The 144,179-nt window shown below is 38.8% G+C and overlaps 5 protein-coding genes across 7 annotated transcripts; 2 read left to right on the top strand and 3 right to left on the bottom strand.

Moving 5' to 3' along the window:
• Positions 1–14,246: 14,246 nt before the first annotated feature.
• Positions 14,247–15,191, bottom strand: LOC127189390 (olfactory receptor 5B12-like). The gene has a single exon (XM_051146190.1). The coding sequence runs from the start codon at positions 15,189–15,191 to the stop codon at positions 14,247–14,249; it is 945 nt and encodes a 314-aa protein (XP_051002147.1).
• Positions 15,192–37,329: 22,138 nt separating this feature from the next.
• LOC127189828 (olfactory receptor 1444) lies at positions 37,330–38,283 on the bottom strand. Its single transcript, XM_051146922.1, has one exon. It carries the CDS (start codon positions 38,278–38,280, stop codon positions 37,330–37,332), a length of 951 nt encoding a protein of 316 aa, XP_051002879.1. The 5' UTR covers positions 38,281–38,283.
• A 14,468-nt stretch (positions 38,284–52,751) lies between these two features.
• Lpxn (leupaxin) lies at positions 52,752–85,356 on the bottom strand. 2 transcript variants are annotated; one of them, XM_051146187.1, is made up of 9 exons: positions 84,670–85,356; positions 75,090–75,241; positions 69,114–69,160; positions 63,360–63,459; positions 60,216–60,383; positions 59,367–59,540; positions 59,167–59,248; positions 53,611–53,759; positions 52,752–53,284 (listed from the first exon to the last, which is right to left on the bottom strand). In XM_051146187.1, the coding sequence occupies exons 3-9, from the start codon at positions 69,149–69,151 to the stop codon at positions 53,015–53,017; spliced, it is 981 nt and encodes a 326-aa protein (XP_051002144.1). In that variant the 5' UTR covers positions 69,152–69,160; positions 75,090–75,241; positions 84,670–85,356; the 3' UTR covers positions 52,752–53,014. The 2 variants fall into 2 exon arrangements, with proteins under 2 accessions (XP_051002144.1, XP_051002143.1); XM_051146186.1 differs by lacking the exon at positions 84,670–85,356 and adding an exon at positions 82,382–82,635.
• A 247-nt stretch (positions 85,357–85,603) lies between these two features.
• Zfp91 (ZFP91 zinc finger protein, atypical E3 ubiquitin ligase) lies at positions 85,604–120,075 on the top strand. 2 transcript variants are annotated; one of them, XM_051146185.1, is made up of 11 exons: positions 85,604–86,008; positions 90,662–90,690; positions 105,993–106,199; positions 106,453–106,489; positions 107,084–107,185; positions 108,266–108,400; positions 109,181–109,231; positions 109,574–109,652; positions 110,947–111,061; positions 117,801–117,900; positions 118,395–120,075. In XM_051146185.1, the coding sequence occupies exons 1-11, from the start codon at positions 85,662–85,664 to the stop codon at positions 118,903–118,905; spliced, it is 1,713 nt and encodes a 570-aa protein (XP_051002142.1). In that variant the 5' UTR covers positions 85,604–85,661; the 3' UTR covers positions 118,906–120,075. The 2 variants fall into 2 exon arrangements, with proteins under 2 accessions (XP_051002142.1, XP_051002140.1); XM_051146183.1 differs by having other exon boundaries at positions 85,607–86,008; positions 107,081–107,185.
• A 2,818-nt stretch (positions 120,076–122,893) lies between these two features.
• Cntf (ciliary neurotrophic factor) lies at positions 122,894–124,934 on the top strand. The gene is made up of 2 exons (XM_051146200.1): positions 122,894–123,665; positions 124,442–124,934. Exons 1-2 carry the CDS (start codon positions 123,552–123,554, stop codon positions 124,886–124,888), a joined length of 561 nt encoding a protein of 186 aa, XP_051002157.1. The 5' UTR covers positions 122,894–123,551; the 3' UTR covers positions 124,889–124,934.
• Positions 124,935–144,179: the final 19,245 nt, after the last annotated feature.

The raw sequence follows: 144,179 nt of genomic DNA, 5'->3' as shown, positions 1-144,179 counted from the left end.
AGGATAATTTTTATGTGTTCTTAGATTCAGTTTGCAAGTATTTATTTCTTTTTTAATACTTTTATTTTATTACACATGTATAAAACAAACTACATACAGCAGAGATAACCATGTGACAATCATAAGAATAATGAGTTCTATACATGTTACATTCATAGTGACTTGGCTATCTGCATTTGTCTAGTTTGAAGTAAATGTTTTTCCTGTCTTATTGGATCTAAATTTCTGAATGTGATTCAATATCTATCCTATCTCAACACTAATAGCTTAACTTCTTTATCTTGATCTAAAACAATCTTGTCCCCTAATCAGCTTAACTTGGTTGTAAAACTATACTATCTTGTCTTTAATGCCCCTCAGAGACTTGAGAAGGAATAAAACTTAAATTCCTGAGTGAACCAGCAGTGTGAGTTAGCAGCTTCCAAAATGTACAAATTGACTTAAGACAGTTTACTGCCTGACCAGTCACCCAATACACTCAATAGTTCCTGCCCTGTGAACAAGTCTGGCAGAGATATTAGGCCAGAAAGCTGAAGATGAGGCAAGTACTTATTTTATTGACAATTTTGCATTCATGTTTATAAAGAAATGTGGTATGTATGAAGTGCTCCCTCTTTTTTGAATTTTTGTTGGTTTAAGGTATCAGACAGATTATGGCCTCAAAAAATGAACCAGGAAATACTACTTCTGTTAGTATCTTGTAGAAAAATTTGAGGAGTACTGCAATTAACTTTTCTTTGAAATTCTGGTAGGATTCTTCACTAAAACTATATGTCCCTGGATTTTACTTGGTTCAAACACTTTTAATTACTGCTTCTATTTCACTCAAGTTGGAGGGCTGTTTGAATTACTTATGTCATATAGATTTAACTTTGGTAAGTGGTATCTATAGATAAAATTATCCATTTATTTTCGGTTTTTCAATTTGGTGGCAGTGGATAAAGCACTTATGAGGACCAGAATTTTTTACTCTAAGTACCCATATAAAAAGTAATACGTATTGGCATCATAGATAGCCTATAACCCCAACACCTGAAAGACAGAACCTGGGTATTCATGGCAAGTGAGCTTGCTACCCTACTTGAATTCCTGATCTCCACATTCAGTGAGAAATCTTGCCTCAATATACACAGTGGAGAATGATGAAGGAAGGCACCCAACATGGGCCTCTGGCTTTCACCAGAGCACTCATATCCACCCACACATATGGGTAAACATGCGTGCACACATTCAAACACACCAAAACCACTCTCAAAATAGATTCAGGTTGTTCAGGATATAAAAAGTTTCTTCTTTGGGAAACTTTAGTAGTTTGTGTTTCAGAAAAACTGTTCATCTCAGATAAACTGTCATAAAAGAATGTAGCATGTTTCCTTATTAAATTTCTAATATATATAAAATATACAGTGATGTAATCCATGGACTTTTTATGGGGTTTTTTTTTGTTTGTTTTATGCACTTTACATCCTAATAGTAGCCCCATTCTTCCTCATCTCTCAGTCCCATCCTCCATCCCTCTCCCCTAACCCCTTTTCTTATTCCTCAGAAATTGGGAGCTCCTCTTCCCATGGACCTCAGCTCATTAAATCACATCAGAATGGAGCATATCCTCTTCTCCTATGGCCTAGCAAGGCAATCTGGCCAAGGAGAAGTGATCAAAAAACTGGAAAGAGAGTTCATGTCAGAGACATTCCACAGTCCCTTTACTAGAGGACCCACTTGAAGCCCAAGCTGACCATTGGCTACATCTTTGTAGGGGGCCAACGTCCAGTTCATGCAAGGTCAGATCCTTTGTTTGTTCTTCTGTCTCAACAGACTCCTCTGGGCCCCGGTTAGTAGGCTCTGTTGGTCTTCTTATGAAGCTCCAGAACCTTTTCCCCTCCCCACCCCACTTCTCCACAAGACTCCCTACCCACTGCCCAGTGTGTGGCTATGAGTCTCAGCATATGTTTTGAAAAGCTGCTGTGTATAGCCTCTCAGAGGACAAATCTGCTTGGCTCATGTCTGTAAGCATAGTAGAATATTGTTAATTGTGTCAGGGATTGCTTTCCTCCCTGGGGTGGCTCTTGGGTTGGGCCAGGGATTGGTTGGACATTTATTCAATCACTGCTCTATCTGCTCTATCATTATGCCTGCACATCTTGTAGATGGGGTGAATTTTGAGTTGAAGATATTGTGGATGAGTTGGTGTTCCCCTCTCTACTAGAAGTCGTATCTAGTTAGAGGGTGTACTCTTCAGTATCTATGACCCTTGATGCCAGGACTTTCTGATAGAGTTTCTCTCATAGCCTCCTGGGAGCCTACCCTAACTTAGGTGTCCTACTTATCAAAGAGATGTCCCTACCCACAGTTTTTCTTTTCTCTACAGGCCTTCTGTCCTCTGGTCCCCACTCTCCTCAGGACAGATCTCCAACCTCATGTCTCTCTGCACTCCCTCTCCTATCTTGTTCCCTTTTATCTTTCTTTACCCTCTACTTTTGTCTTTTCCATTTCCCCTTCTATGTGAGAATTAATCATCCTCCTTTGGATCCTCCTTGTTACTTATCTTCTTTGGGTTTGTGAATTGTAGTATGGTTATCCTGTATTAAATGGCTAAAATCCACCTGTCAGTAAGTACATACATGTGTGTCTTTCTGGATCTGAGTTACCTCACTCAAGACAATCTTTTCTAGTACTATCCATTTGCCTGAAATTTTCATGATGTCTTTATTTTTAATAGCTGAGTAGTACTCCATTGTGTAAATGTACCACAGTTTATCCATTCTTCATTGAGGGATATACCTGATTGTTTCCATATTCTGGCTATGAATAGAGATGTTATACATATAATGGTTCAAGTGTCCTTGTGTGCTAAAGTGTCTTTTGGGTATATATGCAGGAGTTGTATAGCTGGGTAGTGAGGAAGAGCTGTTCCTAATTTTCTGATAAAGCACCAGTTTGATTTCCAAAGTGGTTGCACAAGTATGCACTCCCACCAGCAATGGATGATTGTTCATCTTTCTCCACATCCTCGGCAACATGTGTTGTCACTTGAGTTTTTTATCTTAGTAATTCTGATGGAGGTAAGATGGAATCTCAAAGTCATTTTGATTTGCATTCCCCTGATGACTAAAGACATTGAACATTTCTTTAAGGGCGTCTTGGCCATTCAAGATTTCTCTGTTGAGAATTCTCTGTATAGTTCTGTGCTCCATTTTTTAAATTTTATTAATTTATTCACATTACAACTCAATTGTTATCCCAGGACTTGTATCCTCCCATTCCTCCATCCTTCCTGCTTTCACCCTATTCCCCTCCCCTAGGTCTATGACCAAGGGAGACCTCCTCCCCCACTATATGGTCATAGGCTGTCAAGTCTCATCTTGGTATGCTGCTTATTCTTCCTTTGAGTGCCACCAGGCCTCCCCACCAAGGGGAGGTGGTCAAACACTGTGCTCCATTTTTTTAATTGGGTTATTTTGTTTGTTGGTGATTAATGTTTTGAGTTATTTATATATTTTGGATATTAGCCCTTTATCAGATATAGGATTGGTGAAGACCTTTTCCCAAGCTGTAGATTGTCATTTCATTCTATTGACAGTGTCTTTTACATTACAAAAACCTTTCAGTTTCAATGGGTCCTACTTATTAATTGTTGATCTTAGAGCCTGAGCTATTGGTGTTCTGTTTAGGAAGTTTTCTCCTCTGTAGTTAAGACCAAGGCTCTTCCCCCACTTTCTCTTCTAATAGAATTTGTGTATCTGTTAAGGTTGTTCAACTACTTGGATTTGAGTTTTGTGCAGGGTAACAAATATGAATCTATTTATAATTTTCTACATATAGACATCCTTTACCAAACTCATTCTATGAAGCCACAGTCACCCTGATATCTAAAACACACAACAAAGAAAGAGAGTTTCAGACAAATTTTACTCATGAACATTGATGAAAAAAAATACTCAATAAAATACTTACAAATGGAATTAAAGAACGTATCAAGATCTCATCCACTATGATCAAGTAGATTTCATCCCAGGGATGCAGGGATGGTTCAACATATGAAAATCCATCAATATACTCAACGTTATAAACAAGCTGAAAGGAAAAAAAATCATATAATTATCTCACTAGATGCAGAAAAAGCCCTTGACAAAATATAACATGCCCTCATGATGAAAGTCTTGGAGACATCAGAAATACAAGGCTCATATCAAAGGGCTATTTTCAGAAAGCAGATAGCCAGCTTTAAATTAAATGTAGAGAAACTCAAAGAAATTCCACTAAAATAAGGGACAAGACAAGGCTGCCCTCTCTCTCCATATTTCTTCAATACAATATTTAAAGTCCTAGCTAGAGCAATAAGACAACTAAAGGAAATCAAGGGATAGAAATCAGAAAAGAAGTCAAAGTATTGTTATTAACAGATCATATTATAATATACATAAGTGACTCCCAAAAATTCCACCAGAGAACTCCTACAGCTGATAAACACCTTCAGTAAATTTGTTAGATATAAGACTGACTCAAAAAAAAAAAAACAGTATACAAATGACAGAAAAGCTGAAAAAGAAATTAGGAAAACAACACCCTTCTAATAGTCTCAAATAATATAAAATATCTTGGTGTCATTCTGACCAAGCAAGTGAAAGACCTGTATGGCAAGAACTTCAAGTCTCTGAAGAAAGAAATTGAAGATGAATGACATCAGAAGCTCATTCATTGATTGGATTAACATAGTAAAAACAGCCATCTTACCAAAAGCAATCTACAGATTCATTGCAATTCCCATAAAAATAACAACACAATTCTTCACAGATCTTGAAAGAATAATTCTAAACTTCATATGAAAAACAAATAACCCAAAATAGCTTTTAAAACCCTATGCAATAAAAGAACTTCTGTTGGTGTCTTCACCTCTCACTTTAAGCTATATTTTAGAACAATAGTGATTTAAAAACTCCATAGTACTGATACATAAATAGACTGGTTGGTCAATGGAATAGAATTCAAGACCCAGGATTAAACCCACACACCTATGGACACTTGAATTTTGACAAAGGAACCAAAACCATACAATGGAAACAAAACAGAATCTTCAACAAATTGTGCTGATCTAACTAGATGCCTACTCTACATATGGAAAAATGCAAATGGATCCATCTTTCTCACCCTGTACGAAGCTCAGGAATTTTCTGTTAATGGTATTTTGTTTACTTGCTCTCTTTTCCTGATTAAGAAACCCAGAGGCTTATGAAATAATGAAGACATTCTTATAAATGTTTTTTAGAGTGGATGTTATGTATATTTTACCATAATATTCTTTTGTTTTCCTTAATAACTTCTAAGATAAGATATCAGTAAAATGAACAGCAAAGAGTTCACAACTTGATTGGCAACCATGAGATGAATAACACTGGGAATCATGTGTGCCATTTGAAGACTCAAACCCAGTTACATATCTCCTCCAAGAAGTCAAGACATCTCAAACTTTATCAAGATATCCACCAACCAGGGACCAAGTATTCAAATGTACAAGCCTGTAGTGTCATTTTCATTCCAGTACCACATGTAGAAATAGGTGTGCATGTGCATACTTACACACACACACACACACACGTATATGTATGTATGTGTGTATGTATGTATGTATGTATGCATAAAAATATGTGTATAAATCCATATGGTTTTCTGACATGTATTACTTTTGCAAAGGAGTTGAGTTTGGTCCACAAGTTGGCTGGTTACAATCAATTATAATTCTGCTTCTCTAGGGAAGTAGTAGAATTGCCTCTAAGGAACTCAAAACACTTTTCTGGCCCTAGGGAGTCCTGCACTCAAATGCACACACTCATACAAACGTGTATAAAAATAATAACAATTATTATTGATTTTGATGTTTCATGCCTATAATCTTAGCACTTTGGATACTGGGTCAGGAAGATCAAAACTGAACTCAATTTTTTAACATAGGCATTTAGGACTAACAATTTGTCTCTTAGAAGTGATTACATTGTGTAGCATAAGTTTGGGTGTGTTGTGTATTCATTTTCTTTCAATTATAGAAATTCTTTTTTTTTTTTTTTTTTTTGCCTTGGTCAGTCTTTCCTTCAGTAGAGAGATAATCAGTTTTCATGAGTTTGTAACCATTCTGTTGTTACTATTGTTTTGATACCCAGTTTTAATCCTTGGTGATCAAATAGGATACAGGGTGTTGTTTCAATTTTTATATCTATTGAGACATAATTTGTGTCTGAGTATGTAATCAATTTTGAAGAAAGTTCCATGAGGCTCAAAGAACATGATACATTATTTTGTGTTTGGGTTAAATGTTCTGTAAATATATGAGATTCTTTTTGTTTATTATCTCAATTAGCTCCAGCATTTCTCTGTTTAGTTTTTGTCTTGATGATCTGTCCATTGGTGAGAGTGAACTATTGAAGTCTCTCACTATCAGTACGTGGTTAAGCTATTGTAGTGTTTCTTTTTCAAACACTTATGTTTTGGGCATAGATGTTAGGAATTTAAATGTCCTCTTGGTGGATTTTCCTTTGATGAGTATGTAGTGTCCTTCTCTATGTTTTCATATTAGTTTTGGTTTTGAGTCTATTTTGCCAGATATTAAAATGGCTATACCAGTTTATGTTTAGGTCAATTTATTTGAATATCTTTTCCACCCTAATACTCTGAAGCAATGTCTATACTTGATGTTAAGGTATCCTTCTCTGACACAGCAGTCCTGTTTTCATATCATTCTGCTAGTCTGTGTCTTTTATTAGAAAATTGAGAACATTGACATTAAGAGTTATCGGTAAGCATTGTTTTGGTGGTGGTGGTGTAAGTGTGTGTGTGTGTAAGTGTGTGTGTCTGTGTCTGTGTGTGTCTGTGTGTGTGTTTCCCCTCTTTACATTTGTTGTTCTGAAGCTTTTATTTCTTTTACTTAGGATGTGGTAACTAGCCATTCTAGGCTAAAGTTTTCCTTCTAGTGCATTCTCTAGGGATGGATTTGTCAATAAATGTTGTTTAAATCTGGTTCTATGGCAAAATGTCTTATTTAATTCATCTATTGTTATTTAAAGTTTTGCTCTATATAGTAAGTTGGGCTGGTATCTGTTATATATTAAAGTCTGTAGAACATCTGTCCAGATTTTAGAGTATCCATTTTGAAGTTAGGTGTTATCTTAATGGGTCTGCCTTAATATGGTATTTGATCTTTTCTCTCGAAGTTTTTAATATTCTCTCTTTGCTCTATATATTAAATATTATATGTCAAGAGGATTTCTTTTCTGATCTAATCTATTTGGTTTTATCTATACTTTTTGTACCTTGATAAGCATATCCTTCTTTAGGTTAGGGATATTTTTCTTTCACAATTTTGTTGACAATATTTTCTATACCTTTGACTTGGGTTTCACCTCCACCCTCAATTCCTATTACTTGTAGATTTTGTCTTTTTATAGTGTCTCAGAATGTTTTGTGCCAGAAGTTTTTAGTGCATTTCTTTTGGACTTAACATTTTTTACTAACATATTCATTTCCTTCTATCACGTCTTCAGTGCTGGAGATTCTCTCTTCCATCTCTCTCATTATGTACTATGAGGTTTGCCTCTGAGGTTCCTGTTCAAGTTCCTAAAGTTTTTATTTCCATATTGCTTTCAACTTGTGCTTTCTTTATTGATTCTATTTCCATTTTCAGGTATTGAATAGTTTTACTTATTTTCTCCCACTCTTTGTTTATGTTTTCATAGGTTTCTTTAAGGAGTTTATTCGCTTCCACTTTAAGGATCTCTATCATAGTCACGATGGCTGTTTTACAGCCCTGATCTTGTGCTTTAGCTACACTGAAGTGCTTAGTGCCCACTGTGGTAAGGTTGCTGGGCCCTAGTGAAGACATATCCTCTTGTCTGTTATTGGTTGTGATTTTGTGCTGACATCTAAGCACCTAAGATTGGGGTCTTTGTAATTTTATATGTTGATATGTGGTCTTGTTTTTGTTGTGTGGGTGTTTTGTTCCTCTGTTTCTGATGTCCTTCTTGGTTCCTAGGATGGTTTTTTGCCTAGTGGTTAGTGATCTTGTGGTACCTAGTAGGTCTTCTTCTAGGATCTTGCCAAGGGGTAGCTAATGGAGGCTCTGAATAAAGTGTGTTACTAGGTTTTGGGATCTGACACTCAAGTATGGGCAGGGCTTGGAGGGAGGGAGGGATAAGGGGAGCCACAACATGTAGTCTGCTAAAGAACTGAGCGTGAGACTGGGTAATCTGAGTTGGAGGGCAGGAAGCAGAGTGAAGATCTGTACTTTGCTTACCTGCTTTGCTGTCAGGCTTGCCTTGTGGGTTCTCAGAGAATTCCTGCTGGAGTTTGGAAGTAAAATAACAGAATGAGGAGGAAGGAGGGATGGAGGATAAGACGTGTGTGGTTGACTGGAGATGGGGCCCGAGAGGAGAGGGAGGAAGGCCACAGTAGGTGGTCTGCTACAAAGCTGGGAGTGAGAATGGGAGTTTGTATTTGGAGAACATAAATGAAAGATAAATATCTGTAGGGCTGGAGAGATGGTTCAGTGGTTAAGACCACCGGCTGCTCTCCCAGAGGACCTGGGTTCAATTCCCAGCACCCATATGGCAGCTCACAACTGTCTGTAACTCCACTTACAGGGGATCTAGCACCATAACACAGACATGTATACAGATAAAATGCCAATGCATATAAAATAAAAGTAAATATAATTTTTAAAAAAGATCTGCAGTTAGCCTTCTTACTTTCCTGGCCAGCATGGATAATGAGTGGCTCCCACACTCTCCCAAATGCATTTTCTACCAGATACAAATGATGCTGACCAGATAAAAAGCTATCTGACTGAGCTGACTCTCATTCTGGCACCAAATCATGGTACAAGAAACTTAGGTATCAGTTCATGAATTGGCACTATCCTGGGCACTAGAATCATCAACATCCATTCAATAATATATTACCACAAATCCACCTCTAATTTTCAAGGTAAAGACATTTGCTTACTTCTCCATCTTACTTCCCGTAAAAAGTTTTGATCGATGTTGTGCTGATGGGATTGGAGTGGGATTGGAGATATCCTTTTACTCCCTAAGTACTATGGTCCAATGGCTTGATTTATTGAGATTGACCTGAAAACAGAGGCTGTGAGACTGTGTGCAACAATCACTGTTACTGTGGTGATCCTGGTACTGATTTTAAGACTAAAACTTAGTCCCAATTATTTCTGCTTCCTAAGCAAACAGTATCCTACATGTTATTGTTATTTGAAAACCAGTTATGGTTTTTCTTCACCTTTTACTTTTTAGTGTTCATTAAAGTCTTTTGTCTTAAAGCTTATTAATATTGACATGTTTATGAGGATCTGAGTCTAATATGGACAGACTCAACCACCATCTTACTGAATATGACTAAACTTCCCATATAGCCTGGCTCTGTAGTTGCTTTGAAAGATACCAGAGTGGAAACCACTAATATCTCAGGAAAATATTAGCTTAGCAGCCACTGAAATAACAAAATATAAAAGAACCTTTCTAAAAATAAATCAGTGAAAATGTGCCATTTCCACAGAAATGTCACTATATATTTAACAGCTCCCTAGAAGAGCCCCATTTACAGTTCATGATGTTATTTTATTAAACACAGTTAAGTGAGTGAGGAAAACATGCACAGTTAACAGTGCATGTTCAAGGAAGAGCAACTATTTAACAATGAAGGTTTCTACAGTATAAACATCAATTGGAACAAGTAACAGTCTAGCCAAATTCTCTTGTTTTTAATATGAAAATTCTTTTTTAATCAGAACAGCTGAGGGAGGGACATGAGTCATCTGTGTCACCTCCCTCCACCCCAAGACATGGTGGAAACTGTGAACACATGATTCAGTGTGCATGGGATTTTATACAACAGAAAAGGAAACTTTTGAGATAGAAGATTTTATCTGTAGGTCCGGTCCCAAAATGCTTGATAGTAATGGGGTGAGGGATATGATATGTTGACAGAATTATCAGAAGTGTTCAGGATTCTGTCAGCCCATAGTTGCTATCAGTCAAGTGACCAGCTCACCTAAGGCTTTTAGACCATTAACCCTTTGTTCCAGACCCTGAGGTTAGATATTTTAGCAAATATATTGTTAAACTGGACAGAAGCAAAGCAAACAAATTATGAACAAAGAGATATTGAGGAGAAGCATACAGCTTATCCCAGCTAGAGGAAAAATAGAACAGGAGATGCCAAGGAAATAGCAAGCAGTAAAATGTGTCAGAGCCTATAGTACCAACTTCTTACTGGCAACAACTTCTCTAGCAGTGGGCAATTCTTCCACTGAGTCTCTTTTGGGACAAGTGGATCTCAAAGTGTTAGTCCCCTTTGTCAGCATGCTGGTGTTGGAGGTATGAGGATGGGAAAGCCTTTAGATCCTCTTTAGAAGCAATAAAAATATTGTGTAAAATTTGTATCAAAATTAAAACATTAAAATTGCAAAATGAATACTTTGGAGGTCTGATGTTTTCTCCTTATCCCAATACAGAATGGATGTGGTGATCCATAGAGGACTCAGTGGGACCATAAAGCCTTATGGATGCCACTATTTTTGCTTGTAATATGTGATGACAGTAATGAAGATGGTGATGAGGTCATATGGCATTTGCCTTCTTTATGGTATCATTAACAATTATGGCAGCCAAGTTACATGGTTAATTCCATTTTGATGAGGCCATCAGACAAAGTAGTAACAAATCACATGTTTGCCCTCTGTTCAAGGTGAACTCAGCCCTATGGTAAAGTTAGCCCATATCCAGTCAGGTCATGAGTCTCTAGGGGACTATATGTGGATTTTTATACTCTTTAAAAAGACATATTAGTTAGATAAGCTAGTATGGACGTAGGAAGAAATGATACTTATGACATAGGCAGGTAGGGACAAAATAGAAAAGAAATAAAACAGAAAAAGAAATGTCATGGTCCCAGCTCAAGGAAACAAGGAAACTGAGTCCATAAGTAACTAACAGAGCAGATAGAACCATGGTGCTCAATTTCTTTCAGAGTTAGAGAAAAGATAAAAATCAAGAGATAAAGGTGCTCTGGAGAGCTTCCTTTATAAAGTTACCATCCCTGTTTCAGAATGCTGGAAGGGTTGGGATTTTGAATTCTCCTTTTCCCCACCACAGAGTCAAGAAACAACTCGACCTAGGACAGAAGTTTGGGAGATATTTTGAGATAAATATGCTTCAACCTGGAATGGGAAAGCCAATCCTGTCTTCCAGGATTTTGTGTGCAGAAACCGTACAGGGCAATTTGCTAATATAATATGTTCAGCTTTGATGGGGAGATGGCTTATTACACAAATTAGCATTTGAGAGAGTGTAGGGAATTAGGACCTCAGTCACTAGGCAATCTAATGTCTTGAGGTTTTTTTTAAGGCAATCCAAAAGTGTGTGCAAATTGAGATACATTTTCTTTATGCAGAATAAAGATTAAGCTAGTTTCTGGTAATACGTCATCACCTAAAACAAGAATAAAAGACCAAGAGCTGGAATGGGCATCCCCAATTCTAGTGACCTGGCAGGCAAAGCCATTTACTGGAAACTGGAAAAGGCCTCTGGTGTCCAAAATTTCAGTGACCTGAGAGCCAAAGTCAGAGAGCTGGAAGATCTCTAGAGCCTCGACAAGGGTGTTGGTTTCAGGCTCCTTGGAATGAACCTGGACCTTTCCTTAGTTTCTGTGTTGAATGTACTGTGGTTGAACAATGGCAAACCTCTGCTCTAAAGGTTGAAAGATGGTGAGAGGAAGGGAGATGAGGAAAAAGACACACAGTGAGTTTACATGGCACACCACTAAAGTACAAACACTGTAAAATTCTAGGGGCCTTTGGGACACAACTAAGGGCCATTCAGCCTTTATTGAGCTCAGAAAACAGCCTCACTCTTGATGGGATGGTTATCAGAAAACGGAGCGAGGCAGTTAAAGGAAAATAGGAGAAATTGCCCAGAAAGGGAGGCTATGGTACAGAACTTCAAAACTCCTTCAAGTTTCAGCAGCAAATGTTAATTCAGGATTGATGGAGGTTTTTGGGAAATTAAAGAAAACAGAGGCTATCCTTTACATGAGGAGGTGTTCTTTAATCAAAACAACTGAAGAACTCTAGTCTCCCCTTCAAAGTGCAGACTGTGTACCCCAGCTAAACTCTTAAGGAATTTCTTGGGAAAAACTGAAAAATCTCCATCGAATAGCAGAATTAGAAAAATTCTATATATGTTCAAGACATATGTGTGTCTACAAAAACTGTCTTGGAATAACTTAATCACTTTTTAGGCCACGTGTCATTGAGCTCACCAAGTAATGGAGACTGATTTTGAACTACATAATCTTCCTCCTCCATTACTCAGTTGATGGAATTACAGGCATGCACATCTTCATCCTTCATCTTTGGCTCACTTTGGGGCTAAATACAGGTACAAATAAAAATTAAGACATTAAGCCATTTGCATATTGAACATATGAAAACACATGTATACAGGAAAGAATGAGAAAATTAATAGTTCAAAATGAGAGAATAATAATTAATGAAAAAGATGTAATGAATTTTTTTAGATAGCAAAGGGTATGTGAAAGAATATGAAGGAAGAAATGGAAAAACGAATGAAGTATTATATATTTCTGAAGCCCACCTACAGGACAATGTGAAAGAATGATGCGGTGATTCAGACTTGCCTGATGAGACCTAGTAAAATGTCAAACAACTCGGCATTTGATTCAATGCCAGAAGTTCCACAGGAACTTCAAAGTGCACTTCCAAGGTCTTTCCCCCTCCTCAACATGAAGAGAACGTCTTCTCAGAAGTGGTGCTGGCAGGTGTGGGGATCACTGTGCATGGAAGCACGGCACACAGTAGGACACTTGTGACCTAATCCATTGCTTGACAGATGAGTGTTCAGATCTGGGTCCAAACATGGTTAGAAAGCTTTGCTAAAACTTTGTGAAATAAATGTAAAAATCAGCAAAATGTAAAAATAATCACGATAAGATTAAAATATTGCATAAAGTGAGATCTACATATTCCTGCCAAAATTTCATGTTTTGTTAAAATGGTTCTTTACAGAGAATGATGATCATTTCCATAATCAGGAATGCTTCTATTAGGTAGCTTGAATGTTACATTATTAATATCCCTGGCTGCATCAAGCAGACATTTCAGTTTAGAGTATATTTGACATCCCTTTTTGACAATTTTTGCCTATCATTGATAAGCAAAAAAAGACAGTTATTAAGTGGTATAGAGAAATCTCTCTTCAGTCAGTGAGATGACTCAGCAGCTGAGGCCTTGCCTTACAATCCTGGCAAACTGAGTTGGACCTCCAATATCCATGTAAAAACAGAAGGAAAGAACTGCCTCCAAAATTTGTCTGCTGACCTCCACAGACAAGCCTAGGCATGTGTGCTTACACACACATAATACACACACACAATAGTCACAATGATAATTATTGTTACATTTACAGTCTCAAAATAATATAAGAAATGTTTTTAAAGAGGCAATGAGTGCTGAGAGTGAAAGAAATAGTCTTCCTCAAGAGAAGGTATTGGTATTTCTTGTTTAATACCAAATCATCAGGTCTGAAGTTAGACATACAATTAGGATTACACTGACCAATCAGTTTGCATGTATGTATTTAAGAATATATAGTTTGTATATTGTGTGTTTAATATATGTGTGTATGTGTGTGCATATATGTATAGATAATGTATATTGCTATATATGTATAGAGATATACATATATATCACCAATTAATGGGAAAAGAGGCTATGAATAGGAAAAAGAGAAAAGAGAGGTATCCGGAAGGTTTGGAGGGAAACAGGGAAAGAGAGAAATTATGTAAATTAAAATCTCAGGAAAAAAGAAAGAAATACCAGCTACACACAATAAGGAATTCAAGTTAAATGACCCAGGTACTCACTAAACAGCCCAACAACAATAAACTCAGAAGGAAAAACAGTTTTCCTCCAGAACACAGAAAATCATATACATAAAAATATTCAAATGTGGGCTTCAAGTCTAATTCTGTAGAAAGGAATTGCTTACCAGCTGCCAAGCACTGGATTCAATACCCAATATTACCAAGATAAAGTAAGATAAGATAGTGAAATCTTACAGAGGTTAAAAAAAAACAACTATTAGAGACAGCTCCTAAGAAAACTCATTCATTGAACTGAGCAAAGAACAATTTGAGGTAGATAAAACTGCTTTTGTGCAGGTTCTTTATAATTAAAATGTGAATACTATAGAAATTTTCGCTTTCTCCACAGCTTTTTTGAATGCACCTTTGACCTCCTTGTTCCTCAGGCTATAGACCAGAGGGTTCAGCATGGGGATGACCATGGTGTAGAACACGGATGCCATCTTGTCAGTGCCCATGGTGTGACTGGAGCTGGGCTGTAAGTACATGAAGATGCCTGACCCATAGAAGATGGAGACTGCAGTGAGGTGGGACGCACAGGTGGAAAAGGCCTTCTGGCGTCCTTCAGCTGAACGCATCTTCAGAATAGTGATGAATATGAACAAGTAGGAGATTGTGATGACCCCAATAGAGAACAGATCATTGAAACCCACCACGAAGAAAATCACCATCTCACTGACAGAGGTGTCTGAGCATGAGATGGATAGGAGAGGAGGGGCATCACAGAAGAAGTGATCTATAACATTGCACTTGCAGAAAGAGAGCCTGAAAATGTTCCCAGTGTGGATGGAAGAATTCAGGAAGCCACAGACATAGGAACCTATGGTCAGACAAGCACATGTGTTTCTGGTCATGGTGGTGGTGTAATGCAGAGGCTTACACACTGCTGCATAGCGGTCATAAGCCATGGCAGCCAGGAGGAAACTTTCTGTCGTTATAAAGCCCACAAAGAAGAAGAACTGGGTGCCACAAGCATTGTGGGATATGATTTTGTCTGTTGAAAGGAGACCTGCCATTACTTTGGGAGTGACAGATGAAGAATAACCAAAGTCCACCAGAGATAGGTGACTGAGAAAAAGGTACATGGGGGTGTGAAGGTGTGAGTCCAGCAGAATTAACCCTATCATGCCCAGGTTCCCAAGCACAGTGCTGAGATAGATGAGAAGGAAGACAATGAAGAGTGGTACCTGGAGCTCTGGGTCATCGGTTAAGCCTGCAAGAACGAACTCACTCACAGCTGTACTGTTCTCCATTGGGGCGTTTGTGGCTCCCCTGTAGCGAAGAGAATTGAGGTCAGAATGAGAATGGAGAGGAAACTGCTGATCCATGTTTCTTGTCCTCCCCATGCCTTCTTTCAGTGTGGAAATGTTTCCTTCCAGCGTTCTGATCTAAGCAAGTTATGGAAGCAAAATTAAAAGTTTAAATTAATGTTAGATCATACTGTGTTCCAGAAGAGAAGAAGTGCCTCAATCTAGTAATGCCATAGATGACTGAGTTGAGAGAAAAAAAAAATCTACCATGAGAATATTAGGTAAGTTTGTCACTGGAAAAATGTCAAAAATCCTTTCTAACTTTGAGGGGAGGCATCCCTTATTTTACACCACAATAACCCAATGTCTTTATTCCTTCCATATATTGTAACAAAATGCCATAAACTTGACAGAGTATAAGCATCACAAATTTGCCATGCACTCTCTGGACAGCTGAAAACTCCAAGATTAAGGCATTGGCAATCCATTGTCTGCTCATGACGTAGTTCTGCTCTCTGTTCACAGGGCAAAAAATACAAGTATCTCTCCAGCGTTTCTCTCCTCAAAAATTAGTCTCATTCATAAGAGCTCTTTCCTCATGTACTAACCATCTATCTAAGACTCCACATTATGATCCTCACTTTGGAAATACCAAAAACAACATAAAAAATTTACAGAACAAAACAATCAGACCATGGCTGGTGCCTTAGTTTGAGCAGGACCCCTGGGCCCAAATCTGCCTATCATAATGTTCTACTTGTAGGTTTCTAGGACCCTCTGGATCCTTCTACTTTGCTATTCTCCCATGCTTCTCTCATTTAGAGTCCCAATGGGATGTCCTCCCCTCTGTCCCAGTTTGCTGGTAAGTGAGGCTTTCGTGGGACATGCCCCTTGTGCTAATATGCAGATATAAGTGAGTATATACCATTTGAGTCTTTCTCCTTCTGGGTTAACTCACTCATTATGATCATTTCTAGCTCAATCCATTTATCCACTGGGTTAACTCACTCATTATGATCATTTCTAGCTCAATCCATTTATCCATCAGCCAAGGACAATACAGGCAGTAAACTTTAAACCCCTACCCAGATCTAGCCAATGGTCAGAACATTCTCCACAGTTGAGTGGAGAGTGGGATATGACTTTCTCACATACTCTGGTGCCTCATATTTGACCATGTCCCCTGGTGGGGGAGACCTGGTGGCACTCAGAGGAAGGACAGCAGGTTGCCAAGAAGAGACTTGATACCCTATGAGCATATACAGGGGGACGTAATCCCCCTCAGGAACAGTCATAGGAGAGGGGAATAAGGGGAAAATGGGAGGGAGGGAAGAATGGGAGGATACAAGGGATGGGATAAACATTGAGATATAACAAGAATAAATTAATAAAAAAATATTAAAAAAATAAAAATAACAAAAAACAATCAGGCCATAAAAATGAACTTTATAAAAATGAAGTGAAATTAATTAATTTCACTTCTTTTTTTTTCATTATTCTCATTGTGTCAAGATATGTGTCATATGATAACTAAATGTGCTTAAATACAACCTGGTTTGTCACAAATAATCTCATGGTATTATGTAGTTCATGTGACATTCAGTTTATCACATCAGAAAAGGAAAGAGAAAATCATGTACAAGGAGTAAGGCATCACGAAAATAATGGTGCATAATTTTTACCACGTTAGTAGAGGTTTTAGCTTTTACACACAGGTGTGTTCAGTTTATCCAGAACAGAGTGGTCAAGAAACCCTTTGGTCCTTAAATGTTACTCACCTGTATAAATACTGCAGGTGAATGTATTTCAATTTTTCAAACAGTTGGTTTACATATGAGATCAAGCTTTAAACAAATGTCTCAGTGAGAAAAAATAACTTGTTTTATTCTTTGCTTAAAAGGGAGTAATTGAAGGATACACATGATTTGACGAGAAAAATGAGTAAAATGAGAAGGGACTTTAACTTGGAGTGAGGGAGTAGGTGGGTAAGACAACACTAAAAATGTCTATAAAAGCCATAAGGAATCACATTGTTATTTACTTACATAAAATTGCATATAATACATATAATCTCTGTGTACATATACATATATAGTTTAAATAAAATTATTCCACTTGAGTCACTATTGCCTCTCCCAAGAACTATATACTATAACACAACAAATACAACAACAAAATACCAGACTTGTAGTCAGCAGCTCCCTAATTGGACTTAAGGCCAACTCAACAGTAGGGAAATCATATCTGCTGCTGCATACCTAGCTGAAGAAACTGCCTGGAGACAGTAAGATCATGAGTCTTAAAACGAAACACATTAACCTAACTGGCCTTAAATTTGCACCAATCCATTTACTCTTACTCCAGAATACTAGGATCTCAGCATGTCATACCATGTGTGGTTTCTAAACCAACTTTCTTATGGACTGAAGCATTATATAGTTTACCTCTCAGGAAAAACGTTTTTAAAAATGCAAAACATCCGATCAAAATGTTATCTTTTCTCATACCATTGCATCCTTCAAAGAATAACACAAGGTCTGAGGCTTTCTTGATTTCCTATCCACTTATTCATCTTCCAACATCACTATACAAATTCTACTACTTTGTTATTGCAAAAATGTTTAATTTTATGTCAATTTAGTATTTTATATGCATACAAGTCATAATTGATCAGGACTGGTTATACAAGCAATTCATTTAATATTAACTTTGTTCCTGTCATCAATCAAAAAACTGCTACATTATCATCAGGACTTATGAGTTACAAAAGTGATTAGCTCCAATTCACAGGTATTGAAACTGAAATGGATTCACATTGAATCATATGTGAAAGGTAAAGAAAGTAAGAAGTAAAACCTAAAAAACAAGCTCTTCCAAAATTGAATCTTAGATTCCCATCATGAAGAAATATTGTTTTAAACTTTTTACATATAATCTAAACTTAGTTTAAGAAAATAACTCATTTGACTGGCTGGTGTTTGTATGAGTGTTAAACATATTGCTTAAAATCAGTATGAATAGTTGAAAATTATGACTGTGAGAAGTAAATCTAGTGTGATCTTATAAAGAATATTCTACATTTCTGAATTTCAGTTTAGAGACAAGAATTCACATTCCCAAGCATAACTCATTGTTTTCTCATTGTCTCATAACTACATGGTGGTGGTTGATCTCATATACACATATACACTTTAGTACGTCAATCATTAGTTCATAAACTATTTGGCCCACTGTAGAAGAGCATCTACTAGGAGAATGAGTGCTTAACATCAGTTCACGTTATCATGATAACTGTGTCTTACAAATTTTTGTACCTATTTTATTCCACTATGAACTATAAAGCTGTCTTCTGAACCTGGATTCTCCTGTACTTGATACCTTATCTCTTCTGTTTTGTTTTTGTTTTTGTTTTTTAAATAATGATGTACTCCCAGATTACAATGACATTTATATTGTTCCCCATTTCAGCAATTCAGCAATGCTGAAGTTAGTCCAGGTAACTAATATTAGCATATTTTATGAAAAAAAAAACTCAGATAAAGGTTTCATTAACTTGCTCAAAACCATATAAGCCTATGTTGTAAAGACAAGAATCAAATGAAGTCTTTCGTTTTCTTATATACTGCATGTTCAACATATATATTCTAATAAAAATTCATTTATATTTAGACACATTAATTCTAGCTGTATGAAACATGTTATTATAATTGATGATATGAAAGTCAAATATCTGAAAAGGCAAAGATAAGCCTTTAGCTGCCATAATTCACCTCCCTAGAACTTTGTGGAGACTGTTGGACCTAGAGACTTACCTTCCTCCATGAACAGCACAACATTCCAGCATCTTTGTATAGGATGAGGTCTCCAAACAGAAATTCAGTCCTTGAAAGAAAGAATGCATCTTTATGTGGAGTGCATTGTCAAAAGGCTAAGAGTTTCACCAGAATCTGGCAAAAGATATTGAAGAAAAAAACTACTAGTATCATTGAAATAAAAAAAAGAAAAGAAAAAAAATGTGTTTCTCTCTGTTAGTCATTTCATCCACTTATACCTTGAACAATGTCCAGTATGAAGACTTTTACTATAAGAAGGTAAGAGAATACTTACAATCCTTAAACTTGATAAAGAGTGGGAATCTTGGCATCATTCAATGTGATTGTTACAGGTGTTACTCCACGGCCGTTGTTGTAGGCTCTAAATTCTATATCATCTCGAGGGACTGTCATTCTTGCTATTAAGTGATTACTAACATTTAGATGAATAATGGTCAACATGACTCTAATCCTCTGACTACTCCCCCTCTACATGAAGACAGCTGTAGTTAGATCATGATTTAAAAGGTTGAACAGCAGGAACCATGACCTCATTGTTTATCTATGGAGCTCTGAGGGTGAAAATACCCCATGAGGGTTACAAACACTTTATCTCACTGACTAGTGATCAGATGATTAGAGCATCCCTGGGGAGCTAGCCCTGCTTCTGTGGGAAAGCATTGGGGTATATTTGCATTATGTGTTATTTCCTTTGAAAATGCACAAACCAAGCCTCAGCATACCTTTCAGGACCATGACTCAACATAACTATTAAACGCAGGGGCACAGAGTTATCACTGAAGAAATAAAATGGGTTTCATAAATTCATCTTCTCTGAGTGGCATATGCAGCCACCTGAGGCCCTGCTGATGTCTGGGGCCATGCTGCTACCAAGGACCATGTCAGAGTCTATGGTCCTACTATGGCCCGGGTCTGTGTTGTTGTCTGTGGAACATGTTACCACCAAAGTTTGTGGATGTCCATGGTCTATGCCACAGACTGAAACCATGTTGCTATCCATGAACCATGCTGCTGCTAGGTGCCATGTTGATCTGAGTGGCCTGCACTAACTCCTGAGACCGTACTGATATCCTTGGCTTATGCTGCCACCAAGGGCCATGACTTCTGTCCATAGCCTGTGCAGTGACAGAGGATCAGTTTGAAGTCCATGGTCTGTACTGCCAAAGGAGACTATGCTGAGGTCAGTGGCACATGCTGACTTTCGGGACCGTGAGGATGTCTGCGTTATCACCAGAAACTATATGTAAACCTATGATCCATGCTCCACCTGACTGTAAAGGGCAAGGAAACTACTTTTGCCATGGTATTGGTGACTGCAGAGTCACAGTTGAGAAAGGGGGACATAGAAGGCTTTTGTGACAACCCTTACCCCCATCACACCACACCCTCCAAAAGTTACAGCCTAGACAGAACGCCATCAAAATTAATTCTGAAAAACCATAATAAGGATTTACCAACAAGATGATCCACCATATCATAAGGACACTTGCTCAACTATGCTAATAGTAGCTTTATTTGTAATAGTCAGAAACTGGATACAAGCCAGATGCCCCTCAACAGAAGAATGGATAAAGAAAATGTAGTACATTTACACAATGGAATACTACTCAGCTATTAAAAACTAGGACACCCTATGAGCATATACAGGGGAAGGAGGTCCCCCTCAGTCACAGTCATAGGGGAGGAGAATAAGGGGGAAATGAGAGGGAGGGAGGAAAGAGGGGATACAAGGGATGGGATAACCATTGAGATGTAATATGAATAAATTAATAAAATATAAAAAAAAATAAAAGAGAAAAGAATAGGACCCCTTGAAATTTTCAGGAAAATGGATAGAACTAGAAAATGTCATGTTGAGTGAAGTAAAGCCCAAAGAGCATTCATGGAATGTACTTACTTATATGTGGATATTCACCATAAAATACAGGGTAACCACGTATGATCCACAGATCCACATAAACTAAGTTACAAGGAGGACCCAAGGGAAGATGCTTGAAGTTCGCTCAAAATGGAAATAAAGTAAGCACTGGAGGTGGATGAAGGAAAGGAACTGGGTGGGAGAGAGGATATGAAATGGAGTTGGCATGAGGATTAGGAGTAGGGAGAGCAAGGGATAGAGGGCCAAGTAAAAGAATGGAAATATGAAGTAAAGGGGGTATCTCTGGGATTTGCCAGAGACCTAGGATGGGTAGGCCTATGGGGAAGTCTATGGGGGTCACCCTAGCTGAGACTCCAAGAAGCATGAAATATGGAGCTTGAAGTGGCCATCTCCTGTAGCCAGGTAGGCCTTCCAGTGGAGGGATAAGGACACCAACTCACTCACAAAACATTCAACCCACAATTGGTCCTGCCTACAAGATGTGCAGGGATGAAGATGAAGCAAAGACTGAGGTAATGGCCAAACAAACACTGGTCCTGCGTGAGACTCATCCCAGGGAAGAGAACCAGTCCCTGAGACCATTAATGTTACTCTGCTATGCTTACAGGTAGGAGTCTAGCATAAGTCATCTGAGAGGCTTCACATAGTAGCTGATGGAAACAGATGCAGAGACCCACAGCCACACATTAAACAGAGCTCATGGAGTCACATGGAAGAGTTGGGGAAATGATTGAGGGAGCTAGAGGGGTCAAGAACCCCACAAGAAGACCTACAAATCAACTAACCTGGGACCATGGGGTCTCAGAGAGCCTGAACTACCAACCAAAAACTGCATGGTCTGGTCCTAGAATTCCTGCACATACATAGCAGATACACATGTTGGTCTTTGTATGGATCCCCCAACTACTGGAATGGGGCCATCTCTGACTGTGATGCCTACATTTGGATCCTCTTTTCATAACTGGGCTGCCTTATCTGACATCAGGGAGGCAGAAGCAGGTGGAACTCTGAGCTCAAGGCCAGCCTGGTCTACAAAGTGAGTCCAGGACAGACAAGGCTACACAGAGAAACCCTGTCTTGAAAAGCTAAACACCCCCAAAAATGTATTTTTAAAATTTTGATAAGGATGTTGAAGTGTAGCCCTCCAGAATTGATGCATTCTGGCAGTGGTGTGGGTGGGGAAGAACTCAATTTTCTATAAGGGGATGGCCACTGGGAGTTTGACCGTGTGACCATGGGAGCACAAATTGAACTCTTTTTTTCTTTTTCACATTGGGAGGTGGGGGGAATGAGAACCAAGTGGGTGGGGAAGCAGACCTGGGAGGACTGGATAGTGAGGGTGCTTGGGGATCGTGGTGCTAAATTCCAAAATAGTCAATAAAAATATTATGAAAAAAAGAAATTCATCTCACATTTTCTTAAATGTCTGAACGATTGAGGAGACATCAGTTTATTCTGGTGGGACTACATCCATAATGTCAAAACCAACAACCCAGACACATATAAAGTAAATGCCAGTTTCACTTATGCTATTTAAATGTGATACAAAAAAATAGAAACTAAAGCAGTAACTACAGTAATAAACATTCAAATACAACTGATTTAGAATAAGCTCATATATAGGAAAATGGTAGAGAAGAAATCAGCCTTGCTCAAATTGATCCATCTGAAATTTCCCTGAAGAAAGATAGTCTAGGAAAACCTAAACATGGTCCCTCAAAAGCATATGAAAGATCATACTGAAATGAAAACAAAGGCAGGCACATGGTAAAGAATCAATGGACTCAACTCTACAATAGAAAGACAGAGGCTAACAGAATGGATGCAAAAACAGGACCCATCATTCTGCTGCATACAAGAAGCATACCTCAGCCACAAAGATAAATATTATTTGAGAGTAAAGAGCTGGAAAAAGGTTTTCCAAGCAAACAGACCCAAGAAGCAAGCTGGAGTAGTAATACTAATATCTAATAAAATAGACTTTAAACCAAGTTTACTAAAAAAAAAAAAAAAAAAAAAAAAAAAAAAAAAAAAAAAAAAAAAAAAAAGAACACTTCATACTCACCAAAGGAAAAATCTCCCAAGATGACATCACAATTCTGGACATCTAAGCCCTAAATACAAGGGCAATAAAGATTAAACCACATATCAATCCCCACACATTAATAGTGGGAGACTTCAACACCCAACTCTCACCAAAGGACAGGTCAGCAAAACAGAAACTAAACAGAAATAATGACACTAACAGCTGTCATGAATCATATTTACCTAACAAACACCTACAGAGCTTTTCATGCACACACAAATTAATATACATTCCCTCAGCACTTCATGAAACCTCCAAATTTGAGCATATAGCCAGTCACAAGGCAAGCCTCAACAAGCACAAGAAGATTGAAATGAGCCCTTGTATCTTATTAGACAAGCAAAGCTAAGTCTGGCACAGGGCACAACCCACATAAGCTGCAATCATGGTGTCTGTGGATCACACAAGCAGCTTTGAGCTCAGATCTCTCTCCACTCCCCAGCTGCCTACTGTCCTGGCCCATCTAGAACAGAGTGCACATAGGCAGAGCCCTGCCATCTCAAGAAGGATTGAGGTCCACCTGAACAGCTTTGGGCTTGGAACTTTCACAGCCTGCTCCTCTCCTGTCTGACACAACTGGGATACAGACAGGGAACCCTGCAGAGCTGAGCTGAGTGCAGGCTCCCACACCCATTGTCCACCATCCTGAGGATGCCTTAGGGGAGCCCTAGCAAACAACCTCCAGCTTGGAGCTCTTGTTGTTTGCTCCATCCTGTCTGGCCCACATGGGACACAGACAGCAAACCTATTGGAGGAATATCTAGGCCTGCTAACACCAGAGACAACCCTGATGACTAGAGGCCTGGACAAGAAGACAAGCAACAAAACTCAGAGCAATATGATACCATCAGAAACCAGGAAGGAGGAAAATAAATCACTCAAAGAAATACAGGAAAATATATTTAAATAGATGAAGAAATTGAATAAATCCTATAAGGAATTACAGAAAAATTCAAAGAGGAGAAAGAAATGAATAAAACTACTCAGGACCTAAAGAAGGAATTAGAAGTAACAAAGAAAACACAATCTGAGGCAATCTTAGATTTGGAAAACATAGGGAAGAGAACAGAAACCTCACACACAAGCAATGCCAATGAAACAAAACATAGAGAATCTCAAGTGTGGAAGATACTACTGAAATTATCGAAACATCGCTTAAAGAAAACGTTAAAATTAAAAAGTTCCTGACACAAAACACTCAAGAAATCTGGGACACTATGAAAAGACCAACTCTAAGAATGACTGGAATAGAAGAAGGAGAAGATTCTAAGCAACAAGGCCCCGAAAATATTTTCAACAAAATCATAGAAGAAAACTTCCCCCAAAGAAAGAAACGCCCATAAACATACAAGATGCATACAGAACTCCAAATAGATTTGACCAGAAAAGAAAATCCTCCCACCATACAATAATCAAAACATTAAATGTACAGAACAAAGAAAGAATATTAAAAGCTACAAGAGAAAAAGGCCAAGTCACATATTAAGGCAAACCTATCAATTTCACCTGACTTCTCTGTGAAACTATGAGAGCCAAAAAGACCTGGATGGATGTCATGCAAACATTAAGAGACCACAGATGTCAACCCAGACTGCTATTCCAACACAATTCTTTTCAGACATTCAAAGAACAATTGTCAACTTCATATGGAACAACAAAAAAAACCATAATATCTAAAAACAATCCAGAAAAATAAAAGATCTTCTGGAGGTATCTCCATTCCTGATCTCAAGCTGTATTATAGTGCAACAGTAATAAGAACTTCAGGGACCTGCCATAGAAACAGGCTGGTGGATAGATAGAATCAAATCAGAGACCCAGAAATAAACCCATACACCTATGGACAGTTGGTTTCTGACAAAGAAAAGAGATAGCATCTTCAACAAATGGTGCTGGTCTAAATGGATATCTACATGTAGAAAAAGCAAATAGATCCATTATTATCACACTGCACTAAACTCAAGTCCAAGTGGATCAAGGACCTTAAGATAAAACCAGAAACACTAAATCTATTAGAAGACAGAGTGAGGAAGAGCCTTAAACCCATTGGCACAGGAGACAACTTTCTGAACAGAACACCGACAGCTCAGGCTCTAAGATCAACAATTAATAAATGGGACCTAATGAAACTGAAAAGATTCTGTAAGGCAAAGAACACTGCCAAGCACACAAAATGACTACCTACAGACTGGGAAAAGATCCTCACCAACTCTACATTCAACAGTGGACTAATATCCAATATATATATATATATATAAAGAACTCAAGAAATTACACACTAACAAACCAAATAAACAAAATGTTTCAATGGGGTACAGAGCTAAACAGAATTCTCAACAGAAGAATCTCAAACGGCTGAGGAACACTTAAAGAAATGTTCAATATCCTTAGTCTTCAGGGAAATGCAAATCAAAACAACTCTGAGAGTCCATCTTACACCTATCAGAATGTCTCAGATCAAAAACTCAAGTGACAGCATATACTGGTGAGTATGTGGAGAAAGGGGAACACTCCTCTATTTCTGGTGGGAGTGCAAACTTGTGAAACCACTTTGGAAATCAATCTGGTGCTTTCTCAGAAAATTGGGAATAGTGCTACCTAAAGACCGAGCCATGCCACTCCTAAGCATATATCCCAAAGATGCTCCACAATACAAGGACATTTACTCAACTATGTTCATCATAATGACAGCTGATTTCTGAACAGAAACGATGAAAGCCAGAAAAACTGGAACAATGCTTTCCAATTTCTAAAACCTACCAAGGCCAAACTAATGTACCCAGAAAAATCTATCTGCCATGGCTGAAAGAGAAAGATTTTTTTTCAATGACATAATCAGCTTAAAATAATTTAAATCCAACAAATAAAAACTAAGGAAAATAGAAAAAGCACTATTTCAAGCTTAAGAAAGCAAAGAGCATATGACTGTGGAAAGAAATAATCATTAAAATACAAAATAACTCTGAGGACACAAATAGTTATACCAAAAGTTAACAATGCCAAGACCAGTTTTTAAACACATTTCAATGATGATATATATATATATATATATATATATATATATATGTGTGTGACTTCAATTTGCCAATCAAAAGAGAGAGGATAACTGAATGTATCAAAAACCAAAATCCATCACTTTGTGTCTACTAGTTAGTACATCTTAGTTTTAAAGTACAGCACACAGTAAAGGGATGGACAAAACTACTCTAATCAAATAAGACCAGAAAGTAAGGAGGTATCATCCTAATCTCTGAAAAAATAGACAATAATCTAAAACTAATCAGAAAATATGAAGAAATAAACTTAATTTTAACAAAGGGAACAGTTAACCAAAAAGACATCCTAAGTGTATATGCACCAAACTATGGTGTGGCCAATTTCTTTACAAAGCTAATATTGAATTAAACTTTCTCAAATAACATATCATCTGAACCAAAAAAGTAGGCAAAGAAACATGAGAATTAATGGACATCCCACAGAAAATGAATTTAACACTTATCTGCAGAATATTCCACCCAAATATCTTCTACTTTCCTTCTTTTTTTTTTAACCTTAACATATTTTTTTACTATTAATTTATTCTTGTTACATCTCAATGGCTATCCCATCCCTTGTATCCTCCCATTCCTCCCTCCCTCCCACTTTGTCCTTACTCTCCTCCCCTATGACTGTGACTGAGGGGGACTTTCTCCCCTTTTTTATGCTCATAGGGTATCAAGTCTCTTCTTGGTAGCCTGCTATCCTTCCTCTGAGTGCCACCAGGTCTCCCCCTCCAGGGGGACATGGTCAAATATGTGGCTCCAGAGTACGTGTGAAAGTCATACCCCACTCTCCACTCAACTGTGGAGAATGTCCTGTCCATTGGCTAGATCTGGGTAGTGTTTTGAGCCCCTGGGGCTGTAGTTACAGACAATTGTGAGCTGCCATGTGAGTGCTGGGAATTGAACCTGAGACCTCTGGAGTAGCAGCCAGTGCTCTTAACTGTCACGGCCCCTCCAGTGGAGTCTGTGTGACAAATGTTAGTGCACAACCCGAGGCGATGACCCCTGCTCAGAGAGAGCCTCCTGGAATGTGTCTGATGTTCCTGCCAGGAGTAACTGATTGCAGCCCTCTTTTTTTTTTTTTTCTTACTCATTTGTGTTGGAATAATCTGCCTTTGTTTTTTTGTTTTTTGTTTTTTGTTTTCTCCTAACCTACTCTCATATCAGAACTTTCCAAACATGACTGTTGCTATGAAATGCCCTAACTTGGGACTGCAGCCAAGAGTCATTCTGGCCTGGAGTTTACCACCAAGTTCCACTCCACTTGTTAAAATAAACATGGCTAAGGATTAATCATCAGTTAATAGTTTATATTTTGACTTACATTCTCTGTCTCTAGTTTTAAACTATCTAATATAGCATTATAGGGGGTCCTAAAGCCCTCTGTTATGGTGCTTCCCATCCTTATATGGTTTATTCTTATTAATTTATGTAACTCTCTTTAATGATTTCCCAGGTATCTTTCCAAATCTAATAACTTCTCAGCTTTTCCTGTCTGCTGCATGTATGATTTTTCCCTGAGCTGCTCAGCTTAGTACCTGGTAGTAGCAACTGGCTCCTCTCCAGTAGGCTCAGCCAAGCCTTCCATCCTTCTCTGGCTGCAGATCTGCTAACTTGCATGGTCAGTCAGACCTAGTAGGACCTGAATTGTTTGGCAGTTCTGCCACAGGAAACAGACGGTTCTGCATCTTCGTGCCCAGAGCATCTAGCCTGAGAAACCAAGGCTTCTGTGCTTTGGGACCTAACCTTGGACAGGCATACATCCCATCGCCTGTCCTGGGCCCACGTACCACCCTGGGATGGGTGCCTGTTTACAGCAGTAGGTTCCGTTTAGGCTGATATTCTTCAGTGATCTTCTGCCGCCTGTCTTGGGCCCAATTCGCGCAGCAGCTATAGAAAAGGTTTTGCTTTCAGGGCATGCCTGAGGCTCCAGTTCCCAGCACTTTTTAACGGGACCTCCTCCTCAGAGAAAGTTATGCGGGCTGAATTCAACCGCACTGCTTTTCTCAGCTCCAGGACTTCTATCAGGCCTTAACCTTGGATTTCATGCCAAACTTTGAACACCAAATAAAACTATCCAGGTGTTCTATCTCCTCCCCAGCTCTCAATAATGATGTGGAAACATATAGCTTTAGACATTACCTACGGTTTGTTCTCCAACTAGCTCTTATAATCTATGTTTACTCTATGTTCTAACAAATGGCTCTTTCCCTTTCCCTCTCCTCGGTTACACAGGTTCAACTTCCTCCATGTCTCATAGGTAAAATATTTTCCCCTCAGATTCCTTCCCTCAGAGTTCCTATCTCTGCTCCCTCTCTTGCCTCAACTACTGGCCACTCAGCACATTATTTAACCAATCAGAAGGTGATGGAGAACATTGTATACAAAGCATCAAGACAAGCAACTCTTAACAGTATCAAAGCCTTGTCTGTACTCAGCTCTCTCTGCTGGTACAGAAATAAACATTTGAATATGCAAAGACAACCTTTTCACGGTGCACAAAAACAATCACTCCCTCAGAAATACACATAGAAATGCAACTTACTATGTACTATAATGGTTGTAGAATTTATGTTCTGAACTTAAACTTTTCATAAGGCTCTAAATGCCATAGGGATGAAAAAAAAAGCCTTACTTTGTATAAGAATAGAAAGAGATTAAGAAGACAAGCAATTGTATTTTTCTTTCCTGATTATTTTTGGCCAAATCTGAGTCCAATTTCTTTTTTTTTTTTAAATACAATTCTAAATTCTCAGGACAGTATATGGAACTGGACATCATATTAGACAAAGAATTAATATTCATACAAATAAATAAAAATCACATTTTCCCTTACATGTGTGTTATCTATGACATGAAAGTAGAAGAGAGGGGAAAACAGAGAACAGCATGTGTTTTCATGTGCACACACACATCATACATAAAAAACTTAAATTAAAATATCTTCCTGAAATTCTTACTATATACAATAAGTTCATGCTAATAAGAAATGGACAATAAAAAATAAAAGTGTATCTTTTAAGTTTTAAAAAATAAATAAATAAATACAGGTAACAATTCTACATTGGTGAAACTAACACTTTTATTACATTTAAAGAAATAGTCATAGAATGGCTGAAAGTAAGGCTAATGTAATAGTTGGCTTTGCTGGAATTGTATGTTTGAAAGGATCAGAATCTTTGGCATTAGTTTCTTTGCATAATATGCAAGGAAAATATAAAACCCGCCAATAATTTTTCTTAATTTTTGTTTTAAAAAGTATTTACATTTTAGTAAAGAACAGATGCTAAAATTAAAATGTCTTTGAAATATATATATAAAAAAGAAGAAGACAAGGAAAAGGGAGAGGAAGAATAAAAGGTGGAACAGATGAAGGACAGCAGAAGGATGAAAAGTCAAGACTGGAGTGCATTTAATGCTTGACTAACTCCTTCCCAGACTCATCCTCCAAACCCATCATTCTTCAGCTCCATGAGCCAATGAGAAGGACCGCATTGTGCAGTGGGTCCTGTGCTTTGAAGGCGGCCCATCCCTGTGAATGCTGCATATGCCTCCATGCTGAAGGACAGAAATGCAAGAGGATAGACAAGGTCTGTGCGGGTTCTCCAGGCCTCCGATTCCGTGGCTCCTGATGTTTCCACATCAAGGGTAAATTCCTTCCCCTCCTTTTCCAAAACTCCCTCTTTGCATCTTTCTCCTCCAAACCTATAAAGTGTCTTCCTCAGATGGAGGCTTCCCTGTATACTGTGTAAAAACTAAATATTGATCTCTGTATAAATGACTAAGTTTTTTTTGTTTTGCATTTGAAGTAAAAACTAATGTATTTCAATTGAATATTTTCTTATTTGGAATTATTTTTCATTTTTCCATTTGACACTGTTGTCTTTTAATTGATCTGTACATTGTTCACTTTAATTATATGTACGATATGATTGCATCAAGTCTACCTCATTTTCTCCTCTCCTTCTCCTCAAAGAAGTGGGAGTCCCACATAGGTACCAACCCACTCTGGTACATTAAGTTGTTGCAGAACTAGGAGCATCCTTTCCCACTGAGGCTGTACAACGCAGACCAGTTAAGGGAAGAGGATGCAAAGGCACGTGTCAGAGTCAGAGACAACTCCAGCTCTATTAGGGGACTCACATGAAGGCAAAATTGTGCACCTATTACATATGTGTAGGGAGCCTAGGATCAGTCCATGGATGCTCTTTGGTTGGTGGTTCAGTCTCTGTGAGCCCCATGGGCCCAGGTTAATTGACTCTGTAGGTCTTCTTGTGGAATGCTTGACCTCTTCAGCTTCCTTGGTTGTTCTTCCAACTCTTCCATAGGAATTACTGAGCTCTGTCTAATGTTTGGCTGTGGGTCTCTGCATCTGTTTACATCAGCTGCTGAGTGAAGCTTCTTAGAGGAGTTATGCTAGGCTCCTGCCTATAAGCATAGCAGAGTAACATTAATAGTGTCAGGATTGGTTCTCTCCATGGCCTAGGTGTCAAATAGGGACAGCCTTTGGTTGACCATTCCTTCAGTCTTTGCCCCATCATGGTCTCTGCGTATGAACATAGTTGAGCAAATGTCCTTGTTGTTTGATAGAGTACTTTTTGGGTATATGCCCAGAAGTTGTATAACTGGGTCTTGGGGTAGCCCTATTGCCAATTTTCTGAGAAAGTGCCAGATTGTTTGCATTCCCGCCAGCAATGGAAGAGTGTTCATCTTTCTCCACATCCTTGCCAACATGCGTTGTCACTTGAGTTTTTTAATTAGGTCATTCTGATAGACGTAAGATGGAGTCTCAAAGTCCTTCTGATTTGCATTTTCCTCGTAACTAAGAACATTGAGCATTTCTTTAAGAATTTCTTAGCCATTCAAGATTCCTCTGTTGAGAATTCTCTGTTTAGCTCTGAACATAATTCCTTAATTGGGTTATTTGGTTTGGTGGTGTTTAATTTCTTGAGTTCTTTATATATTTTGGATATTAGCCCTCAGTCAGATGTAGGGTTGGTGATACTCTCCCAGGTTGTAGACTGTCTTTTTCTTCTTACTACTAATTTTTTTGAGTTGATTTTGTATCCTGCCACTTTGATGACAATGTCCTTTGCTTTACAGAAGGTTTGCAATTTCATGAAGTCCCATTTATTAACTGCTGTTCAGCTCAGGAAGCTGTCTCCCACGCCAATGAGCTCAAGGCTCTTCCCCACTTTTTCTTCTAACAGATTTAGTATTCCTGGTTTTATGCAGAGATCTTTAATCCACTTGGACTTGAGTTTTGTGCAGGGTGATGAATATGGATCTATTTTCATTTTTCTACATGTAGACATCCAGTTAGACCAGACCATTTATTGAAGATGCTATCTCTTTCCATTATATGGATTTCACTTCTTTGCAAAAAAAATCAAGTGTCCATAGGTATGTGAATTTCTGGGCCTTCAATTCCATTCCCTTGATCAACAAGCCTATTTCTATGCCAGTACCAGAGCATTTTAACTATTCTTGCTCTATAGTATAGCTTACAATCAGGGATGGAGATTCCTCAGAAGCTCTTTTATTGTACAGGATTGTTTTAGCTATTCTGTATTTGTTGTTGTTGTTGTCCTGTATGAAGTTAAGAATTGATATTTCAATGTCTTTAAAATGTGTAAGTATTTTGATAGGGATTGCACTGAATCTGTACATTGCTTTTGGTAAGATGGCCATTTTTACTATGTTGATTCTCCAAATCAATAGCCATGGGAGATTTTTCCATCTTTGATATCTTCTTCAATTTCCTTCTTCAGATATTTGAATTTTTTCATATAAATATTTCACTTGTTTGGTTAGAGTTACACCAAGATACTTTGTATTATTTGTGGCTATAGTGAAGGGTGTAGTCTTACTAATTTCTTTCTTGTCATGTCTATTATTTGTATACAAGAAGGCTATGAACTTTTGTTTTAGTTGATTTTTTATCCATCCACTTTGTTGAAGGTGTTTATAGGCTGTAGGTGTTCTCTGGTGTAATTTTGAGGGTCAATTATGTACCCTTTCATATCATCAGCAATTAGTGATACTTTGACTTCCTCCTTTCTAATGTGGATCCCCTTGATCTCCTTTTGTTGTCTTATTGTTCCAGCTAGAACTTCAAGGACTATATTGAAGAGATATGGAGAGAGTAGGCAGCCTTGTCTAGTCCCTGATTTTAATGAAATTTCTTTGAGTATCTCTCCACTTAATTTGATGTTGGTTACTGGCTTGCTGTATACAGCCTTTATTATGTTTAGATATGTACATTGTATCTCTGATCCATCCAAGACTTTAAAGATGAATGGGTGTTGGATTTTGTCAAATGCTTTTTTGGCATCTAAGGAATTGATTGTGTGGGGGTTTTTGCTTTCAGTTTGTTTATACGGTAGATTATATTGATGGATTTCCCTATATAGAACCATCCCTGCATGACTGCAATGAAGCCTACTTATCCATGGAGAGTATCTTTTATGTGTTCTTGGATTTACTTTGTGAATGTTTTATTAATATGTTTGTGTCAATGTTCCTAAGAAAAATTTGTCTGAAGCTCTCTTTCCTTGTTTGGTATTTGTGAGGTTTAGTTATCAAGGTCACTATGTCTTCATAGAATGAGCATAGTAATATTCTTTCCATTTCTATTTGTGGAGCAGTTTGAAGAGTGTTGGTATTAGCTTTTCTTTGAAGGTCTGGTAGAATTCTGAGCTGAAATCATCTGGCTCTAGCTTTTATTTTTTGTTTTTGTTTGTTCTTGTTGTTCTTGATGTTCTTGTTGTTTTGGTGGTTTGGGGAGGATGGGCAACTTTTGATGACTGCTTCTATTTCTGTAGGAGAAATAGTATATTTAATTTGTTTATCTGATCTTGATTCAACTTTGGCAAGTGGAATCTATCAAGAAAATTGACCATTTCACTTAGATTTTCAAATTTTGTGACATATAGGCTTTTGGAGTAAGACTTAATAATTCTTTGGATTTCTTCAATGTCTGTTGTTATGTCTCCCTTTTCATTTCTGATGTTTTTTATTTGGATAGTGTCTCTCTGCCTTTTAGTTAGTTTGGCTAAAGGTTCGTCTATCTTCTTCATATTCTCAAAGAACCAACTCTTGTTTTTGTTGATACTTTGAATTGTTCTTTTTATTTCTAATTTATTGAATTCTTCCCTGAGTTCGATTATTTCTACTCCTCTTGCGTGTTTCTGCTTTTTTTCCTAGGGCTTCCGGATGTGCCATTAAGTTGCCTGTGTAATATCTTCCCAATCTCTTCATGAAGGCACTTAATGCTATGAACCTTCTTCTTAGCACTGCTTTCATTGTGTCCCATAAATGTGGGCTTATTGTACCTTCATTTTCATTGAATTTTAGGAAGTCCCTAATTTCTTTCATTTTTTTTCTTCTCTGACCCAGTTATCATTGAGTAGACAGTTGTTCAGTTCTTGAGTGTATATAGGCTTTTTGTTATTTCTGTTGTTGTTGAGGTCCAGCTTTAGCTCATGGTAGTCTGAAAGGATACAAGGTATTATTTCAATCTTTTTGTATCTGTTGAGGTTTGCTTTGTGACTAACTATATTTTGGGGACGGCTCTGTGAGGTACTGAGAAGAAAGTATAATCTTCTGTGGTTGGGTTCTGTAGATATCTGTTAGGTCCATTTGATTCATGACAATCATTAGTGCTGTTATTTCTTGGGTTAGCGTCTATTTTCCTTGGTGAGGGGTGTGTTAAAGGCTCCTACTATTAATGTGTGGGGATCGATGTATTGTTTAGGCTTTATTACTGTTTCTTTTACAAATGTATGTGCCCTTTTATTTGGGGCATAGATGTTCAGAATTGTGATGTCATCTTCGTTGTGTTTTTACCCTAAGGTAATGTCTTCTTTGTGGCTGAGATGTGTATCTTGAATGCAGCAGAATGTTGAGCCTTGTTTATGCATCCATTCTGTTAGTCTATGTCTGTTAATTGGAGAGTTGAGATCATTGATGATGAGATAGATTAAGGACTAGTAACTGTTAGGTCCTTTGATTTTGATGTTGATTGTGGTAGAGTGTTTGTGTGTTTGTATGCTTTTTGTTTTGCTAAAATGAAGTTATCAATTTCCTGTGTTGTCCTGGGTGTAGTTATCCTTTTTGGGTTGGAATTTTCCTTCTAGTATCTTCTATAGAGGTGTGTTTATGGATAGGTACTGTAGAAATTTGTTTTTGTCATGGAATATCTTGTTTTCTCCAACAATGGTTATTGGAGTTTGCTGGGTATAGTAGTCTCTGATGAGGTTAAAGACCAGATTGTTTAGTTTTACAATTAAGCTTAGTTGTTTAGGAGTGAAGATGTTTTTAGGCCTAGATAGATGTTTTAAGTTGATAACAATGAGATGTTATGGAGGCTGATTTATATTCAGAATTTTAGATGCAGCAATATAGGAAAGATGTTTTCTTCAAGGTTGCCAAATACAAATAGCCAAAACACTAGGAATGTAATATCTACATAGTTCCTGATTGTCTCATGGTTCTTCTTGCTGTAGGTAGTTTGTTAGTATATGTATGTAATAATATAAATATATATGTAAAAAATATAATAAAAATTAATAAAAAAAGAATGTTACTTGACATCTTTCCCTGCTACTTTTTATATTTTTTCTTTGTTCTGTACATTTTGTATTTTTGACTATTATGTGGCAGTAGGATTTTCTTTTTTCTTTTTTTTTTTTTTTTAGGATTTTCTTTTCCAGTATACTCTATTTGATATTCTGTAGACCTCTTGTATGTTTATATGCACCTCTTTCTTTAAGTTGAGAACATTTTCTTCTATGATTTTTGTTGAAAATATTTTCTGTGCCTTAGAGCTGGACATCTCCTTCTTAAATTCCTATTATCCTTAGGTTTTGTCTTTTCATGGTGTCCTTGATTGCTTGGAAGTTTTGTGTCAGGAATTTCTTAGATTTACCCTTTTCTTTGATGGTTGCATCAAATTCTTCCATTGTAGTTTCACCTGAGATTCTTTCCTCTGCTTCTTGCATTCTGTTAGTGATGCTTACCTCCATAGTTCCTGTTTTCTTATCTAAGTGCTCTCTTTCCATTCTTTCCTCAGTTTGTGCTTTCATCATTATTTCCATTTTCATCTTCAGATCTTGAACCATTTTATTGATTTCCTTCACCTGATGGTTTCCATTTTCTGAATTTCTTCTAGTGATTTCTTCATTTCCTCTCTATAGCCCTTTGTCAGGGCCTCTCTAAGGTCCTCAATTTGTTTGGCTGTATCTTCCTATATTCATTTATACATTTTATTCATTTCCTCCATTATCATCATCATTATGAAGGACCTGAGGTCATTTTCTTGTGTTTTAGTTGCGTTTGAGTTTCCATGTCTGTTTGCTTTGGGATAATTGTGTTGTGGAGATTCCATATCATTTTGGCTTGTGTAGTTTGTGTTTTTATGCTGGCCTTTAGTCATCTTGCTGTTTCTGGCATTGGGATGTAGTTTCTGGTGTCCTTTGCTGGTCATTGAGAAAAACTAGTAGGTGACTGGCTATGTATTTAGATACACTCACCTGCAAGGATCAGGGAACTCTTCTGTGGATCAGGTGGGTGACCTGGATTCAAATCCTGGAACTTTTTGTGGATTGACCAGATGTCCTCAGGTCATATCCACTTGTGCTTTCCACCGTGGGGTCTCCTCTGGTCTCTAAAACCTGGACATTGTTGCCTTGCGGCCCACAATTGCCACAGGACCAGGACACATGTGTTGCTCACCAGCCAGCATGTGGCTAGCTAGGCTCTAGAGCCTGCACATGTGCATGCTTGGCCCTGGCTACTCTCCATGGATTGGCTGGGTGACCTGAGGTCAAATACACCCATGCTCCACACCTTGGGGTCTCCCTTGGGCTAGCAGCCCCAGACCCTGATGTGCTGCAGCACACAATTCAGCCTGACACAGAGTGCCAGTGCAGTACACTGGCCTTGGGCCTAAGCTTTGGTGACTGTGTTCATGCCCACCTGGGGCCTTGAGCCTTCTGTGGACTGGCCCAGTGATCCAATGTCAGATCCACCTGTGTTCCACAGACTGGGGTCTTCCCTGTGCTAGCCAAACCAGTCATTGAGGCTCTTCAGCCCACAGTTGAGTGCAAGACAAAGTGCTGATGCAGTGCACTAGACTGCATTTGGCTGGACTTTGGACAATGTGTTCAAGCACACCTGGACCCTGGGGCCTTCCATGGATTGGCTGGGTGATTCTAGGTCAGATTCACCTATGCTCTATACCCTGGGGTTTCCACTGGGCTAGCCTCCCTGATGCAGGTGCTCTGCAGCCCACAGTTCAGTCTGAGTCACAGAGTCCATGATGTAGAGTGCAGATGCAGCCCGCAGGCAAGTATACGTCCAGACTCTGGGGGCTGCGCACCCTCCTGCCAGAACTCAGAGACTACTCAGTGACCCAGGGGAATGGCCTGAGGTCATATCCACCTGTGCTCCACATAGTTTAGATCCCTCTCACCCAAGGCACTCCGGCTCTGGTGCTCTGTAGCTCCCAACCTGGTCCCTCAGCTCAGTTCAGCCAATCAGACACAGTGCATGATCAGCGCTGCCATCTTGGATCCACCAGAAATCTTTCTAAACCATAAATCAAAGAAAAATGCAAAGCATAATAGTGTACATTCTATCTGACTGATAAATTAAAATGACAGGGCTGGGGAGGTAACTCAGTAGGTAGTATGACTTCCACACAAGCATGAAGACATAAGTTCAGACTTCCAACATCCACATAAAAGTAGACAAGGAAGTAGATGACTGTAATCTGGGGACTGAGGAATTAGATGTGGGCAGATCCTGAGAGCTTGTTATCCAATTTTGTGGAGTCTGTGTTCAGTGAGAGGCATTGCTTCAAAAAAAAAATAACAGGTTGACCTATGACTTCCCCATGTATATGCACAGGCATGTGCATGCACATGTGTACATACACATGCTAAAATACAAACATAGAATACAAATAAAGAAAATTAAAGATGTGATTCTTACACTAAATTTAATAGTAAATTTTTCTTGCAGATAAAAACAGGACAGTGGAAATTTACCACATTCACCTGTGTGCTTTGATCTACTTTAAACCACATCATTAGTACATTTCAAGAAAACTATAAATATCACAAATGTGTTTGATCAACAGAAGACCCAACCCCCAGAAGGAAGCATTTTCAAGTGCTGCTTTTTAAACCTTTTCCTGCAAAGAAAAATAATCACTATTCTTTGGTAAACTATAACTGAAATTCTTCAGACTTCAATGGTTGCAATGGCTCAGAAGGATATGGTTCCCTTATTTACCTGCCTAGGTCCTAATCACACTAAAAGACCGCAGATGAAGTTTATTGAGTATTTTCCAGAGGGCATTTTTCACTTCTTTGTTCCTTAGGCTGTAGATCAAGGGATTCAGCATAGGAATCACTACAGTGTAGAACACAGATGCTATTTTGCCTGTGTCCATGGACTTATCAGAACTGGGATGCAGGTACATAAAAATTATTGTGCCATAGAAGATGGACACAGCCGTGAGGTGGGAAGCACAGGTGGAGAAGGCTTTCTTTCGTCCCTCAGAAGACTTCATGTTTTGAATAGCAATGAATATGAAGAAGTAAGAAATTAGAATTACAAAGAGGGTAAAAAACACATTGAATCCCACAACAAAAAAGACAACCAACTTACTGATTTGTGTATTGGAGCATGAAAGGACCAGGAGCGGGGGTATGTCACAGAAAAAATGATTGATTTTATTGGAACCACAGAAAGAGAGTCTGAAGGTATCTGCTGCGTGGATTGAGGCATTGAGGAAGCCACAGGTATAAGAGCCAATGGTCAGGATGTTACATATACTCTTTGTCATGGTTGTGGTATAATGAAGAGGCTTACACACTGCTGCATGGCGGTCATAAGCCATGGAGGCCAGAAGATAACACTCAACAGTGGCAAAACCCACAAAGAAGAAGAACTGGGCTGCACACCCATTATAGGAGATGACCTTATTCCCTGACTGGAGTGCAGCTACCATCTTGGGAGCTATAGCCGATGAGTATCCCAGATCTACAAAGGACAAGTTACTGAGGAAGAAGTACATGGGAGTATGGAGGTGGGAGTCTGAGAAGACGATGACCATCATCCCTCCATTTCCAATCAAAGTGATAAGGTAGATGAATAAAAATATCAGGAGGAGAGGAACCTGAAGATTGGGGTCATCTGTCAACCCCAGCAGGATGAATTCTGTCACTTCTGTATTGTTCTCCATTGAAGTCAGATTGAATTTCACCTAATGATTAAAGGGAATGAAGCTATTGAAGAGAATGTTACAAAGATATAGAAATGAGCCATTAACATATATGGAAAATTACCATTTAAGACACATGCTCCACCCTTTCATTTTATTATTATAATCTTTAATCCCTTGAGATAAATACAGTAGGCCTATTTTACAGGTCAAAATAATAATTTGGAAATATTGATACTACCTAATTAATAAAAGTCAAGATTTATCTCTTTGTAGTTTTGAGTTCAAAGTGCATGTGGATGCACACTATTATGTGCTTGTGTCAGAAAAAAAAACTGTGAAGTTAAAAAAATCTATTTCCATTCTTCCTTCTCTGTCTCATTCTTCCTTAACCATATTCTCTCAATAGAAACTTTATGAAAAAATGTATGTATGAATAATTAAAGCACATTGACTAGAGAAATCAACATAACATACTACCCACTATATCTTTTTCCAAAATATCTGCTTGAATCTTAATACATTTAATAGTCAAATGAGTACTTTGGTGCTGATTCTACTGAAAGAGAACTGAGAACACCAACTCAGTTACAATCCCTTTGATCTACAATGCTGTCGTGCCTGCAAAATATGCTATGACAATGGTCATACAAACCGTGTTGGAGTATCCAACCCCTAGCTGATTTGACTTAAGGCCCACTCCATGAGATGGAGCCCATACCTGACACTGACCAGAGACTACATAGCCCAGAAGCCAGATTCCAGTTTAGTATTTTTATGGAATTTCTGAGTGTGTGAACAAATGATTTTCTTATTCTTGTGCCTTCCCTTAGGCTTTTTTCCTTCTGTTGGTTTACCTTGTTCAAATTGATGGTCTTGGTTTACAATGTTATATTTTATTGTGATATGTTCTATTGTTATCTCTTAAAATCAAATAGAACATCAATGCCCAAGAAGACCAAAGATGATGCTCCATTGTTATAGAGAGTTTGTGATGACTGTTCAGGCAGCAAACTGTCTCTGTCACTTTTTTTTCCACTTTGGAAGCTGTTAATCTGCACTTCTTATCTACTCAGGTAATTAATTTTATTTCTTCTCAACTCTTTTATGAGATTGAAGACCAGATAGTTTAGTTTTACAATTAAGCTTAGTTGTTTAGGGGTTAAAGTGTTTTTAGGTCTAGATAGATGTTTTAAGTTGATAAACATGAGACATGATAGATATTGATTGACATTTAGAATTTTAGACACACCAAGATAAAGATGTTTTCTTCAAGGTTGCCAAATACTAATAGCCAAAGCACTATGAATGTAACATTTATATAATTCCAGATTGTTTCAGGTTTTTCTTGGTGTAGGTAGTTATTTGTATATATGTGTAATAATATAAATGTATATGTAAAAAAAAGAAAAATAATTTTAAAATAAAATAATTTTTAAAAATAAATAAGTAAATGAATAAAAAGAACAGCAATGCCAAGGTACTAAAATAATTTCCATGCTATTTAAATTAACTACAAACATCATATTATTCTCTAGTCTACCTGAGGACACACTTCTGCCAAAATATTAGCTGATAAATACTCAGAGGAAATTATATGTTTGGTGATAGTTAGGGCTGGAAAATGGCTCAGCTCCTGTCCTACTTTTCTGCATGATGTCCCTCCAGTTAGTTTTCCTCTTCTGGAAACCTTTACATCACAGACTTTGCCTGACAATACTTACACAGGAGGTGGGAGCAGGCTATGGAAAGTGAAAAAATGTGGAAAGGGAGAATGGAAGGAGAGGAATGGGAATTAGGAAAACAGGTTTTTTTCCTGCTTTGCCTTAGTTTGCCTTTAGCCATTACTATCAATTTACTGAGGAGCCCTTTCTATATAACATAAAAGAAGAGGACATCACAGCCATTCTGTCCTATTTGGATGGTCATGCAAACAGTATGCCTGGTTTCATCAAAATTGGTCCAGCTAGCTTGGGACACCTTTATAAGCGATATTCCAGTAATAGCCCCATTCACATCTTCTTCTGCCTCTTTATGCTCTTAGAGACATTTCCTACAGTTTTATTTTATATTTTCAGCCTTCTTTACTTGTGCACAGATTTAAAAAACAGAAATGTTTTAATTAACTCTCCAATTAGCAATACATTTCATTAAAGTTACCCAGCCTTTTTGCTTCATATTTATTTTGATATTTGTGTGTTTTGCAATGTAGCAGACACAGTATGCTTTCTCTTTAGCAGACAGTACACCGATCTTACATATTAGGAAATTGAGGTCACATAACTACTAAAATGCTCATTTATACACATTCTTTGGGCCAGACTTCTCAGCATCAACAATATGAACACAACAGGCTAGGCAATTAATTGGTGCAAATCACACTGCTTCAGAGCACTTAGCAGTTCATTTGGCTTCTACTCACTAGATTCTAGAACATATCCCCTCCAATGTTTCCCAAATATGTTTCTATAGAAAGATAACTCCTGAAATATAATGCCCCTAGTGGAAGTGGAGGGCTCTATTCTAAAGATTGTTCAAAACAATAGTTACAGAATTTTTAAAAATTTTGTGTCCATCTGTTCATTCAGTAAGTGCATGGGTGGGTAGTAGATATGTCATGAGCTCTCTCTCTTACTCTTACTTTCACACCCTCTCTCTTCCTCTGTCTCCGTCTCTGTCTCTGTCTTTCTCTGGGGTACCCCTCTCCTGTTCCTCCTCTCCTCAGGCTCATTTAATAAACCTCATAAAAAGATATGACATGAACATGGATGGTATAGATTATGTGTGAAGAAACTGTTGCTGCCTATTGGTGAAGGGATTCCAGGGAGAAAAGTAGGTTGTCCACTCCTATCATTGTTTGATGAAAAAGACATAAACCACCCCACATCATAAATAAGCCTATTTTTCCTAATATAAGTTAAGATAAAAACAGAACATTTTCAAGACTTAAATGTAGCTGACTTGGGATAAATTCTGAATTATTTTCCAAAACACTGCACTAATGCTTCTGCAGCCAATTTTATTGTATAGTCCATCCAGGTATATTTTAGATTACATCAAAGGAAGGTGAGGACTCCTTTAGTCATTGTACCCTAACTGAAATATTGATGGGATAAATATATTTCATGAAGAAAGAAACAAAGACTATTTTATTTGTCATTTTAGGGTGTTTTTACTTATTGCCTAAATTACTTGCAGCCACGGAGTGGACTTGAATGCTTGTTAAGCAAGTAAATGAATTGCAATACCACAACAAGTAAAGGTTATGGTCCCATTTTTTATATAGGGGCTCACTCTATTGCATCAGCTGGCAAAATGACCCTACCATTTCATCCTTATAAATAACTGGCATTAAAGACATGTGGCACCACGCTTGCCTAGGATAATGGAGTTCACAGTTATTTGCTACAGAATTGTAGGCAAGTCAACTTCCCACTATCAAGAGAAAATGAACTAAAGTAAAATAAGGGACAATTCAGCTATGGCATACTCAATAGTGGTGTTAAAAGTAAATCAATTATCTATGACTTTATTAAACTGTAGGTCAAATATTTGAATTTGTGTCTTATGCTTTATCAACACCATTTGGTGGCAACATTCCATCTAGTAATGACTACATCAGTGATCCTCTTGTCTAAGCAAAGGTGACTTAAAAGTAGTTATTAAACATCTCTGCATCTATTCTTGTAAAATGGAATGGAGGAACTCAGGAAATAGAATCTAGGCCTTTTGTATGTATATTCTGACTCAATTTCTCCAATAACAATCCTTTGTTTCTACCCACAATGTAAAGAATGTTATTTTAGCTTAATAAATAAAATAAAAGTCATGAAAAACATACCTATGATCTCAATTCAAACTGGATTCAACCACTGAGCTTTTTGAAGCCTGAAAAATAAAAAGAACTGTTTGCTCTCTGGGACCCTTTGATTTCAAAGAGTACTAGAATTCCTGAAGCTGTGGGATAAAGCACAAAGACAGTTCAGAGGCTGCTACAGTTTGGATGAGACCCAGACAGACACAGCAAACTTACCGAGAAGCTGAGATCTCCAAGAGGTTGGTGTCTATGTAGATACAAGGTCCTCTGAAGGGAACTTCCCCCAAGGAATCAACCCTAATTCAGAGCTCCGTGACATGCAAATACACAACCAAAACAATACTTTCCCAAGGGAACTAAGGCCTTACTATAATATGAAAGTTCCTGAAAGACCCCTCAAGGGACAAAGAAAAGAGAATTCCTTCTGGTTGTAGGCTAAGATCATTTATTGGAAAATTTCATCGATGTATCTTGGAAGAAATCTTTGAGTATACACATTTTTCCTTCACCTTACACACTTCATATGTTGAGAGCTGCCTATTTACTGAAATTCCAATGGGGAGAATTTTTAAATAATCAAAACAGACTATCAAAGCCTCTATTTTTCATAAACACAGGAAGGATTACAGAAATCTATATACAAAAAATCCTATGAACAAAAATACTTTCAGAAAACTGTTTTATAATAAACTTAATTATAAATATGCTAGGGCATATAGCCAGCCAGCAACAAGCATAGGATGCTGTTTCATTAATATTAATTTTCTGAATTAATACATACAGGGGATCTACTACATTCTAGCCTTTGTCCATCTCTGTCATTTTATTTCACATCCACACAACTCTTTGAAAATCATTGTTTCACTAATCCTACAAATTTTAAGGCATTCATGTATTTCTAACTTTGACATCAGTGAAAATGAAGGGAGAAATCCAAGATGATGGTACCAATCACACACTGCGTCTAACCAGCAGGACAGCAGTGAATACACAGCCACTGAAGGACCAAATTGAGAGCTACAAAACTCCAGTGCTTGTGTTTCTTCGGTTAGGAGATCCACACTTGTGGAATACAAGTGGGTCCAGGCTCTGGCCACCTGGATAATCCACAAAAAAGTCTCTGGATCCCTACAGGCATGTTCTCAGTCTCCAAAGTCTAGCCACCCACGTACATGCATGTATCACCTGAACTATGGGCCACAAAGCACTGGTGTCTGGGTCTTGGAGCCCAGAGGAGACCCCACTGTATGAAGTGAATCTGACCTCAGGTCACTCAGCCAATCCACAGAAAGTTACAGGGTCTATACAGGTTCAGGTGTAGTCTCCAAAGTCTAGCCATATGCCTACTGGCATGCAACACCTGCGCTCTGTGTCTCAGACTGAACTGTGGGCCACAAAACACCAAGAAAAAAATTACAGAAAGAACACCCTTCACAATAGCCACAAACAATATAATGTATCTTGTTGTAACTCTAACTAAGCAATTCAAGAAACTGTATGATAAGAACTTCAAGTCTCTGAAGAGAGAAATTGAAGATATCAGAAGATGGAAAGATCCCCAATGCTCATGGATCAGTAGTATTAACATATGAAAAATAAATCCTACACCATAAAGAAACTTCTGGTTGTATCTCCATCCCCAACTTCAGGGTGTACTACAGAGCAATAGTAATTTTTTAAAACTGCATGGTATTGACATAGAAACAGATTGATTAATCAAAGAAGTCTAACTAAACACAAAGAAATAAACACAGACACCTACAGACATTTAATTTTTTAGAAAGAAGCCAAAACCCTACAATGGAAAAAAAGAGCATCTTCAATAAATGGTGCCAGTCTAACTGTATGTCTACATATAGAAAAATGCAAAAATATCCATATTTATCACCCTGAAAAAGTCTAAAGCCCAAAATCAATCTAAAGATTCAATTCAATCCCTATCAAAATACCTACATAATTCTTTACAGGCCTTGAAAGAGAAATTCTCAACTTCATATGCAAAAATTTAAAAATACAGGTTAGTTAAAACAATCCTGTACAATAAAAGAACTTCTGGATGTATCACCATCCCTGCTTTCAAGCTGTACTACAGAGCAATAATAATAAAAACAACGGGGTATTGGCATAAAAACAGACAGGATGTTCAATAGAATAGAATCAAAGACCCAGAAATATACCCACACACCTATTGACACTTAATTTTTGACAAAAAAGCCAAAACTATACAACGGAGAAAAGAAAGCATCTTCAACAAATGGTACTAGACTAACTATATGCCTGCATGTAGATGAATAAAAATGGAACCATATTTTTCACTCTGCACAAAATTCAACTTCAACTAGGTCAGAGACCTCAACCTGAAACTGGATACACTAAATAGTTTTGAATGCTTTGGTATAGGAGACACCCTCCTGAATAGACCACCAACATCTCAGGCTCTGAAATCAACAGTTAATAAATAGGCCCTCAATGAAACTGAAAGTCTTCTTTAAGACAAAGGACACCATCAATAGAACAAAATGGCAGCCTACAGACTGGGAAAAGATTTTCATTAACCCTACATCTGACAGATGGCCACTATATTTTTAAAAATTCAAAAAGTTAAACACTAGCAAAACAAATAACCTAACTGAAAAAACGGGATAGTGAGCTAAACAGAATTATCAACAGAGGAATCTTGAATGGTCGAGAAGCACTGAAAGAAATGCTCAACACTCTTACTCATCAGGAAAACACAAATCAAGACAACTCTGAGATTCCATCTTACAGCTATCAGAATGACTAAGATTAAAACCTGAAGTGAGAGCACATGCTGGCAAGGATATGGAGCAAGGAGAACACTCAGCTATTAAAAACAAGAACATCATGAAAATTTTAGGCAAATGGATGGAACTAGAAAAAAATCATCCTGAGTGACGGAATGCAGACCCTGAAAGACACACATAGTATGCACTCACTTATAAGTGGATATTAGCCATAAAGTACAGAATGACCATGGTATAACCCACAGACTCAAGGAAGCTAAGTAACAGGAGGCCCAAGAGAGGATGCTTAAATCTCACTCAGAAGGAGAAATAAAATAGTGTCTGAATTAAACAGAGGGGAGGCTGTTTGGGGAGAACGGGAGTGGGAGTGGGCTACAGAGAGATGAGGAATGGAAACTGATGAAGAGTATCTCTGTCATGGGGAAAGCTCCCAGGAATCTATGGAGGATGACCCCAGGTGAGATTCCTAGCAACAGGGGCTAGGGAGCCTGAAGTGGCCACACCCTGTAGCCCAGTGGGACTTCCAGTAGAGGAAGGGAGACACCAACTTACCCACAAAACCTTCACTTCAAATTTTGCCTACAAGAAGTATAGGGTTAAAGATGGTCCAACTTCAGACCCACCCCATAATAGAAAAACAACCCCATGAAAGAGAGCCAACCCCTGACACTATTAATGATACTCTGCTATTCCTGGACACAGGAGCCTAGCATAACTGTCTTCTGAGAGAATTCATTTAACAGCTTATGGACACAGGTGCAGAAACCCACAGCCAAACAATACACGGAGCTCAAGGAGTCTTGTTGAAGAGCGGGAAGAAAGATAGAGAGATCTGGAAGTGTCCGGCTACCATAAAAAGACCTACAGAGAAAACTAGCCTGACACATGGGCTCTCAGAGACTGAACCACCAACCAAAGAGCTTGCATGGGCTCTACCTTAGTGTCCTACACACACACACACATAGAGAGAGAGATGTGTGGCTTGTTCTTTCTGTGGGTTCCCTAACAATTGGAGTGGTGGCTGTCGCTGACTCTGTTTCGGCCTTTGGATCCTTTTACCATAGCTGGGTTGCCTTGTCTGGCCTCAGTAGGAGAGAATGCATTTAGCCCTGCTGAGACTTGATGGGCCAGGGTGGATTGGTACCCATGGCGTCCTCCCCTTCTCTCTAAAAAGAAGAGGGAAGGATAAAGGTGTGAGGGTATGACTGGGAGGAAAGGAGGGAGGGGGCTGCAATCAGGCTATAAAGTGAATGAATAAATTAATTCATGAAGAAAAAAATGTACTCAAAAAAAATTTTAAAAACCAGATAGTTCTATATCACTCTTACAAACTGTGTAGCCTTTTATCTCTGTAGTCACATGTCCCACCCAAAATACTCAGATATCTTCCTTCTTATTTAAAACAAAGAAATCTTGAAATGACTAGAAAGAGAAAGAGATATTCAAAGAATAAAACACATAGAGTTGGGTCAGATGAGTAAAGAAGTAACATATCACCTATGGGCACACACCTTTGATAGATGGTAACCTAACTATTGGGAGCTATAATAGAATGTGATCTCTTCCCATATCAGCATTCAGAATTCTATAAAATTAAGCATAATTTTACACTAAAGACTGCTAGTAACATAGAATAAAACAGTCCTGGAGTCTAGCTAGTGATAGCCTAGATATTCCATTAGCTAATTGGATAACTTAAATTTTTACTCTGCTTGCACGTCAACAGTTTCTCATGCACTGACTATATTTTTCTTTTTCCTCAACAAAGATCTTAGTTCCTGAGTTGGATACTTCTAATGTGATTTTTCTCCTTCAGGGTTTGGTCATCTGATAAGATCAGTTCATCTCTTTACCTCCAGACAGATACACCTTTTACTTTTAGAAAAAAGATAAGGAGCAGTAATTCTGACTTTCAGATTTCTTAAAGACCAGATACAAGTGCTATCTCTCCATCTTTGAGCTAATGCAACAACCATGAGGTCATTCCATGTTTCTCAAGCAATGAGCCATTTTAGATCTGGAGATGCAAAACATGATGTCTTATCTTCTTACTGTCAGTATTAATCAGTAATTTCATATAGGAATAGAACTTTGGTATGAACTACAAGAAAGAGTAAGGAGCTAATTGTAGAGAGTTAATTTCTCAAGAAAACATCATATATACTTAACTGCTTGCCTATATCCTATAAGGTACTACATAGAGGCCATTAATCTCCAGGATACAGAGATGATAGTTATGGTTCTGGTGCCAACAAACTAGTTCAATTCTAGCTTTTTCCTAGTGACTTGAAGTCTCATAAAACCATTTTATATTATGCATTGGTTGAAAGAACCACAGAATGAATTGCTATGAGGAACTTAGGATAATAAATGTTACTATAAATATCTAATTTTACCAAGGGCTAATCTGGAAGTATCTGTATAAAGCCACACAGCTGTATAGTAACATAAGCAAAACCAGAGTCTAAATCATGGTGGATTATTTTCTGTCCATCAGTTTTCCTAGAATTTCCAGAGTGATGGTTGACTGCAGAAATTTTAGAGAAAATAAACATCAAAATTTGACAAAACAACCATAAGGAAAAGAGCCCAAGGAAGGAACAAGAATTAGAGACCCATTTGTTGACTCACTCAGTAATCCCATAAAACCATTAAATTGGAAGCAATAATATCTACACAGAGGTTCTGGTGCAGAAACACGCAGGCTTTGTGCATGCTGCCTCAGTCTCTGAGAGTTCACATGAGCTTTGATCATGTTGATTTAGAAAGCCTAGTTTTCTTGGTATCTTTCGTCACCTCTGGCCTTTACACTCTTTCTGCCTCCTCTTCCATGGGGGTCCTCTGAGCCCTGAGGGAAGGAATTTGGTAGAAGATTCCATTTACTGTGCAGTGTTAGAAGATCCCTCACTCTCTGAATGATGTCTGGCTGTGGGTCTCTGTATGTGTCCCCATCTTCTGCAGTAGGAAGCTTTTCTGATGATGTCTGAGCAAAGCATTGTTCTATGGCTATAGCAGAATATCACTAGGACTCATTCTATTTCTACACTGTGGTTGTTTAGAACAGTAGCTTCCCTTTGCCCTTGCCTCTCTATCTTGATCACCCAAGCCAGGTCAGGTATGGGTTCCATCATGAGGAGGAGGAGGAGGAGGAGGAGGAGGAGGAGGAGGAGGAGGAGGAGGAGGAGGAGGAGGAGGTTATAAGTCAAGTCAGATATTGGTTAGTTCTCCCACAACTTTTGGGACACCATAAAGTTAGCATATCTTGCAGGCAGGATACCATTGTAGATCAAAGGTTTTGTGGCTGTATTTGTGTTTGTTTCTCTTTTGATAGCCTACAGAGTACCTTCCTGTACCAAAGATGCTAGAATGTAAGCATGAGTGATCTGTGTACGTAACAGCTCTGCTTGTTCAATCAGTTATATGTATATTCTCTTCAGCAATTGGCCCTTTCTGACAGTTGTTGGAAAGCAACATTGTCTTAGCAACAGCCTTGCCTGTTTAGGGATCTCTATGGGGTCTCTTTGGCAAACAACTCAATCAGATGTAACCTAATCTTAGTAATAGACGCTTCCTTGGGTGACACATGACGGCCAGTTGGGATTCTGTCTGCCCAATTATTTGGCAATTTCATTTATCTTGCCTTCATATATGTATTTTAGGAAGTTCCTACTATCTTAGGTTCCCATACTGCACCTCAAATGCCCCTTAAATTTAGCTATCTCTCCCATATCCTCTCCCACAACCACCTCTCCCTACCCATTTCACCCCGGTTCTCCTATTCTAGCAACTTCCACTTCCGCCTACATCTATCTAATTTATTTCCCTTTTCTAACAAGATCTATCTATTCCTTCTAGTCCTTTACACCTGCACTCCTCTTTCTCTGCTGCCTTGCCTACTAAGATGTGAAATAGAAGCTCCATTCTCCTGTTACCATGTCTTCACCATTAAGATGACTGTATACTCAAACTATGAGCCAAAATAGGCCCTGCTTCCCTTGAAGTTGTTTATCAGTAATTTCATCACGGCAAAGAGAAAAATAACTAATGCTTTGCTGGTTAGACTTGGGACTGGCCCATTCCAAGAGCAGATGCTCAGCCCTTCCTAAATTACATGAACCAAAAGGGCAGAATGTGATTCCTAATGCAGAATTTGGGTCAAAGAAAGTTAAAACTTACTTCTACTTGATTTCCCATCCCTGTCATCAATTACATCCCTTTGTCTTTACCCAGCATAATGTTTCAAGTCCAAAATCATTATAGTCGAAAATCAAATTCCCGTATGGGCTAAAGTTTAAAGAAAGTGAAGTCCTCCTTGTTTTGGTCTGTACATTGTTGATAATAGCTGTTCAGCACTTGTGATCCGAAAATGCCCTCACTGTAATTGGGCTGTTATCCCAAGCAAAAATATTAATCTATAATACAACATCTGCTAAGGTTCAGAGGTATCTAAGACGGGAGGGGAAATGGATTTACCTCATCAAGATGGGAAAAATATATGCAATGTTCCAGAACCCTAAATGCAGGTGTTGTCTTCACACAAGATATTAATTTAGGCATCATATGCTTTTTCTATCTGGGCACTGCCTCTCCTCCAAGATTTACCAATCCTGTAGGTCTCAGTAGATTTCCGTTTCTCTAAGTGGTTCTCAACATTCCAAATGCTGGGACCCTTTAATACAGTTCCTCATGTGGTGGTGATCTCCAACCATAAAATAATTTGCTGCTACTTCATAACTGTAATCTTGCTACTGTTATGAATCACAATATAAATATCTGATATGCAGGATATCTGATAAACAACCCTTTAGAAGGGGTAATTTGGCCCTCAAGGAGGTTGCAAACCATAGCTTGAGAACCATGGATAGGTGTGCTGGTGGCAAGTTCCCACTAACACCATCTCTTAATGTCTTGGTGACTGGCAGAAGCTTCTCCAGTCTTGTGAGTCCTGCTGCTGGCCTTACTAAGTATCTACTTGTAAATCATCTCCTCATTGTAAGCCACTCCTCATTTTCAAATATGTGGGGGTTTGGGCTTCTGGGTTTTTGTTTTGTTTGTTTTTTGCTTGTGTGCGTGTGTGTGTGTGTGTGTGTGTGTGTGTGTGTGTGTGTGTGTGTGTGTGTGCGTGTGTGTGTGTGTGTGTGCAGTTGTAGGGGTTGAACCCAGAGCCTTGAACATGCTATATAAATTTGTTATCTTTATTTCATCTGGGAGGGGTTTTCCCTACATTACTAAACAAAAGCTCATTTTGGTGTTTCTTTTGTGTGGATGGTGGTGGTGGGGTAATGTGTGTGTGCAGGTTGTATCAAAGTACCTGTGTATTATTTTTTTTCAAGATGGTCTCTCACCAATTAAGTTATGCTGAATATCCTTTGAGCCCCAGGAATCTACTGACCCTAGCCACTTCCCTGCATCCAGATTACAGTATACATCAGCACACCTGGAATTTTATGTACCTTGAGGCCGGAACTCAGGTCTCATGCTTGAATAGCAAACATTTTACCAACTGATGTACCCTCCCAGCCTGTGATGCTTCTCAATGCTGTATTGCTAAAAGCTACGAGTACCTCTTCCGTGTGTTTCTCGTGACACCACAATGCTTGGCTTTCCTCTGTTCTTTAACGCTGAAGTTTCAGCTACACTTACTTGCTTGCTTTTGAAATTCTGCAAAACTAATATCTTTAAAATGTTGACTTTGAGCATGTGAGTTTCAGATTTAAAAAAATAACAGCCAGATTCTTAAGTGTTCCCATAAGCTTTACAGAGCCCTTGTGGTTTTAGGACTTTTAATCCATCTGGCCTCTATTCTGAGAATGATTCCAGTTTGTCTTATGCCAAACTGCACAGTCCAGGCCCCCAGCACACTCATATTCACTGATAGGAATCTAATCTATGCTGGTCTAGTTAGGATGACTCACTGCAGTTTTGTTAATAAGAACTAGAAAAAAACCAAAACTTTTCCTCTCCATATAGTTCACAAACAGAGGAACACATGTCTGGCAACCATCACACACCATGAAAGGAACACATTACCAAACTTGTATGGAAAAGCAACTGTGTCTGTCAAAGCATCACCCTGGAGAATGCAGGATTTCTTTCACAGGATAGTGGGCCAGGCCAGAACTCTCCCTCAACAGCAGATCTCTGAGCTCTGAGTCTGTGATAAACTACTCTCTGTGCACATGGAGCCACGGAGGGAAAAGTCTTGCCCAAGAAAAGGGTTTTATGTTACAAACACCCAAAAGTTACTTAGAACCAAGAAAAGGAGGTAGGTGATCATTTAAATAATCTACTTCTGGTACTGGGGGAGGGGTGTTCTTAAGGAGAATATTTATCTGGGGGTGGTTTTCCTGTTAAAAGACTGAGTATCACAGCAGCATCTTTTGTGAAGCAAACATAACCACAAGAGAAAGATGTTTTCATTCTAAACTGGGTGCTCATAAGTTCTGGCATTTCTCTGATGTTTTTAAATATTTAGACTGTAAAGGAATCTCAAAACAGCCAATTCTTCAAACAAAAACAGACACTCAGCACCTGAACATTCCTTCTTTTGCATTAAAACCCAAGTTTACTTTGTCAAACTGCCAAAGTGACTATGAACACTGCTATGATGTCATCAATGAAGACAGAGTGACAAAGACACTAAGAAGCTGAAAGTGCATTTTGCTTCATGTGGTATCTTCAGACAGCCAAACAGGACAGAAAGCCAGATGGCTGCATATCTCTCTGGCCTCCTACATATATCCCTATTTTAGAGAATTAACTGTCTCTACTTCTTTTTAACTCTCAAAACTCTCTTTTTATTCATCCTAGCAAAGGAGACTTCTAATATCTTGGCAAGAATCACTCAATCCATTTTAACTTTCTTAGAAATACTATTCTCCTACCTATCTAAAAATAAATATATTCAGTCCTATTTTAAAAGTGGAACACCTTCCAGTGAAGGGGAGGATTGCCTTAGAATGTTTATAATCTAAGATTCTAAAAATCTGTAGCTTTTGCTTTAGTAAAAGAAGCATATAATTATTTTTAAGGTTGTGGAAAGGAAAGTATACCAGCCCCGCCATAGAAAACAAATTCTAAAAGCCTCACTTATAGAAGCATGGCTCCATATATATCCTACTTTATAAACAAACCAATAGGATCCAAGAAACTCAGACTCTTCAGTAACTTGTAAAGTTTTATATAGATTAAAGTATTTTGAAAGAAAAATTACTTAGGGCGTATGGCTTGGATTTCCTGTCCAAACTAAAGGACCATCAATTAATTGTTTGTAACATCTTTCCTCAGAGAACCTGTGCACAGACATTTGTCATCTGTCACCATGAGGCAGTTTTGAGTTTGAAGAAGACACATCCTTTATTTTTCCCTTTTGAAATGTATTTGTTAGGTATTGAGAGAACAGCCGGATCATTTTACAGAAACAAAATGATGAAAACAAATTCTAAAAGCCTTGCTATCTGGTAATGATTCAAAGATTTAAGTCTGAAAAAAAAAAACTGGCTAAAGGTCCAAATTAAAGAGAAGAGTTATAGACAACGTGTCTCTTGTAGTTTCTTCTAATTTAAGAAGGGGATAACTGCTATATGCAAGGAAAGAAGAGAAGGGGTAAATTCTAACTGCAGATAGTGCCTGCTGTTCCATAACGTGGGTAGCAGAAAGTTTATCTACCAAATGAATATGACAGTGAGTCATCAAAACCACAAGCTGCTTTATTTATCACATATGTCAGTTAAAATATACTTCCTCTTAAAAAGCAAAATGAAGAGACATTAATGGTTTAAGAGTAGTGTGATGGCTCCTAAACACAGCAAGAGAGCAGACGCTGGGGCCCACATCTGAGGGTCTGAATGGGGCATCAGTGGAGGTAAAAAAAAAAAAATGAGAAAAAGAAAACCAGCAGTGGCATGAATTGTGCACAAGAGAAATAAACCTTTAGAGGGTCCTGATAGCATAATCTAAGTCTAAATGCAAATGCATAACTAAAAATAAGGAGAAGTATCTTCAAATTAAGATTATAAGCCTCGGAACATCTAGAAATTCCCTTATTTGTTCATCATTTGTATTTGTACTCTATTAGCCCACTGAGCAGAAGATCAGGGACAGAAATTATGCTCTTTCCTGTCTTGGTCTCAGTTTTACAGGCAATATAAAGTAGATGTGGGTCAAAGGGGAACTACTGTGAAAAAAGCTTGTTGAAGCAGAGCTGACAGTAGGTCGTGTTGTTCTGCTCTTTGAAGATGCCTTTCGAGAGCTGTGTCAGGCAGAAAGCACACACAAAGTGCTCAGGATGAAACTTATGCCCCATGGCACTGATGCAGCGGCCAGTGATGGGCTGCCCGCAGCCATGGCAGAGGGTCCCTCGGCGGTGATGATAATGGAGTTCACAGAATGGACGGCCATCCAGTTCAAAGAAGGAGCCAGAAGAAAAACTACTGAAGCAGTCCTGAGGGTGGAGTGAACACAAAGAAAATGCATGTCAAGAGATAATGCCACCAAAAACTTTCATCTTCAAAATTCCTGCCACTCACCTACCAGGTTTAGGATTTCACTCAGGTCCTTGATAAGCAAAAGGTAGATTACATATTTACAAATCAGACCAGCAAACACCGAAAATTGGTTGTGTGTACTATTTGAAAACAAACAAACTAACTAACTAACATGGATTCTTCTCCTTGGACTAGAAACCATCTCATAAAGTAGCAAGTAATCCTCTCAGGGAAGAATATGCCTTGATTTTTCCTAAAACTGAATTTAATTGAACATACAAACCCCACAGACAAAGCACTCTGGGTGCCAGACAGTGTTCATGGCTGAAATGTAGTTTTCCAACACTGGGCGGTTGCAGCCACCACACTTGGGTGAGAACATGGCTAAGAAATCCTTTCGACAATATGGTTTCTTGTCCTTCTCATGAAAACCTGAAAAGATAAAATCAAAGATTCGTAGCTGTTGTCTGGGTCCTTTAAAGCTACATTAGAAGCAGATATAAGGATATTGCTGTAACTCCTCCCAACTTCAGTGTCCCCATATTCAAAAAGGAGATAATGCAGGTGTCTTTCAGCATAGACTCTGGGTTGCAGTCTAAGTATGAAGGGCTATTTCTCCTTAATAGCTTAATACAAAGTTCCCTTGACCTGAAGTTATATTCCTGACATTGATACAACTTGTGACTCAGCTCAAATGGTCATCTTCTAAGAGGATCAACCTGGCCATTCTTTGTCAATTCTTCTGTCTTCATTGTCTTTGTAGCACTTACTTTATCTTAAATCATCATTATGGTCTACCTTCCCTTACTAAACTAGAAACCACTCACTCCTCTTGCTACCATTACCCCACCCCATATTTAAAATATCTTAAAACAAAATAATACTTCGTAGCAATTGTCTTTGATAAGTTATTTATGACTAACTAGTGGAAGGAGATAAAACTCACACTCGACCCCTGACATCAATGCATCCTAAACTTGACCTCTCCGTGGGAACTGATAGATCAACTAAGAGTGAATATCCTAAGCAAAACTGTGCAAACATGAGAACCCACTCTATGCCTCACCAGCCTAATAGCATGCAACAAAGTGTGTTTAAAGGACTTCTCAAACTGTCTACTCAATAAAAATTCTAAATGTCCTGTGATGATAGGCTAAATCACAAAACTGTAATAGGATGTCAGGGGTATCACCCAAATCACCTAGCTACCGTTCTTGCCCATAGTTCTTGTCACTGTTGGATGCAGCTTGCATCACTCATCAATTATGTTTTCTCTTTTAAAAAAATGGGTGAGTTGTCAAAATTATAAGAACTATGGATCTAAGTCTCAAAATTAGTAATTTTATAACCTATCCTGTGCTATTCCTCTGACCTTGCAGACTCAGGAAGCTCACTTTACTTTTATCTTTTTTTTTTTTTTTTTCCTAGCCCATTCAAAATATTTCTAAAGTCTCTTTAAAATAAACTGAATGTCAAACCCCTCACCACTTATGAAAAACCACCACAGGCATCTTCCTTGCTTTTGGGTAACACAGTATTCTTTTTAATGTCTGCATGCTTCACTCACCTGAGAACTTATTAAAATGCAGATTGCTAGATTACCCCCCACCATGTGCCCAGGTTTTTTGTTTGTTTGTTTGTTTGTTTGTTTTTTCAGTGTGTCTGGTATGGTACTGAAGATTTTGCATTTTTAACATGCTCCCGAGTGATGTAAGTTGGTATTTCCTAGAAAACTGCAAGACAAGGGACCTAACCTAGGTATGACCCCATTTAGAAATCTTCAGGGCAGTTGGTCTTGAGAGTGAGACAGCAGGGGAGCAAGAGCCTCAGCTTCACCTTGTGTTAGTCTCAGGAGGAGAATCAAAGCAATCCACTAAACTTGCTGTAATGTCCCCACACTTACTAACCCAATAAGTTGGGAAAGTTTCAGCATTACTGTCCCTAAGGCTTTCTCTCTAGGTCCAATTACCTCAAGAGAGTGAATGAGAGACACTGACAATTAAAAGTACCACAGAGAGAGGAGAGTGTTTTTACTCCAGTGTGACGCTTAGCCGCAGGAGAAATTAGAGAGCACCTGCATGGCCCTGATAATGAACAATTAAAAAGAAAGGCTTAGGCACTGAGGACATAGTCCCTTAGAAAGGATGCTAGGCACCAATGCATTTAGAAACTTGAGCCGTAAAGAGGGATTCTCTGAACTAAGGAAGAATACAGATGGATTTAATTTCCCAGGAGGTTCCATGGTTAAACTGTTAATATTGAGATTCTGTATGTGACTATGTAGCTTGGAATAAAAGTCAGGATGCTATCTAATTAATGGACTGACCATATGGCAGAATACCCATTTACAAGAAGGCCAGGAAAAAGGATAGAACTGTACCCAAAAGGAGCTCCTACCTGATAAATATCCCCTTTGCCTGGTGTCTCCATTAATACTTGTGTTTAATGTAGTTCCATGCTAACTCCAAATCATAATGACCCAACCAACCCTGCCAGGTCATGAGGAGCCCAACTCAAGAACAATGAGACTAGACACGCTTTGCAGTCATCTGAAGCATTGCGCATTATTCTTTTGTACATAACAATGGCTGTGCTTCAAATGTGCCTTTCCCTGTTTCTAGGCAACTTCTACATCATAAATACCAATGGGCAGGGCTGTCCACCCTCTCCTTATAGGCCTGATGATAAGGCCAAGTTCGATTCCACTGAAGTCTAACTCTGGGGAATTATTGGGTTTATTGGGTTTATAGGGCAGCCACACCACCCGGAAGTCTCCCTGAACATAAATCAGAACTTTCCTATAGCCGCATAGATGGAATCCCCTCTTCCACTAACCTCACACACACTGTATGTTCTAGCATGTCCAGAGAACATCAGACTATGTGCCACTACACCAGGATCATATTCAGCTGGCCAGGAAGTAACCCCTTTATCACCTCTTTATATGAAGGAATATCAACAACTAGCAAGCCCAGTTAGTGTCTCCTGAAAGTAGCCACCCCTGCTCAGATGAAAGTGATGGCTGTTACGGCTGGAGGAAAGCATTCTGCAACAGATAGTATTCATTTAATGGCTATTTATTAATTTATTCTAGTTTATTCACATTTCTATTGCTACTGGTACATGCAAATATGACACATTTTAGTATGATTTAGAACATTGCTTAACTAAAGTGCAATATAGAAATGAAAGGCCTAATGATTTATTAAGTGCATTGAACAAGCTCCAATGAACAGTCAAATCACTATAAAGAACATTATATCAGTGCTACTGTATATGGCTCTATTGTCCAGTAAAGCACATCATGTTGGTACTGAGAAAGCAATGTGGTCTGGAAACAGGAGAAGAATCGAGTATTAGTCAAAGAGCAGTTAGAATCTGTTAGCAGAAGTGTGATGTCGAATTTACAGTAACTTGAACCCTATCCCTTCAACCTTCTAGTTAGACTTTAGGACAGAGATATCAGTCAATAGAGTGCTTGCCTTTTAAACACAAGACAAGGAATTCAGATCCCCAGAACCCACCAAAAATACAAATAAGCAAATAAATAAACACACAGAACATGCATGGTGACATACCTTTGCAATCCCAGAACTGGGAAACAGAGGCAGGTGGTATCTTGGGACTAAACAGACAGACAGGCAATCCTACTTGGCAAGCTTCAGGCCTTATCTCAAAAAATATTTTTTTAATGGAGGCTGAAAAATAACCCCCTAAGGTTGCCCTCCAGTGTCTACATGCGTGGGTGCACTTGGGAGGTGTAGGGAAGAGGATGGAAGTCATCAGCACTTACATGGTAAGTCTGAAGCCAGCCTGAGCTACTAGGTGACACTCTGCTCCAAAGGCAAAACAAACAGGGGGGCGGGCAGAGAATATCAAAACAATTCAGGAAAAAAAAAAACCTTGCTAACAGTTAAAAATGGGTCACATAGAAAAGATAAAATAGGGATGATGAGATGTTTTAGTTGGTAGAGGAACTTCCTGCCATGCCTGGGGACCTGTGTTCAGTCACTGGGCCCACGAGGCAGAAGGAAAGAACTACCTCACACTTGTCTGCTGACCTCCACATGCACATCACAGCATGCTCACATTCACACACAAAATAAAGATGCAAAAAAAAAAAGGACAAAATATTAATGAAAACTTCTCAATTATGGAAGCTGAGTCCAGTCTTAAGAATTATGAGTGCTAACAGTTCCCACCATATATTAATATACTTCCCAAAGACAAGGGAAGTGACAGAATAAAACATGTAAGCAATTATCTAAAGTATAATAGAATCACAAAAGAGAGAAGGAAAGAAAGAAAGAAAAAAAGAAAGAAAGAAAGAAAGAAAGAAAGAAAGAAAACGGAAGGAGATGCTACTATGAAAATATCAGTAAGAAAGTTGTTAGCTTGTTTTTCAGTTTGTTTTTATATAAAGTAAATTACAGGAGTGTCCTCTAACTTGACAGAACTAAGACAGAAAGAAACATCCACTTTCACTGTTGGTTCTTCAGGATGAGACCTGTCAGGAACTGAGTGCAAAGTATGCCTCAAGTTTATGACAGTACTGGTTCAAAGTCTGAAAAGGCCATTGGAAGGTCAGATGCTCCTCCATGCCACAAAACACAGTGATTACCTGAAACAGTTTAGTAGAGACTTTGGGTGCTCTAGCATACCTAAGAAATAAGTCAAGCTGCCCAGTTGGAGGGGAAAAGGCAATTAAGAAAAGCTCTCAAGGGACAGCTTCCCTGCTGCTGCATCTGCCCTGCCCAAGATCTCCTACCTGCTTAAACTCAGTGGGTCTCAAAAATCAATCCATCAAACAAACAAAAAATCCCCGAACCAAAAACAACAAAACGTCCTCGGTTTGGAAAGGGTACTTGTCAGAAGTAAGGGGGTAAAATGAGGCAGATGAGAGATTAGAGAGGGAGGCTATACATGTAGGGAGTTTTCCAAGAGCACATTCAGAGAAATAAAGAAATGGGCCCCAGGACCCGAGGACCTGAGGAGAAGGGAGCGACAGCAGATCCAGGAGGACTCTGGGGAGAATGATGAGAGGATGGCTGCCCAGCAGGAAGACAGCATCTCAGGGTGGAGCGAGAGGGCCAGCCTCTCTTGCCAGATCACCAATAAAATAAAATCGAACAGACATATTCATAGACACAGATGACTCTTTTGAAAAATATTTTACAATTCTATCAGGTAAATTCGTGGTAAGTGTCATAAAAACTACACTAGAGGAAAGTAATTGAAATGTTAGCTCCAAGGGGAAAAAATGGGTTCATACCTTTAAGTAATAGGGACATAAATGTGTGTGAGAGGAGTGTGGGGTGTATGTGTGTTTACGTGAATACAAGCATGCATGTGCCATGATTCATGACAACCGCTGGTGACAGTCCTTTCTTTCTGTTTGAGACAGTCTTTTCTGTTTGTGCTGTGTACATGAAGCTAGCTGGCCTTCGAGCTTCCAAAGATTCTCCTGTCTCTGCCTCACATGCCTGGTAGGAACACTGCGGTCCAGACTTATACTACCAGACCTAGGTTTTAAGCAGTCCCTAGAGACTCAAACTCAGGTCTTCTTCATATTTGTTCAGCAAATGCTTCACCTACCAAGTTATCAATTGAAGCCATAGACTGTTTTTAAATGATGAGTTTTCACTTCTTTAATTTAAAAAATAAATATAAACAAAAATTAGTAATGTTAGGGAAAGGTAGAGAGATAACATCTAGGCATGAACTAGGCTTGTAAGTGCCAGTCCTGAGAGCCAAAACACAGCAGACAATGGTCCCCAAGGAACAGTGCTGTTGGCCTTCCCATCTCTCCCTCGGGGTTTGCTGCAGCCTCCCCTCCTACCTTCTGCACCAAACACCTCTCCACAGTGAGAGCAGAAGAAGTGCTCTGGGTGCCATGTCTGGTTCATTGCTGTCAGCACTTTCTGGAAACGGGACACACAGAGAGGTATTAGAAGGCTTCAGGGTTGTAAAACATGCCCAGGGTTCTTAATGCATGATCAGATAGTACACAAAAGCTGGCAGGAGTGTGGAGTTACTTACATCCATGATGGGGGCAGCACAGTAGGCACAGCGAGGAGAGAACAGGTGGTGGTAGTCCTTGGAGCAGTAGGCCAAGCCACTCCGTTCAAAGAAGGGGCTGGAGCCAATCTCTTCCTTGCAGTGAGTGCAGACAAAGTGCTCTGGGTGCCAGGATTGCCCCAGAGCGTGGATCACCTGGGGATATCACAGAGACTGACATGGCAGTGCAGCAGAACGTAGCTCTAGAGGGCACTCTGCATGCTGCAGTCCATATAGACCACACCTCCTGAGTTATACAAAAACAAGGCCCAGACCAATGTTGTGCTAAGGCCATCTGTGGCCATGCTTAAAGGGCAGTAAAAGGGATGTGACATCCTGACCAATCAAGAAGCCAGGCAGATGCTACTCCTCAGCTCTGAGTGCCTTGCCTCTCCTCCTTCCTGAGTCAGATCGGAAAGCTCTGTACCACAGATTCTGAGCAAGTCTCAGTATCTCTGACTTAAAGTTACATTTAGCTGAAATTGCAGGTCATCTCATTAGCAGCAATGAACAAAAATGATTAGGAACTCAAACTCGGAAGCCAGACTGTTCTGGACCCAAACATTCCCTTTGCTTCTTACTTTCTAGACCTTGATATTGCCAGCTAGTGTCTCTGAGCTCTTGAATTCCTTGTTTTTGCAGAAGGTATGATAATAAAACCTCCTTATGAGGTTGATTCAACCATTAAATGCAGGAATATTACAAAGCACTTAGCTCAGTGTCGAGACTACTGTAAGCAGTCACTGATTGGTAACAAGTACTACAACATCTTATAAAGAGAAAGACACGCCCTTGGACATCCACAGACACTGGCATCCTGGATCACCCTACCTTCCCAGCAATTGGTTTCTTGCAGGAAGCACAGTGGCCCTTGGGTACTGTGGCAATCCCAAGATCCTGTAGTTCCTGTTCCAAACCCCCAAGCATTGAGTCCAGGGACACCTTGTGATCCTGCTTGTCGGGCAAGTGTTTCCTGCTGGCATCTGCTTCCACTGAAACCTGGGACAAGGAAACAACCAGGAAGACAAATCAGCTTGGGTGCACCTTTCTTCTCTTTGACATCTGCTATACAACCTATCAGTTTATCTCTGATAGCTGATCTTCCCCAACCTTCCTCCAAGGTGCTGGAGACACCCAATATGAACATCAATAAAAACACTTTTATTTCTATTTCATTTTAAGTTCCTTGGACAAATGAAATCAGATCATGTGTTATTTATTTGTAAATCTTCTGTCTGCCAAAAATAAAAATAAAAAATGAATATATGAAGATTACTCTTTGTTGCAATTATAGTGGCCCCAGATAAAAATTAGTTATCTCTTCCTTTTATTCATTTATTAATTTCCAAGCACCTAATTTGTTCCAGTCAGTATTCCAGGAACTTGTTATGAAGCAATATATAAAACATATCAAGTTTCTAGAATTCTCATTCTATGAGTGGCAGGTAATAAACATATACTGCATGTCAGATAAAGAAAAGTTGTACATTATATAAGAGATAGATGTGAGGGGTGTATTATGATGAATACAAACTGATTTAAGAAAAAGTGCCTCTGAGGAAGTGATAATTGAGCATAGGTACTCAAAAACCCAAAAATAGTGACATTAGTGAGAAGGTCAGTCCAAAGAGAGAGGGCCTAAGAAATGAAATATTTGACATATTAGAAGAAAATTTACAAGATCATCAGGGCCAGAACAAAAGAACTAAGACTGAACATACAGAAGAGTATATGAAGAAAAGCAAAGATTACCTAGGTCTTTTCTGACCGAAGTTTGATTTGTATGCCAAAGTCATGAGTCCAACTGAAGGGCAGCAAATTTGAGAATGAGGGAAGCAGATGTGCAGAAATACTTGTAATGGTTTGTGTGATGTTCAAGCTCAGTTGAGAGGGAAGGTAGTGAGATTGTCAATGGATTAGAATTATTCAAACACGGATCCAAACTAAGTATTATAAATTATTCAATCAGCCAGGCTCAGTGGCATGCGCACTGAAGGAAGCAGAGGCAGGAGGATCTCTGAGAGCTCCAGGCCAGTCTAGTCTATATAGCATGTCCAGAATACCCAAGGCTATACAGAGAAGAAACCCTGTCTTGACAAAAAATAAAAAATAAAGACAAAAAATAAATAAGCCATTCAATCCAGTTGTGTACACACACACACACACACACAAACAACACACGAGAGACAGAGAGAGAGGGAGGGAGGGAGGGAGGGAGGGAGAGAGATGGAGAGAGAGAGAGAGAGAGAGAGAGAGAGAGAGAGAGAGAGAGACTACTTTTTCCTTTATCCTTTCATGCCCTTTCCATCATGGGGAGCTGCTGTCATCTACCTACCTAATGTTTATCTAATCAGATACAGTGATACAGTGTTTCTCTACTGCCTTCTCATCAATTTTATTTTATCATCAAACAGATATTCAAAGCTTCACACCCAACTACTCTCATTTTGTCTTCCCAATCTCATTTTCTATTTCATTGTTGAAAGCCTTCTTGTTGAAGTGGGCAGGCTCCCAACATTCTCCTGAATGGTTCTCCTGCTCTAGACATTCAGTCTTCACTGTCTGGAATAGCTTCACATTATTTTACTTCTCATATGTTCATTTCCCTCCAAAAAACTGATCCTTAAACAGATTATTTTCTCCCCTTTATATAATAGAATTAGTGTTTGAGAAGTATCTATTCAAATGGTTAATACCATGAGATACCAAAATAGTTACATATGTTACATTTTTTAAATTAAATGAGTAAAAATATAATATATCCTCCATATCTACACCTCTCTGCTTACATTTTCCAAAATACTTCTAGACACACATGCATTTTCTGATGACCTGCAGGGGGCAGAAGGAGACAATTGAGGACAAATGATACGGAAATAGTTTTCTGTAAATATTTTATATACTGTGTATGTATTATCTTTAAAACACACATTCTAAGATACACTGGCTTATGTCAATTCACTCAACTTTAGTGTAAACATTAGCTAATTATAGAGTATTAGCCAACAGAGGGCCTTGTTTGTGGTGTTTTTTCATCTATCGCTCCAACAACTATGTGTTAGTGTGTGTAGGCACCGAGTGGGATATTGGGAGTCTAATGTCTTGTCTCTGCCCTCCTCTGTCACATATTTTAACAGTCTGCCTTAAACATTTCATACAGATTTCGTGGGTATGCATCTTAACTTCCAACAGATTTAAAAGGGTTGGAAGGCTACACAGAGAAACCCTGTCTTAAAAAACAAAACAAAACAAAACAAAAGCACAAAAACAAAAATGAAAAACAAAACAAAGCAAAAAAGAAAAGAAGGAAAAAAATTTTAGATCTATTTTCTTGATAAATGAGTAAGAGCCCTTATCTGGTTCTGCGTTCTGCCAGGATGCATGTGTTTGCCATTTTCACGCCACAGACAAGAACAAAGAACACATTTTATCTCAGTGTGGCTTAGAACTCATCCTTCCTACTTCGGCCTCCTTGCTGTGCCCCAGTCTGCCCACTGGCCTCTTTGCCCTGCTCAGGCATGTGCCTTTAACAGACCTTCTGCGTCATCATGCCTTAGGTGCAGTCTTTGCCCTCCAGGCTCTCTCTGACTTTTGTCATTATGTGTCCAGGCCTCACCTATTCTTCAATGTCCGTTCTAACTCCCATCACAACTGCTCAGATAAAATATGCAGAGCCTCTCAAAATCCCTCGGCTTTGCTCCACTCATTAAGAAAAATCGCCAGCTCTTTATTCTAAAAGTACTGCAGAATTTCATGACTGGCTATAGTAAAAGCACTCCAAGCCCCTCCAGATCAAGGCCTGTTACCTCGTATTGTGTTATGTTTCATACCCAAATGAGTTTCTCCACCAAATTAAATGTAGTCTAGGAAAATGAATATTGCCTTAGAATCCAAAGCAGAAGATGATGACTGATGATTACCAAGCTAACTTGTTCCCTCTCTAGGACCCAGGACTAACATCCAGACTGTACTCACCTTGGCCTGCATTGCACTCAGGTGGGCCATGAGCTCATCCAACTGAGCTGCCGCTGAGGTTTTAGGAGGTGGTACTGATTCTTTTGGCTCTTGGACCTCACTACAGAGAGAATAAAAGTTATACTAACACATGAAAACTCAAATAACTGTTAAGTCACACATAACATACTAGAGGATGCCATTTCACCTATTAACCTATTTAATATGAATCTAAACAACAGAGACAGGAAGTATTTTAAATATGGCTGTTATTCTAATTTTTTTAATAAGGCCTCTCTGCCTTGTGTATCTGTTTCTTTTTGGCCATATAAGTAAATGAATGAATGAATGAATGAATGAATGAATGAATAAAATAAATAACCTATTTGTTCTCAAGTGTATAAAAAAAAGCACTGGACATATCTCCAATTACTAAAGTCCAAGAAACCTCAGAATAGAGCTGTAAAGCCTGTTAAAGAGTTTTAATAGAATGTTTTAAAATTATACAATGAACGGTTTTAAAGGCAACCAAGAAACCTGAGTAAACATTCCCCTAAAGATGACTAACAGTCACCAGGTATACAAAAAGGTGATCAACCTCATTAATCATTCTCATTAATCATCAAGATTACTATGAGATACCACTTTATACCCATCACAGCATGAGGCAAATGTTGGCGAAGACATAGAGAAAAATAACCAAAGTAAACTGCCAGTGGCATGCAGGTTGGTGCAGTCACTATGAGGAACAATATGAAGGTTCCTAAAGAAATGAAAAATAGAACTACCATATGACCCAGCAGCCCCTCTGCTGTGAAGGAAATGAAAATGACCCACGGGAAAGAAGTCTGTGACCCTATGTTCCTCACAGAGTTATTTACACAGTGAAGTTATGAAAAGAACCAAAGTGTCTGTGGATGAATGAGTGATGTAGCAAAGCTGAGCTGTAATAGAGGACATAGACATTGAAATATAATTTAATTTTGGAGAAGAAAGAGATCTTGACTTTTGATTCAACATAAATGACCATAAAAGACATGTTGTAACATGGAATGTGGGTTAACCTAAATCTGTATTTACAGGCTGTGGTCACTCATACTTGGTTTCAGAATAAATGATGTTGTATCTTCTTTGAGGTAACACTTATGTTTTATATCAACATATAAAATCAATTCCATCAATCTTTAAGAAAACAGTTGAAGGAAAAAATAATTTTTATCTATTAATCATAATTTTAAAGATCTGGCAATATACAATGTTAGTTAAGATTATATATATGCATACACACATATACGTAAATACCTATACATACGGTATATATGTGTGTTATAAAGATTTCTAAAACACTCTTTCAGATAGACTCTATCAACATTTCAAATATAAATACACTTTATTTCACAACTTCACTTTTAAGTCTACATCTTTTTTCTTTTCGGTTTTTTTCAAGACAGGGTTTCTCTGTGTAGCCTTGGCTGTCCAGGACTCACTTTGTAGACCAGGCTGGCCTCAAACTCATGAAGATCCGCCTGCCTCTGCCTCCCGAGTGCTGGGATTAAAGGCGTGCACCACCACCACCCGGCTTAAGTCTACATCTCACAGAAACATAGACATGAAAACACAACTTAGGACTATTGGGGAGAGGAAATGAAGTAGCTAGAGAGGAGACAGGAACATGGGAAAGGGCAATAAGGCAGGGACAGATTAGAAGAAAGTATAATGGCACATATGAAGATGCCATAATGAAACCCACTAACTTTGCGTGCTGTGGTGCTTTTAATGAGAAATGTCTCCCGTTGGAAGGTCCACACTTAGTGATGCTGTTGGGAGAGACTATTGGGAAGTTCAGCCTAGCTGGGGTCAGGGTTTGAGAGTTATAGCCTTGCTCTCCAGTTTGCTCTCTCATTTGGGCTTACAGTTGTGGAGGAATAAACGTCCAGAATGGCCGTGGGACATGGCCATAAGCCACAAGCACAGCAGTGGGGCATGGCCGTAAGCCACAAGCATGGCCATGGGGCATGGCTGTAAGCCACAAGCATGGCCATGGGGCATGGCTGTAAGCCACAAGCATGGCAGTAAGCCACAAGCATGGCAGCAGGAGAAAGAAGCTGAGAGATCACATCTCAGCTACAAGTACAAAACAGAACAAACTGCAGGGCAAAGCCATAAACTCTCAAAGCTTGATCCTGTTTGTACTTTCTTCAGATAATAACAAATAATCATGCTACCTTAAAGTTAATTAAAAGAAAAAAATATATATATATATATCAAGACAGACAAAAGAAGTTGATTACAGTACAGGGCTTTTTGAGTAAACAAAAAGTAAACTGAGCTAAGCTGTGGTGGCACATGCCATTAATCTCAGCACTCAGGAGGAAGAGGCAAGAGGGTATCTATAAGTCCAAGGCCAGCCTGGTCTACAAACTGAGTTTCCGGACAGCCAGGACTACACAGAGAAACCCTGTCTTGAAAAAATAAAACAAAACAAAACAACAGCAAAAATATAAACTAAATGGTGTTATAGTTAAATAAATTATAATTCCTCCATTTTTCAGAAGAGTATGTCATTGCTAAAAATAAAGCACATATAGACTTATATAAGTTAAAAGATAATTCTAAAATATGTTGTTAAATTTAAGAAGCATGAAGTCCCCGTGTGTGGCTTCCGGGGCTCAGGCTATAGGTCTTGTGCTTGCATGGCAGGCACATTAGCAAATGTAGCCTTTTATCTAAGCCTGGTTATTCGCAAACCTCCTCACCTTACAACTGAAGAAGACCTGTTCATGCTCAAAAAATATCCACATTCTTTTAAACTAGAGCCCATGTGTCATGTATAAAAAGGAGACCACTGTCAAGATTTTCTAACACTAGCTGACTCAGGAAAATTCTATCTAAATAGGAAACAAGAACTCGACAAGCTTATAGTTACAAAGTAGAGACCCATACGGAAAATATTGCTGAAAAGAAAGAAACCTCAAATTAGAGGCCTCTGATCTGCCCCTGGCCTTTTAAAGATAGCAAAAATGCCTTACTATGGCAATAGCCACAAGCGCTTCATAATTTGAAGAGTTTTAGTAATACAGATCACAAGACATGTATTTGAAAGAAGAACAGAATGTATACTTTCCAACTAAGGAGTTTCGTCATGCCTATTTTTCCTTTGTTTACTTCTGTTATATTTTGTGACCTGTTCCTCCCCATCACTACCAAACACATGGTTTTTGCTATTCATAGTTTCTAATAGATACACTTATAAACTATTGCCATAATGCTATTGATGTACAGTGCTTAGAGACATCCCAATACTACAGTCATGGTTGCAATTAAGCACACTCTCAAGGTATACTGGGAGGAGTGGGAAGTTTATGCAAACTAGAGTATACAGTGGAAATAGACAGGGAATCTAGCTTCTGAGTTTAGCATCATCCTATCTGGGCATGGTAGTGGTCATGGCTCAAATTATTTATCACCTAGGAAATTTATAAAAATCCACACATGGTTATGGATGAATTTTATATCATTCTCCCATACCAGTCAAAGCATTCCAGTCCAGAAAATTTAAGCAAGTTTGAGTAAGCAAGTGGAATTAACACAGTAGAAAACTGATTACACAGATGGTGATAGAACTAAGAAGCAAAACAGGAGACACTGAGGTTACCAGAAACCCACAGCAGTGAGTCATCACTACCAGTAAGCGAAAAGGATGAAAGCATGACAACATCACCAGAGCCCAGGCCTCTGCTCAGTGTGCTGGAATGACAGCAGGCTGTCAGGCTCCAACTGACAGAGATGCAGCTGCTGATAGAGACACTGGAAAGTCAAGGGCGAGGACAGGGCAAGTGCCCTGCACAGCTGATGATCTCTCCAGCACTTCTTGCTGGTCACAGCCCATGGCAGCCAACTGTCTTGGAGCCTGGAAAATACAACCACCAGGGCCAGATCCCTACAATAGGAAAGGTTAGGAGTTGGGGGGAGGGACTCAAGGGAGATCCTAAGGTGGACTGCTATTTTGATAAGAGATTTATTAAAAGCATTATTTAATATCATAAATATATTAAAAAGAAAGCAGCGTAGTAGGGACTCTGAGGAGGGTTCAGCTCCACATGGAAGAGTATGAGTCCCTTATACATTTTAGGGAAAGAGAAAGGCTCCGTATCACATGACTAATGAACAGTCCATGGTTTATGCTTGCTGTCAGGCTGTCTCTGATATCTGGCTATGGTGTGTGTGTGTGTGTGTGTGTGTGTGTGTGTGTGTGTGTGTGTGTGTGTGTGTGGTGCTGTTGTTGTATCTGTGGTCTGTCAGCACACAGACTATACACAGAATAAGCTTTAACTTGGGGTGAGCAATAACTAGAAAAACAAGTTAAATGGAAGACCTTTTAAAAGATGGTCTGGCTCTAGCAGATCCCAGAGTAAGAAAAGGGACAGAGGCCAGCGACCCAGTGCTGTAAGGGACAATGTCCATAAGACAGTGTTGTGGTCAAATAATTGATCACAATGCCAGGCACACTGGAAACTAGCTGGAGCTTGAGCTGGTTTTCATGTTACAGATTTGAGTATTCATATGTATTTCTGTTGACATCTTAAGAAAACACATATTTGCTGAGGGCCTCTTGAGTACAGACACTGCTTACTTGCTTGTGTTTGTTTTGTTCTTTTATCTACAACAGGAGGGTGAAGACAACAAAGAAGTGTTCACCTGCCACTTTCTAGAGCTGGAATAAATAGGTAACATGTACTAATAAGTTAACCACTCTCACCACAGTAGAAAGTGACCTCAAGTGGGCCAGGGACATATTAAAATGACCTTGTGTACCTGAGGTCCGTTCCCTGACTTAGCCTCCTATGTGTGCTCTATGTGCTGGGATTCAGAGATGAGACAATGCAGTGGGACACTCTGTGACAAGCACAAATCCTTTACAAAGGAATCTAATGTTTCTTATTTTTTATTTTTAAGGTTTCTTGTTTTTGTTTTGTTTTGTTTTTGTTCTTTATCCCCGCGACAAGGTTTCTCTGTGTAGCCCTGGCTGTCCTGGACTCACTTTGTAAATCAGGCTGGCCTTGAACTCACAGAGATCTACCTGCATCTGCCTCCTGGACTGCTGGGATTACAGACATGAGCCACTGCACCTGGTCGTGCGCCACAGCTATGATTAAGGAGAGAAACACTAAAGAGGTAGCCTTTCTGTTTCTTGTTTTAGATTACTGATTCTGCTTTGGCCAGAAGAAATGATTTAGCAAGTGTATCTATTCCATGTGTAACTTTTAATAAAGGGAAACCTTCTACTACTTAAATAAACTTGGAGCAGACCTGGACAATAGAAGTCTGCACTCATTTGTCTGTGATGGACCCTTGTCATGTAGCCCTGGTCCTCACACGCATGTTGCTGGACCCTGGCTTAAGTTTCTTCAGACAGGTATGTTCTTTCCTTTGAAAACTGCTGCATGATAACGCTGCATGAAACGCCAACATATCTGTGCTGACTCTGAAACTTACATCCTTTTCAGATGGTAAAGAAAATGCAGAGACACCAATACCACCCCCACCCCCGCGCCCTCCCTGTTCCAGCCTGGAGACCTGTCTGGAGGCAGATACTTTGAGAGGCTGCCAAGTCAGTGTAGAAGGATTCTGCATCTGCTTAAAGGCTCTGGGAAAAGGCATACTATAGAGAAAATCCAATGATAATTTTTACAAACCAAATTATTGGCAATTATTAGTAAGAAATTACCTGATAACTTTTAATTTTGAAATTATTGGTTAGAATCCAAAGCATACCTGTACACATTGGGCTCCTGGGTATTAGCTGTATACATGAGCTGCACCTAAAACATAAGTGACAGAAAAGAGCAAAGAATTACATCTGTATAAGAATGCTGGTGCTTATCACCATGAGTGAGGGAAGTTTTTAGTTTACAAAGGAATAACCAGAATGGCATAGTGGTGTACACTTTTAGTCCAAGCTACTTGGGAGGATGAGGAAAAAGAGGCATAAATATGAGATTAGACTGAGCAGCACAGTGTGACCTTGTCTTGATGATGATGATGATGATGATGATGATGGTGGTGATGATGATGATGATGGTGACCTCGACGATGACAATGATAATCAATACAAGTAATAAGTAGCTTATTGCCTAAGTGTTTCCAAAGACAAAAGTACCATCCATTAAGAGAGAAAAATGAAAGTGAACACATACTTACACAGCAATTGTTATGTTTTAGGGCTTAGAATGTTGTAGCCAACACAAAATAAAACAACCACTAAAACCAAATACTCTGGAAAATGAGGATGTAGCCTAGTTGGTGGAGTGCATGCCTAGCATCCATGAGGCCTGGGGTTCTAATCCAAGCACCACATAACCCTGGTGTGGTGGTATACTCTTGTTAGCCCAGCACTTAGGAGCTGGACTCAGGATCAAGATTTCAAACTCATCCTCCCCTATACAGTGAGCTCGAAATCAGCCTAGATTACTTGAGACCTAACTTAAGAAAACAGAAACTGAATATTCCACAGCTTACATTCTATTGATGAGAAGCAGGTATAAAAGTTAATCAGGGAGTAGAAAATAAGAAATATGCAGAGAGTAGCAGTTATAAATGCAATGCTGTGGGAAAATTCACTGAATGGACGACACTTGAGCAGTGACTTACATGAGGTAAGGAAAGCAAGCAGATAATGTGATCCATGTGCAAGGAGTGAAAGGGATGATGGTTGAGGAATAAGGATGAGGCAGGGAGAGGAGGTGGATCTGCAGGTGATGATCACATGTTATACAGCTCAAGTGGAGATACTTAATTCATGTTGTTTAATCTCTAATTTTAAGTGGGGGGGGGTGACTCTATAATCTAGTCTGGAACTCAAGTGCTCAAGCTCCTATCTCTTCTTCACCAGTGTTCAGATTACGAACATATGTCCCACAATTCCCTAGTGAAGTACATAGGATTTGCCAAATACCTTCCTTAAATTGTACTGGTGAACCTATAGAATAATTTCAATCAAGAACAGGGTGTGGTGGCTTATGCCCTCATGCCTTTATCCCCAGCACTTGAGAAATTGAGGGAAAAAGATCACAAGTTTGAGGCCAGCCTGAGTAACTGTCTCAGATTAATCAAAATAGCAACAACAAGAATTGTGATCAAAATCTCTTTTCCTTACTTTTTAAATTTTTTTAGGCAGAGGAGAGAGAGAGAGAGAGAGAGAGAGAGAGAGAGAGAGAGAGACAGAGAGAGAGACAGAGACAGAGACAGAGACAGAGACAGAGACAGAGATGACAGAAAGAGGCAGACAGACACACACACACACACACACACACATGCACACACATATAATGGGACGCTTCTTAATTTTTTGATCACTTAATATTTAACTCTTTACTTGGACTTCAGTTTGGTTATTTTGAGAGGGGGCTTGGGTTTTATCCAGGGTGATAAATAAGGGACTATTTGCATATTTCTACAGTTAGACCAGCACCATTTGTTGAAGATGCTTTTTTTTTTGGTTTTAGTTTTGGTTTTGGTTTTGGCTTCTTTGTCAAAATCAAGTGTCCGTAGGTGACTATAGGTCCATAGGTTTATTTCTGGCTCTTTGATTCAATTCCAGTGATCCACCTGTCTGTTCCTATGCCAGTGCCGTGCCCTTTTTATTACTCTTACTCTATAGTACAGCTTGAGATCAGGTATGGAGATACCGCCAGATCTTTTATTATATAAGATTGTCTTAGTTGCTGGAGAGATGGTTCAGTGGTTAAGAGCACTGCCTGCTCTTCCAAAGGACCCAGGTTCAATTCCCAGCACCCACATGGCAGCTCACAACTGTCTGTAACTCCAAGATCTGACACTCTCATACTAAGGCACATTAAAATTAAATAAAATATTTTTTAAAAAAAGATTGTCTTAGTTACTTGGGGCTTTTTTATTTTTCTATATGAAGTTGAGAATTGTTCTTTCAAGGTTGGTAAATGATCATCCTGAGTGAGGTAACCCAGACCCAGAAAGATATGCATCGTATATGGTCATTTATAAGCAGACATTTAGTCACATAGTACAGGATAACCACACTACAATACACAGTCCTTATGAAACTAAATTACAAGGAGTGCACTAGGGAGAGTGCTTAATTCTCATTCAGAAGGACAAATAAGGCAAAAAGGATAGACACTAGAAGCAGTTGAAGAGGAGGAACAGAACTAGAGCCTACAATACAGGTCCTCTGAAAGACTCCAGCCAGCAGGAGATCCAAGCAGATGCTGAGACTCATAGCCAAACTTGAGGGTGGAATGCAAGGAGTCTTATGGAAGAGCTGGGGAATAGAAGGATCTGGAGAGGTCAGGAGCTCTACAAGGAGATCAATGGCGCCAACAACAAATCTGGGCAGAGGACAGGGCTGCTGCAGACTGATGCACCAACCAAGGACCATGAATGGTGTGGACCTAGACCCTCTGCTCAGATATAGTAGATAGGCAGCACAGTCTCCTTGTGGGTCCCCTAATATGGAGAGTCAGTACTACTTCTGACATGGGCTCTGGCCCCACATGTTGATCACTGCCCCTGGTGAAGCACCTTGCCAGGCCACAGAGGAAGAGGATGCAAGCAGTCCAGATAAGTCGTCATAGACTGAGGTTAGATGTTGGGGAAGAAGGGCACCCCCTTTCTGAGGACTAAGGGAATGAGGCAGGGGGTATTAGGGAGTGGACAAGGGCTGGACCAGGAGGTGACAAAGGAGGGCTACAATCAGGATATAAAATGAAGAAATTAAAAATAAAAATAAAAAATAAAGAAAAGAAAAATAAATTTTTAAAAAAGAACATTTAAAGCAGCATAAGAAAACAATCACTCTCAACATAAAATCACATCCTTTAATTGGCAAGTTGGTCATTATTGTCTCTAACATTTTGATTGTTTACTTTAAAAAAAAATATTTGTGATCTTCTCCAAAGTTGCACTTTATGGTTAATAGATTTAAAATTGTTGTCTTTAACTTGTGCTTTTCCCTACGGCATGACACTTTCAATAGAGATCTGATCTCTCTAATGTTGAGGAATTTGAGTGTTCAGGGCACATTCTGCTCTGGCAAACATATTCTCAATTTTGTTTTCTCTATTAATATGTAAATATGTTCTGGAAGATATCTTCTTTTAATTAATTTTCTTAGTACACAAAATAATAGACATCACTGGGAAATTTCCATACATGTATATTAGTGTACTTTGCTTGCATATGCCTTCCCATCACCCTCCTTGTCTCCTCTTCCCCTCTGTCTCTGGTTCAACTGCCGCCACAGGTCCCTTTTTTGCTTTTATAAAATTTATAGAACATATCAAACATATATGACATAAAATCCAATCTTTGTTTTTTCATCCCTTAACCCTCTTGTACTCTTGTCCCTTTTAGTCCTTCCACATTTGTTGACCCCCCCCCCCTTCTACTTAGTCCAGGACAAAAGTCCCGTGTGTCATCTCTATCCATCTTCGTTCACAGCATCTTTCCTCATTAACAGTCTAATAAACACAAAGTTGTCGCTATTTGTGAGTCTTTTTACCATATTTTGTAAAGGATAGGTAAAAGCAAATTTAAACTTCCATAATTTCATTAAATTTTGGGTTATAAATATATCCAATAAAATAAAGTCAAAATCCATCAAAGTCAAGATTTTTCAGAAACATGTTTTCAAATTAAGCAATTTAGCTTCATGATCTCTTTTCTCTTGGTTTTTGCTGGGGAAAATTGAGCTGCCTTCTTCTGTTAAACTCAATTGTATTTGTTAAGAAGCACTTTTTCCGCTCTATATTGATTGAATAATGTGATTACAGATCTCCACCTAATTTTGCACACAAGGTAACCTAGGATTTATGAAATGAGTTTTTCAGAGGGTGGAGCATTTCAAAAGCCCAGAGGATCACAGCCAACAACGCATAGAGAAAACTAATGCAGCCATGCTTACATGTTGCTTTGTATTTAATGTCATTTCTAGGAAAAAAAAAAAAAAAACGGCTGGGATGACATTTGCCAGTCTTGATGACTTTAGTTTCGATGGGCAGAAGAATACTGCTATTTGTTTAGATGACATCAACAATTCTGTGCACATCATAGCCAGTTCCACATGCACTCTGCTCTGCTGGGTTTAAATTAGTCAGAACACTTTACTATGATGCTACTAACAATCTGTCTTCTTATTCTTACCATGAAGTCTGCTAGCCTCAATGTTGAGCTTTTTTGAACTTACTCTACTGACATTAGTAATGTTGATAGTTTTATTTTTTAACAGGAAAATAACTTCAAGGGGTTTTATTTTTGATGCTGTGCATTGGGTGAAAAATAAATCAAAAAAAGTTTGGTGTGTTCTAATTTTCTGAATGTTATTATTTTCAAATTGAGACCTCTGACATCAGTGATTTATGACTAACATTATTTGATGGTTTCGAAAGAGAGTCTACTCTTTCCAACTTACTTATAAGCCGAAGAAAATATGGAATTGAAAATGAGCAAAAAATCGTTTACAAGAGTGGTTTTCTCACAGTGTCGGTGTGTATTTCATAGTGATCTGCAAATACACACCCTGCAGCTATGCATGAACTGCCATCTTCAGGAACATGCTCCTGAAATTAAGTGTGAAAACGTAAGTACATCCCATCTCTTCTTCGCCTTTTTTGTGTTTCCTGATCTTCAGGAGGACAGTGATATCTTAAATTGTTCCCAGTGGTGACTGAAAAACATCAAAAGATGTTTTTGTGCAAATTACACCTTCCTCATAACTGCTCTGTGAAAAGAAAACCTGAAGATTTGGCTTGCATTTTGTCTTATGCCAACTGGCAGATTTAAGTGCTAGCCAAAAAATAAGGCAAACACTTAGAAATTTACGAACACAAATAAAAATGCTTAAATAACATTCACCATATAGTATTTTTGGTGAAAACTAAACTCTATTCCATGAGCATCATTTGTATGACATTAAGTGTTATGTGCTTATTATTCACTGACCACAGATGCTCCATGTGCATGCGCCACCATACCATGGCATGGCAGCACACCAAGTGGCCGGCAGATTTCCTCTACTACCATCTGCTAAGAGTGGTCTTAGATGGTGGCACTCTTAGACGTCATGGCCATGACCCTGAACACTGTCGTGAAAGGGTGTTGTTACTGAAGTTTTGTCTGAACAAGATCGGGAAGAGTCATCATTAGTCACCTTTTGGAGTTAGTCATAATCAAATTAATTCGTTAATTCAAATACTAATAATAAAACTTTTAAAAACAATTCAAAGTATTTCATGAAAGAAAATCAATGAGGTATCAAAACAAGAAGCAAAGCTTGGGTCTCTTGCAGGTAAAAAAGGACGTGGTCATCCACAAAGATCAGTGCCAACATTGTGGCTTCTACTACAAATGAGGTGGGAAGTCACTGCCAGATGATCCCTGGTCTTACTGGGCATGACTCCAGACACACTGTAACACGGCTACGGGTTACCAGGAAGCAACATCACAGTAGCCAGCATGAACCAGGCAATACTCTGCTACTGTGCCCTTACCAGAGAAACAACAACAACAGATTTTCAAAGGCATACTCTATGGTCATTTTCTCAATTCTCATCTTTGCAAAAGCAACTGTCTTAAGATTAATATTTAAATGATACTCTTTTTTTCTTTCTTGAATATATACTTCTCTTTAAATGAAAATTTATATGGGATACAATTAATTTCAGAAATGTGGTCAAACACTGATTACCTACAATACTATAATAGATGAAATGTTACCTTCAAGGGACTTGTATTACCCTGAGATGACAAGGTCTTTGTAGTTTGCACAATCTCCTGTGTAGATTGCTGATCCAGGGGACAAGAAACTGGATTTGAATATTCATCACTGTCCTGGAGGGTGGACCGTTCCAGTTCCTCCAATAAGGCATCTGTACCACAGGGCACAAGAGGGGCATGGTGTAAAATCTGCGAGTCTCCAGGATTGTTTTTCCCTTAAATATTCTCTTCTTGTATTGAGTAACAGTTTGCAAACACCTTCCTCCATCCTTACCTCACGTCACGAGTGTGCTATATTCTAAAAGACGGCTGATATTTGATACTTCCTGTGGTTGCATTCAATTTCATAATCTTTCTACAGTTTGGTTTCTTACATTCTAAGTATTGTATTGGTTTTATCCAAATAGGGCAGATCTATTCTCATTTTCTCTCTCTCTCCCTTCCCTCCCTCCATGCCCTCCTCTCTCTCTCTCTCTCTCTCTCTCTCTCTCTCTCTCTCTCTCTCTCTCTCTCACACACACACACACACACACACACACACACACACACACACGCACACACAAGCACACACACATACACACACACAATTTTCTTTCATATTAAAAAAAATAGAAGCAACTTCATTGCAATTTCTCAAAATATACCAAGAAGCAAAACGTTGCTAATCCTGATCTGTCAGTCTGTTACTTCAAGAGTTAGCCCAAGAACATAACAAAATAATTTGTTAAGTATTTTACTGGTTTTTTTAAATGGTGGTTTGTTTGTTTAGATGTAGAAAGGAAGAGAAGTTGAAAAAATAAAGTATTACACAATTAAGTAACATGTAGCAATCCGAATAATTGGAAGTTCTTTTGCAGTTTTCTTGGGGGAAAGCCAAGAGACTTCACAAGAATTTTTTCTAATACCGTAATCATAATGAATAATCATGACTCATGAAATTTAACCCATGCCAATCACAGTGTATGATGAGTGTACAGTTTGCAGTTAATTATCCTAAGACTTTGAGATAGAGGACATTATTGTCCTTACTTCAGATGCATGAAAGAGGCAGGGTAACTCTAATAGGCTCCTGAGCACAGAATCAGATCTCCAGTGAGAGCTATCTTATCCCTGCCTCAACAATGTAAACTTCTACACTGGAGTTGCCATTATCAGCAGATTGTTCGAGTCCTTCTACTCACAGCACGTTCTCTGAAGGTCTTTCCTTCATCTGCATACTGAAGCAAGTCAAGATACTTCAGTGTCTTTTTTCAACTGCAGTGGATTTTTAAAATACATGTTACAGTTTGTATAAGGTTGCAAAGCATTAGACTGTAGGATTTCTAAGGACCTGCCTAGCTCTGAAGTTCTCAAAGAAAAAGAACTTTACATGTCATTAAAAACAAACATGTTTATGTATTTCATATTTGGAGAAAAGATGGTTCTGGTATGTCTAGTTTTTAAAAGAGGCTGCCATAGATCAACTTGGCCTGCATGGCCTAAAACTCAGGATCTTTTTGCCTCAACTTCCTGAGTGTTGGCGTTATATGACTGTGCCATCATATATGTGCAGCTCAAAAAGTAGCTTAGCCTCCCTGCCTTGCCTCTTTACAATGCTGAACTCAGAAACTTATAAACACTAGACAAGGTGTGTTGTGCAACTAAGCCACATCCCCAGACCAAGGATAAGTATTTCTCAATATTATAGGGGAAGATCTAATCATTTAATTTTCACAAAAGAAATCTTCTGTAGAACTTTCTCAATCATCCATATGTATCACAAAATTTTCACCTTCATATACCATTTTAAAAATAACCAAAGTGGATCCTTTGTACAAATCTCCACACCTGATCTCAAGCTGTACTATAGAACAACAGTAATTAAAACAGATGGTACTGGCACAGCAATAGGCTGATTGATCAATGGAATCGAATCAAAGACCCAGAAAGGAATACACACACATATAGTCACTTGATTTTTGACAAAGAAGCCAAATCCATTCAATGGAAAAAAGATAGTATCTTCAACAAATGGTGCTGGTCTAACTGGATGTCTACATGTGGAAAAATGCAATTAGACCCATATTTATCACCACGCACAAAACTCAAGTCCAAGTGGATTAAAGACCTCAACATAAAACCAGAGACACTAAATCAGCTGGAAGAAAAAGTAAGGAAGAGCCTGGAACACATTGGAACAGGAAACAACTTCCTGAACAGAACACCAACAACCCTGGCCTTAAGGTCATCAATTAGTAAGTGGGACCTCATGAGACTGAGAAGCTTCTGTAAGGCAGAAGACACTGTCAACAGAACAAAGTGACAGCCCACAGACTGGGAAAAGATCTTCACCAACCCTACATCTGACAAAGGTCTAATATGCAAAATATATAAAGAACTCAAGAAATTAAACACCACCAAACCAAGTTAAGAAATGGAGCTCAGAATTAAACAAAGAATTCTCAACAGAGGAATATCGAATGGATGAGAAACACTTAAAGAAATGCTCAACCTCCTTAGTCATCAGGGAAATGCAAATCAAAACAACTCTGATATTCCATCTTACACCCATCAGAATGCCTAAGATCAAAAACTCAAGTGACAGCACATGCTGGCGAGGATGTAAAGAAAGGGGAACACTCATTCATTGCTGGTGAGAATACAAACTGGTACAACCACTTTGGAAATCTATCTGGCGCTATCTCAGAAAATGGGAATAGGGCTTCCTCAAGACTCAGCTATTCCACTCCTTGGAATATACCCAGAAATGCTCCAGCACACAACAAGAAAATTTGCTCAACCATGTTCATAGCAGCCTTATTCATAATAGCCAGAACCTGGAGACAACCTAAATGTCCCTCAGTCAAAGAATGGATAAAGAAACTGTGGTACATTTACACTATGGAGTACTACTCAGCTATTAAAAACAATGTGTTGACAAATGGATGGAACTAGAAACAATCATACTGAGTGAGTTAATCCAGAAGCAGAAAGACTCACATGGTATATACTCACTTATAATTGGACACTAGCTCAAGAGACATGTCCCATGAAAGTCTTCACTTACCAGGAGATTGGGATAGGTGTGAGAACATCCTACTGGGACTCTAGGTGAGAGAAGTATGGGAGAATGGGAAAATCGAAGGATCCAGAGGGTCCTAGAAACCTACAAAAAGAACATCAGGACAGGCTGATCTGGACCCAGGGGTTCTGCTCAAACTACTGTACCAACCAAAGACAATACATGCAGTAAACATTGAACTCCTACTCAGATCTAGCCAATGGACAGGACATTCTCCACAATTGAGTGGAGAGCGGGGACTGACCCTGACTTGAACTCTGGTGCCCCATGTTTGACCATTTCTCCTTGGTGGGGAGGCCTGGTGGCACTCAGAGAAAGGATAAGCAGACTACCAAGATGAGACTTGTTAGCCTATGACCATATAGTGGCGAAGAGGTCCCCCTTGGTCACAGACATAGGGGAGGAGAATAGGATAAAAGTGGGAGGAAAGGAGGAACGGGAGAATACAAGGGATGGGATAACAATTGAGATGTAATCTCAATAAATTAATTAAATAAAAAAATAACCTAACTGAATTAATCTCTGTGGGCCAAACTGTCCTTCAAGAAATAAACGATTATGAGAAAACAAACAAAAAAACAAAAAAGACAAAATGGCAAATATATATTAAAAGAAACCTAAAATACATATAACTAATTTCAATTTAGACCATTAAACTTTTATTTAAAAACTTAAGCAGCCAAGAATACTGATAGCATTTGTGAGATTTTACTGAACTTGTGATCAAAAACTTAAAGACAAATGCGAAAATAAATCCTTTATGGCAATTCTGAATTCAGTGTTCAGCATGAGTTTGATATGCATAAGACAATAAAAAAGTTTAAAATTTTTAAAGAATATTCAATATTAAATATTAGCATTTTAGTAATCTGAAAATATTAACATTAAAGTGACATCAGTTATGTAATGTAATGCTATTTCATTACATTGAGGGACCACCATTAAGGTTATTAGCTATTATGGATGGGATACTGTTATGGTTGTTTTTATAAATATGTACATGCTTGTGTTATAGATTAAGGCTGATATATGTACAGATAAATATTTGAAATTCTTTGAAAATAATAGATGAAACAAACAAGCATATGAAATAAGACTAGCAAGAGCTGATTATTGAAACTGATCAGATTTCATTGAACTGTTTTCTCTAATTCTGAATATTTGTTTATTCATATAGAAAACAGAAAAATAAAGGAAATGTTTTATCTCAAAATTTTATTAGCCAGACTCAACTGTGAATTTAAAATTTTTGACATTTTATTCCTCATCTGTCAAAAATACAGCTATTCTTTTTTTCCTAGACTTGTTTTGCGGGCCAGGCTGGTCTCCAACTCACAGAGATCTGCCTGTCTCTGTCTCCCCGAGTGCTGGGATTATAGGCGTGCACCACCTCGCCTGGCCTCTTTTCTATTTTCTAAGCCTCACTCCAATAAGAAATCAGAGGCCTTCCTGGATCAACAGAATTCATTTATATTAAATATTATGAGACAGGAGTATTATTCAGCAAAGGGTGTGAAGTTATCCTTAGAAGCATCAGCTTACCAAATCTATTAATATTCTTTCTGCTTATGAACTACCAGAACTTTCACTTCCTGTTTCCACTGAGTGCACATTTCACCAATACTCTGAAGCTGCTCTTTTTGCTTCATGCAGAGTCTATAATTCAAATTAGATGACTAATTTTGGTGTGACAAATATGTGATTACTGAGGATGAGTGAAACTAGACTAAAAACTGCAGTTTGTCTCCCTTGTCTTGGCCTATGGAAATTAAATATCTACCTTAACCTGTCAAGAGTACAGTGAAGTCTCTTGGGAGTCTGCACAGGTTATAAGGGTCCCATCTCTAAATTGTGAAGATTTAGGTAAAACTTTTTAGCTGAACACATGCTACTCGCACCCAAGGCAGAACTGCAGAGAGAGAATATTTGCCAACTTGAGCCAACCTGTCCTTGATGAAATTTCTACACAAGTATAAAGAAAAATCCACCCCAAATCTTGTGGTTGGATTTTGGTTCTGTTGCTACTTGTTAAAGTTGGGATCTTACTGTAGCCCGAGCTGCTCTGGAACTAGCAGGGTAGCCCAGGCTGGCCTCAAATTCTGGGCAGTCATTCAACCTAGCCTCTTAAGTGCTGGGATCATGGGTGTAAACTATGGTACCTGGTAAATACTCCCTGCCTTTTGTTTCTTTTTGGTTTTGGGTGTTTTGGGTTTTTTTTGTTTTGTTTTGTTTGGTTTGGTTTTTGGTTTTTGGTTTTGTTTTTTGTTTTTTTGCGACAGGGTCTTACTATGTAGCACTAACTAGCCTAGAACTTGCTATGTAAACCAGGCTGGCCTCAAATTCACAGAGATCTGTATCTGCCTTCCATGTCTGGCTTTTTTGAAATAGGATCTTATATAGGGTAGGCTGACCTCAATTTTTCTATGTAGCCAAAAATAATCTTGGCCTGTGGATCCCCCTGCCTCCACCTCTGGGACATAGGGATTTTGGGCAGGCAGCACCACACTCAATGCAAATGGTGACAATCTGAAGAGACTGTTGAGGTGTCACTATTATCAATCCATTGAATTGTGACCACCTGGATAAGCTACAGCTAGCTTCCAACGCTACATACCTTTTACACTTCTGAACAAGATGCCCCTAACAACTATTCCACTCAGAAAGTGTAAAAAAGTAGATTGCTCCACTGGCCACCAGAACAAACACACTTCTAACATAGAACAACCTGCACCGTTATCAATAATTGTTCTTAGTGTCAGTTGCTCTTGACAGTGAACAAGCTATTTTGTTTTTCCTTATGTAAAGAAAAAAACAACCTATTCCAGAAGGTTAGTACAAACACTAAACTAACATATTTAAAGTTTTCCAAGTATTAGTTGCCCTTTCACTTTTTGACTTGAATTTGAATAAAAATTTGGTATCCATAAATAAAGCAAAATAAGATCCTATCAGGAAAAATAATGGTAAAACTCCATGGAGAAATGCAAATTTCCTCAATACCCACACCAAATTTTCAAAGAATAAATGCATCAAATTTTCAAAGAATAAATAACCAATATTATATAGAAAGAGAGTCTGGAAATACATCAAAATCCAAAATGCAGCGTTAATCACAGTATCAAAATACATTTTACTGACAAAACAGTTCAGCATCTATTTAAAAACCCTTTTTTTCCTTCATTAATTTCTATCCCCTACTTCTTTCCTCTGTTTCTCAAGCTCCTAAAACACAACCCCAATAATTCTTTTTAAAGACAATGTATAAGCTATGCATTTTGTTACTGCTGGCATTTTTAGCATAGCTACAAACACACAATGTGGAATTAATACTGCTTGAAACCTGAATGAAAGTTAATATCTCCATGTTAACAATGCCAAAAAATAAATAGATGATAGATAGATAGATAGATAGATAGATAGATAGATAGATAGATGATAGATAGATAAAAGTTGCCATGGTGTATGAAATCAGTTCCAAGGAGGCTGGCTTTACAGCTCCAAAGCTTAGAAGTCTGTGATCTCTGATCATGGTGGCCGTTGACACTTCCACTGCCGCTTTCATTACCTCAGGTGAAAGGAAGGACTGTATTTCTGGCCAAGTAATAATCTCCTTCAAGATTTTTCTAAACAACAACAAAAAAAAAAAAAAAAAAAAACAAGAACTTCTACAGTGGTGGTACATCTGTAGTTTAACAGTAAACTGGAGAGAAATGAAACCACTTCGGCCTTCCTGCATCCTCTACAGACCCTTTCCTCTGCACTGTTTTTTCCTTGTCCTTCCCCTGCACTCTCACTCCTGATTTTCTTTCTTTTCCACTTTCTTTCTTCCCTCCTTCCCTTCTTTCATTTTATTTCCTCTCCCTTTCCCATCCCTGTATTTTTTTTTTCTTCCAATATCATACCTCCCCAATCACCCAGCTGTGGAGTCACCGTATGGTGTCCAGCAGCTGCCAAGGTGGAAAGCACTTTCAATTACAATTCCTTCTAAAAGTACTTCTCCGGGTGTCTGCTCTGTGGTTAGCTCTCAATTCTCTACCTACTGTGCCTCTGCGTACCGCGATCCCATAGTTCCTCTAACAACAATGGTTACTCCTGACTCTCTCTTGATGGAACAGCATCTTGCAGCACTATCCGAAGCTTGGCTAGAGCACACCTCATCGTCACACATGGGGTTGATGATAGCCAACGCCACACTTCCTTGGAGCATCTTCTCCAAAAGCCCCTCACTCACCCAGCTCTTCCATGGTCCTACACCCACGCTGCTCTAGTTTTGAAGACTGCGAAGAACTGCTTTGGCATGTGGTGAAGAAGGGACCACGACGGAACTAAGTGAGACAGTGCAGAGCAGCCTCCGTGACCCTTTTTGGTTCCTGTATTTGCTTAGCACTTCCTCACTTTTGATTTGTTGAATTCTTTTTTTTTTCTTTTCTAGTAGCTCAGTTTTAAAAATAGTGCTGACAGAAAAAAGTAAGTTGTGCAAGGTTGAGGGTTTGGTTCCAGGGTAGTTATAAAGCTGATTTTTTTTTTTTTTTTGCAAAAATCAAACACTTACCACATACATGGGCTTATCTTGAACTCATAGAAATTTCAGGTTCATACTTGTTGGGCTTTCCAAATTTAAGTATCTCACTGCACACTGATGGCTTTTTTTCCCCTTCGGAAAAACTAGAGGACCATGAAAGCATATGCTCCTTTCTTAAATTTTCTCATTAAATAGCACCAACTTCATTTCACTATCCCTATCTACTTACTCAGAAATCAAGCTGGCCTGATTTTTCAGACAAACTGAAAACAACAACAACAACAAAACAACTTTTAAAATTGTGTGTGTGTGTGTTGTGTGCGCGAGCGTGGGCAGGTGCGGACACAAACGCGGGCCCTGATGATTTGTACGAGTCAGGTCTCTCTACCATCTGGCTACTCCAAGATCAAATTCATCAGCCTTGTCAGCAAAGTGCCTCTATCTGTCGGACACTCTCGGTCTTTAACGTTGAATAGAAGAGGGCTCACTTTTAAATTCTCTGATACTGGTTTATACAGTCATCCAAGATACAAACATCTACAGGCTAAGGAAGAAAAAAACAAAAAAAAAAAAAACACCTCATCACCGTGTTTTTATTTATCTCAAAAGGAAAAAGGATTTGTAACAGGCCCACTCTGAGAAGACAGTGCATTAAGAACTGTAATAAAGCCCTGTGAAGTAGGTTTTGTCCTGGTGTTTACTAGTAGAGAAACAAACAGGGAATACTATCTAGCTAAAAGAACAGAATAAAGAGATAGCTTTGCTACTTAGTACATAATCAGAATTTTGCTTCAGTATGTGATTTTCCTTCTACAGTGCAGTGACCATCTTTTAGAACAAGTCATTGGTCTTACTAAGACCTTTTTTGAGAAACTCCCTTTTTGTATTACTTTAAGCAGCCATTGGATGTCAGTGCTGTTCCAAACATGCTCATTGCAAATACAGCTGGAAAAAGCATTTCTACAGACACCGTCGAGTTTTACAACTGAAAATGACACTAGTCTTTTGAAAGAGGAAAACAATACAGATTATAAAGCAGTAGCCTTATGTGTGTGGCAAATGAGCCAGATCCTGGGCGGGAGGGAAGAAAAGTGAACTTCACTACATGTCTACAATTTAATGACTAACGTAAAATTCAATATTTGATCTCCAAACTTGGTAATTATCCGTCCTTTTGTGTAGATTTGAACTGAAGATATTTCCATCCTCCAGGGGTGAGGACTACTACCCTTGCAAATTGTTCCCTGGTTACAATGTGAAAAAGGGAAACCAAGGAATGCAAACAATGTATAAAACGGAAAGAAATGCTTACAATGTATAAAAGAAACAGGAACACAAGAGGCTGCGTTACCAGCAGCTGCGGCGTCAACAAATGGAACACCCGCCCCCGCACCCCCTTTTATCCATCAGGAAGCTACTTCGCTGCACATGCTAGTGAGGGGCTATTCTGCCTGTGCTTCCTGTGCGGCAGAAAACGTCTGCAAACCGCAAAGGCATGCAGCCTGGGCGGAGGACGTGAGAAACCGCCAGCGCCTCCACATAAATCACTGGGTGTCACGCTAACTCTTCGCCAGCTCCAGCTCAAGGACCACAGCCAACGCCAGCTCCGTGGCGCCCCAGTCCTAGCAGGAAGCAACTTCTCAATTCGTCCTACGTGTTTTATTAAAATTGACCTGATAGGAGCAGGACGAGTCCCTGACCTCCCGGGCTTCACGAACGAGAGGCTCAATACAAGATGGAGGAATGAAAACCAACTTAGCTAGCAAGTCTCAGAGGAGGAATCAAGTGACCAAACCAAAGTAATTTAAGGACTATGACGAGAGTGCTTCGGAGCACTTCACAGAAACGCCGAGATTAAGAAGAAGCAGTATTCTCTCCCGGGCAACCCTAACCAGTAATTGGCTCAATCTTTGCGCCAGTTGTACGCAGGCGTCGCGGCCTAACCCGGAAGCACTGCCTCTCTGGAACGTACACTCGGACAGTGGATAGAAAACTACCTTTCCCGTGGTGAGTCAGTCAAAAACTCCCAGCCTTCTCTCGGCCTCTAGTTTCCCCGTCTTTTCCCTGGAAGCACTGAGTAAATAGGACTCTATCTCCCAGGATGCCGTTGGCTAGGTTGGGCCCCCGCGCATGCGTCTCAGGACTAGCCCGCGCTGTCCCTTTAGCCCCGCCTCTATCCTGTCGCCGCCATTTTTTTTCAGAAGACTTTCATCCGGCAACCGACGGGGCCTTTTTTTCTTAAAGGAGAAGCGGCAACGCAAATAATTTGCCCCTTCCCGCCTCCAGGGCTGGCGGTGCTGGGGACGGAAGGGACAGAGCAGGAAGGTGGGGGGGTCCAGGTTGAGGCGGGGTAACGTCCAGGCTACTTGTTAGGCTCAGTAAGAGCCCTAGAGGGGACAGCGGCGCCTCGGGGAGGCAGGTGCGCGCGCAGCCGGCGGGAGGTGGTGCGCGCGAGGCTGGGGAAGGTGCGTTTTTGTCCCTTACACGGCCCTCGGCAGCCCTGCCCCCTCCCGCCGCCCCCAGCTTGAGCTGAACTCCTGAAGGGGGGGTTAAAAAAAAAAAAAAAAAGGTCACTTTGGGATTGTCGCGAGACGCGGCCGTTTAACGGTGAGAACGGGTGCGCGGGGAAGGAAACCTCGCGCTCTCCCTCGGAGCCGTTTCCTGATTGGTTGACGGGCGGGGCAGGGGCGGGCTCTCGAGCGCGCAGCTGCGTATGAGACCGCGAGGGGGCCGGGCCAGAGGCCGGTCCTGCTCCCCGATTGGCCCGCCGCAGGTCTGTGCGCGTGCGCGCCGCCGGCGGTCGCGGGCTTGAGTGGCAGGGAGGGGGGGGAGCCGCGCTCGGAGGGGCGGGGGGTGGGGGGGGAGAGAGGCGCTCCGGAGTGAGAGAGCCGGACGCTCCGGGAGCCGAGGGGGGCGGGGGGGGAGCTGCGCCGCGGGCGCCGCCGCCTCCGCCGCCTGGGACGCAGGGGTGGGGGACGGACGAGCCCCGATGCCGGGGGAGACGGAGGAGCCGCGATCCCCGGAGCAGCAGGACCAGGAAGGGGGCCAGTCAGCGGCGGCCGACGCGGCTTCGGAGGAGCCCCGGCCCGGCGCGGTGGCGGCGGCCGCGGCCGCGGCTCCTGCAGGGACCGCGAGCAGCCGCGTGCTGAGGGGAGGTCGGGACCGCGGCCGGGCCGCTGCGGCCGCCGCCGCCGCTGTGTCCCGCCGGAGGAAGGCCGAGTATCCCCGCCGGCGGAGGAGCAGCCCCAGCAACAGGCCTCCCGACGCGCTCGGGCAGCAGCCCGCGGCCGCGAAGCCCCCGTCTCCTGCTCAGGGCAAGAAGAGTCCGCGACTCCAGTGAGTAACAACAGTCTTTGAGGCGTTGGGGGAAGACCCCCCTCTAGTCCTCACGCTCCCCTCCCGGCTCCCGTAGCGCCCGCTCCACGTGACACCCCGCTAGCTCTGCCCCCTGCCGGCCCGGCACGCCAGATGTCATGTGGCTGGCGGCCGGGCTCCCGCTGCTCCGCAGCCTGTGGCCGCTGGCCCACGCCCGAAGTCACCCGGCGCAGGCTGCACGCACGCCCTCCGCCTCCCGCCTGCACGGCTCCCTCTCTCCCCCCCCCCCCCTCTCTCTGTGGCTTCTGCGCCCCCTTTGTCAGCCTGTCGCTTCCACGGTTATATCACATCCTCGTTAGGAAATCGACTGCACCGTCCTAGCCCTGAAAGTGGTTTTGCCTGTTCTGATTAACTAGTTGTTTGAGAGTCACTTCCTTGGATGCCTTTCTCGCCCTCCTGAATAGTCACGTTCATTTTTGCCGTCGGGGTGAAAACGTGACTATGCCAGTTTTAGTTTATACAACTAAACTAGATGTGTAGCTCTTTTTAGCAGCACGTGAACTTTTCCTTTATGCGTATATTTTAACGTAGGTACTTGATTCTTAAAAATAAGTTAATCTGAATTACTACTTTGAGCTATATAGAGGCCCTTTACAGATGGCTAGGAGTGTAAATAGTTTAAATTGCTCATTAGAGTAATGCTTTAAAATAATTAAGTACTTGACTTTATAAGTTAACACATTTTAATCAAATTAGCTATTCACTGTAGACAATTTTATGACATTTGATTTACAAGTGAGAAAAAAGACAACATCTAAGAACAAGGATTTCTGTTTCAGATAACCGGTAACTTCCGTAGAGGCAGTGCAAGGCTTGCCTTACCTAGGAAATTTTTAAAGCTTAAAAACAGGCTTGTTCCAAAATTAACATCTCTGACTTGGAATACTTACGAAAGAATCCTGAGGAATAAAATCAGAATGTTTGGTATTTTGCTATCCAAGTCGTTCCCACAGTTTTGAATGTGATCTCACTTAACACAGTTAACTTCTTTAAGTTAAAACTTAGGGCTGCAGTTCTGTGGAGAGTCAAAGTGTAGTTACAAATTTTTAAGCTGAATCGAGAGTTGTAACTGCGGTGTGTACACACTTACAAAAATCTTAAATTCATATGTATTTAGTCTCACAAATTTGAAAATAATTTGTAAATAATTAATCTCATTTGGGCATAAGTTCCTTAGGCAAATTCTTTAAACTATGTGGCCCTCAGTTTCTTCATCTGTCACTCATGTGACCTGAGTTTGTGTGTATATTAAATACTTTGTGGAACCATTTCACACAGTCACTCACATTAAAGTACTAAATTCAATTTGCTTTGAGCAGTGGGTGCCTAACAAAGGCAGGAGTTCTTCGTGGTGGTGTTTTTGTGTCAGTTTTGAAAGTTTCATGGTTTTGTATTATCTGCCACTTGAGAGTTAGGTACATGTGAATCAAGTTAAATTATACCTAATAGTGTTTTACTAGGTAGGAAGTACTAATGGACCTTTGAACCCTACAATATAATTGTGGAAACAGTTGATCTTGGAGGAATAGGATTGCTTGCTTGTTTTTTTGTTTGTTTTAATAGCCCTTCCCATCCAGTACTATCCATAGCTATAGTGATCTTTACCTTCTTTTGCCTTCAGATTTATTCCTCTTGCATGTTTCTAAAATCATAAATTTATCACATTCTTAAATTTTTCATTCTTTTTGTTGCAAATTTTTACTTACTCAATCCCAACACATTTCGCTTTGTGGTCCTTGTTTCAAACATAACTGGGACTAGTACTGTTACTCCTAGTCAGTAGAAAGCTAAATTAGACCTGGCCACATCTTCAAGGACCTTGCTGAGGAAAGAAACATTTATTAGCACTCATTAATCTAATTTGTGTACATGGTTTGCAGATGTTCTATGACAACATATTTTTTAAATTTATCTATTTATCCTATCAGACAAGTGGGTTTGAGTGTCAGTGTACTGAACTCTGACCTTGGTTAATATCTTCCAAATAAAAGGACATTTAAAAGAGAAATGAGAAATATAATTTATTATTAAATTACTATAATACTTATTTGTTCTTTTCAGATCCTTTTCGCTCCCTAGTTACTTTTCATCCATTTCCCATAATCCTGCTTTTTTATCTTACGAGTTCCTATGTAATCAGCTATTAACCTATATTTGTTTCTTTCAATTAAAGAAATAGCCCAAATGTACAAAATCATTTAAAATATCAAAAGCATAGATTTGGATCGCCTGAAATTTGTGTTACTAATGGAGGACAAATTACATAGTAGAGAAAAGCTTGAACTTGATGTTCATTTCAGGCTGAAAGTCTGATGTCTCAGTTTGTACTGCTCGTTGGCTGAGTGACCTTGAGCAAGTCACTAGCATCTTTAGAACTATTTCCTTCTCACAAATATTTTGAGTTTGTGGGACGAGTTTTGCAGCTGAATAAATAGGTTATACTTTAATAAGTTTGACTGTATAGCAACTTGGTTCACATGGAAGGTTTTGAGACTAGGAGAATACATGCCATGAATGCAGGAAAGTAATTGCAATGAATACATTCAGGAGGAGGACATCAGTTAAATACTAGATGTAGTATACACAAAGACGTAGATAGCAAGTAGTTAGGAAGTTAGATCCAATTTGTATGAAGTTTATGGGTTCATGTTATTTAAGAATTAAGCTCATGATTTGCTGTATTTTAGTTCAGATTCTCATGTCAAATGTGAATGCTTCAGAAAGCATGTAGTATAATAGTTTGAAGGTTGAGTGTGTAAGTTTTTTCTCCTTTGGCTTGTTGTTTCTTATGTATTGTTGTTGTTGTTTTGTTTTTCTTTTTTGTGTGTTTGGCTGGTTTTGATTTCTGTTTATTTCTTTGAAGACAGAGTCTCTCACTATATAACCCTTGCCTGGAACTTTCTATTAAACCATACTGATCTCTGAGTGATAGATGCATCTGTCAGTTGGCCTCTGCTTCCCAAGTGCTTTGGTTAAAGTTAAAGGCCTGGCTTTTAAGTTAAAATGTCTGTGTCTACCAGTGAAATCAAATTATATATATTTATACTAGTGGTATAAAATTGGATATCTGCATTCCAGATTTTAGAACTCTTTAACAGACAAGTCTTAAAATATATAATTTAATTATTCCATACCCTTTTTTAACTTTTTTATTTGTTTATTTATGGTATGTGAGTGCTTTTTCTGCAGAAGAGGGCATCAGATCACATTATAGATGGTTGTGAGCCACCATGTGGTTGCTGGGAATTGAACTCAGGACCTCTGGAAGAGCAGGCGGTGCTTGACCGCTGAGCCATCTCTCCAGCCCCTCTGTAGCCTTCTTAAGCTAAGACTTAAACTAGTTTTTGAAGTCTTCTTTAGGTTCAGATGAGTGACACATAAAAGTCTGTTTTAATCACTGGTATATGGAATTCAAGGTTCTTTGTAGAGGTTTGTTTGGGTTGGGTTTTGTGTGTGTGTGTGTGTGTGTGTGTGTGTGTGTGTGTGTGTGTGTGTGTCTCAAAAGTAATAGTAAACCTGTAGGTGGCATTTCTTGCTGTGTTTTGCTTGAAGAGTTGTGGAGCAGGGTGAATGAGGCGGTGAATATTCTGAATTGACAAACACAGCTCTTTGTTTCTAGAACTCTTCAGTTGCACAGCACTGGAATCCTGAGTGGTTGGGATCCTAGGGCAGTCAGGATGGTAGTAGAAACATTGAACAATTTCAGAAACATCTCAGGCATCCAGCAGGTGTGTTTTTAGTGAAGATGGTTCACAATTATTTGTGTCCGTTGGGAAGTTTGTGACAAAACTAAAGTCATCATAGTACTAAGCTCTTTAAAATGAGGCAAAATGACAGCTATTCTTTTACAAAACATCTTTTAATTATGCTAAGTTTACTTACAGTCCTTCTACTGCTACATACTGGATAGTAACTTTATGACAGAAATAGGAAGCCAGTTTACTTCTGAGTTTGGTGAGGGGTATGGAATTCACAATTACCCTATCTACCAGTTATGTGTGATAGAATCTATACCAAATTAATATAATTTTTTGAGCTTTTTACTTGTATTTAATTTATAAAATATAATTATTTCAGATGTGTACATACTGACTATTGGATTTAGTGATCAATTTTGGGGACTCTTAAAATGCATTAAATTGTTGGTAGGAAGGTTGTTCAGTAAATACAAAGTAAAGGAAGTAGTGTAACAAAATGCCAGTATTTACAGTGACCTAGCAAGTCTCAGGTGCCACTCAGTCTTTCCTACTGTGCTGTATAAGGACATTCATTTTCTTTCATAGCTACCTTTAATAAAATTAGCAACACTTCCTTGTGCTTTTTATCATTAAAAACAACTATTTCGGATGTTATTCTGTTTGTGTGCTGTTGATAATGGTAGCCACTCTCACATTGATCAATATTGATTTCTTCAGTTACAGTGGCTATTTCAAATGATGAGCAACCACATAGAACAACATAGATAGGGTATTTCTACCACTACTGAACGTTAGGCTTTGCTTCAAATAACATTATAAATGCCTTCTGTATTATTCTAGAGTTGAATATAAAATAAATACTTGTGTTTTAAGAAAATGTACAAAATTATTCATTTAACATTTTTATTTCTTTCAGGTGCATAGAAAAAATAACAACTGATAAAGGTAAGATTCATTCTTCTTTCATGTGTAGAAAGCACTGACTGTCTTATAGTCTAATAGAAAAGGGCACTGCTCTTCACCTGTTTGAGTGCTGTTCCATTCAAAGGGGACTTCATGCTGTAGACCTACTAGAAAAGTTAGACTCTATTTAGATGACAGCAAGCAGATTTGGACAGTACAGTGAGTATAGAAACTCAATAATGGGTTATAATTTAAAGGCCTCTATAATTTTTTAAGTGGTAAAAAAAAAAAAATACATGTAATAATAGTAAAGTAACATTCCTAATCATATTTCATTTCTTGTTTGTACTCTTGACCTCATCCACTATGGACAGTTTTTAACTCCTGAAATTAACTTAATTGCAGAGTTCTTATTCAGAGATCACTTTGCAAATCTTACTAAGCAGGAAAAATGTAGATAGGTAGTGAGTACTGGTGTAGGCGTAGTTCTTACTAAGAGAAATTTAAAACAAGAAAACAGTTGCTTTTATCAGAGCTGAAAATAGACTTTTCTGGAGGAAAATGTTGAACTACTTCTGGAAATGACTTTTGCTTGAGTATTTTAATCTGGAAGTGGTAGCATGCTGGGCAGCTGTGCAGCTGGGGAAAGATGAAAACTTCATTCTGAAAGATGAAAACTTCATTCTGGATCTGGGTGTTTTCAAACTCCCATCTCCTCCATGTCTTCATTAGTCTAATTAATGCCAGTGCATCTTAAAAGAGGAAACTTGTCTTCTCACCTGCTGACTTCATTGCTCCTCAACTCTGGTGTTCACCTAGATATTTATTGATTCTGTTCATAATTTTGTCTCTTTAGTACTTTCTGGACCTTGTTTTCTTTACTATATTATCTGTTGCTGTATAAATAGTGAAAATAAGAACCTTGCCAGACAAAAATGAGACAGTAATCAGCTTTGCATTCTAAGAATTAAAGAAAGAAAATTGAAGGAGAAACGTGACAAACAAGTCATCTTTTGTCCCTTAAACTTGGTGACTTACAGGTTTAACAACTTACTGGTTCTTGGTAAGACTGTTTCCTCTTGTTTTCAGTCTTTTGAGGAACTTCCCTACCATTTTTCATATTAGCTTGCTAATTTAGATTTCCATCAATATTGCAGAGTTCTTTTGTCTAGATCCTTACTAACACTCAACCATTCTTTCTGATAATAGTTATGTATGAGTTGATAATTTCATTGTGAGTTTATCAGTATTTATAACCATGAGGGGTTTGTTGTTTAGTGTTTGTATGTGGGTATATGGCATATACTTGTAAATCCAACCACTCACGTGGCTTAGAAGGATTGCCACAAATTCCAGGCCAGCATGATTACAAAGTAAAACCTTGTCTCCAAGAAACAAGAAAAACAAAAAGTAAGTGTATAGCATATAATTTAATACTCCATGGCCTTTAACAAAAAGGAAGCTGTCATTTACAGATGGAAGTAGAGAACATTAAGTGAAATTAGCAAGGCATAGAAAGATAAGTGCTATGTCACTTTAATGTTACATGAATTGTAAATTACTGTTGTAGAAGTAGTAGAAGAGTGATTACCAGAGGCTAAGAGGTTGGGGAAAGGAACTGTAGATGACAGGGTACACATTGTGTTTAGACTGCAGAGTTCATTTCAGTGTGTTACTGTACTGCACTTTAGCGTAGTAAGTAATAATGTAATAGACATTTCAGGATTGCTAAAGTCATTTTAAATCTCACACAAAAATGGTTAATGAGTGAACTGGCACTTATGTTAATTACTTTAATTGAAGCATTAGAATATGAACACAAAACATACTTTGTGTGTGCTTTTAATGTAACTTCCAAGTTTCTCCAGCTTATCTGGCAATCCCCAAAAGCTGGGACAGAAGAGCAGCAACAAAGGGTGCAGCTGCTTGTGTTCCTTGCAGAGTGGATTTGCTTCTTCCTGTGGCAGAAAACCACACTTTTGAGTTTTTACTACTCATGCATGCTGGAGAGTAGTGCCATAGGTAAAGGTCCCACATAATCAGAGAGCAGCTGGTGAGTTCCAGCTGTGAGCTAGAAGTTTGTGGGACTTCAGGCCTTCAGAGACATCTCTGAAGGTTTTATCCTTGGCTACACTCAAGGCATTTGGGGTGTGCTATTAAAAGTTGCCAGACAGTGCTAGTGCATACCTTTTAATCCCAGCATTTAGGGAGGCAAAAGCAGGTGGATCTCTGAGTTCTGGGCCAGTCTGGTCTACAGAGTAAGTTCTAGAACAGCCAGGGCTACACAGAGAAACTCTGTCTTGGGGCTTGTGGGGACAGGTGGAAATTGAAAGAGTCTTGCCTCTGTTACTATTATAAAGCTAAGTAGGTGCTGAGACAAGGTTAAAGTAGAAGCCTTTACTACACCACTAAATAAATTACTCATCAGTTAAAATGAATTTTGAGAAACTCAGGGTCAACTAGTAGGGTAAAAATTCAGCTTGGTTTTAGAGTTTTTAGTCTAAACTCTAGGCTGATACAGTCTTGAAATTGAATTTCTTCCCCAAACTTAAGTCTTAAAGTCCTTCAACTGCTGTAGATTGGTATTCAGGCCAACAACTGGGCACTACAACATGGGCATATTAATACTGAGAATAAACTTCTTACTGTATGTGGTAGTTAAGGTCTATAATCCCAGGGCTTGGGAAACTGAGGCAGGAGACTTAAAAATTTTGAAGTCAACTTGGGCTTCAGAATGAGACTCTGTCCCAATCCCTGCACTGTGTGCGCGCGCGCACACACACACACACACACACACACACACACACCTTATCACTGGAATGACAGAATGACATTTAAAATATTTATGCCTTTTTTAGCTCTCAGTGGCTTAATTTTCCTCATTTCTGGTTGTGTAGGACTAACAAACTATTAGTACAATCTTAAATTTTCAAAACACAGGTCAAATTTACCAGTTTTTGTAGAGATTTGGTCGTTTCACATGGCAAGCAGCTGGTCTTTTCGGTATTAACTAGGATTCCTCTAATTCAGCAGTTAGTTCTCAACCTTCCTAATGCTGCGACCCTTTAAGTATAGTTCCTCATGTTGTGGTGACCCTCAACCATGAAATATTTCTTTGCTCCTTCATAACTATAGTTTTGCAACTGCTAGGAATTGGAATGTAAATATCTGATATGCAAGACACCTGATATGCGACCCCTGTGACAGGGTCACTTGAGACCCTCCCCAAGGGGTCTCTCCTCACAGCTTGAGAACCACTACTCTAGTAGAATTCAGTTTGGATACCCAGTTCCATTACTATGTACTTGGGGCTAGGTAGCATGCCGTGCCACAGGTTGCTCTCACAGAATTGTTCACCACTTCCAATGCCAATATCAAGTCCCACTAACACTGAAAATGTTTCCGCATTTCACTTCATTGGGCCAACTAATTTTGGTAGAGCAACTCATGGGAATTGGGAAAACAATTAGAATAGAAAGGAAATAGCAATGGATATCAATGCATAGCAAGGAATAGGAGACTAAACGGTAAGGAACATCTGTCTATACCCTTTTCTGTCTTGATGGACCACCCTCCAGGAATTTGTATTCACTCAACCCACTTGTTTTGTTTTGTTTGGTGGTGAGGTAGGCGGGCTCTTCTGGAAGCTTCACTGAGTGAGTATGGTTGATTTAATCACTGGCCATTAGCGGTTAGCTAATTTAGCCTCCGGCTTTTGATACATAATGTAGAGTAGAAAAGTTTCAAACATTTGATCACACCTTAATCTTTATTGTTTCCTGTCTTAAATCTACCCAGAAACTACTAGGCACCAGTCTTTTAATTAACATACAAAGACAGTTACTGGATACACTTAAAAAATTGTTTTGAAGCCAAGTGGTAGTGCACGCCTTTAATCCCAGCACTTGGGAGGCAAGCCTGGTCTACAGAGAGTTCCAGGACAGCCAAGGCTACACAGAGAAACCCTGTCTACCAAGAAAAAAAAATTGTTTTAAAAACAACACAACAACAACAAAAAACCCAGGGCTATCACATTTTGTTCCCTTTTTTTCTTTCTTTCTTTCTGTTTTTGAAAAGTATGAAAAAGCAGAGTAGAAGTGTGGATGAATTGGTTTTTATTTTCTCAAGAGTAATGTGGGATAGGAAGCTTTCGAAAGTAGGAGTCTGAGGCAAACGTAGTTGCATATAGTAATCCGAGCAGGCAGGACAACATTGGCTTGCCCTACATAGTTCTAGGCCCTGTCTTAATATAAAAATGAGTAATGTGCAAGTGGCGTTTCCACAGATCAGTTCATTATCTTTAAAGAGAAATTGTTGTATGTCTTGTTAGCTGGACCTGGGAAGAGGGCGTTTTAAATTTTCTCTTAAATAATAAAAACATACGTAGCATGGGATCTCTATGATCAAAACTTTTTTGAGATAGAACCTATTTTCTGGTTTTGCCCAGGCTTGCCTAAAAATAAAACTAAATTCTCCCTTGTCAGGCTCCCAGATGCTGTGGCTATAGGCATGTACTTAACCAGACCAATCACAAACTACTTTGGAAAACTTGAACTTTTCATTCTCCTCTATAATCTCATTTTGAGAAATGGCGTCGTAACTCCAATTATTGAACATTTCTGGAGTGATTTAAAATGTATAATGTGGTTTGGGGTTTTTTGTTGTTTGTTTGTTTTTTTGCTTTTTTTTTTTTTTTTTTTTTTTTTTTTTTTTTTTTTTTTTTTTTTTTTAGTTATATTTCTTTTCCGTAATGTGTTTATTTGGAGCCTCACTGCTCCACTTGACCTGAGTCTTTTATTATTATCTATGTTGTTGAAATGTGACTGGTTGTATTGCCTCTTTGTGTGTTCTTTTGACTTTGTGATTCTGTCATTTTTATTGCTTCGTAATCATTTTAGTGATATTTAAGAGCAAGCTTAAGCATTATGTTTAACAAAAAGTCCTCTGAATACTCTAACACTTTAATTCTGGTATCTTTTTAATTCTGTCTAACCTCTTGGAATTTGAAGAGTGTACCAGTGAGTTGGATGTAACTTCAGAGCTCATTTCCCCTATCCTTTCATTTAAAAGTGAAGGCACTGAGACTGGAGGAATTTTTAAATTGGTGTATTGCATTGTATAATACTAAATACATAGGATACTAAATTTGGAACATTAAAACCAATTTATTTTTCTGAGGTGGCTGAGTAATTTTTCTTTGGGACTCACTGGGACATTTCTGAAATCACCTAACTTTGGAAAGAGTCATCTGACATGTATGGTAGCTGCTGCCTAGTTATAGGTTCTCTTACCTGTGGCTTGTAAATGGCTAGACGAGCATTGTTACATGACAATCTTAGGTAGCTGTGTGAAAGGGAAAGTACAACTGTAAAAGTGACAATGTCTCTAAGTTACGTCACACTTAAAGTATACCTCATCACTAGAATTCTCTATGTCAGGCTTTAGCAGCACTTTAACATCTTCAATGTTAATGCCTTTACAAGCTGTTTTTTATGACCTATTTCATTGGTAGTTCTGATTCTAGAAATAATTTTTAAAATTCTTATTGAGAATTCCATAAAATATACAGTGAAATATGATCATACCTGTTTCCCATTTTTCCTCTCCACGCCTGCCCCTACTGGCCCCAAACATAGGTCACTGTTTTATGTTCAATTAGAATAAATTTTTTGAGACAATGTCTTGCTAGGTAGTCTACGCTGACCTCAAATTTGTGGGATCATTCTGCCTTAGACTCCTAAGTGTTAAAATGATTACAAGAGTGCCATCAAGCCCTGTTTCTGTATAAACATGCAAATCTGAACCTATCTGTAATAGTACACTTGTAATCCAGCACTTGAGAAGCAGAGGCAGGAAAATCAGTTCACATCTATCTTAGGCTACATAGAGAGTTCAAGCCAGCTGGACTGCTTGATAACCTATCTCAAAGAAGGAAAGAGAAGAAGGGAGCAGAGAGAAAAAATCTGATCATGCTACTTACTTACTGGAATTCTTATTAGAATAAAATACAAATCCTGCCAGGAGCTTCTTAATGTGATGACAGTTTGTCATGTCTTCTTAAGGCATTGTGAGCTAACTTTTCAATTCATTCCGTAGGGTTTTTATATACATCTTTACTTTCTGCTGCTCTAACATCTAGCTATTACTTATCCTTTAGGTCCAGGGATACCTATTAAGCACTGAGCTAATTGTCAGGTAAAGAGGCCATTAATTTAACACAAATATAAATTAAGAGCTGCTCTTTAAAGAGAAAGCAAAACCAGTCTTTTGATGCTTTTTAAGAAAAAACTAATTTACCTAATGTCAGTACTATGAAAGTCAAAAGGAATATGTTGATTGGTTGGTTGTTGTTTTATCCTAAACTTTTAATATCACTTAAGAATGTGTGTTTATTAAGTTTGTACGTTACAGTCTATAGGCTAGTTTCTGAACTGAATATTGAAAACCAGATAATAGAGTCTAGCCTAAATGTTAACATATATGTACATATGTAGTGTATTTAATGTAAAATAAATGAACTATCTGGCTAAGGGGTGCAGGTAGCTCAGTTGGTAACTTGCCTTGCATTCTGGAAGCCTTTCTGGAGTTCATTTCCCAGTTTCCTATATTACGGTATTCTCACCTAAATCTCAGCACTCAGGAAGTAGGGACATAAGGATCATACATGGTCATCCTCAACTACAAATATCCCATTTGATACGAGCCTAAGTTACAGGAAACCCTGCCTAAGGGAGCTGGGGAGAATACGTCAAACTGGACAAGACTGGGTCATTTAATTTCTTGTGGTTTGAAAATCCGCTACAATTTCTCTTGGTTTGCGTGTACACACACACACACACACACACACACACACAATCTGTTTTGATATATAAATATCAGGCACACCAATAGATCAGCTATTGACCCTTGTCTAGATGTAATTATCATATCTGAAGGAAGTTTACATCGACCTTTCCTGTTCATTCCTCTTTTCTTTGGTTAGGTAGATACATATAGTGGGAAGGATTTGAGCTTTGGACTTTTCTGTACTCTCCCATTGTGAGCTCCACCACTTAATCTGTGAACATGAGGAAGTTAGTTACTTGCTTTTCTTTCCTTGGAATATAAAGATTTGACAAGGTTATATGAGCTAAATTTAGCAAAATGGCAAAAATAATTGCTGGTCCTAGGTAGGTAGGTATTTGAGGTTTGCTAGTTCTCTGTAAGTAAGCTAGCTTCTAACCTAACTAAACACAGCCTGTTTCACCTAAGAATCAGATATTAGCTGTAATTAACTTTTCTAGGTGTTAGATAAATGAGTAACCTGAAAGGCTGAGGACCAAATATTGTGTTGCTCCATCTAATATATTTCATCATGACCAGATGGCTGCAATTCCTGGAGTTTTATTTAGCTTTATCTTGTTTCTTAAGAGTATTAGAGAAATGTTTCTCTCATTAATATCAGTGTCTTGTTGTCTCAGTTCCTAGCACTAACCATGCTTGTCAAATTGTCTTCTTTCACCTTAGCTATTCTGGCTTCCTGCTGCTACCATCTTTGAGTAAGATGAAAGTTGGCTCTTTTCCTGTCTGGTCATGATTATTTATGATGTGTGTATCCTGTTGTCAAATGTGTTCTGGGTGTGGTGGAGTGGGAATTGCATAATTTAAAATGTAAAGCATACAGTTCTTTGACAATATATATGGTCGTTTGAATGAAACTGGCCTCCATAAGCTCATAGGTGGCAGCATTATTTGAAAAGATTAGGACGTATGCCCTGAAGTAGGTGTGTGTGGCTCTCTTGGAGGAAGTGTGTCACTAGTGGTGGGCTTTGGAGTTTCAGAAGCCCAAGCCAGGTGCAATAGCTCTCTTCCTGCTGCCTGCCTATCCTGATGTAGAGCTCTTGAGCTACCTCTCCAGCACTGTTTGCCTGTATGCCACCATGCTTCCCGTCATGAGTAGAAGTTCTAAATATAAGCAAGCCACAATCAAAATGTTTTCTGTTATGTGCTGCCGTGATCCTGACATCTCTTTAAAGCAATAGGACATTGACTAAGATAGTATATTTACAGTATTGTACAACCACCAAAGAGGACCACCAAACCATCCGAAAGCAATCACTCCTCCTCTCTCTTACCCTGACTCCTCCCTACCCAAAAAAGTAATTTCTACTTTCTGTCTGTAGATTTTCCTTTTCTGGATTTTTCATATTAAATAGAATCGTAGAATATATTACTTTTATGTCTAGTATCTATTGCATAGCAACTTAAATGATTGTGCTTCTACCTTTTGTTCCCCTGTTTCTTACACTGCTTTAAAGCCTGAGTGTGGAAGAATGCCTTGAGTGGATATAGCAGTTGTCAATAAAGCACTGTTTAGCCAATCAGCTGGGCAGAAGGCCAGGAAGTAGAAGGTGGGGCTTCCAAGGGAGATTGGAAGAGCAGGTTACTGGACAGTTGACAGTTGGAGGGAAGCCACCTGAAGAGGATCAGATTGGCAAGTGATTGAGATACATGTAGGTTTTGAGGCCATAGGATTAGAGTAGTTTAGTTTACTAGTAGATTAGTAATAGTTTAAATTCTGCCCAGCGTAGGGCTTGCACCTTTAAAATACACTGCAGTCTCATTGTATCAGTTATTGGCTTCCTAGGCCATACAGATAAGTTAATTGCAACACCTGAGGTTATGAGGCCTAGGTAGTATAATTAGGTTACTGGGAGCAGGCCTCAAAATTTTAAACCTGTCCCAGGTTCTAGGTTCAATCTATTTCTTCAACCCATGCTATGATGTGAGAATGTGCTTTATTCATAGACTGCCACATTGTCCTGCCATTATAGGCTGAAATTTCTAAATTTTCTTGTCTTGTTTTTGTCAGATAATTTTGACCAGTAGACACAAAAGTAACTCCTAGTGCAGATACACAGCCTTTCGTTGATTGATAGATATTTGGTCTACTTATACATTTTGGCCATGGTAAATTGTGATACTATGCCATTCCTGTATAAGCATTTGTTTGATTATATCCCTATTTTTACATTTTGACATGTGATTTGTCTTTGCTAGAATAAAATTCCCGAGAAAACAACATACAAAAAGAAAAGATTTATTTTGGCCCCTCATTTTAAAGGTTTGCGTCTACTGTCATTTGGCCTGTTTCTGGTCCTTTAGTGAGGCCCAATTAATTTCCCCTTTTATTAAAAATAGATTCTCTTTCCTCACTCATACAGTATATCCCAGTTGCAGTTTCCCCTCCCTCTACGCCTCCCAGTTCCTCCCTCCCTCCCTTCCCATCCTGAATCCACTTCCTTTCTGCCTTTCATTAGAAAAGAACAGGCTTCTAAGAGATAACAACCAAACATAACAAAACAAAATATAATTAGATAAAACAGAAAAGCATCACATGGAAGTTGGACAAGGCAAAGCAACAAAAGAAAAAGAGCCCCAAGAGACATCACAAGAATCAGAGACCCACTCATTCACACATTCTGGAGTCCCATGGAAACACTAAACTGAAAGCTGTAAGACCTGGTGCAGATCCATGTCAGGCGTGTGCTTCTTGCCTCAGTCTCTGTGTGTTCATGTGAACTTTGGTTAGTTTAGAAGGTCTTGTTTCCCTGGTGTCCTTTATCTCCTCTGCTTCTTAAACTCTTTCTGCTGCTTCTTCCTCAGGGTTCCCTGAGCTCTGAGGGGAGAGATTTGATGGAAACATTCCATTTAAAGCTGTGTGTTCCAAGGTCTGTGTCTCTGTATAATGTCTGGCTGTGGGTCTCTGTATTTGCTGCCATATGCTACAGGGGAAAGCTTATCTAATGACGGCTGAGTGAGGCCTTGATCTGTGAGCATGACAGAATATTGTTACTTTTTTTAAGAACAATAGTATTTGGTTTTACCCTAGATCCTTTAAGCTATCTAGTCTCAGATTCTGGTCACCCAAACAGTATTAGGTATGGTTTCCATCTTGCAGAGTGGGCTTTACATCAAATCAGACTTTGGTTAGTTACTTCCACAAGCTTTGTGTCATCATTGCCCTTACATAATTTTACAGGCAGGACAGATTGTACATCAGAAGTTTTGTGGCTAGATTGATGTTTTCGCTTCACTTTGGTGGCCTGCAGAGTACCTTCACACATCAAAGACTCTAAATCTTAGAAGTGAAGGTTCTATGTTGGTGCCAACTCACCCTCTCCGTGGTTAGTAAGTTGTGTGGGAGTTGTCTTCAGCAATGGGGACTTGCTGTCAGTTTAAGGAAAGTAATCTATTGTTTTGTCAACAGCCAGGGTTGTTTGGGGATTTCCATGTGACCCCCTTTGGCCCACAGTACAACTGGATAAAATCTAGTCCCAGTACTGGAAGCTTCTTTGTTGATTAGAAATAGCTAGTTGGGATTCCATCTTCCTCGTTATTTGGAGACTTCATTAGGAGCACTGTCATATATTTTAGGAAGTTTATGCTGTACTAGGTCTTCCATACCACCCCTCAGATGCCAATTCTAGCCATCTCTCCCTGTATTCCTTCCTCAACCCCATCTCTCTTCCCCTTCCCTACCTGGTCCTCCCATTCCTTTGTACCACCCCCACTCTCAATCCACCCATAAAAATCTATTTCCCTCTTCCAGGAAGATCCAGGTGTCCCCATCTAGACCTAACTTCTCTAGGTCTTGGATTGTAACTTGGTTATCATTTATTCAACAGCTAATAGCCACATATAAGTGGATTCACACAATATTTATCTTTTGAGGTCTGGGTTAGCTCACTCAGGATTTTTCTTTTCCTACTTTGATCTATTTACCGGCAAATAACACTATGTCATAATTTTTAACAACTGACTAATACTCCACTGTGTGAATGTGCCACATTTTCTTTATTCATTCTTCTGTTGGGGGACATCCAGATTGTTTCCAGTGTCTGACTATTATGAATAGAGTAGCAGTGAACATGATTGAACAAGTGTCCTTGTGGTGGATATATTGTCCTTGGGGTATATGTTGAAGAGGGAGTATAGCTACATCTTGAGATAGATCGATTCCTGGTTTTCTGAGGATCCACCATATTGATTTCCATACTCCCACCAGCAATGGAGAAGTATTCTCTTACTCTGCATCCTTTGTTACTGTCATTCTGACAGGTGTAAAATGGAATCTCAACGTAGTTTTGATTTACATTTCCCCAATGACTACAGATGTTGAACATTCTCAGCCATTTGAGGTTCCTCTATTGAGAATTCTCAACTTAGATCTGTACTTCATTTGTTGATAGTATATTATTTGGGTTATTTTGATAGGATTACTTGTTGTTGTTTTTTTTTAATGCCAAGTTTCTTGAGTTCTTTATATATTTTAGATATTAGTCCTCTATCAGATATAAAGTTGGTTTAAAAAAAAAAAAAAAAAAAAAAACTTCCTGTTCTGTAGACTGCTGCTTTGTTATTACTGTGAAGGAAAGCTGTTCTGTGGTAGCCAAGGCCCACTAACAGCTGTGAATTCCTCTGGATTAATCCACTGAAATTAGAACTCTTCATGATCCAGTAACTTGTGAAGGCCTAGCATAGATACTGTTCAGATTTTAAAAAACAAAAACAAAAAATTCTTAGTTTTGAGTGCCTGAGCCCTGGGGCAGCCCATTATATCCAAATCATGAGCCAGGAGCAGAATCGTTGACTCATACGTAATTTTTGTGTTGAAGTCTTGAGAATCTTCTGTTTTCCTATGCAATATTACATGTCTGCTTGCATTTAGAAGGGCCCAGTTTCTTCACATTTTCCAGCACTCTTTTTTTTATAACCATCCTAGTCAGTATGAAATTATGGTCAGGCTTTTGATTTGCATTTCATTAATGACTGCTGTTAAATATCTTTACCTATGGTTTTGGTTCGTTTGGGTTTTTTTTAGCTTGTTTATCTTTAATAAAACATTTGTTCAAATCGTTTGCTTATATTTCTAGTTATTTGGTTTTTTTAATAAATTGAAAGATGAGATTTGTGTGCTAAAAGCATTGTGACAGGCATAGTTTACAAATATTTTCTCTCATTTATAGACTGTCTTCACTCTGAGCTTTTAAAATATTAGCTCTTAAACTTAAGTATATTATCCATTTTGAATTAATTATTAAGAGCTAAGAATCTAGCATCCTATATGTGAATACTGTTTTCCCAATAGCATTTGTTGAAGGGATTGCCCATTCCAGCAGTCTTGTATCCTTATTGAAAATCAGTTGACTCGTCTGTGTATGTCTGTGTATGTATACACGCAGATGGATGGATGGCTTTCGGTTTATTGTCTTACTGTTTTTAGACTTTTGCCAGTACCACAGACTGTAACTTTTAATTTTGTTCTTTTTCCACAATAGTTTTGACTGCTCCAAGTCTCCAGAATTTTCATACGAATTTTAGGATCAAGTTAACAAAATCAGATTTTTTTTTTTCACATCTGTTTTTAGGGAGATTATCCTATTGGAAATATTTTTTTCCTCTTAATTGGTAAAGAGAACAATTTTCTGAATTTCCTATGGGGATTATTCATTTGGTAAATATATTTAAGACAGAATTGTATGTATTGATTTTGCATTCTGCAACATTTCTGAATTTATTAGGAAAGGTGATATCAATCAATTATGGTCATTTAATCTATAAGTAGTAAAAGATTTTTATTTTTTCCCCCTGCTTGAGTTCCACCTGTGCTTTTCTTTTGTTTTCTTTTCCCTAATTTTTGAGGCTTGAACTTCTAACGAAGATATATATCATCCATGACTTTCAGCTTAGATAAAATACTTGTTCTTGCCACTGAATATGATGTTAACTGAGAGTTCTTGTAAGTGCCTCAGGAGTGTATATTTGCTTTTGACAACTTATATCTATTGAAATGTTTTTATTATGGTATTAATGTTTTATTTTGTATATCAAAAATACGTATTGATTCTCTTAAATGTGCCTCAGCATTTAGCTTATAAGGAATATTGATTGGTATGTGGGGGATTTTTGCCATGGTGTTAGAGTAATGCTAGCATCATAATATCTTTGGAAAGTGTTCCACTCAGTATTTTTAAGAGTTTGAGATAGTCTATAGGGTGTTTTTCTTTGTTGGTTTTTTTAATATTTGGTAGAATTAAGTTCTGAGCCTAGACTTTTGTATGAGCAGAAACACTCAACCATCTATACTAGCATGGGCAAAATCAGGATTAAATGAAAGATCCTTGAAATTAGAACCATAAATGTTAAGGTAAGACTTAATGTTACCAAAAGACAGACTCTTGCTTGGCACAATTGGGCTCAAAGAGTACAATGCACTATCTGCAAAGGTTATTCGTAGGCCTTACAACCTAACAGAATTAGTATTACTAGCACCACAACATCTGAGTGTTGGAGTTCCTGTGTCCATGAAGCCTTACCATAATTATACAGTATGTTGTCCTACTATTTGTATAATTATCAGGATGATGGGTTAGGCATGATACTGCACTGCTATGTTGGCATCATTATGAATGAATTGGGGTTTTTGTTATTTTCATGTTTGAAAGCCATATCTTTGAGGTGTCATTTTTCATTTCATTCACCCTAAAAGTGTGATAAAAATATAAGATAATAGAAAACTGTTTGCATGCCTGTATACAATATCTCACAAAGTCTGAAATAGAACAGCACTGGAACTACACTTTACAATGAGGTTACTGTACAGATAAATTTAAATTTGTGGTGTGAATCTAAGTAGTTTAGCATCAAGGAAGAGCATTCCTGTTAGTAGAGTCCTTTTAAGTAACTCTTGGCAACATTGTAGTTGTTGAAACATCTTGAACTATTCTTCTTGCTACCCCTAGTTCAGGTTTTCATTTTGAGACCACTTTCTTAGTTTAACTTAGAGTTAAAATGGTTAGAATTCTATGAATCAGTTTCTTGGAGTGATTTTACATGCATTTTTTTAGTAAACAAAGTACTATTTTTACAATGAAAAGTATTTTATGAGTGGAGCAATATTAGGATAAGTGCTGTTTTAATGTTGGTGTCTAGAGCTGTTTGCCTGTGCACAAGGTACTAAGTGGCCAAATCACAGGGCAGTATGACTGCCTCCTCCCAGCAAGCATTTAACTTCTCCAAGAGACAAATGAGACCTTACATTGCAGGCCCTAATCTTATGTAGACAACTATAGTTACTGTGATTTTTTTTTTTTTTTCCTTTAAATCAATGTGACAGCCAGCTGTGTCAGAGTCGAGACAGCATTTTACATCTTCTCCGGCCTTACACCCCCCCCCCCAATAATGTTTCCTGAGCCTTGGAGTAGATGGTGTAGGTGTCCTGGATAGGGCGGAGGACTCAACAATCACTTATTCTTAGTACTCTGGTCACTTAAGGGTCTCTGTATTAACCTACTGCTTGCTCACTGCATTAAGAAACTTGTCTAGTCAAGGCTGAGAAAGCACTAATCAGTAGATGTAAATATAAATACAAGCAGTGTGACATCGTGTCTGGTTAGGAAAATAAACACTGATAGATTTCCCCTCTTGGAGCATGTCCTGGCTCCCTAGCAGCTAAAGGTTTTGTTTGACTAGGTTGTCTCTACCAAACATGAGTTCCCTCTTAAGGAATGAACCTCAAATTCAGTTCAGAAAGCAGTTGATTACCCCAATAATAGTCATGTCATTATTGTAGAAACAGGTATATCTTGACTGCCAGATCAGTATTGTAGAATTCAGGATGCGTGACTGGATGAGACTGTTGATTTTTCCAGCACTGTGCATAGCACATTTCAGCCCATGAAGTTAAGTCAGCAGGCACCAAAACATCCAATTCAGTCCCAGCCTTATTTTTGTCTTGTAGTCAAAAGTTTATGGTGTCTTCAGCAGTAAAAATTTGACCATTCAGTTCTGGTGGTTCTTTGGGGGTTTTGTTTTTGTTTTTAAATCTTGTTGGCCTTAATTCATGATCTTTCTGTATCATCTGAGTAATGGATTATAGGAATGCTACCTACCACATGTGTCTTTGTTAGAGTTACTATTGTAATGATCTAACACTTTGACCACAGCAACTCATACAAAAAAGCATGGCAGTACCCAGGCAGACATGTGCTGGAGAAGTGGCAGAGAGATACTGGGCCTGGCTTGAGCACTTGAAACCTCAAAGCCCACCCCACGGTGACACACTTCCTCCAACAAGGACACACTAATAGTGCTACTCCATAATAACTAAGCATTCAAGTATATGAGCCTATGGGGCCGTTCCTATTCAAACCACCACAATGCCCAGATAAATTATCCTCTTGTCTTATTTTTATTATTTCAGAAAACCTGTTTTCATTTTTGCTGCTATTTACAACTAGTAGATTTGTAAGAATGGTTACTGGTTAACTAAAAACCTGAAACTTATGCTTTCATTCATTTAGATCCCAAGGAAGAGAAAGAAGATGATTCTGTCCTCCCTCAGGAAGTTTCCATTACTACAACTAGACCTAGCCGGGGCTGGCGCAGTAGTAGCCGAACATCTCTCTCTCGCCTTCGAGACACTGAGAACACAAGGAGCTCTAGATCCAAGACTGGCTCGTTGCAACTCGTCTGCAAGTCAGAACCAATTACAGATCAGCTTGATTATGGTATAGTATAAATACATTATGGTTCCTTCAATTTCTAATTGGTTCTTTAATCTTAAATTAATGCTGAACATTTACCTAGATGTCTTAATTTGGGGAACATGTGATAATGTAGGTAGGATTTGTTTTAGACACGTTGTGTATAGTCTCCATTCTTAGAACTGCTTTATACAATATAATTTTACTTAAGTCTTTGGCTATGAAGAGAAATATTTTGGGTGTGTGTTTTTCAATAAACTTTGGTTTAATTTTCTAGACGTTCCAGAAGAACATCAGTCCCCCGATGGCATTAGGTATAAAGTTTATTTCATACTTAAATCTTTGAATGCTACAGTATATGAAATGATTGATACTGTTTTTATTTGATAGAATTTTGATCTATTACCTCAAATTAACTTCAGTTTTAATTTGTCAAAGTCATATTCCACATTTGATCTTGAATGGGCCTTAAACATAAAACTTTTAATTTCCTAGTTCCAAAAGCATGTCTTGAGTATCTTCTTTGGGTGACCTTAACCTGTGTTGGGCATCAATGTAAAATAGAAGTGTCTTGCCCATTGTCTTTCTTAGTGATTTGGTGATTTAATGTTGCTTAAGTCTTGTGATATAGCACATTATCAGGCAGCGTTACAAAGTCAGATATCTAAGTTTTAGTGCCACTGGCCATTTATCTCTGATTTGTATTAAAGGTATTATGTCTTATTTGTGTAGTCTGAATTCTAAGTATTGCTTGTAGTAATGGAGCTTAGAGTGTAGTTCAGCCAAATAATAAGGATGGAAATTTTAGGTAGTGGAAATTTTTGGCTATGTCTAAGTGTTCTAATTCAATCCTATTAGACAGTCCTTGAGACCAGAATTTACCATTTCTGTTTGCTTGTTTGTAGTAGTGATGAGGAAGAGGAGGAGGAGGAAGAAATGTTAATCAGTGAAGAGGAAATACCATTCAAAGATGACCCAAGAGATGAAACTTACAAGCCCCACCTTGAAAGGCATGTTTGAAATTTGTTGTACATGCTGAAAATACATAGAAATGAACTGTTGAATGTTTTATTTTTGTTGCAAGACTAAGTGTACAAATAAATTTAAATGAGTGGTGGTTTTGCGATTTTAACATCTTTTGCATATAAATCTCTCTTCGATCTATTGAACTTGAATATTATGAACTATACTATTTAGTAGATAAGTATATGTTTTAATACAGTTTTCTTGAATGGGTAGAATTGTTTTGTTCAGAATCTTATTTCTCTTTGGAATTATATAGAGATTTGATTTTTTATGTTTTTAGCCTGTCTTAGTTTGAGTTACTATTCCTATGAGGAAACATGATGATAAAAGGCAGATTGTGGGAAAAAGTTTCTTTGGCTTACTCTTTCTATTATTATTATTATTATTATTATTATTATTATTATTATTATCATTATTATTATTATTATTATTATTATTTGGATGTTTAGTAAATGAGCATGGGGAGAGAAGGAAAGGGGGGTACCACAGAGACAGAGGAAGAGAGGAGGAGGAGAGAGCTGAGAGCTTGGCTTATTCTTTCATATCAATTGCCCATCGCTGAAGGAAATCAGGACAAATCTACCAGGGCTACCACTTGGAGACAGGTGCTCATGCAGAGGCCATGAAGAGGCACTGCTTTCTGGTTTGCTCAGCTTGTCTTCATAAAGAATCCAAGACCACCACCCCAGAGTTGGTCCCATCCACAGTGGCCTGGGTTCTCCCCCCATGAATCACTAGTTAAGAAAATGCCTTACAGGCTTGCCTATAGACCAATCTATGGAGATATTTTCTCAGTTGAAGTTCCACCTTTTGGATAACTAGGTTGTGTCAAGTTGGCATAAAACTGGCCAGTATATAGCAGTGTTCATCCATGGACATAATGTATATACATTTGGTATGTATGTGCACAATTGGTATGAAGTTATGGTTTGTAAGCTGAGACTCACAGCTTCAGAATAAGATACAAGATAATGATAAACCCCAAGTTTTAACCTGATATCATAGACTACCGTTAATGAAGTCATTGCTAGAATATTTGTGTTGAAACATTTTTCTGTTTTCAGGGAAACCCCAAAGCCACGAAGAAAATCAGGGAAGGTGAAAGAAGAGAAAGAAAAGAAAGAAATTAAAGTGGAAGTAGAAGTAGAGGTAAAAGAAGAAGAGAATGAAATTAGAGAAGACGAGGAACCTCCTAGGAAGTGAGTAGACAGTTTCTACTAAAAGTGGAAAAGTGACTCTAACTTTTAGAGCAGCTAGTAGATAGACTTCAAGTTGTATACACGAACATTGGGGGCACATGCATTTAAGCCTAGCACTTGGGCAGATATCTGTCTGTATGAGACCCTTTTTAAAATAAAAACCCCAAACATAAAGGGATTATTAGTGTCTAAAATGCTGACATTAAGCAACTCTCAAGTTTTTTTGGAGCAGCTTCTCAGGAGCTTGAAAGGTTGGTTTTAATTTTGGTTTACTGCAAGCAAAATATAAGTTAAGTCCAAATGAGCAATAGAGACAGTATCTATAGGGATACACAGAGGATAGAGAAAGCCAGAAGAAAATGTGTGTCCTCAAAAACTAGCAAAGGTTAAATGATGCACAAACCTTGATTGGATAAAACCTTTCTATCTGGTGCACACTTTGTTGCAGAAATTAAGTGCTTTATTAACTTCTTGGTTGCCTATTTTAAATGAATTGGATTTGAATAATAAACATTTTACAATAACTAGCCTTCAAATAGTAACATTGAAATTTATCCAGATATTCCATAGTAATGCCTAGTTTACTACAAGATAAAATAATTTGAGTGAAATCACCTCAGTAAATCTGTTTGATGGCCAGATGCCTTTAGTTTTTGTACTGTTGGGTATCCCCTGTGTCTACCATCTGATATTTTGCCTTTAGAATTTGCCTTTAGCCATTCTTATCTCTATAAGCTTTCGACTAGAATATTTAGTCAAGAACTCTTTCTTAAATTATAGGAGAGGGAGAAGACGAAAAGATGACAAAAGCCCACGGTTACCCAAACGGAGGTGAGGCATTTCTGCTTTTGTTTTGTATGTCTTAGGTTTAGTTTGGTGCTAGGCATTTGATTAATTTTCATAAGTGGGGGAGGTGTGGCTTATTTAAAATTTCCCAAGTGTGGTTTCCCAGTGTCCGCGCATTGAGATTTCTGAAATCCTCAGTATTTTTTACCTTTTTGTAGCTTGCTAGCTTAGTTATACTGTTTTTAAACTATCAAACATTTGGCAGTTTGATTATTGAGCACAAATTATGTGAAACCTATATATTACTATAGATAATTTGTATGTATTATCACATGTTATATAGAGTGTCACTTCTCTTGCTAACTTTTTCTAACATTTTGGCAATAGGAAAAAACCTCCAATCCAATATGTTCGTTGTGAGATGGAAGGATGTGGGACTGTTCTTGCTCACCCTCGCTATTTGCAGGTCAGTGAAGTTGTTGGACAAGACAGTCTATGCAGTGTCCATTACTTGTTTCCTAAGAAGTCATTTTGTATAGGGTTTGTAGACTGACACATGCAAAGAAAAGCGTCCCTAAGCATAAATTACATAAACCGTCCTTACTTGTGCTACTTTAACAGAGTACCCAAGACTAGTAGTTTGTGTGCGTGTATTCTTTTTTTCTTCTTCTTCTTTAAATAATTTATTCAGATTACATCCTGATTATTATCCCCTCACTTGTATCACTGAGGCTTATAATTTAAAGAACACATTTATTGACTTTTGGTTCTGGGTCCCTTAGAATTCTTAAGAATGTGGTACCAGCATCTGGAAAGGAATCTTTTTACTTCACAGTGTCCAAAACTAGAGGACAAGAAAGAAGCATGAAAAGAAAACAGGGAACTGAGTTCACTTTGTTAACAGCTTCAGTCCATCTGAGGGAACAGAACACTTAAACATATCTCAGCATTATTGCATTGAAGACTTAAATTTTCAACACAGGAACCTTGGGGGCTACATTGAAACCTTAGTATATGCTATTAAAAAATAGTAACAGCATAAAAATCTGAGCCCATATACAAGACTATTTTGGATTCTTACAGTGTTACGGTATTTCCCAAAATGGCATAGCAGATTATTATAACAATACACAATGACAAAATAATAGATTTTTAACTCGAATATATATTAGGATAAAATGATTATATCATTCAAACCAGTGATTTCTTTAAGATAATACAAAATGATTTGTGGGGTTTTTTGTTTGTTTGTTTTGTTGTTGTTTTGTTTGTTTGTTCTTTTGTTGTTGTTGTTTTTGTTTTTTTGTTTTGTTTTGTTTTTCCAATTTTTCCTTGAGTAGTTTTTTGATTCTTTGTGTTTCTGGGTATGTACATGTCTGGCAGGAAGTGAGCACATAAAATACTGAAATAGTGAAATGTTGCTTAGGAAGTACCTGATGGTTTTTATCAGCAAGTATGATACTATAGCCTTACTTTTGGATTATCATTCTGTTATAGTGGTTGTAGCTACTGTTTTTTATTTTGGGCATGTGATGTGATGTTTTGTACACCCATTACTGTGTTTTTATTTTACAAATGAACTAGGATTTGCAATACTTAAGTACATCCATTACTAGCAAGTGAGAGGTACAGATTGAAATCCAGGCTGATTTCATACCCTGTTTTCTTTACTATTTTTCTCTACTAGTTTTCCTTTAGAATTTTTGACTTTGAAAAAAGTAGTGTTGAGAAAACTTACTTTTTTCCTTTTGCTATTTTAGCACCACATTAAATACCAGCATTTGCTGAAAAAAAAATATGTATGTCCCCATCCCTCGTGTGGACGACTCTTCAGGCTCCAGAAGCAACTTTTGCGACATGCCAAACATCATACAGGTATATTCCTAAGTAAAAGATCTAACAAGTAGCCAAGCAAGCTGTATTTGGGTATATAGACTTATAATAAAGCAAAATTTTTTAGTACACTCTTATTAAAAGGACCTAGTTGGCAAGTATGAAAGAAAGAAAATTATCAAAATAAGTGTGTAAACATAAAAATGTAAATGTGATTTTTTTTTTTTTATTTTTTATTTTTTTTTTTATTTTTTTTCCCCACTTGGGCTTGGCCACACACATCTATAATCCCAGTACTGGGCAAACTGAAGCAGGAATTTGACATACATACATAGATCTTGTTTTAAAAGCTGGAAATAGAGAAGATTTGGGGTCTCATTAAGGGGTCCTGGCTGGCCTGAAACTCTGGAGACTAGGCTGGCCTGAAGCTCCCAACAAACAGTCCTGCCACTGTGTCCAAGTATTGGGATTGACAGTCATTGGTTTTTTTTTAGTCTTAAAATGACTTTGTTGGGGATAAAGCTCTTGGCCTGGAGGACGAGAGATCAGATACCCTAGGACCCACTACCCCTGTTGGCTGCCTGCAATCCTAGCTCTTAGAAAGCAGAGACAGCATCTCTAGGACAATCTGGCTGGCTAGCTGGAATCAGTACTCTGGAAGCAGTCCTACCTCAGGGAGTGAGGTGGAGAATGATCCCAAAAAGATAGCTGACTTCAGCCTCAGTCCTTCTTACGCACCATACACATGCAAAAATAAATTTTTAAACAAACAAACTTGAATATTACAAAGTGTGGTCAGCTAAAGCTTTAGAATTTTTATTCTTTGACTTCTGATAATTTATTTTTTAATAGTAGTATTGGTCTTTTACTTAGTATATAGTCTGTGTCAACTGTGAACTTACTTACAGGCATGCTAGTCTGTCTACTCAATACCACTAAGTTGTGTCTTATACCTAAGAAACCAGTTTAGCAGAATTAAGCAGTTTGTCAATGTTCACCTAGTTAAACTAACAGAATTTTGCTGCAAATGAAAATTAGTAAGAAAGCCTAAACCATAAAAGAGGAAGTTTGCTTTAATTTATGCTTGGCTATTAAATAGCTTCAGATGGTAATATGTGTGGAGACCATAAAATCTAGTTACTGAACTTGTTTGCTAATTTCTATAGAAATAACCTAGACACAGAAGCTGATTAATGTTAAGTCTAAAATAGGCTCAAGTTTTATTCATGTAGATAAATGACACTGACAATCTGAATGAAATTCTGCTTTAAACTTGAGTTGCCTCTTAATGGTATGTAATCCTAATTGGACATGTCTCACACTTGATAATTATATATATTCTCTTCTCAGTCTTGGGAACTATGAATAAAAATTTGCCTTGAAAAAATATGTCCTTCCCCTAGCTGTTATTGTGATGTGCATACCTTCACTTAGGCAAGTTAACTTTTCACTTTTTCTTAACTATAAATTATAGATACCAACATGACAGACTGATGAAATGAGATAACATGTGTTCCTATATGTAGAACTTACAAAATACTGGAATATGAACCCTTGGGCCTTAATTTCTCCAGTCTACAATCATTTCTTCAAACTTTATCTCTGAGAGGGGGAGGTGCTAGTTTGCTCTCTAAATGCATGCTACCTTTTTGTTCTCCCTCTGTGGTTTTGTCCCATTGAAAATCTTTCTGACAGCCAACTAAACATCACAAATTTACTATGAGAAACTTTTTTTTTTCTTTCGAGACAGGGTTTCTCTGTGTAGCCTTGGCTATCCTGGACTTACTTTGTAGACCAGGCTGGCCTCGAACTCAAAGCATTCCACCTACGTCTGCCTCTCAAGTGTGGGATTAAAGGCGTGCGCCACCACCACCTGCCAAGAAACTTTGAAAATGCATTCTGGTTCAAATATTTATATTTGGTTAATGTAATTTCAGGATGTTATCCTTCACTTTGGAAATTAATACATGCAGATTCCCTTTGGTTTTTTGTTGTCTTTGTTTTTCCTTTTGTTTAAATTGCGTTACAGCCAGATCCCAGACCCCTCCGTCCTCTCCTCCCTTCCTCACTTCCCCTATTCCTCTCTCTCCTTTTTTCTCAGAGAAAGGGAGGCCCCCAAGGAATATCAGGCCACCTAGCCACCTCAAGCCACACAGAACTAGGCACATCCTCCCCCACTGAGCCTTAACATGGCAGCCCAGCTAAGCAGAGGGAAGTGGATCTCTTTTATAAATGTAGCTTAGCTACATTTGCTGTGTTCCATTGAAGCTAAAATACTGAAAGCTGGCTGTCAAGAAGACTTTCAGTGGAACATCTGCATAATGCTATTGTTCCAGCATTAGGACTGTATTTTCAGACCTTGTACAATGTACAACACAAACAGGCATCATTTAGGTTTTTGCTAGCCCTTCCTCATATGTGATGATTTGGCATATTCATTAAAAAGATCTCCAAAGTAATTGCTATGTATGTTCAAACTTGAAGAAAAGCACAGCTCGTCCTTCAGCCTCCTGAGTGAGCCACTTACCATGTCTGGCTGGGAACATTTGATTTTAAAGCTATTTGGGAAGGAGTATTGGATTAAGATAGATGTTAGCAACTTACACACACAGAGACACACACACACACATGATTTTTACTGTGGTGACATCAAGTAGTTTTAAATAGAACAGACAGTATAGTTATTAATTCAACAAGTTTTTCAGTATATCTCTTTGTCCTTTGGTTCCCTAACCAACAAGTAGAAACAGTACAGGGATCTTTAATGTCATTGATTCCACACTATGCCAGATTCATTTAAGTTCTGGGAAATTTGGAGTGAGGGAGTTAAAATGGAATGAGGAAATACTTGAATGGTGCAGAGTATGCAGGGTGACAAGTAAGATAAAGAAATATAAATGGCATTTGCATATATTTGAAATATTATCTGTATATCATTTAACCTGAAACAGTATCTTTACTGTTTTAGATATAAATCAGCTTGTTCTAAGAGAAAAAATATTTTTTATTTGGGCTTTTTAAATGTTAGGTTGTTTTTTAATGTGAACATCTTCCACTATCTGAAAAAGACATTTAAAAAAATAAAATGCATGGAAAATGCAGTTAGCATGGGTCCCAGCTATTGTTCTGTTGTTGTAAGGAGACACCGAGGCCAGTGCAACTCTGACTAAAGGAAAACATGTAATTGGGAGATTGCTTACAGTTTCAGAGTGTTAGTTTGTTATCATGCCAGGGCTTGTGACGACAGGCATGCATGGTGCTGGAGAAATAGCTCAGAGTTTAAATCTGGTCCTTAAATTGCAGTCAGAAAGAGAGACTGCTTAGCTTGGGCTTCTGAAGCCTCTAAGTCCACCTGCAGTAGCGACATCTTCTCCAGCAATATCTTCACCAACTGTGAGCCAGACATCCTAATATGTGAGCCTATGGGGGCACATCTCATTCAAACTACTACAAAGTCCTGACCAATTTATCCAATATCTAGAATGTAGGTACAATTGGGATTGAAGTTCTTGTTTCTTTCTTTATACCTTTCTTTTGGGTGATGTTTGTTTTGATTTTTTGAGACAGGGTTTACTTGGTAGCCCTAGCTGATCTGGAACTCACACTGCAGACCAAGCTAGTCTCAGAGTGACCTGGCTAACACTTCCTAAACGCTGGGCCTAGCCTGGTTACTCCAATTTGGATGCTGACATCTGAAGATTTGGAGCTAAGAGCCACAAGTGATAGAGAATGAGAAGGTCTTTGTGCATATAGGTTTCTCCACTCAGTATATTTTCTAGTTCCATCCATGTTCTTGCAAACTTCATGATTTCATCTTTCTTCACAGCTAAATAGAACATTGTATATATGTGCCGTATTTACATTACTTATTCATCATTTGGAAGACATTTAGTTTGTTTCCATTTCCTAACTACTGTAGAGCAGCATTGAACATGACTGAGCAAGTACCTATGGAGTAGGATGTCAATTCCTTTGGGCATATGTCTACGACTGGAATAAGCTGATTCATATGTCAGATTTATGTTTTCGTTTGAGGATTCTCTACAAAGTCTGTTCAGATCCAATTTTTAAATGGATTTTGTTGTTGTTCTTGATTCTTTGGCTTTATGTGTGTGTTCTTTATATATTGTGGATATTAATCCTCTGTCAAATGTATAGTCTTACATAGGTTCTTTCCTACTTTCCTCAATTATTTTCTTAGCTGTATATAAGATTTTGATTTTTATGAGACTTGGTAATTGTTGGTTCCTGATTCAGAAAGTCCTTTCCTACACTTCTATCTTATGTTTTTTTTCCATCACTTTCAAAGTTTCATGATTCAGATTGAGGTCTTGTTACTAAATTCTATTATAAAATAAATATAATTCAATAATTTGTAACTAAAATGTCTTATTGCTATAATGAACACCATGACCAAAAAGAACTTGAAGACGAAAGAATTTATTTTGCTTGCACTTCTACATCATGGTCTATCAAAGGAAATCAGGGCAGAAATTAAAGGAGATGTCGTAGCAGATGAACATTGTTTATCAGCATGCTTTTGAACAACAGGGCTACCTGCCCAAGTGTGGTGCCACCCACAGTGAATTGAACCCTGCAACATCAATCATTAACCTTGCTGGGTCACAGAAGAAGAGAATGCAGGCTATCCTAATGAGACCTGCTAGGCTGAGGTCAAATGGTAGGGGAGGAAGGCAAGAGAAATACGCAAAGAGGGAGGGAGGGTGGGAATGGAAGGATACAAGCGAAGAATAACAATCAGGATGTAATGTGAATACATTTTAAAAATGAATTTTTTTTTTTTTTTTTAAAGAAAAGAAAATGTACCTCAAGCCAATCTACTGGGGCAGCATTTTCTCAGTTGGAGTTCCTCTTTCAAAATAACTGTAGCTTATGTTACGTTTGCTTAATACTAGACAGAATGTCAGGTGGCTATAGTTATGTGTGTCTTATATCTTGAAATGTGGAATGTTAATTCTTCCAGCATTCTTCCTTTTTGTTCAGGATTGCTTTGGCCATCTAGGATCGTCTAGGGTTATGTAAAGAACAGAATATTGTGAGCATTTTCATTCAGATTGGGCTACGTCTATAAATGTCTCTTGGTAAACAGTTGTTTTCATAATACTCTAATCCACACTTGGGAGGTCTTTACATTTTCTGGTGCGTTCCTCTATCTTTATTCGGAGACTTAGTTTTCATTGACAAGGCGGTTTACCTCTATTTTTAGGTTTATTCCTACATATTTTAATTTCCTTAAAGATATTGTGACTGAGACTGTCCATGATCTCATTCTTTGATTTATAGAAAGGCTACTGTAAGTTTTTGGTTTTGATTTTTGGTGGTTGTTTAAGTTTTTTGGTTTTTGTTTCTTAATCTTACAACTTTACAGAAATTATTCACCATTTCTAGAAGTTTTATGGTGAAATTTTGGGGATCTTTCTTATACATAATTTTGTATCATCTTTAGATAGGGCATATTTGACCTTTATTCCTACTTGTATACTTGTAATTTCCTTCTCTCGTCCTCTTGTTTCAAGCACTATTGAAAAGAAGTGAGGATAGTGGGTAGCCCTGTCTTTCCTGATATTTATTGATAGATTGGCTTGTTGGTTTATTTTGGTGAGGGAACTTAGATTCACCAAGATGAAATAATGCCTTTCTCTAGTTACTTGTCTGTTACTTGGTCACAACAATAAAAAATGGTGTTAACTTAAACCTGTGAGATATGCATCCTTAACGGAGACCTCTAAAACATATTTTTATTAATTCTTAGAGAATTTCATAACAACATTATCTTGATGGCTACTCCTCCCTTGAACTCCTGCCAGATCCTCACACCCCTGGTGTCCTCTGGGTTTTTTGGGGGGTTTTTTGTTTGTTTGTTTGGGGTTTTTTGTTTTGTTTTGTTTTTTAGAATAGACTATCTCACAAGTAGCTATCTTAGCCCTCTCTCTGCCTTTTAAAATCTTTTTGTGATACTTCCTGATTTTGTGCAATTGTTTTTATTTCTTTTTCTTTAAGACAGTGGTTCTCAACTTTTCTAATGCACTTCCTCATGTAATGATGCCCAACCATAAGGTTATTTTTGTTGCTAATTCATAATTGTAATTTTGCTACTGTTAGGAATAATGCAAATATCTGATATGCAACCCTTGTGAAAGGGATGTTTGACACACAACCCTCAAAGGGGTCGTAGCCCACAGGTTGAAAGCTGCTAGATTATTATTTAAGGTTTGTTCCTCCCTCCAGCCTGACACTTTAGTTTTTTATGATAAAAAGTATTTTGGATTTGTCAAAGACTTTTGCGTGTCTATTAAGATGATCTTGTGGTGATTTGTTTGTTTGTAAGCCCATTTGTTGTTAACTTACATTACAGGGATATTGAATCATCCTGTATCTCTGGGATAAAACCAACTTGATCATGATGGATTTCCTTTTGGTATATGTCTGTATTGAGTTTGCTAGTATTTTTTTGATAATTTTTACATCTGTGTACGTCAGGGATAGTAGCCTAGCCTGTTTTCTTTTTTTGTTGTACTAGGTACTAGAGTAATACTGGCTTCTAGAGGTTTTTTTTAAGCTTACTTTTATGCTACTGAATGTATGGACTAAAAATGAAAAAAAAATTGGTGTTAAATTTAGCTTTCTCAAAATATTTCTTCACTATAAAGAGTGTTGTATGCTGTAGACTGAATGCCAGAAGACTGGCTCACCTGCAGACTGCAGAAAGTACTTAGCTGGTATCTTAATGGAACATTAACAACATTACTTTAATTCTTAGATCAGAGGGATTATATCTGTGAATATTGTGCTCGGGCCTTCAAGAGTTCTCACAATCTGGCAGTACACCGGATGATTCACACGGGCGAGAAGCCGTTGCAGTGCGTATTTACTTACTAGTCAACATCTGGGTAGAAGTGCATTTTTTTCACTTAGAGATATGTCCCTTGTAAGCATTTCAGTTGTCACTGCTATTTACTTTTACTAAATGAAAGAGTGACTATTCATTGGGGAGCTCTTGGTTACGTTTTCTTTGCTTTACTGTTTTTTGTTTGTTTGTTTGTTTGTTTTTGTTTTTTAATATATATTTATTTATTGGAGAATTTATTCTTTCTTAACCACTTCCCACCTAACCCAACCCAACCTCGTTTTTTAAATAACCCAATTTGTGCTGCCTTTGTACTTGAGTATAGGACCACTCACTAGTGGAGTGTGCTTGTTTTACTGTTTCTTAAACATTTTTTTAGTTAGATTTCTAATGATTTTCTAGTCTTTCATAAATATTTTGTGTATATGTAAGTTTTTCAGTTCTCACCTTGCCCTTGATTTAAGAGTTCTCTGCCTGATTATTCATTTCCTTTTGGATTTCCTTTAGATGTGAAATCTGTGGATTTACTTGTCGACAGAAGGCATCCCTTAATTGGCACATGAAGAAACATGATGCAGACTCCTTCTACCAGTTTTCTTGCAATATCTGTGGCAAAAAATTTGAGAAGAAGGACAGTGTAGTGGCACACAAAGCAAAAAGCCACCCTGAGGTGCTGATTGCAGAAGCTCTGGCAGCCAATGCGGGCGCCCTCATCACCAGCACAGATATCTTGGGCACTAACCCAGAGCCCCTGACACAACCTGCAGATGCTCAGGGGCTTCCTCTTCTTCCTGAGCCCTTGGGAAACTCAACATCTGGAGAGTGCCTGCTGCTGGAAGCCGAAGGAATGTCAAAATCATATTGCAGTGGGACAGAACGGGTGAGCCTTATGGCTGACGGCAAGATCTTTGTAGGAAGTGGCAGCAGTGGGGGCACTGAAGGGCTGGTCATGAACTCGGATATACTCGGTGCTACCACAGAGGTTCTGATTGAAGATACAGACTCTACTGGACCTTAGTGCAAAGGAAGACTTTGGGCACTGGGACAGTGCAGACTTTGTATTTAAAAGATAAAAAGGACAAAAAAAATTTAAAGCATTTAAAAACCTAGTAAAATAACTGAAGGGCCTGCTCTTTGCATTGTGGATCATAGCACACCACACACACACACACACACACACACACACACACACACACACACACACACACCATCCCCTTTCCCTGAACTCCGCTCCCTTGTCCTTAAAACATTGATGTTGCCTTTATCAGAAAGGTCAACGAAAAAGCAGTAGCATACTTGGTTCCAGCCAGCAGCAGACTTCCTGCTCATTGGTAGATCTCCTTTTCCCAACCTATAACTTTGATGTGCTCTGGATCAGCTTTTAACTCATAATAGTGTATTACTATCGTCTAAATCTTTTCTCCACTACTACTGCCCTATGGCTCTGGCTTCTCCCCATTGCAACAACCAATACTTATCCTCAAATATTATATAATTCTATTTTCTGGAGGCTGGCAGCTTGACTTGGCACTTTAGGGCCCCTTAACAGGATGCTGTTAAAACAGCATGAATCTCTCACCCCTCTTCTTCCATTACTCACTGGGTTTGGAGAAGGAAGAATACATGGGGACCACCTCCCTCCCCTTCAATGGATCCCAGCACCTCAGTCTCCCCTCCCAAACCTCCATATGGCTCTTAATGGTGCTCACTTGCTTGGAAGCAGGCTCCCAAGAGAGAGGGGACTGCCCTCTATACAGTCTTTGTGGCTGTAAGACGGGCTATATGTCAGTGATAAAAGTCCCAGGCTAATGGCAGAAATTTGCACTTTGAACATGTGTGTTTTTGTGTTGTGGAACCTGAGATTCCTTATTTATTAATGGAAAGTCTGATTTGGGGGGAGGGTCTTTGTTGCTATGTTTTGTGGGGCTGGGAGAGTAGATTATTCTGACATGGGATCCTTCCTACAAGAGGTACTTTGAAGGCAAGGCGTAGTTAAAGAAGCACAGCCAGCCTCTAAAATCATAGTTCTCTAGTGGCCTTTAAAGAAAGCTGGTCCTCAGCACTTAACAGAATCACTACAGTAGCCTAGTGCTTTTTTTGGAAGCCTTAGGGAAGGCTTATAGGTTTGTGGTAACTAGTGTGCTCTTTGAGTTTTTAAGAGCATTAAGATACAAGAATTTTGAGGGGTGAGGTCAAGTCTGAATCACATACAAGATTTTCTTGTGTGAATTTCTCTCTTTTTGTCCTTACCATTTCTTTGCATATCTCTCTCTGGTGCCCTAACTCCAACTCCTTGTTTTGACTTTGGTTTTTGTTTTGTCATTGGTCGTTCCAGCTCTCCATTAGTGGAAGAACAAACCCTGTCATTCATGAAGGAACAAAATCTAAGAGTCCTACCTAGAGTTTTGGTTAAGAGTAAACTGTTCTGTTTTATTTTCTCTTTAGAAGTGACAAAGTCAATAGACAAAAGTGAAAATCTGTATGATAATGTTTTTGCTTTCCCCAAATTACCTTTTTTCTTTGCAGTAGAAGTTGTAATGCATTGTGGATTGTTTATTACTGTCTGTCAATGGGAGACGCAGATTGTGTTTTTACATGCTTATACCGCTCAGAAGACTAAAACCCTAATCCACCTAACTTTTTGAAAATTAGAAGTGTAGTTCCTCCCAGTATACTTCAGAATCTGCCACTGAAGACCTGGCCGATTGTCAGAAATGTAAGAGTCTGACTGAGAACAAAACAGGGAACAGCTTGTTTTTCACAAACACTAAAACTGTGGAGTTTATCAAATTCTCTCTGCTTAATTTTTTCCCAAAAATGAGAGTAACAAAATGTCATCTGTGAAAGACGCTTACTGTACACCCACCTATATCAGTATTTGGGATGCCAGGGAGGAAGACACACCTACAGGAACCATCTTAAACACATTATTGTTCCTCTAGAGTGTTGCAGACTTTGCCACCACTCCCATGAGAGGGGATTGAAGGCATGATACAGGCTTTCTTGCCCCACAGAGCTTGCAGTTAGCATTGGGTAGATTTGAAAATACTGTAAGAGTAATTATAAATGGTTCTGCAACAAAGTTGTTCCTCTTAATACTGTTTCTCAGCTAATACCTGTATCTCCTTTGTTTTTCATATTTAGACAGTCTCCATAAATTTCACTAAGAGTGGTTACTAATCAGATAGAACCACCCACAGAAAAGCAAACTGCATTGTAAACAGCTTTTCTTTCTGGGGTGGGGAAAAAGATGTTCTTTTTTGTACCTCATTCCCCTCCTTACGAAAGCAACTAGTTCTAATAATTAGAAACTTCTGTCCTCTCATTGGGGGTGGAGTGGGCTGTAAAAGGGGCTGGGTCATCTTCATAGCAACCGTTTGCTGACAATAAATTAGCAGTTTGCAATAAATTTTAAGATATTTTTCATGAACTTTATATTTTTCCTTTTGAGAACAAGTACTAGCATAGTGAAAGTCTATGAGCAAACTAAGCCCCATCCCCATTTCTTTTTTCCCCATGCCACTCATTTAATTGTCCTGTCAAGGAGTCCTTTTAATCTTGAAAGTCAATATTTCATACTCGGATTTTGTTACCTCTTAAGTAACTAGTCATACTGTCATCTTCAGTTGGCAGTTCTAAATTTTATGGATATAGTTAAAACAATTACTCACAACTTGTGATAAGTTCTGGGACTTAATGCTTCCTTACTTGGATTGCTAGCATATTTTGCATAATTAGATAGACCCTAACACATTTTACAGGGTTTAGTCAGACACTGGCTGGGAGTCCTGGGGATGAGCAAGGAAAACATCAGCATAGAGCACTTGGACCTCCCTTGTACCTGTTTGGAGGAAGAACGTGAACTATACCACCAACTTAAGTGAGGTCTTACAGCCTTCCTGCAGGACCAGTTTCCTACCTGTATTTCTATCAATTTTCCAGTATACTCAAGAAAACCAGAAAATTGTAAAGGGGCAATTATATTTCCTAAAATCTCTTGCCTGTCAAAATGTGCAGGACCCTTTTCCTGTGATGAGAGATAGGTGGTTACTTGATCTAGGTTTAAAAGTTACATGTAAAAAAAATATATAATAAAAGGGATACTTTGCTTTTAAAATCCTTTTTCCTTTTAATCTAGGTAATCATATTCAAACTATGTAAAGAGAAAAATAAAAGTTGTCTTCCTGGAAGCAACTGGCCGGTCTTGGTTGTACCCAGTTAGTCATCCTAGGGTAAAACAGTTGATGGCGCTAAATGAGGAGGAAAACAGATGCCCCTGGGTAGGCTTCTGTGTGCTGCTGTTTGCTCTTTGTTGAGAGTTGGGAAGTGGAATGCTCAGATGCCTTGTAGCACTGTGTTTGGCAGACTCCAAATGGTGTTGCATTTGGTGACCAGGGCATGTTAAGGATACTGTGAAGTACAGTTTACTCTGATAATGGCAAAACTTTGGTTGCATTTAGCAACCTGTGTCAAGTTCTAACTTTTAAAAAAAGAAAAAAAACTAACATTAGTACAAGTTCTGTGGCTGCCATCTCTCATTTATCATTCACCTATGTCAGTTTGCTCCAGAAATGGCAGGTTTTGAACTTCTTGGCAACATCTATGATATGAAATAGGGACAGTCACTGACCTTTGGGGTTGAAAGTTACTAACAATCACCCAGTTAGTGCTATAGAATGACAGATCTGTAAGTACCTTTTAACTCTTTTGTCTTCATTTCAAAGCCTTGTTCATTCCCTTGTTAAGCATGGAGTATGATTGGGACAGGAAGGAAAAATAAGCATGTTGTCACTTGAGTAAAACTGCCTGAGAAATGTTAGCAAGTTAGGGTTGGGTGTTTTCCTTTGGGAGAGAACAGGCCTAAACAGTTTCTTCCACATCCTGTAGCTACTAGGAAGGCACCATGGTTGAGATTAGAGATAGTCCTTTAGCTAATTTTAAACAAGTCTAAACTTTACAAAGGATGGGAATGGAAAGATGCTGCAAAGGACCTGTATCACAGTCAGTGGGAGGTGGGGAAATAACCCAAAGACCAGTGAATAAACATTAATCTAGTTTACTTGATTAGTTTATTTGATAAACATTTCTTATATCAAGTGAGAAAACTATTATCCCCAAAGAATACAAGTATTTAGCACAGAATTACTGAAGAATCAAATGAAGTTTAAATATGTAGCACAATATCTGACCCATTTAATAAATGGCACCTATCTCGATAACACTACACTTTGCCAGGCTATAAAAAATTTAAATATAATGAGCATAGAAAGCAGAATAATAAAGTCAAGTTACACGTGTAAATAACAGACTACATTAGGCAGGGGTGGGTGTCATGAGGATTAGTGTGATAGTGACCTTGTTGCTAAGTACAAAAGCAAAACAATGACATAAAAACAAATGCTAAGTACTGAGTGGAGGAGAGAAATGGAGGCAGACACTGGAAAAAAAGACTGATTAAAAGGGCTCTTTGATTCCACAGGCACAAAATCCACAGCCAGGAATTTGCTGCCACCTCTGAGTCAGGCAGGGGGTGGGGATGGGGGTGCACAATCCCATTAGAGAATGCCCAGTGGATTTAGTCTGTGGGAGTCACATTTCTTATTTGGACCAGTGAAGACAGAAGCAAACCAGCTCACTTGTTTCCTGGGACAGTTGATTTAGGGGATGGCTTTCTCAGAGCAGTCACCTCTGACCCTTCACCGCCGGGACCTCTGCAGCCGCTCTATCTGGCTAGCAAGGAAGATTCGTTCAGACCTGACTGCCCTTATGGAATCTTATGTAAGTTGACTATTTTGCTGCTGTTGTCTGTTCCAACCTCATAACCAGTTATGAAACCCATAATCTGAATGGTCATTCATATATTCAACACCTAAATTGGGCATCAACTTAACTACCTTTCTCCAGGCTGTTTAAGAGACAGGTCCCTCCTTAAGTGAGAAGATGTGTTATTTGATTGTCTTTTACCTGAATCTTGCCAGGGTAAACAGGGTTTGTAAGTTTTGGTTCTTCATAGAATTTGTGAGATTTAGAAATAAAAGGGTTATAAGATTAAGAAGAGCCATAAAGAAATGTATTATTTTCCTCTATAGTATAAGCTACCTACATTTTAATATGCTACATGTGACTAAATAGATATGTCAACAAGATTCCCTAGAATATTCACTAGAGTCTTATAAAAATAACAAATTAACCATACTGTTCTGGACTTTATCATGAAGGGCCTCCATCTAAAGGTCTGGTTACGCTCCAGGCCTCGGATAAAGTTCTCTAAGAATCTATAACTTTCTAAAAGCTTTGCCAGATATGAGAGTAATGGTTACCATTTCAAAGCCAGTTCCTATTCTAAAGGATGGATTCCACCTTGAGAGTGGACACTGGAGATAGAGAAATTCAGGCAGTGCTGTAGGGTCATGTCCTCCCAAATGAAGAGTTTCTATCCTAGATATTTTCTTTACAATGTGGACCACTGACTGTGGAAGTGAAGATTATATTTGTGGTTGAAGAAAAGAGTTCACATGATAATAGAACATATGTTTTGCTATATCCTTGGTCAGGTAAAGCATCAGGGCCTAAATAAAAATATCAACCTGGACTCTGTGGATGGTGTTCCAGTGGCAAGCACTGATCGCTGGAGTGAGATGACTGAGGCAGAGCGACTCAGAGAGAACCTCCAGGCTTACCGTACCTTCCATGAGATGTTGACTAAGCTTTTAGAAGACCAGAGAATTCATTTCACTCCAACTGAAGGTGACTTCCATCAAGCAATACATACTCTTCTGCTCCAAGTTTCAGCGTTTGCCTACCAGCTAGAGGAGTTGATGGTGCTTCTGGAACATAAGATCCCTGAACGTGAGGCTGATGGGATACCTGTGGCTGTTGGAGATGGTGGCCTCTTCGAAAAGAAGCTGTGGGGCTTGAAAGTCCTTCAGGAGCTTTCACAGTGGACTGTGAGGTCTATCCATGACCTCCGTGTCATTTCTTCTCATCAGATGGGACTCTAAACACATGAGAGCCATTACGGGGCCAAGGACAAGCAAATGTAGCAGCCCTTCCCTCTGTCTCTTTCTGTCCTCATGGGATATTGGTAGTTCCTTTGGGCCCTCATTTTCTCAGTATCAATTTTTGAAAACCTTAGGCCACAGGCACTTTCATCGAGTAGAGTTGGCCTACATATGAACAGATACACAGGGTTATTCTGGATTTGCGCATATGTGTACACATGGGTTTTTTTGGGGGGAGGTTGTTTTGTTTTGCATTGGTGATATAATAGAAGAGAAACAAGGACACTATCCTTCCACCTTAGTGCTTTTAGCCTTTCTGATACTACATAACCTTTCCAGGCATTTTAACAGCCTTTATAGGCAGAAGAAAAATTGTAACTAGTTGTGGTTGACTTCCGAAGAGACAAACATATTGGAAGTCCTAGACTAACGGCATTCAAACTATCCTAATAAAAATAACATTGCTGTGCTGAGGCAGTGTGCCATGGGCTTTGTATAGTCTGTATAACTATATCATTCTCTCAAGGGTTGGAAGGTGTGTCTTGCAATCTATCCCTATAACCCTTGCTACACATCCTCAGGAGTCAGCAGCATCCTGCCATGTTAAAGGAAGGATTTGTTGCTGGCACCTAGCAAAGAACAGCAGCTACACATCTTCAGATTACATCTGAGAAAGAAAAAATACTTCCATACTTGAAAGCTGAGGCTGTGCAGTAACGGCCTGGCTTAATGATGACTAGTGTACTCAGATACTGGGTTAACATCGGTTTATAATAAGTTAACAGATAAGTCATACAGGTAATGTGGCCAGATGCTCGTGGACAGTGGATGAAGTGCTACTCAGGTTAAAGAGTCACAGGACTCCATCACCTTACATTCTCTGGGCTTAGTCATGAGGGGAGGATGAGGCCTGGTTGGTCCCCACGGAGAATGCCAGAAATTCTTAAAACACAGGAAAGCTGCTTTTATTGTTCTTGTGAGAAGCACATGGCATGGAAGGATACATTCCTGGGGAAGGTCATTTGCAGTAAGGCCTGTGCATTAGTGCTGCATTGTGAATCCACAATTTGTTAGTATTGTTTTTATCTTTAAAACCCAAGAGGTCTTGCGTTGGGGACCCACGTCTGATCATTACATCTTGCTTTGTATATGAACCATAAATCAGGAGGGCTAACTTCCCTAAGTTACGTGAGGTGGGATGTGTGACTCCTCTTGTATCCTTTCCTATAGGGGGTTCCCTACAGGCCAGAACTCCAGGTATGTAGCAGGATTCAGCCAAGCATTGAGGAAGCTTGGGGGGAAGGGAGACCCTACTTCCTGTCATGTTTGTGAAAATACAGTTGCATATGTAATCTACCAAAACTAGGGTGGATTATAAAGAATTGAAAGAGATTGGTTAAAGCACAAGTGTGCTTCCCAGGTTGCACACAGACCTCAAAGAGGGAAGCACAGAGTTGGCTCCTGAAAATAATTTAGACAGTAGTAACCATCTCTAAACAATAAACATCATGAAAGGCCTATTTTATTTTACTCCATTTGTGATTTTTAGCATAGATACTTAATTTCTTGTTAAATTTAGAAATGAATATTTCATTCATGCTTATTTTACATTCTGTTTGCAGCATTTTCCGTTTAATAGGTGAATATTAACAAGGTTTGTGTTTAAAGAAGAAAGGTGTGGCCAGAATTTTGTTATGAGGAGTAACAGATTACAAACTGTCTACTTCGTGAATGCCTCCTTTTTGAGTTTTTTGTCACACGTATGACATATTGCAGGATTTTCAGAAACCAATGAATCTGGCTTACTCTATTCAGTTATGTATGAAGAAGTATGTATATAAATTTCAAGTAGAAAGACACCAGGAAAAAAAGCACAAATATTGAATGAGAAGAGACGGGATCGCTGAGTCCTGGAGCTCACAGAAACAGTGAGTCCTGAGCACCTTGCCGTATTGTGTTGCCAGTTTAAAATATGTCTCACAGCAGTGTGTAAAAACCATTCAGAAAATGGAGGCGGGCAGCATAGTTGGGGAGATGTTTCGGTGGGTAAGAGAATTTGAACCCGAAAATCATCTAAGCTGGATGTGATGGTACCATTAATGCCAGCACTCAGGAAGCAGAGCCTGGAAGACCTCTGTTCCAGGTCAGCCAGCCCCAGCTCCAGCGAGGTGTGGGGGGTATGTGTGTCATAGGTGTATCTTAACAATACAGGTAATAATACTGTGGACACACATAGTTTGGTTCTTTTCATAGCTCATATAACATTGATCTTTCTGGGCTTGGGAGGGGTGGGTTTCAGTGTTGGATAGGAACCCATGCCTCACATAGTAAGCAAGCACTCTACACTGAGCTCCAGACCCATCATTTGAAAGTGTATAGTTTTTAAGGATTCACAACATCAATGAGATTTTTTCTTTAGCTTTTATTCCTTTATATCATATTCTACATAGTAAGATCTATAAATCCAGTTCTTCAGCTATTTTTCCTTTCATTTATTTAATCACTTTGCAGCCTGATCCCAGCCCCCTCCACCCTCCCTCACATTCCCCTCCACCTCTATACCGTATGTATGTACGTATGTATGTATGTATGTATGTATGTATGTATGTATGTATGTATGTATATTCTTCCCCAGAGCCTCCCAAAAAAGCCCTCTCGGAAGAGGGAAAATTTGTTTCCCTGAATGGCATGCATGAGGCCCCTGACAAGTTCTCAAAATGATGATTTGAAAGACACAAATTAGCACAAACCTGAGGCCAAGAATGGAATAAAATCAGCTTTAAGATACAGGGAATTGAGGAAAGTTATTATTTTAATAAAAATCATAGGACTGGTATTGCTGTTGTTTCAAGCTGCTGTGGAAGAAAGCCAGTGAATGAATGAATGACACTGTTGGGACCTTTGGCCAGAGGAAAAATATCTGAAAAGTGGTTTTAAATGACTTCTGATAATGTGTTCTGGGATCCTCACTGGATACCAGAGCATCAGCTCATTTATTACTTTATTAAGAGTTAAACTAGGGACACATAGAAAGCAGGCTTCCACCAAAATGAGGAAAGGGAAGGGGAGGGGGGCTGAGACATCAATTGATTGTGGTATGAGTGATACCATGTGGTTCTGGAACAGGAAATTCCTTAAAGAGAATGGTTTGGCCTCTCAACTTCAAGCTTCATGGTCAAATAGAAACCCTCTGAAAGCTAGTGCATTCAAAAGTGAAAAGCAGCTTTAAAAAAAAAAAAAAAAAAATCTCACCACAAAAGCTTTTAAGGAATTCTGATGATCACAGATAAAAACAAAACAAAACAAAAATTAAATGTATGGTGTTTAAAATGAATATCCATGTTCTTGAGATTCTTTTTTTTTAATTTTTTTTTATTAATTTATTCTTGTTACATCTCAATGTTTATCCCATCCCTTGTATCCTCCCATTCTTCCATCCCCCCCCCCCATTTTCCCAATATTCCAAAAGAATATTTCTTGGATCGATCTATTTTGGGCACATAAAAGATGCAAGAATGGCTAACAATAGAGTTCTCAGCAAGACCACAAGTTGCTTCTTTTATTTATGTGTCTTTGGATGAACAAGGGGAATTTCAAGTGATTTCAACACTAGATGAAATGTAATCCTCAGCCAGGGCCAGGCTCAATCAAGCATGCTAGGTAAATCTCCATGATGCCAGGCCACTGGGCAAAAGTCCCAGGGACAGACAGCCTAAAAAAGGCTGAGTGAACCCACATCACCAGACCAAATGCTTCTGCAACTCTGAATGTGTAGTTCAATCACTTAGACTGTAATTGAAGAAGGCTTAGTTTAATTTCACATATTTTATTCCCAGTCAAGCCTTTCGCTACGAATGAGTCCATTCCTGGTTATTTAAGAGGTAGAAATTAAGTTGTGACAAACCACATAGGTGAAAATAAAATTGCTGAGTTTGTGGTTCTGACTGCATGTTGAGGTAGTGGGAAAGAGAACAATGCATTTACTTAGCATATTAGACAACCTGACACTATTTTGTGCTATTTAATCCTTTGCGATATTATCTTCTTTCACAGATTAGGAAAATGACAATGGTCATTAATTTGTTCAAATTTATTCCTCTAGCATATAACAGGGCTGAAGTTTTCATTCTGATCTCAAAACTGTCTTCCACACCCATACCACAAGAGACCTGGTGACCAAGATCATCTGATTCTGAAAATCCCCCTCCTCCTGTACCGTTCACTCTCTTTGGATAAAACCAGTATCAACTTGTCCCAAAGGGTAACAAAGCCAGTTTAAGTTTCCAACCTGGGACAAGTCACTTTCTCTGAGTTCCTCACTTATGAAATGGAAGTGATGACAAATACCTGACCTCACAGGTTGTTACACAGTTCAGACAAACTATCTGTATGTACTTGTAAATGACATATGAGCTTCAAGTGTATTTAATAACTCAAGTAGCTTAGGTTCAAATTACACTTCAGTCTAAGGAATGTGCTCTAAATATCTCAGCGATTGTCATTTTCTCCCCAGGATTGACCTGTTACGGTCACAAGCTAGTTTTCACCTTGACCTTAGACTACAAAATACCAAGCCAACCTTAACTCTTAGCCTTCAGGAATCCTACATCTCTGGAGAGTTTGAGACACAGGCCATTCAGTGCTCATGGAAGAAAGCTTTCCCAGTAGTATAGTCAGACAGGCCCTGGAGACAGCTGGCAGGCCCTAAACTGGAGAGCCAAGCAAACATGCAAACCTAGGCACCACCCAAGATGTGTTAAAGCATGCATTTAGACTCATTCTTCATATACCCACACCCTCCTCTTAATACAGGAAGGAACTCAAACTTATTTTAGCCCTATACTTTTTTAAGGATGTAGCATGAGGGAATCAAACTCCAAAATCTGTCCCAATATTACAGCTCCAAAGAAAAAGAATGAAAACTGTGATAAAGTCTGTATACACACACGCGCGCACACACACACGCACACACACGTACACTCTCGACTGCATACCCCTGCCTCTCCATTAAGCCAACTTTAAGAAGGCATCAGCTGTCTGTTTCTTCCTCATTAACTTATTACATCCAGCCTCCTCAGCTCCTGTGCCTCTAATAACCTCTAGAACTCTAACTCCTCTGAAATTCAAGGATACTTGGAACCCTTCATACTTTTAGCAACTCATAACGCAGATACCTTTTACTCCCCAACCACAACCTATCTTGTAATCTAGTATTTTTATATCCTGTCCCTCTCTGACATGGTGGGAGATGTAAAAGCTGCCCCAGGACTGAAGTTACCCAGAGGAGACTAAATACTATTCCAAGAAAGGAGTTTTCAGATCAGATCAACCTTTATGTCATAAAGCTAGGGTAAGAGTTAAGACATTTCTCTTGCTTAAGTACCAACCCAGTTCTTATCCCCAAATCTCAGCATGAAGGTTTAGGGTTATACAAATATCTTGAAAGACCACCGGGGGAAATTACTAATATTCCCAAACTAGCTTAAAGGTCTAAAGCTCAACTTATAGAAGTTCCCTGCTGAAGTTCAACCAATTTTAACAGCAATGGGTTTTGAAAAGGCTACTTTCGATTCATGCTGGTAATGAACTGAATAACAAAGATGAGCATATGTGATGTTTACTCTATGCCAGGTGTTGTTCTAATTGCTTTCCATGCATTAGGGCCTTTATTCCTCTTAAGACATCTGGAAGGTACATAGAAAGATACTTGATTTTACAAATGAAATAGTGAAGACATGGAGCTGATCGCTGATTGTGCTTGAAACACTCATGGTCTCTTGGGAAAGACAGCAAGAATAAAATTGTGAAGGCTCTGGGTGTGCTTAGCAGTTCATGAGGGCAACTCAGAGCTGTGAAAGCACAGGAAACACACAATTGAGAAGCTGGTCACCCTGACAGTTATGCTTTGAAGGATGATGAGAATGTTGCCCTTAGGAAAAATAATAATAATAAAAGGGAGAGGCAGGCGAGAGCACTGCAGTTAGATACAGTGGCACTTGTCAGGGCTTGGTTACTGGAAGGCTTGCAGCATGCCTGAGACCATTCAGCGTGGCTGAACTTCAGAGCTTTCTGAGGATTTCAAAGAGCATGAGACTGCAGGAGGGATATGATGACACCTTAGAAAAAGAATCCATGAAAGTTTTTGAAAATAGGGAGTGCTAGCATCAACCCTTTGTTCTGAAAAGTAAAAAAGACAGCTATGTCTGCACCAGTACTGAGCACAGTGGAAGCAGAAGAATCCACTGAAAATGTGTTGTTTGGTGCTCAAGATAACACACAGATATATTGGAGCTACCAAGAGACAAGTACGACATAGCTTTTTACTTCTGAAGTTTGTGTTCTGGTGAGTGAAGACAAGAGACACAGAATAATGTAATTTAGATAACGGTAAGATTTACATAGAAAAGGTGAGAGTTGCTGAGAGTAGTGGCTACGAAAGCAAAGCAGAGGAACCACTGAGGGACAGTCATCCAGGGCTTCATTCCTTCTACACCTGAGTCAGGAGCTGCACATGAAGTGTTCTACCCAATGCATATCCACGGGGGAGGGAAATGGTGTTATAACTAAGAGACTTGATTTTCTACAGTATCTTTTTGCTAAAACATCAGCAAAAAACAGTGGGTTATGTAAAATACCCAGTATCTGTTTTCTAGCTATATCAAATGGTTTGTGTCTGGCATTAGTCTTCTTCATCATTTTCAAGAATACTTTGCTATTTTACTCTACCTTAATTTTCAGGTTACATTACCCTGAGATCCAAATCAGCCATGGGTAGATTTGAATAAAGGTGCTATTGAAGTGCAAGTCCCCAAGGCAGGAAGCAGTTTCTTGTTATATATACTATATGTAAATAAATACATAAATATATAATTATACCACATATAATATATATTATATAATATAAATATATTGCTAGCATATTTATATTATAATTTAATATTTATTGATTAAATTATATTAATAGTATTTAATTAAATATTTGATTGTTTTGTTATACAATATATATATAACAATTTATATATTTAATGTAGTTATATATATGTAACTTTATGAGGTGATACTTTATAGGTAGTAGAATTTTCATTTGTGTGTTGACAAAATTATGAAGTTGGATGTTTCAGTGTTTTATTGTGGTCTCAGGGTAACTTGGTCTTGTAATTCTAGAAGGTTATTTGCATTGTCTCTGTGCACTGAACTGTGCGCCTCAGCTCAGCTTGTGATAATACCAGAGTACTGTGGAGAGCACCAACTCAATTCTTGCCATCAGGGGTTACATGTATCTCTCACTAGTGACAAGGTTATGTATGGAAACTGCACCCAACTGAACTGTACTGTACTCCTGATCTCTACTGTACTCTCTCCGACAGCTTTCTTGCTCTATCTATCTATCTATCTATCTATCTATCTATCTATCTATCTATCTCTGTCTCTGTTGCTGCTGCTGCTTCTCTTTCCTATCTTTTCTCATCAGAGTTGGGCATATCCTACCTGTGACTCACTCTGTCAAATCTTTCTCTGATTCATCACTTTATCTGCCCCTCAGTTAGATGTCATTGTTTGGTATTAAAGGTGTGTACTAAAGGCATGTCTGCATTCCAGCCAGACGTACTAAATTTGTGTACTAAGGGTTTGTCTGTATTCCAGCCAGATCACACAGACCTAGATCTCTGGATGTGACCCCCTTGTCAGAGAAGCATTTTTGATGGAATAAAATTCCTCTACAGCCTGGATTTCATCTCAGGTTTGTCTAGTGCTCATCTCTTCCAGTAGTTCCTTTCAACCTTTACTTTTGTTTTTAAAAGATGAATGACCAAGTCCTTCTCCCTGCTTCCTAGGGCACTTGCACTTTAAACAAAGTTCATGGAAAGGTCCTGTGTCCTTGTTTTTTTTGTTTTTTTTGTTTGTTTGTTTGTTTTGTTTTTTTTTTTTTTTTTTTTTTGGGTTTTTTTTACTACAACAAAATACCAAAGAATTTTGGGAAAGATTGTTTGATGCAGAGAAGCTGTTACCTTGGAAAATGACAAAGCTCTTTTGCCCCTCTAAGCTTCCTCCCATGCCAAGGACAAGGAATCAATGTTGCTTTGCTACTTCCTAGTCCATTGAACCAGGCACAAGCACCTCATGTCATTATAAGTCCATGCAAACTCATTGTCTGCTGGTAGCACGCTCCTTGGGTCAGGGTTGTGGGCATTTCTCAACAATGTCTATGAAAGAAAATAAACATACTTTGAGATGAATGGCAGCTTTGCATTTGCTGGTTTGGATGAGAAGCCAGTAGGAGGGCAAAGAAAATTGTGAGGATGTTATCTCACCAGCCCTGGGCAGCAAGTGCTGAGGCTAAGAGATTAGGAGGGGTCAGGTGGTTCTCAGACCTCACGTCCCTAAATTGTACTGAGCAGCATTAGAAGCAGTCAAGCTGCACGACCTTTAGAATAAGATGCTGAAGCCCTGAGTGACGTCTTAGAAGTATCCTTAGAAAGGATCAAACAGCACTGTTTAGCTTTTAACTTAAAAAAAATATGACAAGGGTGTAGTGGCGCACGCCTTTAATCCCAGCACTCGGGAGGCAGAGGCAGGCGGATCGCTGTGAGTTCGAGGCCAGCCTGGTCTACAAAGCGAGTCCAGGACAGCCAAGGCTACACAGAGAAACACTGTCTCAAAAAAAAAAGAAAGAAAAAAAGACAAATGCCTCTTATGTGGAAATAAAAGAGCAAGGAGGTTATTTAAGGTGAAAAAGACCTGCTGAACTTAGCTGTGCTCCCCAGAGAAAGCCTGAAGTGGGTATATCATCCATGAATGCAGGCATGCAGCCATAACATTGAACTAGCCCATATAATTTTTATCCATAGAGAAACTGACATAGAAACGAAAGGATATGTACAGGTCATACAAGGGTATAGCACAGCAAAGCAGGGCTGGCCCTGAGTCCCTAAACCTTACCTGTACTTCCAGCTTAGTCCACTTTGCACACTTATTCTCTGCAAGTACCCTGTGGCTGTGCACACTCTTACTGCGGCCCTTAGAAAGCAAAAATGCAGATGATTAGTACTGTAGATGAGTGAGAAAAATAGTGAAAATATTTAGCTTCATCCAAGTTGCAAGCCCAATCCACAATGGCCGCAAATTGCTTCCCTCATTTGGTTACTATATTTACTCTACATGTAGGGACTTGTTTCATATTCTACATATCTCTAAACGAGAACCAGTAGAAAAATTATGTGACATGGTTTTAAATAATACTCTCCTAGTTAGCATTTAAGGTCAACTTGACTCAGTCTGGAATCATCTTAAAAAAAAAAAAAAAAAAAAAAAAAAAGTCTTTATCAAATTCTCTAGGGTTGAGTCTAGCAACCAAAGATTTGTGTTCCTAACAAGTTCCCAGGTAACACTGATGCTATTGATCAAGAAGCAAGCTATAAAAACCAGAAGCCTCACTTCCAGCTGTGTGTAGCTGCACTGCATTTCCTCACCGTGCAATGCAATTACCTGGGCCACATCTGCATATACAGAATCCATTCTGACCCAAGGATACAAGAGAACAAAAGTGTGCCAATGGTGTGCTAATTCTGGCTCTGATATAAACCAGCCCACAATGCAGTTGATTCTGTGAGAGTAGTATTAATAACCTCTAACAGTTACTGACTAGCTGCTCTATGTCAAGAATATGCCAAGTATCTAACCTAGATTGTCTTGAGATGTACGTATTAATGTTATGCCTTTTTATAAATGTAGACTCTGAACCTCATTAGACTAAAAACCTATGGTCACTTGACCAGAGATGGAGTAGTTAGCAATAAACTCATGCCTCTCTGATTAAAAAAAAAAAACATAAAAATTAAAGTCTCAAATGATTGTCTTTATTAAATTGGCCTGAGGGCATGTTGTGAGGGATTGTGTTGTTATTATTGAAGAGTCTAGTCCACTGTAGGTACTGTAGGTGATACCATTGCCTAGGCATGTGGTCCCGGGTATGGACACAAGGAAGCTTGCAAAGCATGAGATTCAGAGAGAGCCAACAAACAGTGTTTGTCATGGCTTTTGCTTCAAGTTCCTGCCCTGACTTTCCTCAGTGGGTGGACTGTGGCCTGGACATACAAGCCAAATAAATCCTTTCATTCCCTAATCTGCTTTTGTTTAGAGTGTTCATTATAGAAACAGAAAGAAAACTGGAGCAAATACCATAAAGAGAAAGACACTTCCTTTAGTAGAAGCACAATGATATTGACTGACTGTATGTTTTAAACATTATTTTGGAAATGCAGACAGAGTCAATGGCCCAACTCTGCTAAGACAGGGTAAGCAAGTCCTCAACAGTTCCTGCCTCATAAATATGTCTGTCAGATATACTAGGCCAGAAGGCTGAAGATGATGCTCCAACGTTATAGAGAGTTTTTGGGTGACTATTGAGGCAGCAAACTGTTGCTGTCACTCTTTTTCAGTTTGGAAGCTGCTAACCTGCACTTCCTGTCTACTCAGGTAATTAATTTTATTCCTTCTCAAGTCTCCGATGGGGTTGAAGACCAGATAGTTTAGATTTACAATTAAGCTTAGTTGTTTAGGGGTTAAAATGTTTTTAGGTATAGATAGATGTTTTAAGTTGATAGAGATGAGATATAATAGATATTGATTTACATTCAGAATTTTAGACTCACCAAGATAGGAAAGATGTTTTCTTCAAGGCTGCCAAATACAAATAGCTAAATACCATGAATGTAACATATATATAATTCCTGATTGTTTCATGGTTCTTCATGCTGGACGTAGTTTATTACATATAATATGTAGTATATATAAAATATGTGTGTGATAATATAATTGTATATGTAAAAAAAAGAATTAATTTTAAAAAATTAAAAAACAAAAAGGAAAAAATATTTGGGGTTTGGAAAAAGGCAAAGAGAAGGCATCAAGAAGAAAGAAGCTGAAAGGATGAGTTTGGAAGAGTTGTATGGAATAGAGCTCTGAACTTGGTGGCTTTAGATCTTGTAAAAGGGAGCTAACCTCCCTGTCCCCTCTGTTTTTCTTGCAGACACCTTTACATGTGAGGTGGAGAAAGATATCAAAGAGTAATTTAACTAGAATCATACCAGTTAAGATAGGTTGAGGTATTTGAGGAACTTATAGTCTGGTAAGCTAATAATTCAATGTCAGCACCCATGGGACCTTAAATCTAAGTTGGGGTTTTAAGTTCTTTCTTACCTTCAAATCCATATGAAGGAGCCTTTGAGTTAACTTCTCTGTGACTCTTTTTCCTTCTGTGTTCACCCACCACCACCACCTACAGCATACCATATATAGGAAAACACTGACTAAGAAGCTATAGAGAAAAAAAAGTGGTTAACAGTAATTAACTGGCTGTTTCAGAATACCTAGCAAAGTGCACAAAGAAACAATCTGTCTGAGGAGATAAGCAGACCAGTTACTCAGCTGTGATCAACATATATTGTACACATGAAAAGGAATGTCACACAGTAAGTATATATAATTGTTAGGTGTTGGATAAAAATAAAGGTTTTTTTTTGTTTGTTTGTTTTTTAAATAATCAAACCATTCCTTTTCTTTCTAAAGGCATCAGGAAATCCTGTTTCCTGGAGTCTCCTGGCCTTTGTTGTGATAATTCCCCTTAAAGATAAGTACTCATGGAGGTTAAAGAGATAACTCCGTTGCTACAGTGCTTGCCAACACACAAAAATAGGCTGCCTGTGATTGTATGCATTAGTAATCCCAGCATGGGAAAGGCAGAGACCTGAGGATCCATGGAGCTTACTAGATAACCAGCTGAGCCTACTTGTTGAGGTCAAGAGTACGATAGACTCTGACTCCAGGCATAACACCTGCACCTGTGGTAGTGCTTAGGGCAATGTTTATGTGTACATAACACCCACATGTGCATGTGCACACACAGGAACATACATTTACACTTGAGAAGATTAATCATGGGTCTAACTCACCTGATCTCTCTCTCTCTCTCTCTCTCTCTCTCTCACACACACACACACACACACACACACATGCACACGCACACACACAAGCACATGCACATGCACATGCACAGATTGCTCATTGACTTACTGTTATTCCCACTGGGTAAGAATAAGACCACTATCATAGTAATTTTTTAGGCAAATTTTATTCAAGATCCATGAACACTAGCCAAACTAGTACCCAGGATGCCCAGAGTATGGTGGTGAATTACATTAATCAGGGGCGTTATAAAGGCAAAACCCACAAGACTACATACTTCGCACCTTCATCCAATCAGGGATGAGTATACATCCTGATGTGCTTTTTGCCTATGTACCTCCTGCTTATATTGATGAAGCACACATCCTGCGCAGTTTGTGGAATTAAACTTGTTAAGAGAAGAAAAATCATTTGCCTTGATATCTTACTTGAATAGCCCCCAGCATTCCAGAAAGTTCTTTGTTCTTGGACAGGTAGGGCTTACAGATTAGAAGCATTTTTTTTTTAATAGCTCTCCTTTTTTTTTCTTTTGAGTTTTTTATTGCTTCTTTTTTTTAACATATACAGTTATATTATTACATATGAATAAAATAAACTACATACATCAGGAAGAACCATGAGACAATCAGGAATTATATAAATGTTGCATTCATAGTGACTTGGCTATTTGTATTTTGCAAATTTAAAGTAAGCATCTTTCCTATCTTGTTGCATCAATTTCTGAATAAAAAACAATATCTATCATATCTCATCTCTATTAACTTAAAACATCTATCTTGATCTAAATACATCTTTTTTAATTAAACATTTTTATTTCTTACATATAGATTTATATTCTTACACATGTATTCAATAAACTACCTATAGCAAAAAGAACCATGACACAATTTGGAATTATATAAATGTTACGTTCTTAGTGTTTTGGCTGTTTGTATTTGACAGCCTTGAGGAAAACATTTTTTCTATCTTGGTGTGTCTAAAATTCTGTATGTAAGTCAATATCCATTATATCTCATCAATATCAGCTTAAAACACCTATCTCTTAAGCACAGTAATTTAAAGTTAAAACTTAATGCTAGCCCTCACATTACCTCATCATCAACCGATACACATTTTCTCCGTGGTTTAGCTTTGAGAAGACCATAGGTCATCAAAGTGAGAAGAGCTGGCAGAGAAGGACTCAGAGGAGAGGCCTGGCCAGCATGCTGAATTAGTCTGTGCCCTGCAAAATCACATCTCATAGCATCATGGAGGATTATTAACATGGAGAACTATTAACCGCCACCCCCACCCCCAGTCAATGTCCCAGCCTGATGGACACTTGGAATCTTGGCAACCCCAGAACAAAAATCCTGCCTTGGATTCTTGCTGATGGCACTGATTGTAAACTAAGCCTGTTCACAACACAGTTTCTCAGACCTTCCTGAACTAAACCTTCAAAAACGGAATTGTGCCAACCAAACTAACCACACCCAAAGAGCTCAGGCCACAGACATCACTCCTCCACGTCACACCCACACATCATCAAACTCCCTTGCTTTCATAAGCCTACTGATTCCTGAGAGCAAAGAGAATATTGAAATTAAAAGTGTCTCTTGAGGTGTTACAGATATTTTTCAGAAAAGGAATGGTCTGTAACTGCCAGTACCAAGACTGGGGGGAAATCAGGACTGAGGCCACTGGTTCTAAGAGCTGGAAGCACTTGGGGAAGTGCAGTGTAACTCATTTCCACTGAATCTACACTGGCTGTTAGTCAAAAGTATAGGACAAAGCAGGCCTGGAAAAGCGTCAGGGCAGGACAGTTTCCAGGCTTATACTTTTGAGTTACTTGGTGTTTGCTTCTTCTGAGGTACTTGATGTTTGCATCTAGGAAAATCACTGTGATTGGATCTGGTGGGACCAGAGGACTTGACTCTGGAACTTGAGACAAGGCTTCAAAACACATTCAGGAGTGTGAAGCCAACTTGTTCACTAACGCTCCTGACCCTTTCCTCTCTCGACCTGCACCCTTTCGCCTTCGTAATTAAATGGGAGCATCTAAACCTTTTCTTTTATCAAGCATCACTTCACAGTCACAAGAGACTCTTACCCAGTCTCCTCTCTCTCTCTCTCTCTCTCTCTCTCTCTCTCTCTCTCTCTCTCTCTCTCTCTCTCTCTCACACACACACACACACACACACACACACACACACACACACACGAGAGAGAGAGAGAGAGAGAGAGAGAGAGAGAGAGAGAGAGAGAGAGAGAGTCTGGTTAGTATGGTCTGCATGGCATGGGTATAGTGAAAGCCTCTGGAGCATGAGAAACCATCAAGAAAACCTATCCTCCCCTCCCCCAGCAGCTATCAACTGCCAATATCTCTTCACTAGGGGTGGGGCCTCATGATTCCCATCCTCCATCTATGCTGGAATGTTGAGTGACTTGATCTTGCGCAGATCTCACGCAGGCAACCATCACTGTTGTGAATTCATGAGTACAATGGCTCTGTTGTATCCAGATGGCACAATTTTGCCACATTCCCCCTTGATCTATGACTCATAATCTTTCTGACCCCTATTCCATGATATTTCCCGAACCTTCGGGAGAGGAGGTGATATTGATATTCAGTTTGGGAGTTATTGTGTTCTGTTCTTTCTTCTATAGCTAAATACATTTTAATTTTTTAAAAAATTTAAATTATCTTTATCTATTTGTGCATACATGTGCCAGTGCCCACAGAGGCCAGAGTCATTGGATCCCCATGGAAGTGGAGTTATAGTTTACTGTCAGCTGCCTAATGTGTGTCCTGGGAATCTAGTCTTCTGGAAGAGCATTATGTGCTCTTGACACTAGCCACACTGGTTTCCAAAACAACACCACCTTAGTCATCCTTTGTTCCACAACAAACCTTATCTGATCCTGCAATTCACATTCACCAATTCAATATGGTAGACATGAAGCCATCTCTACACTTAAAAACATCTGGAAGCGTCCACTTCTGGGAAGCTGAGCCATCCAACTACTCCATGAGGAGGAAGAGATCATAGGTTATTTACAAAAGGAATTCCAGCTCGGCACATACCTAGCTTATCTCATCTTTCGTACTTCCTTCATACAGGAATTCAACACATAAGGGCCATTTGGACACCTGGACCCAGCATAGCTCCTGGCTAACACCATGGCTCAGAGTTGCTATCTAGGTGAATAGAATTAGACCATTGCATCATCAGCTTTTGATTGTCTGTTCTTGTGCTCTGAAGATCATATTCAGGGCCTTACACATGCTAAATACATGTTTATACTTGGTTATACTCTGAGACCCCAGCCAACCAAATTTTACCATGATCTAATAAGCAACAATAAATAGTTATCTTGTTACCCTGTCCCACTACCTCCCCACACTACAGCTGGAAGAAGAAATAGTTTAGTTCATCCCCTGCTTAAGTCACACTTATGTCATACTTCCTGACATGAAACCTTCTATCATTTCCTGGCCTCCTGGCAAACTCTCTATGAACTCAACATATATGGCCAATAGACTTGTACAAGTCTGAATGAGATGTCTTCCATAGTCTGAGCATTTGAATACTTGGATCCCAACTGGTGTATGTTTGGGGAGGCTTAGTAGGTACGGCCTCACTGGAGGAATTATGTGACTGTGGGTGGGTTTTGAGAGCATAAAGAACTTGTGTTCTTTTGAATTTCCTCTCTGCTTCCTTTTTATGGTTTGAGATAGGAGCTCTTGGCTTTCACCTTCCAGCTCCAGCAACCTGCCAGCTGCCACACTTCCTGGCCATAATGGTGGTGAACTCTGATCCCCCCCACCCCTGGAACTATAGGTCTCAAATAAGTTCTTTCTTCTATAAGATGCCTTGGTCATGGTGTTTTATCACAGCAATAGAAAAGTAACTAACATGGGTGGTGGGAGCCCTTAGAAAGTCTTTTTTGTTGAGGATCAGAATTAGTGATGCAAAATTTCTGTCAGTCAAATGTGTCACATAGTTAGCTATGATTGCTATCTAGCCTTGTGTGGCTACCTGGATTGGACTTTATCTAGTAGAGATAAGGGTTGTAATTAAGAAAGGATTACTTTTCTCCCAGATAATCCAACTTCAGTTTACTGATGTCAGGGCTCAGAGTTGCCTGTAACTTTAGCTCCACAAAATATTTTAATATAAAATATTTAAAATAAGTCTTTTAAAAAGAGCATACAATAGTACCCACGTGAGTGAAACTTCATGAGAAGCCATTTAATCTTCTTGGCTTACGGCAATTTTTAAAAAAACTTTTTACCAAGTTATTACCCATAACCACACTTACTGTCAGTTTTTCAAAACAATGAGGTCCTAGGAAAAGAGACTCCTCTCTTAGTGAGCAGTTCATTTTATTTTAGAGGCTTGCAACATCCACTGTTGGCCTCACCCACCAGCAGAGGGCAGTGTCAACGAAAGCGTTATCAATCTAAAATACTTTCTCCTGGAAGCAGTGTTGGTTGGTTGGTTGGTTGGTTGGTTGGATGGATTTGTGTGTGTGTGTGTGTGTCTCTGTGTGTGTGTGTGTGTGTGTGTGTGTGTGTGTGTGTGTGTGTGTGTGTGTGTGTGTGTCTGTCTGTGTGTGACTGTGTGTGTTAGTGTCTGCGTCTGTGTGTGTATGTGTGTGTGTCTCTGTGTGTATGTGTGTCTGTGTCTGTGTGTGAGTGTGTGTAGAGGGCTGCCCACTGAGGCCAGAAGAGGGCATTAGATCCCCTGGAGCTGGAGTTACAGTTTATGATCCCCCAGATGTGGCTTCTGGAAACTGAATCTGAGTCCACAGGAAAAGCAGCAAGTATTCTTAACTGCTGTGCCATCCCTCCAGCTCCCCATCCAGAGAGGCATCACTGTGTCAGCTGTTTTATAATCCAAGTTATTAGCTTTGCATAGAAAATGATGATCAGAGCACTTCTGATCCACTCTCTGGCTTTTGTAATTAAAGTGAGGCATCTTAACCTGAGTATTTTATCAAGCATAACTCTACTGTCCCAAGAGACTCTTGTCCATATGTGGGTTTATAAGTGGTAGCATTCCCAGGTCCCCTCAGTTTCTTCTGGCACCTGCTGCATATACATCTTTGAAGTTACAGCGTATTGTTTTATGCCTTGGGCTAACTAAAGAGTGGGGGAGGAACACAGAAACTTCATTCACTGGGCAAAGTCCCCAAGAGGGGCAATTTAGCTGCCTATGAAAGAGTTTTGGCTGTCAAGTCTCATCTTGGTAGCCTCCTTATTCTTTCTTTGAGTGCCATCAGGTCTCCCCACCAAGAGGAAGTGGTCAAATATGGGGCACCAGAGTTCATATCAGAGTCAATTCCTGTCTCCACATAACTTGATAGCCTATGACCATATAGTGGGGGACAAAGTCCCCCTTGGTCATAGACCTAGGGGAGGTGAATAAGTTGAAAGCAGGAGGGAAGGAGAAACAAGAGGATACAAGTGATGGAATAACAATTGAGTTGTAATCTGAATAAAATAAAATAAAACAAAATTTAAAAAAGGAAGAAAGAGCTTTAGCCATTCATGCTCTTCCTTCAATTGAATGTTCTTTTGTGTGGGAATCCTTCCACAAGACTGATTCACAGGACCTCCCAAGTTAAGTGCGGTACACTGTACACACCTCTGCAGAAAAGAGGAATGCAGTCAGTGCTCAGGCTCTAGCCTCTGTAAGACTTGCAAGAAACCTCAAAGGACATGGAGGCTTGTGACTGTAATCCCAGCGCCAGGGAGGCTGAGACCTATAGCAGCCCAATAGATAAGGAACATAAGAATATAGGAACAGGGTAGCAGAGCATTTTTTTTTTTCACAAATAAATCCAGACTTTCAGGAAGTTAAGACTAGAGAACAGGCCCAATATGTCTGCCACCAGCTGGTGTCCTCTTGGACATCTTGAGTACAGAAAACTCTGTCTTCACAGGAAAATTATTCATAGAAAATATAAATCAGTCTCCATAATAACATAGGATCCTGGTAAAAATGTTTGGAGCTTGTGGTGGTTTGAATGAGAAATGTCTACATCAGTTCATATACTTGAACACTTGGTTGCCCGTTATTTTTCTGTGTGCTTCAGGAGAAGGTGAAGGGACTTTTAAGAAGTGGAGCTTTGCTGGAGAATTTAGGTCACTAGGAGGTGCATTTTGTGGGTACAGCCTGCCTCCTACTTCCCCTTCTCACTTTGCTTCATGTTTGATTCCTGCTCCAACAGCCATTTGCTTCCGTGCTTTCCCTGCCATGACATACTCTGACCCTCTGGAAAAGTAAGCCAAAATAATCCCTTTCTTCCTTAAGCTATTTTTAGTCAAGGTGGTTTTCCCACACCAGGGAAAAGTAATACAGAGCCATTTTCATCTGACCAGGTTTCAGGTAGTTGAATATCTAATCACCATGTAAGAATTATAATTAATACTACAATAATTACTTGTTAACCAGTCTCTATTACATGTGAAATATTGCCATGTAGTTATGGTAGAATACAAGTTAATTTTCATAATCATGGGGTGACAAGGGTCTCATTTTTCTCCTTTTAGAGTTAATGGCACTCAGGCAGAAAAAAAATGATGAACTTTCTAGAGATTATTGGAATAAGAGTTCCACACAGATTTGTGCATTTTTTTTTAACTTTCTACTCTTTCTACCACTGTCATGCACCATAGATCTAGGGTGGCTAAATTGAGTAAAAGTGGGACATGGTGGAGAAATATTAATGGAATGAAAGAGCACATACTAAGATTTTAAGTTGTAGAGAGTATGCAAGATTCTTAAAAAACTGATTCTGTGAGGGGTCGAGACATAACTGTGATGGGAAGTGCTTGCCTTGTAGGCATGAGGATTGGGTTCCATCCCCAGAAACCATGTTAAGGACCACAGGCAAGAAGAGCATTTTAGTTCCAGCACAGGGGAGCCAGGGACAGGCTGATTCCTGGGTGCTGTGGCCAGTAAGTCTATCCTTTATTGCAGAGTTATAACAACAATTGTAGACATTCATAACACAGAGGAGTAAAAATGATCAATAATTAAGATAACAGAAGAGAACCATTATATAATATGGTACAAGCTTGAAGCAAGAAACTGTTATAAAATACTGAAGAATAATTTAAGAAAATTATAATTAAGATTGAAGATACACACACACACACACACACACACACACACACACACACACACACACACGTCCAAAAACAGGAGAATAGGATTTCTTTAAAGTAACCACCAATTATAAGATTGTTTGAAAATATGAAAAACCAGGAAATAAAAGGAGCATTTAGTTGTGACAATACTTGTAATTAGAAGGAGCTGAACAAAGTTAAAAGAAATGT

The sequence above is a fragment of the Acomys russatus genome, chromosome 5, assembly GCF_903995435.1.
Source record: "Acomys russatus chromosome 5, mAcoRus1.1, whole genome shotgun sequence".
Taxonomy (NCBI): domain Eukaryota; kingdom Metazoa; phylum Chordata; class Mammalia; order Rodentia; family Muridae; genus Acomys; species Acomys russatus.
This window is presented reverse-complemented; position numbering and strand designations above follow the sequence as displayed.

Bases quoted from the DNA above. Each gene is read 5' to 3' on its own strand.
- LOC127189390 (XM_051146190.1), bottom strand. From the start codon at position 15,191: ATGGAGAACAGTACAGCTGTGAGTGAGTTCGTTCTTGCAGGCTTAACC.
- LOC127189828 (XM_051146922.1), bottom strand. From the start codon at position 38,280: ATGGAGAACAATACAGAAGTGACAGAATTCATCCTGCTGGGGTTGACA.
- Lpxn (XM_051146186.1), bottom strand. The intron at 63,460-69,113 runs GTATGCTTTGGA...TTCTCTCTGTAG, and splicing joins CAGGAGCCCAATGTGTACAG to TGAGGTCCAAGAGCCAAAAG. The intron at 59,541-60,215 runs GTAGGGTGATCC...TGATATCCCCAG, and splicing joins AGAAACCAATTGCTGGGAAG to GTGATCCACGCTCTGGGGCA.
- Zfp91 (XM_051146183.1), top strand. From the start codon at position 85,662: ATGCCGGGGGAGACGGAGGAGCCGCGATCCCCGGAGCAGCAGGACCAG. The intron at 106,490-107,080 runs GTATAAAGTTTA...GCTTGTTTGTAG, and splicing joins CAGTCCCCCGATGGCATTAG to TAGTGATGAGGAAGAGGAGG. The intron at 117,901-118,394 runs GTGCGTATTTAC...GATTTCCTTTAG, and splicing joins ACGGGCGAGAAGCCGTTGCA to ATGTGAAATCTGTGGATTTA.
- Cntf (XM_051146200.1), top strand. From the start codon at position 123,552: ATGGCTTTCTCAGAGCAGTCACCTCTGACCCTTCACCGCCGGGACCTC. The intron at 123,666-124,441 runs GTAAGTTGACTA...ATCCTTGGTCAG, and splicing joins CTGCCCTTATGGAATCTTAT to GTAAAGCATCAGGGCCTAAA.